This window comes from Poromitra crassiceps, assembly GCF_964638095.1.
Source record: "Poromitra crassiceps genome assembly, chromosome: 6".
In the NCBI taxonomy this organism is placed as follows: Eukaryota; Metazoa; Chordata; class Actinopteri; order Beryciformes; family Melamphaidae; genus Poromitra; species Poromitra crassiceps.
The window spans coordinates 19,899,080-20,043,258 of record NC_139627.1 but is presented as its reverse complement, the minus strand read 5'-3'; the positions used below and the strand labels follow the sequence as shown (position 1 = coordinate 20,043,258).

At 43.7% G+C, this 144,179-nt stretch overlaps 6 protein-coding genes across 8 annotated transcripts in view; all 6 read left to right on the top strand.

Moving 5' to 3' along the window:
* Nucleotides 1–21,831: 21,831 nt before the first annotated feature.
* Nucleotides 21,832–47,341, top strand: hao2 (hydroxyacid oxidase 2 (long chain); the record flags this gene model as incomplete). The annotated part of the gene is made up of 15 exons (XM_083638147.1): nt 21,832–21,962; nt 22,996–23,147; nt 24,278–24,561; nt 25,834–26,055; nt 30,069–30,227; nt 30,559–30,628; nt 31,258–31,297; nt 32,962–33,029; nt 35,372–35,522; nt 36,104–36,255; nt 42,845–43,134; nt 43,716–43,955; nt 45,040–45,198; nt 45,357–45,426; nt 47,292–47,341. 15 exons carry the CDS (start codon nt 21,832–21,834, stop codon nt 47,339–47,341), a joined length of 2,238 nt encoding a protein of 745 aa, XP_083494273.1.
* Nucleotides 47,342–53,093: 5,752 nt separating this feature from the next.
* Nucleotides 53,094–94,466, top strand: LOC310777788 (ATP-dependent translocase ABCB1-like; the record flags this gene model as incomplete). Its single annotated transcript, XM_083638146.1, has 27 exons — nt 53,094–53,122; nt 53,390–53,477; nt 54,207–54,372; nt 54,689–54,740; nt 56,806–56,997; nt 57,932–58,103; nt 62,795–62,919; nt 63,055–63,226; nt 63,328–63,441; nt 64,301–64,411; nt 64,563–64,688; nt 65,125–65,328; nt 65,407–65,577; nt 65,764–65,925; nt 66,488–66,676; nt 68,128–68,274; nt 68,385–68,489; nt 70,152–70,229; nt 70,426–70,509; nt 70,746–70,949; nt 71,492–71,592; nt 71,739–71,879; nt 73,559–73,715; nt 73,842–74,039; nt 75,150–75,356; nt 77,680–77,826; nt 94,260–94,466. The coding sequence occupies 27 exons, from the start codon at nt 53,094–53,096 to the stop codon at nt 94,464–94,466; spliced, it is 3,849 nt and encodes a 1,282-aa protein (XP_083494272.1).
* Nucleotides 94,467–96,043: 1,577 nt separating this feature from the next.
* LOC310778518 (kelch-like protein 9) lies at nt 96,044–110,561 on the top strand. 2 transcript variants are annotated; one of them, XM_083638969.1, is made up of 11 exons: nt 96,044–96,185; nt 97,205–97,258; nt 99,440–99,582; nt 99,950–100,107; nt 101,493–101,625; nt 104,020–104,216; nt 105,520–105,595; nt 106,002–106,559; nt 107,364–107,543; nt 107,646–107,759; nt 109,947–110,561. In XM_083638969.1, the coding sequence occupies exons 2-11, from the start codon at nt 97,254–97,256 to the stop codon at nt 110,447–110,449; spliced, it is 2,067 nt and encodes a 688-aa protein (XP_083495095.1). In that variant the 5' UTR covers nt 96,044–96,185; nt 97,205–97,253; the 3' UTR covers nt 110,450–110,561. The 2 variants fall into 2 exon arrangements, with proteins under 2 accessions (XP_083495095.1, XP_083495096.1); XM_083638970.1 differs by lacking the exon at nt 96,044–96,185 and adding an exon at nt 96,267–96,365.
* A 4,151-nt stretch (nt 110,562–114,712) lies between these two features.
* Nucleotides 114,713–127,719, top strand: LOC310778517 (kelch-like protein 9). Of its 2 annotated transcripts, none has more exons than XM_083638967.1 (11): nt 114,713–114,920; nt 116,810–116,863; nt 117,148–117,290; nt 117,596–117,786; nt 119,037–119,169; nt 119,702–119,898; nt 120,220–120,295; nt 120,411–120,968; nt 121,683–121,862; nt 121,990–122,103; nt 126,291–127,719. In XM_083638967.1, exons 2-11 carry the CDS (start codon nt 116,859–116,861, stop codon nt 126,794–126,796), a joined length of 2,103 nt encoding a protein of 700 aa, XP_083495093.1. In that variant the 5' UTR covers nt 114,713–114,920; nt 116,810–116,858; the 3' UTR covers nt 126,797–127,719. The 2 variants fall into 2 exon arrangements, with proteins under 2 accessions (XP_083495093.1, XP_083495094.1); XM_083638968.1 differs by lacking the exon at nt 114,713–114,920 and adding an exon at nt 115,445–115,488.
* Nucleotides 127,720–132,042: 4,323 nt separating this feature from the next.
* hsd3b1 (hydroxy-delta-5-steroid dehydrogenase, 3 beta- and steroid delta-isomerase 1) lies at nt 132,043–135,119 on the top strand (the record flags this gene model as incomplete). The annotated part of the gene is made up of 3 exons (XM_083638145.1): nt 132,043–132,193; nt 133,073–133,237; nt 134,317–135,119. The coding sequence occupies 3 exons, from the start codon at nt 132,043–132,045 to the stop codon at nt 135,117–135,119; spliced, it is 1,119 nt and encodes a 372-aa protein (XP_083494271.1).
* Nucleotides 135,120–137,335: 2,216 nt separating this feature from the next.
* The window catches only part of pla1a (phospholipase A1 member A), a gene marked incomplete at both ends in the record, with an annotated part of 24,990 nt that continues 18,146 nt past the window's right edge, over nt 137,336–144,179 (top strand). The window contains 2 exons of the mRNA XM_083638144.1: nt 137,336–137,402; nt 141,766–141,994. Of these exons, the coding sequence (XP_083494270.1) occupies nt 137,336–137,402; nt 141,766–141,994 (296 nt within the window). The remainder of the gene's footprint in view (nt 137,403–141,765; nt 141,995–144,179) is intronic.

Sequence of the window (144,179 nt, the reverse complement as noted above, 5' to 3'; positions counted from 1 at the left end):
AACTAATTGATTATTGCGGTCTGTGTAAACCATTGACTGGAAAAAAGATGGACGTCACCCATTGGTTTGTAGACTCCCGTTTTGAAGCCTCAGGTTTGGCATTTTGGCCGCTGCCATCTTGGTTTTTTGGAGCCAGAACAAGTGGCCATATATATTTGTAGCCATATTTGGACGAGAGGGGGTTCTCAGAGCCGCCTGCTATCGGTCCATGATTGCCGTCAATGACAGTCCACCGGTCAATCATGCCCAAAACATAGTCTGCTTTATTATCTACTATTTTACTCTAAACAGATGAGTTATATAAAAATGGTTTGTTTTTACCAGGCTTTAACCATGTTGTAAAGTCGGGACATTTTAACATGGGGGTGAAGGAACTGCAGTTTTTGGTACTTCCACATAGGCCTCAATGCGACCACGCAAAAGTGCCCCCTCGGTGTAAACGTAGTCACTGAGTCTTACTGTATCTCCTGTCATGAATGCTGCTTGTCTTTTGCCTTGGCAACAAAAGAAGGAACGATGAAGCAGTTTGGTTTGATTCTAATGGGCCAAGGTATTGCGCTGTGATTTGCATAATTTGTAAGATGGGAAGGGGGAATCCCGGAGAGAGCTGATTAGAGGCGATGTCACAGTAGATTCACATTTCAGTGGGAACTGATTGGACATGAAGCTTTCCAAATGAGCCTCGAGGACACATGAAAATTCCGTCTGCCCGGGATGACGAGCAGACAAGACAGAAAGAAAAGAAAGCGGGGAAGAGGGCGAGTTGGAGAGCATCGTTATCCCCGTTCTTATTTCATAGAGGCGTTTAATCAAAACTTTCTGGATTCTCAATGATCTGAAAGAATCATTCCAGGGTATTTATGACATATTATGAAGTAGAAGACTTGCACGTCATGTCTTTTATGTTTTATTTTTTTTATGTTTTCTTTTATATCGTCTTTGTGTCCCGAGGCGGGTTCAAATATTCACCCCAGTAAAAAGGGTTGAGTTAGCCAGGCAAGAGGACACAGCGTTTCAGGCGCGTCGTTACACATGTCGAGCTGTTCCCCCAAACATGAAAGGACATGGTTTTATTGTGGTTTATTTTATTGTCTCTTGAAGAAAATAAGTGATTATGCAGCAGATTGTTTCGCTGAAAGAGAGGCAGAAACAGCACATATGCTAATGTGCTCAGTCTCTGTGCAACCGTCAGGGACTGCCACCTTGGCCTTAGCTGCCCTCTACACACGCACGCACGCACACATGCGCGAACACGCACACGAACATGCACACACACACACACCCGCGCGAACACGCACACACACACGAGCACGCACACACACACACGCATGCACGCAGTTTGATGATCTATCACTTGAAAAAAAAAATGGCAAAGAGAATGGCAATGGATACCAAGGTGTATGCACCAGTATTGTACTTTCAATTTAATCTGTTATCTAGATTTTATATTTAAAAACTAGATTAATATAACATTGGAGTAGCAGCTGTTTTTACACTGTAAATAGAAAACGTGCACAATTCATTCATGATCATCTAAAGACAATGGTATTACTTTCATGTCTGAGTAATACTAGCTCTAGAGTGTTACTTTATTTCTTGTCATGCAGACACTGAGGTATTGGTATCTGAGAAATTAAAACCTCCAGTTGGTGTGAGGTCAGGAGGAAAACACACATCGATGTGGGGAAATAGTGATCTTTTTTTTTATGAAAGCATTAATTAGTTTGGTACTAACATGATGTATTGCAAAGATTTACTGCATGTTAGCCTAAAATGTTTTCCATCAATTAAAAGGAGGGTAGACTAACTTTACATGGTTTTACCCTCCAGTTGGGGGCGGGTAAATACTTCAATAAAATTGGAGATTAAGGTCGTTTTAAGACCTGCCTAGTCCGGTTCCTTGGTTCGGACCAGACGCGAGAATGATACATTGTTTCGTTTTTCGTCTGTTTTTTCGTCTCGTTCAGCCAAAAAGCAAACTGTCCAGAGAGTGGTGCCAACCCTCCCAGATTGTCTAGGAGACGCTGGACGTCTCCCGGGATGGAAAATATAAATTCCCACAGACTTTTTTGATGGCTGAAATTATGTGCGTGTTTTTTTTTTTTTTTTTACATCTATGGTCGGGACCGGGTGCGTATACGTTTTTCTGCATTGCATATAGGCAACAGTGAGTGTGTGTGTGTGTGTGTGTGTGTGTGTGTGTGTGTGTGTGTGTGTGTGTGTGTGTGTGTGTGTGTGTGTGTGTGTGCATGCGTGTGAGAGAGCAACAGCAACAAAAAACAGAATACGTATCTGAACAGACCTCCGTGATTAAACTCCTCTGCAATCTCCAATTCTGAATTGATTTCTGTCTTGCCCTGCATGTATCCATAAAGTCACAACGTTACGTCAATCTCCTTTGCCAACCATGCGTCGATCACCTCTCAATCAAAGGTAACGAGGACTGCTGTGTGTCATTATGTGCACTAACGAGTGCTAATTTGGCTTCGGTAATTTGATCAAAAAAATCACAACAAAAGCCTTGCAGCCTCTGCCTAATGTAGGTAGAGCGAAAATTCTTTAAGAGAGACCGTAATGTCATTCATTCACTCACTTTTCATTCATTCACTCTCCTAGGATATAACTCTAGCTGTCATACCCACTTCTTAATCAACCTGCATTTTCCTGTTTCTAGGAGAAACCCTTTAGTTGTCACTGGCTCTCATTCATCCCTCCTGTCCTCATTCACATCTTTCCCTGTCAGGAGAAAACCTTTTAATATCACGCCCACTCATTCATAAAACTCAGTCATCAATCACCCCTTTCCCGCTTCTACCTGGCGTCACGGTTTGTGGGCGGTATCATTTAGATTAAGCCAATCAGGGCATGACACATCTTCCCATTCAGCCTATCATGGTCTATACTGTCATAGCTAAAAACCTCCCGTTTCTCTCTGTCGTCTCATTGAGTTTCAGTACGTTCCTGCGTCCCTCCTCCACCCCATTCTCCTCCAGTCCTCTCTGAGGTCTTCAGATTCAGAAGCCTTCTCCAGCAAGAACAAGTTTACTCACCACCACCAGGTCTAGACTCCACAGGGGGGATATTCAATCTACTCTGGCTGCATCCATCTACCCCTGCTGATCATGACGTCATAATCAAGCTGACGTCATGATGGAGTCTAATCGCCAAAAATATATCTATTATGTGCCTACAGGCTCATGTATCTAATCATCTAATAAATCATTGTCATACTAGAAATGTGTCTCTCTGGTTGAATGCACCTTATGTAGAAGAGACAGTCTGGCTTGAGAGACTAACAGGAAGTGTAAACACAATGGGAAGTTCTGATTGTGTTTACACTTCCTGTGACTACCTGTGGTAAACATAGTCTGACTCATATGTGAGTCAATAGGTTTGTAAAACAGCCGGTGCTTTGAACAGGAGGTCGTGACACAATGGGTCAAGTGGGCGGGGCTACATAAGGTGAATAGTAGGTCGAGGCTAGTGTCCTCTAGAGCAGAGGTTCTCAAATGTTTTTCAGCCAAGGACCCCTTACAAGATAGAAAATATACGGGGACCCCCTCATTCTGATTTGTGATTTTGGGCTAAGCTTAATTGTTTCCACGGTAACGTGCTTGACTTTTAATTTGATAGGTTTGTTATTAGAATGTAATCCATGAACCATTTTAGATTTAAAGCATAAAGTATTTTCGTTGAACTATGAAGATTTTGCAAAAAAAAAAAAATTTTTTTATTACATTACATTTACATTACGTCATTTAGCAGACGCTTTTGTTTTGTCCAAAGCGACTTACAATATCACAATTTGTCAACAGTACAGAAAACCACTATGCAACACAATCAATGACAGCCAAGATATTTTGATAGACTAGCACCATGTAGGAAGTAGTTTGAGAAGGAATAAGTAACATGTAGCATTTTATTTTTTAATTAAAAAAAGAAAAAAATATATATATTTTTTTACCTGAAAACTTTTCGCGGACCCCCTGGCAAAGTGCCGCGGACCCCCATTTGAGAACCACTGCTCTAGAGAGAGAGTGGCGTCAGCAGAGGACCAAAATGCGTGACTCATTAGCCAATGAACAGCCAGGAAGGGGTCTCGCGCTACTTTTTGTACAATTTGATTAAAAAAAAAAAACTTTCATTGTACAACACAAACTGTCCATTTTGCTGCAACTCGACATTGCTGCTTAATCCAGGACCTTACTTCCTGGAACTCTTGAGACTAGAAAACTGGTCCATTGGAGTGAATGGAGATGTCGCGACTCTTCTATCTACATGGCTCTGGTCGAGGCTACTATCATGCAGAAGCATATGAACGCCTGTCAAGAATAAGAGGATGTACTTCCTGCAGCAGCTGAAGAAATTTAAAGTGCCAAAAGCAACGATGGTGCACTTCCACTGTCGAGTCCATCCTCACCTCTTTCATCACCATCTGGTACGCTGCTTCTACCCTCAAGGACATCTCCAGACTGCAGCACATCTTCCGCTGTGCTGAACAGGTGATCGGATGCACCCTGCCATCCCTTCAGGAGGACCTGCACACCACGCTGAAGCGGCACTCCCCATTGGCAGGAGACTGATGTCTGTCAGAACCAGAACCTCTCGTCACAAGAACAGCTTCTGCCCAACTGCCATCCGCCTCTTCAACGACACCCGAAAGCCCCCACGAATAAGATCCGCTATGCTGCATAATTGCACTAAGTCAAATTCCTCATGTAATCTGATTAATTACTTTGGCTATTAAAGTGAATCTGAATCTGAACAAAATAATAATTAATTAAGATGCTGCAATCACACAAGCTTATCATAGAAGAAGGCTGGCTCTGATGAGACCACGACTTCTTGGCCTTTACCACTGAGGTAAATTGGTCCAGTCCAAACTGCTGTCGATTGCATTCTTGCAAAAATCCCAAAAGTTGATCCACACAGTTTCACCAGTCACTGAAACAGGATTGTAAGAATGAAGTTGTTTTTAACAAATAAAATGCCCAACCTCAGCCCATTACGTACAACTTAGTGCCCTACGGCAGCTGGTTTAATACAAAAATGTGCGAGGCTTCCGGCATTGAGTCGGATCAAGTTCAGATCACGTTCTCACCACAAACGAACTGTACTAGAGTTCATTTGGAACCGGACTGAGACCAGCTCTGCAAAGAGGTTTCGGTCCGGTTGTTTGGTCTGCTTTTGGTGCGTACCAGAGTGCAATTGCTGTGTTCACACCTGTCCAAACAAGAGGAAAACAAACTACAGTTCGATTCAACCGAACCAAACAAGGAAGGTGTGAAAACGACCTTATCAATATCCAAATGTGGAACAGAGATCGCTAATCATTTCATCTGATATGAAAATAATTAAAAAGGTCTTTATTAAAATTACTACATCAAGAAAATCCATGACCAATACGTATTGACCAGATCTGGCCCTTTAATGGCTTTTACAGCAGCCAGCTGTCCCTTGTTTTACCTCCTTGATTCGAGATATGTTTTTACCTCTTTAATTAGATATATGTTTTTACCTCCTTGATTCGAGATATGTTTTATCTCTTTGATTAGAGATATGTTTTACCTCTTTGATTAGAGATGTTTTACCTCTTTGATTAGAGATATGTTTTACCTCTTTGATTAGAGATACTGTATGTTTTACCTCCTTGATTAGAGATATGTTTTACCTCCTTGATTAGAGATATGTTTTACCTCCTTGATTCGAGATGGTTTTACCTCTTTAATTAGATATTTGTTTTTACCCCTTTGATTAGAGATATGTTTTTACCTCTTTGATTATAGATGTTTTTACCTCTTTGATTAGAGATATGTTTTTACCTCTTTGATTAGAGATGTTTTTACCTCTTTGATTATATACAGTATATGTTTTTACCTCTTTGATTAGAGATGTTTTTACCTCTTTGATTATATACAGTATATGTTTTTACCTCTTTGATTAGATATATGTTTTTACCCCTTTGATTAGAGATATGTTTTTACCTCTTTGATTAGAGATGTTTTTACCTCCTTGATTAGAGATGTTTTTACCTCTTTGATTAGAGATGTTTTTACCTCTTTGATTAGAGAGATGTTTTTAGTTTACCTTTTTGATTGATGTTTTACCAGCAAGAAATCTCCAGAAGGGCCAATTGTGATTCTTTCTAAAATGCTTAGTTGGAGAAGTGCTAGTTTGAAGCAGGGCAGACTGAAAACAATGTGTTTCCAGGACTCTCTCCTCCCCCAGTAATTACTGTCAGTCCCCTTGAGCAAGGCACTGCACGCCGTCGGCTTCACTGGAGCCGCTCAGCACAACCAGCTGTGCATGTGGCGGACGGCTCCAAGGTCTGAATGTGTGTATGAGCACAACGCCCACCTCCCTTCCCTCAACTATGTCCCCAAGGCCGTAATGTGGCGTTCCGATTGGACGATAGATGGCAAACTAGATATCATTCACCGTTAATAAGAGATGACAGTAAACTGTAACAACACAGGGGTTGTCTGCAACAACAGAAGGAGCTGCCAACTTTCTCCACCCCTTGCCGTCCGTCACCGCAGATTTTTAAACTGGATGTCGGCCTGTCAAACTTCAGCTCTTCTTCTTACTGGAACAACACAACTAGACCCTCTGGTGACATGCACGGTGAGGGAATAGATTCAGTATGGTCATTTGGTGACTTCCCAATATGTCTGATGATTCGTGCTGCAGCTCGAGCAGTAGAGCCTGGTACTAACACTGACAGGGTTAAAGGTTCTATTGCCTGGGTAGAGCAAGGCACTGCCAGGTAGGGCTGCAGTCCAGACTACTGGTTCTCAACCTGTTTGGCTTGTGATCCCTTAAAAGGGAGCGGTGCAGTTGCAAGTACAACTGCGTTACATTGACCTTGACCCGCGGATGCCGGCCTTTCCACAAGAACCATACATTAAATGTTTGTCAAATCCAAGTGAATTCCAAGACTGGATCCGGTTGAGCTTCAGTCAATCAGGTCGAAAGGCAGGCAAGACCAAGACCAGCGCACATCGAGTCTTATTTATGACCAAAATAGACAATAAACAGTAAACTAATCCTTAAAGAGTTTAACAGTGTATAAAAATATGGACTTAACCAACGTGACGTCACCCATTGGATTGTGCACTCCCATTTTGAAGCCTCGAGTTTGGCATTTTGACCATCGCCATCTTGTTCTTGTTGTTTTGAGCCCCAAGCAGCTAGTGCAAGACCAGGGTTTTCCCACAGAGCTATTAGGCTGTGTCGGCAAACTGCATGATCACTGGATAGGCGATCTGTCAATCACGCCCCAAATCATAATCTGCTTTATCGTCTATTTTACTCAAAATTGAACCATAATTTACTAAATGAACATCATGCTGTATTGAAGAAGACGTTAAACTAGCGATTGAGACCATAAACTCATTTGACAAGTGCTTACTGAGGTAATATGTCAAGTGAGAAGTAGGGTCAGTTTCCCTTTCACTTCCATACAATCCGACTTCTTTTTGCAGTCAGTGGAGTCACCCCCTGCTGGTCATTAGAAAGAATGCAGGTTTAAGACACTTCCGCATTGGCTTCATTTTTGAGCCGTGGCGGTTGCCCCATGGGACCAACAGAGATGTTGATCTTTCTGCAGGAGCTCTGGACTCAACCAAAATGGCTACTGTAGGACTCTGACTAACAAGGACGAACAATGACGAACTAATAATGGCGGCTAACAATGTATTGGAGTTTGAGGAACACAATACACAGGGAGAAAATAAAAAGGTGGAGCAAAAACGTGTTTGAAAAGTTTTAGAGACAGGAACCAGTGAGTCAACATTCCGTAGTGGCAAAACAGGCAAAAGACCGAGACAAGTCCAAGAACTATAAGACCCTATTAGTCAACTTGCTTGGCTAAAAATTAAAAGGGAGATCCTGTTTGGATATATCTGTATCACGTGAATGTGCATGTGGAGGCCGAGGTGGCACAGAGTGACAGACAGGCACTGCACAGTACTATGAATACAGTACATATGCATACAGGGATAGTAAGGCTGCAGTAAACAGGAGAAGGTGTTTACCAGCTCTTCAATGGAAAAACCTGAGTATATCCAGCAATATCTGCATCGGTTTATGTCCATGTAAATGCATTGACTGAAAAACATGAGCTCACAATGCTCACACACACCTAACAAAGTGTCCGCAACGTCAACAGAGGAGGCTAGTCCTACCACAATGTCCTCTCTGTCATTGGCACAAATTATGACGTGCTCCTCCATTATTTGGGGAGGGAGAAACTGAGGGGAAAAGAAGACTTTTACACAACACCAACCCCCCATTGTTACATTTGGACAAATGGACCACTGGCTGTGTATGGGTTGAATCATAACAGAGTAAAGTTGCGTGACTGCGGAGTGAGTTATCCTCAGATCTCTCCCAGACTTCAAACACTCTGGACATCCATCACTCAGGCGCTACATGACATTTACAGCCGCATGATGTGTTCGCTCCCCTGCCTCTCGCTTTGCCTCTGGGAACAATGGCACTCTGACGCACACACGCACGTACACACACGTACACACACACACACACACACACACACACACACAAATACAGCGGCTGGCTGCACACTGCAGAATAAGAACGGAGGAGGGTTTCTCGGCCAGCAGCTCCAGGAGAAAGAGATTAAGCTCAATTAGACTAAAGAGCAAATTACAGATTTAGAAACTGATTTTAGCTGGCAATGAGTTTACTTTGTCGAATCAAAAATGTCCTCTTTTCAACTCCAATTAAAATAGTCTCAAATAATAGAATTCTATGTAAATATAAACTACAACATAAACTTAAGTTATTCGTTCATGTATTTCTATATTCTGTGGGTATTTTGTCCTGTATAAAATAAAATCCAACATCCGTAATGTTATGTGAGGGGAGGTCCAGAAACAACTGCCCTTTCTTCAAATTAAGCGTGGGGGGGGGGGGGGGGGGGGGGGGCTGTGTTTTTCTCCTCGGCTTCTGACTACCTCACACTCTTCTCTGTCATACATGTTGATTATGACATCACAGTGTTTTACTGCTGCTGTCAGAGTGGTCAGAATTTGATCCTGATCCTTGCACTCTTTAATATTTGAAATGTGGGATGTAGGTTAATTATTTCCCTTGTTGTAGGTCGCTCTGACCGTTACAGTAGATTGTAGTAGTAGTCAGTTGAATGCCTAAAATATAAATAATGAAGAAAACATATATTTAAAAAATGACATCATTGTAAAATAAGTGATGACAAAATATACTTTAGTGTCCCTGTGGCAAATTATGTCTTGGGCTACAGAACTGCACTTTCTAGGCCAAGTGCTAATAAATTGAAAATAATTTCGTTAGAAGTCAAACTGATAGCATAAATGTAGCCTACACACCGGTACTTCTATCACTCTCACACACACACACACACACACACACACACACACACACACACACACACACACACACATGGGTATAAAAATATATACAGTACAAGACAGACATAGAAACATCAAACACACACAACCAGTGCACATGAGGGAAACACTACATAATGTGGATGACACAGTAGCGTTAGCGTCATGTGTCACAGTCAAAGGGACTCAGCCTCGTCTGTTTCTCTGTCACTGGCCTGACGGCTGTGACTGACTGACAGGCATCAGTGTGGAAAGAAATGGCGGCTGGATGGCGAGCCGTGCGCGCGGACTGCGCCGTATTTAGTCTGATAACAAACGGGGCAGAGACAGAGGTGGAGGAGCTGGGAGTCTGGCCAGGGCACGATAACACCTCCACAATTCAACCCACATGGTGCGGCGGCCCGGGGGCAGGGCCCGGGCCCGCATGTGGAAGACGTTTTCCACTCAGCTGAAGGTCCGCGGCCCGGGAGCCAGATCTGACTCCGCGATATTAGGCGCCGAGGCCAGCTGCGGATTAACACAATTTGCACCTCCTCTGGGCGCAGGTAACGCCGACACCTCCCCGCGGAGAGACGCAACGCGTCACACCAAACCGTCACCTCTTCTGCCTTTGTGTCCAAGCCAAAATAAAACGCACGCACACACACACACACACACACACACACAGACAGAGATGTCTCAAGGAAGCCAGGTTTTGTTACCGAAGATATTACATTTACAAAGAGTAAATTCAATTCAAAAGCAGTAATGAAATAAGAGCAAGAGAATCTAATTTAACATCACTGTGCCCCGCCGTTGTTTTAAAATGCTTGAACAACTTCTCGGGGCGTTTTGTTTCGCTGGCGGTGAGCTCAGACACTGTGGCATTCATAACGCTCCTAACGCGCCCGCTTATCCATCTATCCATCACTTAGGGGCGGGGACCCTAACATAACAAGCTTATGATATCAAAGGTCGGGACATCTGTCTTCTATATGTAAAGACCATCAAAACACCTGTCAGAGAGTCCACACTGCCTTTGACAAGTTTGACGTTTCCAGAGAGAGATGATTGATGAAAAAAATGACTCCTCTCCTGGGTTCTTTCTTTTCTCACAGCATTTTTCTATCAGGCTCTGAGAGGAAGATCTGCTTTCATCTGTTATCAGGAGTTCAGGAACTGAAGCTTATTCTCACCCACTGTAAGTCATTCTGGATACGATCGCAAAATCTAAATGACGGAAATATAACTATGAGGGAGTCATAAGAAGCTCAAAGGCTAAAAGGGATCATGAGTTATCAAGAACAAGAGTTTGTGTGTTTATTCAGGGGTTTTCATTTGGGAAAAGAAACTATGAACTAGCAGGAGAGTTACTCATTTGACCTTGGTGCAACTGTCACACGTACAGGCAGGCACACAGCCAAACTCACAGAGACAGCCAATCAAATACACACTAATACAGTGGTTCTCAACCTGGGGGTCACAACCCCCCGGGGGGTCGCGTGATGATTGTCGAAAAAGAAACAAAAAACGATGATTAAATCTCCCATACCAGTGATTTAATGTATTATATATAAAGTTGAACATTTTATTCAACATCAACATAGGGAGTCCGACCTTCGCTTCTGGGCCATTGACAGTGTGAAACCGCAGCCGAGGGGTGGGGATCTGGATAGGGTTCTCCTCCAGCGCGAAGCGCGCTGGATATACAGACTGGACACGGCCCCGCCCCTAAGTGATGGATATACAGACTGGACACGGCCCCGCCCCTAAGTGATGGATATACAGACTGCTCCTATCGGACTTAATGAGGAGCTAGACCTCTCGTGTTTTATTTAAACTGTGCCCGGGTCTGTGGCCTACATGTATGAGTCGTTTTGTGCCTACTGTTTTTTCAGTCAGTCTCTGTGATTTTGACAACAATGATTATTATTATTATTGATTCCTCTTTATTATGGATTCCTCTTTGTGTCATTGTTGGTCCTGCGCATGCTTTATGCTTGTAGCCTATAGCCTAGCCCTACATGGCTTTGAAAATTTGCTCACTGGAAGGTCTGTTTGTATATATATTGTTGCATACTCCACTCTACTATTCTCTGTAGCCTAACTGCTGGTATCTCTATTTGGACACTAGACATGTGCACACTGTGCGTCCTGTGTAGCCTATGTTGATTTCCTGCTTCTATTTATGTACTGTGATGTCTGTATTGGCACAACTGTATTATTATTGCTATGGCTATTACCTGTGTTATCTTTTGCATCCAGTAGAGTGTAGTGTTGGATTCTGAAGTCAGGGCTCTGCCCCCTTGACGTCACTCCCTCTTAGTTAGTTAGTTATCCTTTATTTATCCCCGTGGGGAAATTCATCCTCTGCATTTGACCCATCCTCTACTAGGAACCTTCCTAGAACTAGGAGCAGTGGGCAGCCACTGTGCAGCGCCCGGGAACCAACTCCAGTTCTTTTTGCCATTGCCTTGGTCAGGGGCACTGACAGGAGTATTAACCCTAACATACATGTCTTTCTTGATGGTGGGAGGAAACCGGAGCACCCGGAGGAAACCCACACGAACACGGGGAGAACATGCAAACTCCACACAGAAAGGACCTGGGACGGACCGGGGTTTCGAACCCGGGACCTTCTTGCTGTGAGGCAACAGTGCAAACCACTGAGCCACCGTGCCGTCCAAACCTGGTGCCACGTATCCTTATATACAGGTTTGGCAGCCAACGCCCTTCCATACAGCCTGACGAAAACCCAACGGTTGAAATGCGTTGCGGTATTGCTCTTGCCCGTATCACCTTTTTGAAGATGTACTCTTGTTTGTTAAACTCTTTGCAGTACACAGGTACAATTACTTCCTATTAAATCTTGTCATTTAAATTCCTAACAGCTCCTTCTTTCCATTTTTTATATATAAAGCTAAATTATATAAACTATAAACCATACTGTATAAAAAAGATTTCAGTGAGTGAGTGAACTCAGTGTGTGAATGTGTATGCAATGGGAAGTTGCTGATTGGGTTGGGCAGAGGCAGGAGGGGTCGCAAACGCCAGCTTAAAGTTTTTTGGGGGGGTCGTGCCTCAAAAAGGTTGAGAACCACTGCACTAATAGACCCTTTTCACAGTGGCTATTTTGTATCCCAAAGGCAGGATAAACACAGGTGTACCAAAACATTAATTTGGGTTTCCAACTTCATTTCCAAGTCCATTTTGGTGTTCCAGTGCTGGGGCCCTAATTGGTGAGTTGGTTGCACCTGTGTTTATCCTGCCTTTCAGACACAAAATGGCAGCTGTGAAAAGGGTCTATACACCCGTCTATGTGCGAAGGAAGGAAGGACAGAGTGTGTGGCTCCCTCGCTACCTTCTCTCAGCCGACAAACATGGACCTGAGTGATGTTTGGCTGTTTTTGTGCACAAAGAGAGGCCTGGGCCCAGAGTGCTGACAGAGAGGCTTACAGCTGCTGTTGGCGCCGTTGTGGGCGGAGCTTAGAGAGAGAGAGGGGGGGTGGGTGGGGGGGGGTCATCCCTCTGACACGGCCCTGTCACATGAGAGGGGAGCCCTCACGTAGGCCAGCCAAACAGCACAAGTTAAGGTAAGATGCTTCTCATTGATTCCATCCTCATCTCTAACTCTACCCTAACATTGTGTGCACTTTGCTAACTATAGTATTAAAGTCCTATATTCTATTTGTTTTACCCTGCCTAAATGTAGACACCCAGTGGGCGAATACAACCCAGCAGCAAGGTGTTTCTGTGTGCCAGTGAAATGTCAGAATCCCTGTAAGGAAAATCACCCTTAAATCTGAACAACTAAGTACAGAATGAGAACAGAAAGTGCTTAAGTTTCAACTTTGGCTGAGATGCTTCTGTTGTCACCACACTTTTGACTTTTCCTAAGATTAAAACATAATACTCCTTCCTAAATCGCACACAGCATGTATTCTAGAAATGTACCTGGACAATGGGCTTCAGCAGCCATTCAGGTTGTCTCAATGACTCAATGACACCTTTCACGACCTACACAGGAGAAAGGCTGACTTATGTCGTAAATGTCTTACTTTTTTACTGTAAATCGGCATCATCAAGTAGGCGTTACACTTGCAGTAGGTATTCAATCAATACGGTAATGCATTTAAACTTTTTTTTTTTTTTTTAATCCCGATTTTTTTATCCCATTTTATCCCCCATTAGTGCTCATTTGATTTCTCAATCAAATGCATTTAAACTTTGACTTAAAATTGACAATTGAAATTGAAAGTGATAACCGAAAACCGACTTAAGATTTAAGCTTGTTTACCAAAAACAGATTTGTTATAAAAAAAAAATATATAACTGGTTATTTTAATTTATGCAGGCTACAAACATTTTTTGTAGTATAGCATCGTAGTATTATATTTATTATATATAATATATTCATACATTAAATATATATTGAATATTTCATATTACTTAAAAAGGTAAAAGGCATTTTGAAAATGTAAATATACAAAATGTTTCAATTTAATTGGTAAGCATTATATTCTAGTTGAACTTGTAAACACTAGTGTAAAGTGTGATAGTATTTCCTTGTGCTTACGACACTACAGGTCAGAGTGACATAAGAGGTCTGTATTTTGTATCCATAGGGACAATGAGTGTGTGTAGTACTGATACACATCAGCAGCCGAAAGCTTACGTGTGTTTGTCTTCCTGCTTCAGAGATCCTGAAGGTGGACTTTCAGTCGGTATCGCACTGCCCTCAAGTGTTCACAGTTAAAAGCTTCAACGGTATCATGACACAAGCCCAGTTCCTTACAGCAGGTCTGCAGTTTGCGTTTATACATGGCGTCTGCATCTATCTATCTGCATCTATGTCCAATAAAAAATATTATTTGATTGGTTAAAAGAGAGGAGACGAGATCAGCTTTACCTGAACTATTTAGAACATACAGTACAACTTTGAAAAGACAATATGTGGCTCACACAGATCTCTGCGTTTACTGTAAATACAGTGACCACATCAGATTTACAGGCTTTGACCTTGCATCTGTTATTTTTTATTTGGTGCCGCCACGACAAGATATATATAGATATATAAGATTATTTATATATATATATATATATATATATATATATATATATATATATATATATATATATATATATATATATATAATTTATTTATAATTTATCTATTATTTATTTATACAGGGGGAGTCTCACTGAGAGCAATGCTCAGTGCCCTGTTCACATTCACATTCATACCTTGAAGCTGACCAGTACAACCATTTGTAGCAGTAGCAGTATTTGTAGCATTAGTACCAGTAGCAGTATTTTTAGCAGTAGTACCAGTAGCAGTAGGCTATTTGTAGCATTAGTACCAGTAGCAGTATTTGTAGCAGTAGTACCAGTGACACGGAGGGAGGAGAAGAGGGTACATAGGAAGAGGACGAGGGTGAGTTAAGGGGAAAAGCGAAGGACAGAATGTAGAGAAACAGTGGATGGATAAATCAAGAAGGAGGCGGTAATGCAACATAAAGGATGCCAACTGCCATAAAACACCACAGAAGAAGTAGTACCAGTTGCAGTATTTGTACCAGTAGTACCAGTAGCAGTATTTGTAGCCGTATTTGTAGCAGTAGTGGCGGTATTTGCAATAGTAGTAGTGCCAATGTTATTGGAAGTGACTGATTCAGTGACCTCCTGTCTGTCCGCAGGTTATGACTCTACCAGGAGATTGGAAATTCCGCTAAAGAGAATGAGCATTAGAAGCTGTAATCTGTGAGTATCAGTGTCCAACTGTCATGGATTGTCTCTACAGTACACTCGAAATACATACAGCAGCACACACCAAATGCATAACCTCTTGGCAAAACAGTGTTGCTCCAGTGACAGCAATAGTCACCTTTTTTGTGGTTAGCAGCATTATTATTATTATTAGTGAATACAAACTGGCATCATTGCAGTGACCCACGGGTGAAGTACAGTAAACATCAAAGATGCTTTGCTACAAGCAGAAACTGCAAGAGCTACGATACATTGTTGCAGGTTCCTCCTCACAGCAGTATTCCTTGGTGGGAGTGTGGTCAGAGCATTCATATTGTTGGGAACTGCATCCTCAGCAGGTATCTCAGGGTCACCAGCATTTCTCCCCTTAGCCTGTATGCCTTTGCCTGAGTGGGGCTGCGAACCTTCGCCTGCAGAAGGGTTCTGCAGGCGAAGAACTGTGAGCTCTGGTCAACCACACCCATCTTGAGCTGGTCTCAGCTGCCATGGCTATCTCCCTTGTGGCTTTCTTCAGATGTTTGGGTTCCAAGCCGACCTTCTGTAAGAAATAGCGGACGGATGTTGCTGGGAAACCACGGCAGCTGACTTCGATGGAATAAAGTTGCGTGCCATCCTTTGAGAATCAGATCTTGGTACTTTGCTTTCTTCAGTTGGTGAGAGATGGCTAGCCTGTCCTCCCAGGGCACCGTGAGTTCAGCTACTACAATGGTTTTTGTGCTTCTGGATAGAAGAACCATGTCCGGAAAGACAAGTTTTCTCTTTAGGTCCACTTGCATCTCCCAGTGGGAAGCTCGATGCAAGATGGAGGGCTCAGTTGTTCTTGCCCTAGGAGTTGAATCCCCTTCCTTTTGGAAATTGACAGATTGGGGTGGTGATGCCTGATGTTTGTTTGTTTTGACCCTCTGTTGGTCCACCCAATTGGCAATTTCCATAAGGACCTTGTCGTGCCTCCACCTGTATCGGCCTTCTCCAAGTGATTTAGGACATCCAGTCAAGATGTGATTCAGTGTGGAAGGGGTTGCTCCACACTGCTTGCAGGATGCATCTTCTTCCTTGCCCCAGATATTTAAGTTGTTTAGGGTTGGCAAGAGGTCAGGAGGAAGCTCAGCTTGCCCTGGTCCCCCAGAGCTCCTTCCAGGACAGTGACGGCTCGAGTGCTTGGTCCCACTGCATCCACTACCGCAAGCCCTACCGCATTCACACGGTAGGGCTCTTCTTCAGCAGCCTCTTTTGCCATTTGCAGTTCTCTCTTGCCTTTGGCACTGGGAGGACTGGTGGTGCAAAGGGTCCGAGAGGGACCACTATTGAGGAATTTATTTTTACAATGGCAAACCTGGGAGGGAAATCTACATGGATTGAACTGAAATTGAATTGAAAATGAATAACATGTCAATATGGATCAAGTGTCTTCATATTGCTGCAAAAACAGATGAAACCTAGATATCCAAAATAAGGAATATTTACTGGCATTTCTAAAATTTTGAATTTTGATTGTGTCTATGTTCATATAAAGGTTTCATGTTTTTCACATGACTGGCAAAGCCAATAGTGAGTCTGACCGCGCCTTAATACTTCAATTCAAGATGTGTACACGTTGGAAGCGAATTTAAAAAAAATGTACCTCGGTCCGAAAAAATAAACGCCGCAATAACGCTCAGCGAAACTTCGCCGTTGGCATGCACGGTTGCATTGACTGATATAGGTTTGGAAAATATTATTGACGTGCAAATTAATCGCACGAAAAAAAGACGCTCCCAATGTGTAAGGACCTTAAGGTGCCGTGTTCTGTGCCGTACCAATCAAGATTGTGGAAGAGGTGGGTAAAAGAGCTTAAATAAAATGCGTGTTTTTTTAAACACGATTTTCAGAAAATGCTTCAAAAGTCATAAAAGTGGTCCTCGTTTGTGAAGATTATCCTGCTGAACACAAACTTCGCTCTTTCATAGACTTTTGTTAACCACAGACCTTATTTCATGCATTTAAATGAAATTCCCATACAAACATCCCATTGCCTTTTCCCCCTATACGAACAAGCAGTGCAGGCAGGGACTTCCGGGGTAAGCCTACAAAAACACGTCATCCCTGCACGCGGTACTCTATTGTAAGGATACAAAGCTTGTTGAAAATCGGCAAAGCCTTCCTTTAAGTAAATGTACTTAGTTACTGTACTTTACAGCTCTGGACAATAGTGACATGTATGTATAGCCTGTGTATTAGTATGTAGCCTGTGTGTATACATGTACTGTAGGTAGCACAGTGCAGCGTGCCAGACGCCTCTCAGCCTCACTATAGCTGGCATCACCATCAGCACATTTCCAGCTGGTGGAAAGACAATGAGAGCCGGGGTCGGCCTGAGGTCAGCCGCGCCGCCGCTGTCCGTCTCTATGAAACTTTGATTCTGACTGACACAAAAGCAGCGCCGCGGCCGACACACACATCGACATAGACACAAGAATATGTCCCCCCCCCCCAAAAAAAATAAAAAAATAAAAAATCAAGTCACTTCGGTTGCTCTGATGTTGAAGTGTGGTGTGGATCTTGACTGGTGAGTTGTTGATTCAAACAAACAGCGTTTTTGTAATTGCAAAAACATGTGTACTGTACCATGATAGGAATTAGTGTCTCATGCCTTTAATGTTTGGCTGTCTTTTGGTTTTAGTGAGAGCATTGTGGCTTCATTTCTTTCTCAATTACTGTAGTTAATGAATCACGGAGTTCAGAGTACAACTCCTCAATGTGGGACAAACTTTCAGATAGCTGGGTGACATTTTTGCAGAGCTGTTGTACTTTTGGGAGTATTTGGGGAGAGGCTATCTCTCATAGAGGAGTGAGGGATTTTATTATTATTTACATCGTACTGTATGGTTTAAAACAGAGCAAACCACTGTGGTAAGTCTTGAATCTGTAACTCCGTTCATTTAGTTTTTCATAGTGGAAGTCTTTGCTCGTTTGTTGTTACTGTATGCAGTGTTTGTTTTTATGCACCAGCAGATTCTGCTTCCAAATGAACAATGTCATTAAAAGGCTTTGGTAAATTGTGATGGTCAAGCATCTCATCTGTGGTTACTACAGCAGAATAAAATGGAGCAAATCGCACCATTCACAGATTTTTCTGCCACATGATACGTAATGTCACAATTTTGTGTTATGATATATTGAATATATCTGGTTCCCATCCCTACTTGGACAGATAAATACTGTACATGAATCTCTGTTAACTAACTCTTAACTGAGACTTTGTTGTTTAACTAAGTCAACAACTGTGCAATAGAAAAGTGATTTGTTTTGCTCTCATTTCTTATATTTTCAGAAAATAATTATTCACTTACAGTAAAAAAATAATCGTGTTTGCAGAGTTACTGCTTGTACAGTAGGAGGAGGAGTTATGAGACAGAGGTATAGTGCAAAAGAGGTTGTGGTTTTACTATTAAGTTTACTTATGGAAAGACTGTGTTTTTTGTCATACCTGACAGTTTCGACTGCTGTTTCCTGATCTTTTACTAGCTCCTCGGTAGTGACAGGACCGGTATGCTGGCAGAGCGACTCAAGTGTGAAACGTGTCAAGTCATTTGCCGGTCCTTCTCTCATGGGCGAGGTGTACACACGTTGCTTAACGTTCACTTCCAGCGTGCATCATCTAATCATTCGCGCACATCAAAGCAAACTGCAAACTGCAAAGCGCAGCGTGCAACAGTTAAATTACCTTACAGCCAATGTTAAATCATCCAAAATTAACATGAAACAATAGCAGCTGAGCTGATAAATGCCGACTTGTTCAACGAGCAACAGGTTAGCGGATGTGATCGATAACATCATTAGGCTACATTCCCAAAACGAGTGTTATTTTGTGACGAGCAAACGTTTAACGTCAGAGTTCGATAAGGAAATGCGATGCGAGCAGGCATGCGCGTAAACACAGCCGCCCAACGCTGTAGAGAAAGCAAATGCACGAAGCGAAATGTGGAAGTATTTTGCTTACGTTGCTGACAGCGAAGGCAAGCTCCTGGACACATCAAACGAAGCCAGTCTGTAAAAAGTGCTTCAACGCGACGCAGGTGAACGGATAAACATCGAACCAGCCAGGCTATTTCTCTCAGACAGGGATCCCAACGTCTTCAAAGATTTCAGTTCAAAGACTGGTTAGCGAATGTGAAGGATACAACATACATGCCCTCTTAAGTCAAACAAGGGTGATTTATTGTGTGACAAGCAAACTTATTTCACCATCGGAGTTTTGCCGACCCCCAAAATTCCCCATCCAAGTGCACACGTCACTCCCCACCCGCTCTGCAGTGCTGGCTATATTCACACATGTGAGCCCTCAGGTGTGAAGGGAAATTCCGGGAAATGGCCGATATTGATTTACAGGCAATGTTCCTGTAAGCATGTGTGAAAACGGCTCTGCAGTCTTCCTCAGAGACGTCACGTGCTGTTGTTGTGATGTGCTGTATGGCTGGTTTATGAACGGCCAGCAGGGGGCATGGTCATCCTACCTATCCAGGTGGGATGGCCAACCCTTCATAAACCAGCCATACAGCACGTCACAACAACATCACGTGACGTCTCTGAGGAAGACTGCAGGAAGCAGCATTCGAAACTGTCAGGTATGACAAAAAACACACAGTCTTTCCATAAGTTAACTTAACTTAATAACTTAATAGTTAATAATAGATAGACAAAATTAACCTGTTTGGATTAGGTTGTGGTTTTATTAACCCAAAATATAAGCAAAAATCAGGATGCTACAAATATCAACTTAAAGCATAACTTCCACAGCCTCACAGCAAGCTGTTTCTCTCGCTCTACCAACGGCAAAGTGATCGGCAAAGTGATCAGCTTATATACCTCCCTCAGCCCTACCTTGATTGGACCGAACTATTATCACAGGTAAACACAGGGTGGACTATACAAGAGGAGGTATGTAACTGAAAAATAGGTTTTCAAACATTATATTCACCTTATGTAGCCCCACCCACTTGACCCAGTTGTGTTATGACCTCCTGTTCAAAACACCGTCTGTTTTACCTGCTCACTAGTACTGTACTGTCACAGGAAGTGTAAACACAATAGGAAGTAACTGGCTGACCCCTGTGTTCGAACATGAGGTGAATCGGTTCACTATCTAAATAAAGAATAAACAGTCACCATTCTAGGTGCATTATAAGAGTAGTAAACAGTAAACATTCTATGTGGGCAATTTAAGTTTGGCATTATACTTTAGCCAGGGTAACACCCCCCTCCCCCAAGATAAGGCAGAGATTCAAGCACGCCACAACTATTTAAGCGTAAACAGTAGTAAACAGTAAACGGTCACCAATATGTTGGCAATTTCTTACATCCAGGTTATACTTTAGCCAAGAGTAGTAAACAGTCACCATTCTATGTGGGCAATTTAACTTTGGCATTATACTTTAGCCAGGGAACTCCCTCCCCCATAGCCAGGGAACTCCCTCCCCCATTGACTTGGTATGGCCCAGGCCCAGTAGCGGAGCCAGAGGGGGGGCAAGGGGGCGGTCGCCCCAGGGCCCACTCGTCAGGGGGGCCCATCAAAAAAAAAAAAAAAAAAAAATTTTTTTTTTTTTTTTTTTTTTTGCAGGCCAGGCCACCTGGCTGGCAACCTGTGTTTTTATTTTTCTTCTTCAGAACAAGCTTGTCTGTAAAGTGGCTTCACTGTAGTCTTTCTTGGACATAATATTACTTGGCTCAGTGAGTGACAAATTGTGTTTTCGGATATAGGGGCTATCAGCTATTTTACAGTTGTGACTTAAAATGACTTTATTTAATAAAGTCAGTGGTGTGAGTCTGAGAGGAATTCAATCAATAGACAATAACATTGGTGTGTTTAAAATGAGATATTCCACTAAATATGGCTAAAACCGATTCAAACATGCAAAAAAGGCACATTTTTCTTCGCGGCCTGGCAGGCCCGGTTCTACGGGGGTGCAAAAGCATGCATTGCACTCTTATTTGTCTGCATGCTCAGTTGAAAAGTAAAAAAATGTATAAATGCTACAGCTGCACACTTACTGTTTAAACTTGAATTATAGTTGTTGTTTTTCTTTGTTCTTTGATGTGATTTTATGGCTTTTTGGCACCTATATGTAACCTTTTAAGGTTGAGATAATTGTATTATCATTATATGGTCCAAATATTTCAGTAAAGCACTTGAAACACTTGAAATATTCTTGCTTGGGTGGTATCATTCTACTTGAAATGATGGTCAAATGCATTATTTTTAGTAAAATAACATGTCAAATTTTTCGGCCACCCGAGTGGGCCCGGCCTTTGGCCGGGCATCTGCACCCCTTCCTATCTAGGATGCACCCCTAGTCATCTTGTTCTGGAACCGGCCCTGCGGCCTGGCCTGGCCTTCAAAAAAAATAATAAAAAAAAAAAAAAAAAAATTTTTTTTTTTTTTTGATGGGGCCCCCCTAAGAGCTTCGCCCCCTCTGGGCTGATAGGGTCGCTCCGCCCCTGCCCAGGCCACACATGGACGCAGCCACGCACTCTTCCCCCCCTATTGACTCTGCACAGGCAAATTAGATTAGAAGGAATGCAGTAACTTTGCAGGTGAAAAGGGACAGGAGAAGCCTTTTCACACTGTGCAATACTGATACGAGTTATTGTATTGTGCTCTTTTCAGAACTGACAATCTCTCTCCCCACACAGAGGGACAGAGGGACGTCGCTGTGCAGAGATGGCGATGGTGTGCCTTACAGACTTTGAGGAGTATGCCAAGGAGCATCTCTCCAAGGCCACCTGGGATTACTACGCCGCCGGAGCAGACGAATGCTGCACCAGAGACGACAATCTACTGGCCTACAAACGGTACCAGACAGAAAGTAACAAGAAAAGAAAAGGTTTACCCAGAGATTCAAGCAATCCACATCTACAAGATTTAAGCTTTTATGTATAAACACTCATTCAAATCTATAAAGATAACTACAGTATAAATTAGAATGATATATTGTCAAGCATTCGCACGACAACGATATCCTTGATCAGTTCCTCAACAAGCGAAGCATCAATGCAGTGAGACAATGTTTCATCATTGCCTCTGCATCTTGCCCTGAGACCGAAAAAAAATATGTAGTTATAGTTATTGTTTTTGGATGTTTTTATAGTTTTTGTTGTAGTGGCAACAGATATTTTCCTTTCAACGATTTAACAATTTAAACTTTTTTTTATAGTTAGTTATCTTCATGGTTATCGTCAAAATTATGTCAGTTATATGAGGACAGGGTTGCAGGGTCGGGTCATGAAAATGGTCATGTAGGACAAAGTTAGCTGTCAATTACCATTTAAATGTTACAGAATTGTACATCTTAAATGGTAAAATTCCATGTGCATTTTTGGGAGAAGTTTCAAATCGGGGCAATGCTTTATCAAATTTGATTAGCTAAAGTCTTGAGTCTGAATGGTGCACAATATAAAGTATAAAGAGTTTATATAACATTTAAAAAATCTTGATCTTTTTTCTAAATGATACATTTATTTTTTGAAGAGAGGCTCGTCAACAGTCTTGGTTCTGCAGCTTTTCTCGGCTCAACATTGTTAGCTTACAGATCAGTTGCCTTGGACAGGGCACAAAAAATCTATAATCAGTACTCTTCATGAGCGTTCCTGGCATAGCCCTACATTCAATTTTAAGATAAGTCTTTTTGGCAGTAATTTGTGTAGCTTCAGTTGATAAACATTATACAAATCAGTTATAAAATTGTAAGATATTGGGTTTAAAAGGCCAAGTTTATCTGAGGGGACCCTCATACCTCAGGCTCCTACTATAAAAATGTTGGACTGGCTTCAGCCATGACTGCATGTTTATCTCTATTCTATACTATACTATATTATACTCGCTCAGGATCCGTCTGAGGCCTCGTATCCTGCGGGACGTCTCAGTGAGCGACACCCGCACCACAGTGCAGGGGACAGAGATCAGCTTCCCAGTGGGCATCGCACCCACCGCCTTTCACTGCCTGGCCTGGCATGAGGGAGAGGTGGCCACAGCTCGAGGTGAGGAGTGAGTGCGTGTGTGTGTCTACATTTCAGCAGAGCTGCTAGGGTCAGTTGGTAGATGTCAGGTGTAAGTGAGATCTAATGAAATCTATATATCATCATTTTGAATCTGTAAGTTCTGTTTTTGATGTTTTGTTCAAAACACTGTGGTCTGATGTAGCTTGATAACCAGCTTGTATATAGTCACTATCCTACCTAGCTTACCTTACATGCTATCCATTGCCAACACTAGATGGCAGCATAACATTGCAATAAACCTCTGGAGGCCAAGGAGAGAAGACACTGAGCAAAATACGCTCTCCTTTTCCTGTACAAGCAACAACTCAGTCGATCTCACCTCAGCTACAAAGCTACTTCAGACTAATGAGCAACTGAAACGGTCTATTATCATTTTGAATTTAAACTGTTATTTGCAGTTGAAAGATAACTTTTTAAATTTCTAAAAGTTTGAGGGACTTCACTATGCACAACTTATGTAACGTCACATGGACAAACTTCACAGACCTAAATGGGTAACTCCCACTATAAATAATCATATCTGTGTCGCTTCACCTTTCACTGAAAAATGCTTCCACCAGATTAAAGAAAACACATTATGTGATGTTGACTGATGGGTTTTTTATGTAAATGTACATGTTTGTTTTCCTTATTATTGGTCTCCAAACAGATCATGGCTCTGTCCAGCAGCGGCATATAGCTCAACTCAAGCCCCTGTTTGGTCCAAGATAGAGCTAGATTAGCTAACTTATAATAATACCTATATCATGATACTTGACTGAACGGGGCATCAGTCAACACCAGGTAATGTGTTTTCTTTAGTATGGTAGAAGCATTTTTCAATCAAAGGTGAAGAGATACAGATATGATGGTTTATAGTGGGATTTACCATGCCCACCCCATTCACTTTAATAGAATTGGCCCCAAATGCAAAATTCAAATGCTGTGACGTGCGTGTCATCTTATCCTTCTATTTAGGGTGCTTGATTCAGACTGATCAGACAGGTGGATTTTTCTGTAAAAATCTTGCCTATAGTGCATCTAGTGTAGCTTTAATCAATCAACTGATAATGACCCAGTAATAAATATAACCCTAATCCATTTCTGTCCTGCCACCACCACACACACAGCCACGGAGGCAGTCAACACCTGCTACATTGCCAGCACGTACTCCACCTGCTCCGTGGAGGAGATTGTGGCGGCAGCACCAAACGGCTATCGTTGGTTCCAGCTGTACGTGTACCGGGACCGCAAGCTGTCGGAGCAGATCGTGCACCGTGTGGAGGCCCTGGGCTACAAGGCCCTGGTCCTCACCGTCGACGTCCCCTACACCGGAAAGCGTCGCAACGACATACGCAACCAGTTCAAGCTGCCGCCACACCTGAAGGTCAAGAACTTCGATGGAGTGTTCCAGGTAACGGTACATTTTTAGATTAAATACTGGCAAGGCACATGAAAACAAGACAAGAGATCACAAGACAGGTCTAGACAAGGGAAGGTGAGGTGAAAACAAGAAAAGACAACAGAGAAAGAGAATCCAGAAAACAAGACAAGACAACCCTGCTGAAAAAAACAGCATACACCAGCATAGCTTTTTATGCTGGTGTACCAACATAAAAAGCTATGCTGGTACACCAGCATGAAATGTTGTGTTTTGAAAACACAACATTTTATGCATGGGATGCTGGTGACATGACAAGGTAAAGCAAGGCAAGGCAAGACAAGGTAAGAACAGACACAAGAAAACAAGAGAAGACCAGAGAACACGGGTGAGGCAAGAGAACAGAAGACAAGACCAGATGAGACATGACAAGACAAGACAAAAGAAAACAATGTGAAAAAAGACAGGTCTAGACAAGACAAGTAGTTGGACAGCACATGTACATATAGCAGATGTCCTCTCTACGGTTGTCAAAAGTATCGCTAGTATGGATACAATTTTTTTTTAATGGATACAACACTCATTTGCAACAGTATACTAGCAGTGCTTTCTCTTAATAAAAAAAAATCAAACAGAGCCTACTACTCATTTGTCCCTCCCTATCATCATTGGTGAGTATCTGTTGCTTCAACAAGCTCAAAGTGTCTCCTTCATATAGGAACCCCCTTCACAAAAACATGCAACATCCTGGTTGCTTATATGGTTCCTCCTCTGATCGTTAAGGGCGCCTGTTCAGAGGGAGGGGAACTGGTTGGAATAGCGTGAACCTCCCACGTGCTATGTCCTACCGGTGAAGCTTCCTCGGGCAGGTGAAAAGAAGCGGCTGACTTGACTGCCCATGTCTCGGAGGATGCATGGAATCAGTCTCGGCTCTCCCCAGATCGGCAGAGGATGGAGTAGCAACCAGGATTGAGTAATTCAAATGAGCACTAAAAAAACGGGGGATAAAAATGGGATAAAAAAATCGGGGAAAAAAAAACAAGCTCAAAGTGTTCGGATAGGCTGATGACTAGAGCAGGGGTAATCTGCTGTGTTCTGATAATGTGCTGTGTAAGTGCCTAGATTATGGAGAACCGTGCATCTGTCCGTCCACCTGTCTTCCTTTATTTCCATGCCTCTTGATGTGTTGACATCCTGCACCCCGTGGTATCGAAAATGGTCTTGAGTATCGATATTTTCCTGGGTATCGGTATTGACGTTGGAAATCCTAGTATCGTGACGACCCTAGTCCTATCCCGTCTTCAGCAGGAAACGACAGGCGCAGAGGAGTACGGGATCCCGGCCAACACGCTGGACCCCTCCATCAGCTGGAAGGACGTGTACTGGCTGCAGACGCTCACCCGCCTGCCCATCATCATCAAGGGCATCCTGACCAAGGAGGACGCAGAGCTGGCTGTGGAGCACGGCGTGCAGGGCATCATCGTGTCCAACCACGGGGGGAGGCAGCTGGACGGAGGGCCCGCCACGGTACAGAACCACTCACTCACTGTGTGCATATCGCTGTTGATGAAAACCTTCTACTGTAACTCATTGTAACTTGTAATTCTGGTGATGTTCCCACCCCTTCAAACACCATTGTATAAATTTAAAAACAAGAAAAAGAAAAAGGGGATGGTGGTCAATTTGAAAACTTTGTTGTCATATATGAGGTTTTCACTCGGCATACACGTACAGTATGTCATCCTTATGTGCTTTATTTTCCACTTCTATCATGTTTCAATAAGAGTGTATACACACAAGTAGAGATGGGAAAACCCACTGCCTCATAGATATTTTTGTGGAGAGTGGCGCAACAGCGTAGCAGCATATGACTTCTATACTGTGTGTGTCTAGATATACAGTAGGGCAGTTTCAAACCTGCCTTGTTTAGTTCGATTGAATCAAACTCTGGTTTGTTTTCCCCGCTCGGTGCGGTTCATTTGGGCAGGTGTGAACACAGCAATCGCACTCAGGTGCGCACCAAAACAACCGGCGGAATGAGACCTTGTTGAAGAGGTCTCGGTACGAGAACATATGAGAACGTGATCAGACCTCAATCCGACCCAAATGCAGGAAGCATTGCACATTTTTTGATTAAACCAGCTCCCATAGCCAGCTGTGCTATGCGTAATGGGCCGAGGACAAGCATTTTATTGGGATTTGGGATTTTTGCATGATTGTGATCGTCAGCCGTTTGGACTTACCTCACCAACTTACCTCATTGGTCTGGTCTCGTATGGCAAAAATGCCAAGAGGTCGTGGTCTCATCAGAGTTAGTCCCTCCCCAGACTCAAATATTATGTTGAATCGCTGTGCTCCGCATACTACATAAATGAGTCACTGCTTACTGTATGTGTGTGTTTGGTGGCACTTCACAGCCACTGCGTGTTTTTGAAGGCGGGTTGAAATTGAATGAGTGACAGGTCGTAGCACCGATGAGAAAGCGGTTCGAAACATGGGCTGCACCTCCCGTGTCGTCTGATCGCAAAGTCGTTACTGATTGGGGAAGACTGAATCCACCACTGGCCAAGTCAACGTTTCCCTCCCATAATAACCAGCCAGTTGGGGGAAGTCTGGACCATGTCCGGCTAGCCAGAGCAGGATATTTTCCGGTTTGACCTTTCTAGACATGAGGAGTCTTTGTTTAGAAACAGCTGGAAATGGTTCGTATTCTCTGCCGATGGCGAATAGAGTGGGCGGGGGGAGGGGGGTGCGGTAGGGTGTATCGATAAAAAGAAATGTGATATGGAAACAGCTTTAGCGAATCTGTAACCAAACTCGATTAAAAAACATGCAGTTTTAACGGAGTGAGCACTTGCCTTTGTTACATCGCCCAAAAGCCGTCAGTCAAAATAGTGGTCGCACCGTCGCACTAACATTACACTGTGGATGATTTTACAAGTGGCATTCAAGTCATATCCGACTTGTTTTCAATTTATTTCTCCCCACAAATGTTAGGTATATATGTCTCGATATAGGCTGATGCAACTCTCGCATTTTTACATAGCCTACAAGACAGACAGGTCGGGAGGAAAATAAACCATTCAAGCCGTTTGCAGCACTTGAGGAAACCGTGAGTTTGCTCGTTTTAATTAATTAATAGGCTACGTGAACGTTAGCGGGTACTTTAGCCTATGCAGTAGGCTAAGTAGTAGGCTATCATCTCCTTGTTGCATTTGTAAACTGGCAGATGAGGGAGAAAGAAACGATTAAACTTTTACTTGTTTACTCACCTAATTTGGCTCTCTTCCAAATAATCCAGCCCTGTAACTACATCCATTCATGAAATGATTAAATAGCACAGGGACATTAATGGTTTGTAAAGTACCATTTAAGCACCCGCCCACTCAGACATACATGATCCGGAACATGAGCTGCCGGTGTTAAACAACAGCCGTTTTGCCAACAATGCGGATCCTGTACTAGAGGCTCAGATGGTAATGATCCAGTCGCGGGAGTGCGCATAAGGCGGCTAATTGTTTCTAAACATGCCGACCGGCTAGCAGCTGGTCATAATCCAGATTTCACTGCATGTTTAGAAGGGGCTGTAGTGTATCAGCCTAAGAACTCTCATGGGTCTGGCATTGAGACTACATCAGAGTCAGCCTTCTTCATTGATAAGATTATGTTTGCAGCATCTTCATTATTGATTATTGTTTTGTTCTTGACAGGCATTCATAATGTGTAATCCTCTAGTCTCCATGATAGTAGGGCTACTAATATGCAGATGTAGGGGGGGGACTGCTTGTTATTGCCACATGACACACAGCAGCTCTCACTCTCTCTCTCAAACACACCATTATGAAATGCCAAATATGCACCCGATGTACAACGTGCACAGTCGCACACACATTCTTATCATTTCAGCCGTCACAAAATCTCTGAGAATGTATTTGTTCCATCTCAGTTCGACTTTAACCTCATTTAAGTAGTCTAGAAATGGGTCCCAAATAATTGTGAATTTCCTACATGAATTGGTCCTCAGGAACCGAAGTCTCTCCATATGTATAACTGAGACCATGTCTGTCAGCCACAGCTGAAAAGAAGGTGGAGAGGGGGACTTCCACTGCTTCAAAATGAGTATCTTGGCGACAGTCGTCCCCTGCGACAGAGACTGTTGTATAGCCGTAGGGAGGAGCAGAGAGGATTCTGAGCAGCATAAGATGGCGAGTTCCGCCTCCGGCTGTATCAATATTATAATTAAGTTATCCTTTATTTATCCCAAAAAGGAAATTCATCCTCTGCATTTGACCCATCCTCTACTAGGAACCTTCCTAGAACTAGGAGCAGTGGGCAGCCGCAGTGCAGCGCCCGGGGGCCAACTCCAGTTCTTTTACCATTGCCTTGGTCAGGGGCACTGACAGGAGTCTTAACCCTAACATACATGTCTTTGATGGTGGGAGGAAACCAGAGCACCCGGAGAAAACCCAAACGAACACGGGGAGCACATGCAAACTCCACACAGAAAGGACCTGGGACGGACCTGGGTTCGAACCCTGGACCTTCTTGCTGTGAGGCAACAGCATTAACCACTGAGCCACCGTGCCGTCCTAATTATGTATAAGAGCAGTCAGTGGCAGTTATAGTTGTAGTAGTTGTAGTAACAGCAATCATAGTAAATATAGTTATTGTAGTAATAGTATTACAGTAGTTGAAGTCATGAAAAGAAATTACACCAATAAATGTTAACTAACAAATGAGAATGGTTTATTTGCACAATAACAGTAACATTACGCTGTACTGATGACTGCACACAGCGCATGCGCCTCAAGCAAATGAGGAAGTAACTTTGGTAACAGAGGGAACCCTCTTGGAACCCTCTTTGTTAGTTCTCGCTCTGGATTTACTTAGAAAATGACCATTTCACATAACCTTGGATGATTATTTCATTACGTGGTGAGTACACGAGTCACAACATGTACATGTGAGTGTTTCTGGCGTTGTTGGAATGTGTATTTTGGGCGACTGAACGTGGGTAGGCAGCTGTACCATATACAGTAGTGCCATTGTAGTGCTAAGCTAAGTAGCAATGAGGGGTGTACCGCACTTTCTAATGCACGCACAGTGAAGATGAAGGCATCTACATTCTACTTTTACTATCGGCAAATAGGCAAATCTCCAAAAATGTTGGTGTATCCCTTGAACCATTTCGAGTCATGCTATCCCTCAGCTTTGAAATCCGTTAGCCGCTTGTTGATTTTTTATTTTTGATCTCAGCAATAATGCGGCTTGCAGCTAAGCTAACGTTACAGAGGGAATAGTGTAGCGCAGCGTATTGAAGGCAAGAGACGAAGCTCTTGTGCTTTTTTGACGACAGCGCTGCCACCATGATGTTGCAGTGGAACATCCCATTAAGTAAGATCTTTGGCACAGAATCTGATGACGTGCAACTATACAGCAGTTGTTAGAATGTTTGAAATAGAACACCAACCGTTATACAGGTAGAAAAACTGACTGCTGGGTCTTTTTAAAAGCTTCTCTCTCCATCCTGTTCCTAACAGATAGATGCTCTGTCTGAGATCGTGGACACGGTGCAGGGCCGGGTCGAGGTCTACCTGGACGGGGGGATCCGGACAGGAAGTGACGTGCTGAAGGCTGTGGCCCTCGGAGCCAAGTGTGTCTTCATTGGCCGTCCGGCTGTGTGGGGTCTTGCCTACAAGGTGACAGCAACAATGACCAGTGTGTGTGTGTGTGTGTGTGTGTGATTGAATGTATGGACATGAGAATATCTGTTGTAATTGTACTAGAGAAATGATTGTATATGTGGAGGTGGGATGGGACTTCACAAAAATCGATAATGGTGATTATTATGGTTGTCTTTATCAGTTAATGAATGAATGAACTGCAACTGTATGAATGTAGGCAGCATGAATGCAGGCAGGTTTAACTTAAAAAAGTGGATTTTTCAAAAGTATAGCTGATACAAGTGAACTGGATGACTCATTGTATTTTGTCTTCTCTGGTACATTTTGGTCTTATTTGATCTTTCAGGGTGAGGAAGGAGTGAGGGAAGTACTGCAAATCTTAAACGATGAGTTCCGCCTTTCCATGGCTTTATCTGGTGAGTCGAAGCAGTCAGGTCCAGTTCAGAGGAATCAGGAAACTGGATACTGACCACACTGTGACCACACTGATGTATTTTTGCAGTTTTTTTTTTGTATATACAAAAGTGGATTATGAAATACACAAATACAATAGCAGTCGAAAGTTGGGCATACCTCAACCAGCTGAATGTACCGTTTTTCTTTTAAAGCCATGTTGATCTAAAGCAGGGGTGCCCACACTTTTTTGCCTTGCAAGCTACTTTTAAAATGACCAGCTCAACATGAGCTACCACCCCCACCCCTAGCCCCATTTGTTCCTCGTTCGCATTACCAAAATGGCTCTGCGACAGCGTCACATAACGCTACTATCTGTGATGTGAGGTACCAAGTGGTTAAAACGGTTTGTTACCCGTTTCCGACGTCTTATCGCAGATTTGAAGAGCTTATATTCTTGGTTGTCAGAGTAGTCTGTCCGGCAGTGTTTCATGATATTCCGCGGTGAAACGACTGTTTAAAAGCAGTCTTTCGACAGCCTAGAAAAATGTAGCGTATCAAAACTTGACTGGTTGTGTAAATGCAGCAATATTCTATCTCTACTCAAAGAACACAATTCTAACAGCCATTTTCTATAATTGGTCTCCTCCAGGGTGCAGGAACGTGGCTGAGATCAACCGGAACCTCATCCAGTTCTCTAAACTCTGAAACACCAGCAGAGGGCAGCAGTGAGCAGGAACACGACAAACTACTGAGCGGGACTGTCGACAGAATCAGACCAAAACTACTGAGCAAGAGCCTGAGACGCCAGTCTAACAAACAACTGAAATATGCTCAAAATCATCTATTTATCATATTACGAAAAAGACAAAACGGACAATAATGTGCAAGCATTCCACACCCTCAAGCCACTTGAGATTTCTTTTGGATATGAAACTCCTAAGAAGGGTCTGTCTATCTCCTGATGGCTGATAAGCAACAAGTATTGATCTGAGTGAAGAAGTGTTTCTGAGACGGCTGACTAACACTTGTGGTGTTATTCTAATGACTGCAAATGTTGATGACATACACTATGGTTTTGAATGAAGAGCGTATGGTGAATAAATGCCTGCTGAGCTGATGTAGTGCTGTATTCTCCTTTCTGAATGTATTGTCCACGTACCATACAGATGTAGCTGTTTTAGGTCCAACATTTCACGTGCTCACTTTAAGCCATGGCCACACTGATCCCTGGTGTTTGTCAGTCTGCGTTGATTTCTCTGTTCACTTCCATTCATTTTCAAAGACAGCTGTCCGTCTGTTCGGGGAGCGCTGATGACGTCTCCAGCAAATTTTCATACATTTTGTGGGACAGAAAGTTCAAGGGGGCTGAACTTTTTCTGGATGGACCTACAGGGATGGATGGATTTTTGTCACCGAGAGCGGAAATACCAGAAACAGAGTCGACGGCATCTCTAAAACGGTAGTTTAGAAGCCACAATATTCTAATATCAACCACTAGCCAACATATATCAAAAGCTGGTGGGCTTGATGGAAAGAGCGTGACTCAAACTGGTTAAAAGTTATTATGGGTGGCGTTTTGAGCCTGGCGAACAGCTCACAGCTAACAGCTATGGCTAACAGCTACTGTATGTTCCAGCTCTGAGCCCACATCCTCCTGACTAAAGAGAGCGCCATGTGCTGCGCTTCCCCAGGTCATCTAAAAAAACAACGCAATGGACATAAATCTATCCATTTTATAATAGAGCTCAACAGTCATGTGACGTTTCTTGCCCCAGAAGTGAATTCCCCTTCATTTTCTCCACAGACATTTAGAAAAGTCCTTATATAATGAGTTGTAAGTCTTGAACCAAGCCAACCAGTCTTCCAGAGAATCTTGAGTGACCATAAAACATTTCACTTTCCGCAAAAACAAAAAATAAGCAGAGACATTTTTTTATTCTCTATCTTTTTTCCTGCATTTATTTTTGCAGACATTTTTCGAAATGTCTATGGAGAAAATGAATGGGGAATTCACCTGTGGGGCAAGAAACGTCGTCACATGACTGTTGAGCTCTATTCTGTCCATTTTCTGACGGATCAGTGTGGCCACGGCCTTATGAAGAGGAATTACTTGGAAGATCTTACATTATATTAAATGCAGTGCAGAGTCAGGTTGGTGGGGATTTCTACATGGACGATCACTGCAGATAAATTGTGATCCAGGGTGAGAGCACTCGATCACAGCAAGTATGCTACAAATAAAAAAGTAAAAATAAATAAATACATAAATAAATAAATACTGCGTCGCCTCAGGCCAGGATGGCTGCCGTCGGGCACGATGTCGGACCTTCCACACGTCTCGTGCTTCCATCAGGGTCCGCAGCTCCCCAGTTGTTACAGCTCTGCAGTCCTCTTTTAGGGTGTTCACCATGGTCTTTAGTGGTCTCCCAGGGTTCATCCTTCCATGAGTTGGTTCCCACAGAATGACTCGGCTAGCAGGCAGCTCAGGCTGTCTCGCGCAGTGTCCAGCTAGCTGTAGTCGTCTGTCTCTTATTTTTGTAGTGAGAGGTGGTAGGTCACCATAGAGATGCTTGTTTGAGAATAAATACATTAATTAATTAATATGTTGAGAAACTCAGATTCTCCTGTGTTATATGGCCGATCATCCAAGAAGACCTGTTGATGACTCCACAATCGAGCAAGACAAAGCAAAATGAAGCTGATGGTTCTATACAGCTACTCAGAAGGGTTTTCTGAATACGTGCCAAATTCCACCAGGAAAACACAGTGAATTATAAACTAAACTCCCACAATGAAAGGTCAAACCTCTGTGATGGCTAAAAATAAATTAAATGCCTTGTTGATTCATCAATAAATGAGTTGCTCATTTTAAAATGAATAAGGAGGATTTGTTTATTCCAGCATCAGAAGCTTCCCCCTGTACAGAGCGTCACAATATTGAAGTGATTGTGCCAAGATTAGCAACATTGCAGGTCAAATTATACCCAGACAATTTCCAAAGTCTTCTCCTGAATTTCAGAGGCGAGCGCATGCACCTGCATGCACCGCCCCCGGGGGCAGAATCACTGAAATGAAAAAGACATTCCAGACAAACAATGACTTACACACACAGACACACACACACACACACACACACACACGCAGACAGACGCACACATACACACGCAGACACACAGACGCACGCAGACAGACGCACGCACACCACGAACACAGAGTATTTGATGGAAAATGTGCCGCCATATACACGCAAACACTCTCTCCCTTTGTCCCTCGCTGTCTTTCTTACATTCTTACAAAACATAACAGTTCTGATGGTGTCACATATGCAGTATCACACTCATACACACACACACACACACTAATACAGAAACACACTATCACACTCACGCACTATCACACTCATAGAGATGCAGCCACCTTGAACTGCTCGCTGATCCCTGACAGGGCCCGTCCAGATCCGTGGCAGCAGATTAAACAAAGTTAAATATTCTAATTAACTGTTTTAACTAGTTCCTGCTGGGAGCACCAATTCATGGACACACACACACACACACACACACACACACACACACACACACACACACACACACAGACACACACACACACACACACACACACACACACACACACACACACACACACGATAAGCATTCCAATGTGTTTCTAATTGTCAAAACGCATGAAATAGACACTAAGTTTGCATTTCTACATCTGATTCCAAAGTTATATCCGAAACCTTTTTCGGGCAGTGGGTATATTTAGCTGCCTTGGTGACCAAATTTGGTGAATTTAGACTTGATTTGTACAAAACTAGCCTCATATCTCCCTAAGTCCCTCGACCTATAGGTTCAAAAAGTATGTTTTGCATGGGGTTATAAATTGATTGATTGATAAAATGAATCCACCCAGATGGTACCCGTGGTCCAAATTTGGGGTCCTGGCTACATCGACTACTACTGAAAAAAATCTTTTCAAACATTATAGGTTGACTATCTAAATGGAGCAATAAACAGTAACCATTCTATGTGAATTCTAAGAGTCGTAAACAGTAAACAGTCACCTACAGTATGTGAATTCTAAGAGTCGTAAACCGTAAACAGTAAACCATTCTACATGGGCAAATTTAACTTCCACATTATACTTTAACCAGGGTAACTTCCTCCTATTTAAGAAAAGGTTTACACAGAGCTTCAAGCACAGCACAACTATTTAAGCTTAAACAGTATAAAACCGTAAACAGTCACCAAGATGTGGGCAAATTAACTTCTGCATTATACTTTAGCCAAGGTAAGTCCTATTTACTTTGGTATGACCTAGACCACGCTTTAAATTCAGGGATGCAGCCACACACTCTCCACTCTAACCAGCCCAAGGAACAGGTAAGGTAAGGTGACATTAGATTCAAGAATGCAATCATTTGGTGGGAATGGGGTCAGGTGAAAAGGTACGGGAGAAGCCTTTTCGCACTGTGCAATAATGAGAACAGTGATTATGTTGTGCTCTTAATTCTTATATTTTCAGAATTTTTTTAATTATTCACTTACAGTAAAATATTGTACTGTAATTATACAGTAATTATAATAGTTATTTAAATGCAGCCACTGCTTTGTTTAAATTGTGTCAAATCACTAAATTCGTAGAAGTGTCATCTGCAGTAATTGGAAATGCTGATCACATGACGTGCAACTTGAAATATGAGTTATATTGATGAGTCAGTCAGAAGTATTGGTATTGATGGCTGACTCAGCTCTCTTCCCACTCAGAGGGACGTCGCTGTGCAGAGATGGCGATGGTGTGCCTTACAGACTTTGAGGAGTATGCCAAGGAGCATCTCTCCAAGATGACATGGGATTACTACGCCGCCGGAGCAGACGAATGCTGCACCAGAGACGACAATCTACTGGCCTACAAACGGTACCAGACAGGAAGTAACAAGAAAAGAAAGGATTTACCCAGAGATTCAAGCATGATTTAAGCTGAAAGAGCAGGGTTGAAAGATTGAAAGATAGCCTACTCATTTTACTTTTTCTAAATACCAAAGTCCCAAAAAATACACAGGAACTTTTATATAATAAAGGCCCATTCAAATCTATAAAGGTAATAACTACAGTATAAACTAGAACCATACCATTGTTGCCCAATCATTCACACTACAATGATATCCTTGATGCGTAAATGAAGCATCACTGCAGTGAGCTGCAATTTCTTTCTTAGAGCTTTAATTTGATTGGTTGACAATGTTTTATCATTGCCTCTGAATCTTTTTTATAGTTATTGTTGTAGTAGCAACAGATATTTTACTTAAAATTTTTTAACAACTTAAATATTTTCTAAGTTTAATAGCTCGTATTTATCGTGTCTAGGGGTTGACTGGCATTATGCATCTGTGGCGAGTTCCGATTGAAATGATCCAGCACAAAATAAGCGGAAGCTACAACTTCCCTACACTATACTATATTTATATTATACTTCAATGTCACTGTTCACTTGCTCAGGATCCGTTTGAGGCCTCGTATCCTGCGGGACGTGTCGGTGAGCGACACCGGCACCACAGTGCAGGGGACAGAGATCAGCTTCCCAGTGGGCATCGCACCCACCGCCTTTCACGGCCTGGCCTGGCATGAGGGAGAGGTGGCCACAGCTCGAGGTAAGGAGTGTGTGTGTGTGTGTGTACTCCCCACCATAAATGGGAGCTCGGGCTCTGTGTGTCTGTCCCATGGACATATTATAAGATGGACTGAGCATTGGTCCCGTTCAGTGAAGCCGCTGCATGTTAGATCGCCGCTCTGGCGGTTGAATCCAGTATTAGTATCAGAGAGGATACACGCACATCCAAAATCCAAATTGGGCAGGTGCTGAGCTCAAAGGTTAACAATAAGTGAAAAATGAATAAAAAGCTTGCACACTGCAAGGGCTCCTAGTTTGTGTTTTTTTATTTCAAACACCCAAAAAAGTAGTGACGTTTCGAGCAAAGCTCTTCATCAGACTGGCAAAGGACTGTGAGACGCCATCTTAAATACATACAGGTCACATGATACAATTGATTCCAATGCAATCAAGCAAGATGGGTTACAGCTGTGGTTACATGGTCAGGAGAATACTTGAAAGTACTGGTTGGAAAACAATATGTATGAAAACAACTAGAGACCATACATAATGACAAATCTTAAAGTTGTTCTTTGAATAGATTAAATTTGGTATACAATACCATGTATCAAATAGGTGACGTGTGACCATGTGTGATCAAGAGTAAGAGTACATATGAAAATAGTAACATTATCAAAATGTGATAGACAAAAGTAAGAATTAAAGTTAAAATTAAATTAATTTTGGGTGTTTGAAATAAAAAAACACAAACTAGGAGCCCTTGCAGTGTGCGAGCTTTTTATTCATTTTTCACTTATTGAATCCAGTATTAGGTCACAAGGCCCGCCTCCCCATGTTAGTGGATGGGAAAATCACAACCGAAATAATCACAGTATACGTCAGATAATTTTTTTCCAAAGGTGGTTTGTATCATTTTAGATAGTCATTATCTAAAAATATGTGTTTTATGAGTTACTCCAGCTACGTTATAGGTACACAATGGTTTTAACATGCAGGCTAGCAATGGCGTTAGCCGCTTTCGCTAGTCAGCTGTTTTTCATTATTTATCGGCTTAATATAACTTAACCGATAACGATAGCTGGAATAACACAATAATAGACACATATTTTCAGAACTGACCAGGTTGTCCAACTGACAGGAAATGTGTTTTATAACGTTAACTCCCGTCCCGGGTATAAGATGAGGCCTAGTAGTACACAACCACCATTAGCTTATCGCTAACGGGTTAGTATCACATACAAACAGACGTTTTATTTTTTGTAGGCTATTAAAGCAACAAACGTTTTTATATGCATATCTCGGGGAAATGCTTTGACTGTGGGGATGTTCGTTCTTCACAAGCTCCTCTCTTACGGCCGGGACACACATCTTGCGTGTACCTACCTAGTGCGTGTGCGTGGCGTGCTGGCTGCGGCTGGCACGCCCGCGGCATCCACACAGGCAGCGTGGCTGCTGCGTTGCAGCTGCTGCGCTGCTGTCTGTCTGCCAACTCTCTTCCTATAGAGTTTACCTTTTATTAAATTTGCTATAAACAATACAATGATGATTTTAATTGAAGATCGCTTGGGCTCACTTCAGAATCAAGGCAGTATTGATTTGTGTGTCTGTGTGTGTGTGGTGGGGAGGGGAGGAACGAAGCCACGTTGTAGCCTATGTGGTTTTCAGAGGGCAGGAGAACTGCAGCTGTGAGCTCAGCTCATCCTCCCGTCTCAAATCAAAACGAGCCTTGATTGGCTGTGGCTGCCCCTGTAAAATATCATTTTAATGTCTATTTGTGTCTATTTGTGTAGAGACACGCTAAAGACACGCGCGCGGTAAGCAGAAAAAATAGGCGTCGCTTCTATTCTCTAGATGATGCGCGTCTCACGCCTCGCAAGACACGCGCCTGAGACGTGCGTCTGATGCCGGTGGTGTGGCTGCTGTAACCTGTTAACATGGGCGCCGAAATGAAAATCAACAGGTAACGCCACGCAGACGCCACGCAGACGCACAGCAGACGCAAGATGTGTGTCCCGGCCGTTAGTAACGATATACCAGGCATAAATAAGATATAGCTCAGTGGGATATACAGAGTCGGAGAATAGACCAGGCAGCCTGGCTCATGCACTGGGCTAACGTTAGGTTGGGCTGCCCTACACACACTGTACCGGGGGGGTACAACAACATAGCCTCACGGTTAGATTTGTTAAACCAAAATTTGCGCCAAAAGAAATGTAATCATAAAGTTAATCAAAATGCCACGGAAACATTAGGCTAATCAACACAGAGCTGTTCATCCGAGCAGGCCCGCCGCACCCCATTACGCAGAGTACGCAGACTGCGTAGGGCACCATGTGACTGAGGGCACCAAAAAAAAAAAATTTTTTTTTTTTTTTTTTTGGTGCCCTCAGTCAGGCCACTCACTGAACAGCAGGCCAGGCGCCGCCTACTGGTTTACTAGTGGTTTTATTACTTTATTCAGGGTTAAAGTGGGTGCATCTCATTGTAAAATTGGACTCGGCCCAAATTGGGCTTCAAACGGCCCAAATTGGGCTTCAAACGGCCCAAATCTGTCTTCAACCGGCCAAAATCGGGCTTCAACTGGCCCAAATCTGGCTTCAAACGACCCAAATCGGGCTTCAAACGGCCCAAATCTGGCTTCAAACAGCCAAAATCTGGTTTCAAACGGCCCAAATTGGGCTTCAAACAGCCCAAATTTTTCGCCGCCGCCCTTCGGACGCCGGCACGCACGTCGGCCCATATCGGCCTGGCCTGCTTGGTATCTAATGCCCGGCCTGAATTATGATCCCAGTCCGCCCCTGCTTGCATGTACAGTTTAACAATCACTTGTTTGCTGACATGTACAGTAATTCTAACAATTTTTTGTTTGCCACATGTAATGTAATGTGAGATACACTAGTATCGTTCATAATTAATGATTTTGCAGTCTTTCGTTTGACAGTTATTGAAAGTTTTGCGGGGGGGGGGGGGGCACCACAAAACAATTGCGCTTAGGGCACCCAAATGGCCAGCAGCGGCCCTGCATCCGAGAATTTCCCCCAGTGAGAGGCTGAGAGCCAAGCAGCCCTGGCTCCTCTTCCGGGCTGAGAGGCTCCTCTTCCGTAGCCTAGGTAAACCCAGCCCCCACGTGACCTGCTCTCTCAGTTCCCAGTCACTAGTGACTGAGAACAGGTCTGAGAGCAGGTCACGTGGGGGATGGGTTTACCCAGGCTACCTCTTCCGGGCTGCTCTCAGAGCACGGGCTGAGAGCAGTCCGGAGGTCTGACTTGTCTGGCTGATACAACTCAACTCAATCTCCGACAACGGAAATCAGATTTTCGTAAATGCGTCATTTTGATAAACTGATCTCATAGTGGGAATCTTCCTGGTTACTTTTGGCGAGACAAAAAACATTACAACTTAAATTGCAATATTTACAGAGCTAGACTGTATATAAATACGCAACGCACTGTGCGCATTCTAGAAACAGCAGCTCTACATAAGAAAGTTCAGAGGGGCGGGGAGCCCACAGAGGTTCTAAATGAATGGAGCTACTGCGCAGACTCTGGTTCACTGATCTGGCCGGATTTTGGCTTCAATAAAACATACAGGGAGGAGATAGGGACACTCCCTCCATTCATATATCTCAGTGGTCTGTCCCACTGCGATTGTCCCACTGTGACATCATCCGTGATGTCATAAATCCCACTGTGACATTATCAGTGATGTCATAAATCCCTGATCCAAAGCGGCCGAGTCTAGGAATCGACTGCTTATGAAAAGGAAGGAAGAATGCATTTTGGTTAAATGCCTGAAATAAGGTCTGTGGTTTAAACATTTATGAAACTGCGAACTTCGTGTTCAGCGAGATAATCTCCACAAGGACCACTTTTAGGACTTTTGAAGTCCTAAAACTTTTCTGAAAATCGCGATTTTTATCCCTCGGATATATTCACCATCCTACCAGCCTGCATTTTACCTTACACACTATCCATTGCCAACACTAGATGGCAGCACAACATTGCAACAACCCGAGAGGGGGTTGTAGCCATTTCAGTGGTCTGTACAGACCATTGGTCTGTACCACTAGGGGGTGCTAAAGCGAATTGTCCGGACCAGTTGGTGTGGTCCGTCACTGTACCACGGACCACTGGTGTGGTCGGTCACGTGGTCCGTCAATGTTCCTTCTCCTCTTAATGCATCGCAGTCAGCGTACAGACGCTCTGACCATGGTCCGGACCATCAGTGTGTGGTCGGTCAGCTGGTCAGTGGTCTGTCACGTGGTCCGTCAGTGTTCCTTCTCGTCACAATGCATGGTCAGCGTACAGACGCTCTGACCATGGTCCGGACCATCAGTGTGTGGTCGGTCAGCTGGTCAGTGTGGTCTGTCAGTGTTCCTTCTCGTCACAATGCATCAGTCAGCGTACAGACGCTCTGACCATGGTCCGGACCACCAGTGTGTGGTCGGTCAGGTGGTCTGTCAAGGCTACGTGGTCCGTCAGTGTTCATTCTCCTCTTAATGCATTGCAGTCAGCGTACAGACGCTGACCATGGTCCGGACCATCAGTGTGTGGTCGGTCAGCTCAGTGTGGTCTGTCACGTACGCTAGTACGTGGTCCGTCAGTGTTCATAATGCATCGTCAGTCAGCGTACAGACGCTCTGACCATGGTCCGGACGTGTGTGGTCGGTCAGGTGGACAGTGTGGTCTGTCACGTAGGCTACGTGGTCCTTCCGTGTTCCTTGTCTACAGGCATCGTCAGTCAGTGTACACGACCACTTGTCTTGATGTGTGGTCGGTCATGTGTGCCTGACTGTGGTCTGTCATGTAGCCTACGTGGTCCGTGTTCCTTCTCGTCTAAATGCATGCGTCAATGACCATCATTGTTGGGCATTTACTAACGTTACTAAGTAACGTTACTAAATTAATAATATCAATATAATAATAATAATGTTGTAATGTTTACTGTTCTATTGACATATAATTGTCTAAATAAACAGACATACGTTTGACTGGTATACGACGTGCGTCCATCTTTATTTCTGACATGGAGTAACTGAGTGTCACACAGTGAAACGTCATCAACAATGGCCGATGGCCTCAATGTAAACATACACTGGATATTACAAATGTAACAGAGCGTTTTGGGTTCCACACTGACCAGCTGACTGACCACACACTGATGGTCCGGACCATGGTCAGAGCGTCTGTACGCTGACTGCGATGCATTAAGAGGAGAAGGAACACTGACGGACCACGTGACAGACCACACTGACCAGCTGACTGACCACACACTGATGGTCCGGACCATGGTCAGAGCGTCTGTACGCTGACTGGGATGCATTAAGAGGAGAAGGAACACTGACGGACCACGTGACAGACCACACTGACCAGCTGACTGACCACACACTGATGGTCCGGACCACGGTCAGAGCGTCTGTACGCTGACTGCGATGCATAAGAGGAGAAGGAACACTGACGGACCACGTGACAGACCACACTGACCAGCTGACTGACCACACACTGATGGTCCGGACCATGGTCAGAGCGTCTGTATGCTGACTGTGATGCATAAGAGGAGAAGGAACACTGACGGACCACGTGACAGACCACACTGACCGACCACACCAGTGGTCCGTGGTACAGTGACGGACCAGACCAACTGGTCCGGACCATTCGCTTGAGCACCCCCTAGTGGTACAGACCAATGGTCTGTACAGACCACTAAAATGGCTACAACCCCTGCTGAACAACCCTGTGCAGCCCAAGAAGAGAAGATACTGAGCAAGTCTTACGCTCTCCTTTTCCTGTACAAGCAACAACTCAGTCACTCTCACTTCAGCTACAAAGCTAGTTCAGACCTCTACTAATGAGCAACTGAAACTGAATTTTAACCGTTATTGCAGTTGGTCAATCAAATAATTTGTAGTCCCCTAGGTAGCACTTTGGCGCACCCAAGTGGCAACAGGAGATAACTTTTTTTTAAGTCTGAAAGTTTGAGGGACTTTACCACCAACAAATTATGTAATTGACATCAATACACATAAATGTCTTCTTTCGTTGCTGGTAGAGAGGGAGATTGTGAAGTAAAACCTTTTGGCAGCAGGTATTATTGAGTCCAGTTTTCTCCGGGCAGAGCGCTCACTTGCTGCCGTTTAGGATACAGCTTATTGTATTCACTCTAAAGTCTCAATTTGTCACTTTCTGACAACATTTCATGTCAGTTACCTTACTGATACCAGAAAGGAATTAGGACAAATTAGCGGGGATGGGGTGTTCTTCTCTGTTCCAGTGTGGTTTACATAACATAAATATTATAATTGTCTTTCTTTCTTATATACATATTTATACACTTTTACATCACACTTATTGTAAATAGCAGTTAATTTGTTTAAATGTACCTCTGTCAACTCACTGTTCTTGTTTGTTTTAGCTTGTATACATGCCTTTTTCTGTGTGAGAGCAACATAAACCTGTCAAATTCCTTGCATGTCTACATAAAGCTGATTCTCATTCTGTTGCAGCCCTACTTTCTGATTTTGAAATCTTGCCTATAGTGCATCTAGTTTAGCTTTGATCAATCAACTGATAATGACCCAGTAATAAATATAACCCTAATCCATTTCTGTCCTGCCACCACCACACACACAGCCACGGAGGAGGTCAACACCTGCTACATTGCCAGCATGTCCTCCACCTGCTCTGTGGAGGAGATTGTGGCGGCAGCACCAAATGGCTATCGTTGGTTCCAGCTGTACGTTTCCCGGGACCGCAAGCTGTCGGAGCAGATCGTGCACCGTGTGGAGGCCCTGGGCTACAAGGCCCTGGTCCTCACCGTCGACGTCCCCTACACCGGAAAGCGTCGCAACGACATACGCAACCAGTTCAAGCTGCAACTACACTCGAAGGTCAAGAACATCGATGGATTGTTGCAGGTAATGGTAAATTGTTAGATTAAATACTGCGAGAGATGATAAGACTAGACAAGACAAGAGAAAACAAGGCAGGTCTACAGTAGACAGGTGAGGTGAAGAAAACAAACAAATGACAAGGCTAGATGAGCCAAGGCAAGGCAAAACACAAGAAAAGAAAATTAGACAAAATGAGAAAAAGACAGATCTAGACATGACAAGGTAGGATAAGACAAGACAAGCAAAAACAGAGCCTTGCGGTGCTGACAGGTTGTTACGAAAAATGAATGTCGGTACAGAAGAAACTACACATTCTTTCCTATTTTCAACCCAATGTGAGTACTTATTTGTTTCTATGAAGTAGCTCCGTTATGAGCGAAGCTTGCTAGGCTGCTGTGTTTCTGCCAGTGTCCCCCTGCTGCAGCAGCATGTCCGCACACAGCACAGCCGCCACCGTAGCTCCCCGAGAACGCACAACATTTATGTACCAGAGGAGCTTTTTTTATCCTCCATCACGATGTTTCACTGTGGACATTGTCATAAGTCAATTTGGTAGACATTGCCCAACCCTACTAGTAAACTAGACAAGAGAAGTATTTGTATTATAGCAGTTGTACATAATAGCAGATGTCCTATGCCGTCTTCAGCAGGGCACTACAGGCACAGTCCCAGACCGAGACCCCTCCATCAGCTGGAAGGACGTGTACTGGCTGCAGACGCTCACCCGCCTGCCCATCATCATCAAGGGCATCCTGACCAAGGAGGACGCAGAGCTGGCTGTGGAGCACGGCGTGCAGGGCATCATCGTGTCCAACCACGGGGGGAGGCAGCTGGACGGAGCGCCCGCCACGGTACATAACCACTCACTCACTGTGTGCATATCACATTTCACAAGTGGGAATGGGAAAATACACTGACTCAGAGATTTTGGTCAATGTAAATAGAACAAACAAATGGGCATTGTCCCAAAAAAGTAACATTATTCCTTCATTCATCAGTTGTTTCTACTTTGTCAAGTTTTAGAGCAATGATATTGGATATTGTTGTCGCTGGGCTGACTGACATGCACTGCTGCTTTGCACTGCTGCTTTCTACAGTAGATGTGATATTGGCATTGTTCAATTGACATGGTGTTGCAGCTGTGGATGTGATGCATATGGATGACTGTACTTGTGGTTGACATGCGTTTTAGGCTGAGTATTTTCGTATTGTCGACTCTGTAGTAGCCTAGGTTATGCCCTTTTGATGCGCCGTTTTGCCATTTCTTTCCCTTACTATAATTATCTAATATACTCTGACCTCATAGGCTACTGATCCCCCCATGACATTGCCTAGAATCGCATACTGTATAAGGGAGGTGTTTCTCCCATCTGAAATAACTCAAGAGGTGTGAGTTTCATGTCACACTGTGCACACGTGTATCTCACCTCAATGGTGAAGTTGGAGCAGTGTTGACTCATTCTCGTTGAAAACTCAAACTTCTACCATGTTGTTTGACCTTGATTTTTTGAAGGCCCTTAAAATATATATTTTTTTCCATCTGAGCCCTCATGTCCCCACACTTTTCAACACAAATGAGTAATTATGCCTGTTTTTCTCTTGGTTTTTGCCATTTACTATTGGCCAGACATGGCCGACGCAACTGGAAAGCCTTAAACTGCCCCCACATGATAAGCGATCTTGTCTTCTCTCACCGCGAGGTAGAGCAGAGAAAGGTCAGCGGTAAATGGGTCAAAGTTGAAACAATTTGAACTTTGAGAGCAGCGCAAGGTGGCAAATTCGAGCTGTGCGCGACGGCAAGGGTAGTGCTGCCGCCGAGTTTGGAGGCACCGATCTCCCCATAGAAAACAACGGCACAGCGGGCGAAGAGGTCTTTTAGCAGGGATCATGTGTGGGGGACTTTAAAGGCTTCTCTCTCCATCCTGTTCCTAACAGATAGATGCTCTGTCTGAGATTGTGGACACGGTGCAGGGCCGGGTCGAGGTCTACCTGGACGGCGGGATCCGGACAGGAAGTGACGTGCTGAAGGCTGTGGCCCTCGGAGCCAAGTGTGTGTTCATTGGCCGGCCGGCTCTATGGGGCCTCGCCTACAAGGTGACAACATTGACCATTGTGTAACACTCTCTGTGTGTGTGTGTGTGTGTGTGTGCGTGTGCGTGTGCGCGTGCATGCGTGTGTGTGTGTGTATGCGCGAGTGCGTGCTCATTGTATTTTGTCTTCTCTGGTAATTTTGGTCTTATTTGATCTTTCAGGGTGAGGAAGGAGTGAGGAAACTACTGCAAATCTTAAAGGACGAGTTCCGCCTTTCCATGGCTTTATCTGGTGAGTCGAAGCAGTCAGGTCCAGTTCAGAGGAATCAGGAAACTGGGTACTGACCACACTGTGACCACACTGATGTATTTTTGTAGTTTTGATGCACATCAACCAACTGAATGCACCATGTTTTTCATTCTCTTAAAGCCATTTTGATCTAAAGGTGCTGCTTAAATGCTTGAAATGACAGTAGTTTCTTAGACAAATATGTGAGAGGGACTGGTGTTTGTATGTGAGAGGGACTGGTGTTTGTATGTGAGAGGGACTGGTGTTTGTATGTGAGAGTTTGTATGTGAGAGGGACTGGTGTTTGTATGTGAGAGTTTGTATGTGAGAGGGACTCTGGTGTTTGTATGTGAGAGTTTGTATGTGAGAGGGACTCTGGTGTTTGTATGTGAGAGGGACTGGTGTTTGTATGTGAGAGGGACTCTGGTGTTTGTATGTGAGAGGGACTCTGGTGTTTGTATGTGAGAGTTTGTATGTGAGAGGGACTCTGGTGTTTGTATGTGAGAGGGACTCTGGTGTTTGTATGTGAGAGGGACTCTGGTGTTTGTATGTGAGAGGGACTCTGGTGTTTGTATGTGAGAGGGACTGGTGTTTGTATGTGAGAGGGACTGGTGTTTGTATGTGAGAGGGACTCTGGTGTTTGTATGTGAGAGGGACTCTGGTGTTTGTATGTGAGAGGGACTGGTGTTTGTATGCGAGAGGGACTGGTGTTTGTATGCGAGAGGGACTGGTGTTTGTATGCGAGAGGGACTGGTGTTTGTATGCGAGAGGGACTGGTGTTTGTATGCGAGAGGGACTGGTGTTTGTATGTGAGAGTTTGTATGTGAGAGGGACTCTGGTGTTTGTATGTGAGAGGGACTGGTGTTTGTATGTGAGAGGGACTGGTGTTTGTATGTGAGAGGGACTCTGGTGTTTGTATGTGAGAGGGACTGGTGTTTGTATGTGAGAGGGACTGGTGTTTTGTATGTGAGAGGGACTGGTGTTTTGTATGTGAGAGGGACTGGTGTTTGTATGTGAGAGGGACTGGTGTTTGTATGTGAGAGGGACTCTGGTGTTTGTATGTGAGAGGGACTCTGGTGTTTGTATGTGAGAGGGACTGGTGTTTGTATGTGAGAGGGACTCTGGTGTTTGTATGTGAGAGGGACTGGTGTTTGTATGTGAGAGGGACTGGTGTTTGTATGTGAGAGGGACTGGTGTTTGTATGTGAGAGGGACTGGTGTTTTGTATGTGAGAGGGACTGGTGTTTGTATGTGAGAGGGACTGGTGTTTGGGCAATTTGGGGTGACAAGTAGGCCAAGGTCATTTACACTTTTTTACAGATGATGAAAGTGCAGATTGTAAGCTTTCAAATGATGTGTTATACATTGAAATCTGAAACTAGTTGAAGATATGATTCAGTTTACCCTGAACAAGCTTAGTGTGTTAACAGTATTTAGTTATCCAAAAACGGTTGTTATATTGAGTGCGCTCTCGTCATCTACACTTGCATGATATGAACAAATAATGGAATTATTTTCAACAACCTTTTATCTTGATTTGTGCCATCTCACAGTTGCCTACTTCTTACCCCTTTCACCAGAACGTGTCACAAATAGTGAAGTTGATCCTATGTATGAATTCCATCAAGGCAAAGGACAGCCAGCTACCTTACAGAATCTAGAATATAAGATCGTTTGGATAATTGTTTAACACTTTTTTGGGTCACTGCATAATTGGATTTGTGTTATTTCACAGTTCTGATGTCTTTAGTATTATTTTGAAATGTGGAAAATAGTAAAAATAAAGACAAATGTATCAAAACTTGACTGGTAGTGTTAATGCAGCAATATTCTATCTCTACAGTCATTTTCTATCATTTGTCTCCTCCAGGGTGCAGGAACGTGGCTGAGATCAACAGGAGCTTCATCCAGTTGCCCTGACTGCACCATCTACTGACAAACTGCTATTTTTATTATTATATTTACACAGTTTGCCTTATTTACGTACTTTACACATATTTACTTGTCAACATGTCTACTTGATTATGTACCTACTGCTTACTTGACTATGTATGATCTGTTTTGTTTTTTTACTTGCACTATGTGATGTAATGGAGCCCCCTAGCATAAGAATTTCACACATGCGTACATGTACAATGGAGTGACAATATCTTGAATCTTGAATCTCAGTTCTCTCAACTCTGAAACACCAGCAGAGGGCAGCAGTGATCAGGAAGATGACGAACTACTGAGCAGGATTGAGACAGAATCAGACCAAAACTACTGAGCAAGAGCCTGAGACGCCAGTCTAACAATCCAACAGTCTAACAAACAACTGAAAGATACTCCGCTCAAAATAAATAAATAAAAATTGGGAACTCAAGATTCTCCTGTGTTTTATGGTCCCTGATCCAAGATCTGTCAATGTTGCGACGACTCCCCAATGAGCAGGACAAAGCAAAATGAACCTGATTGCTACAGTACATACAGCTACTCAAAACGGTTTTCTGAATACAAGCCAAATTCCATCAGGAAAACTTTAAATAAATAACGCTAGATGTCTTTAATAGAGCTTGGTCGCTGCCTGCCCCTGCAAGATGACGCATGTATCGGGTCTAGCAGCAGATCAGCAGAGGCAGATAGCCTAAAACACCAGGTGACTGACAGCTCTATAATTCGCAGAATAGCAGTGGATGGAAACGTGCATTATTTCGCATATTCTTTTGCCGATTTTTTGTTAAAATGTGCGATACATTTGGATGGAAACCCAACTAGTGAAGGTTTCTTTGACAGTGTCATTTGTTTTCAATGATCAGCTTTCATCCAACAGAAAGGACAGATGGGAATAGAAACAAATTAAATAATGAATGCTAACCTGCGTTTAGCTAATAATACTTGTCTCAATCACAAATGTGAAGACAACTTCAACCAAAATGCATAAATATAACTGTCAAATTGTGTTTGGGCCTATTGAAAAAAAGTTCACTTAAAGCAGGACTAAACCCCAAAACACTTTTTTCAGTTTTTAACCAATATATGACTTTTGGGGTGGTGTGTGAAGGATTCTGGTCAAAATTTCCACATTTGAGACCAAACTGTTATCATGGTACTATTTGTATCATTTTCAGCCGCATAAAGCGGCAACAATCATCCCCATCCCCAAACAGCAGAAAGTGACCAGCCTAAACGACTGGCGCCCAATAGCCCTCACGCCCATAGCCAGCAAGTGCTTTGACAAGCCGGTCATATCACAGATCTGCCCCACACTCCCCCCGGACTAGGGATGGGCATCGAATTTTCGAATAATCGTTGTTATTAGTGAAATGTTGCATTGTCTCCCCTGATTCTAAGTATAGTCAAATCGCTTGGTTTGAGCAAGTAAAACAATTTTTATAAGCATTTTAAGCAAGGTTTATGGAAAAATGAATGGCGGATGAAATCCCATGAAGAGGGAGAGGGGGTGACTGGCACCCCTTTGGCACTCAGACCTGAGCCTACTAAATATTTAATGAACCACTCATGATTGTCAAAACTGTTTATTTTCGAAAATGTCAATGTCATGTAACATGTTCTTTACTTCAGTGGTGCAATGCTTGTTTGAGCTAAAAATCCACAGCAGAAGCTTTTTATATTAATTAATAAAGCCGTAGACTTAGAATCAGGGGAGACAATGCAACATTTCACTCACAAAAAAAAAAAAAAAAAAAAAAAAAAAATACATTTTTAATTTTTTTTACATTTTTATTTTTATTTTCGAATTTCGAATTAAATTCGAATTTGGCCAGCGAATTTCGAATAGTGTTTTTGCTAGAAATGCCCATCCCTACCCCGGACCACGACCCGCTCCAATTTGCATACCGCCCCAACAGGAGCACAGCGGATGCAATAGCACACGTACTCCACACTGCCCTCTCACACCTGGAGGGGAAGGACACCTATGTGAGAATGCTGTTCGTGGACTACAGCTCAGCATTCAACAGCATAGTACCCTCCAGGCTGGTAAGCAAGCTCAAGGTCCTGGGACTAAACACAGGAATGTGTGACTGGATCCTGGACTTTCTGACAGACCGCCGCCAGGTGGTGAGAGTGGGCAACCTCACCTCCTCCCCACTGACCATCAGCATAGGAGCGCCCCAGGGATGCGTCCCCAGCCCCTTCTGGTACGACCTCTACACCCACGACTGCGTGGCGACTCAAATCTCTAACACCATCGTGAAGTTTGCAGACGACACAGCAGTCGTGGGGCTGATCTCCAGGGGCGACGAGACGACCTACAGAGAGGAGGTGAAGGCCCTACAACAGTGGTGCCAGGACAACCACCTCTCTCTGAACGTCTCCAAGACCAAGGAGATAATTGTAGACTACAGGAGGGGGTGGGGCGCACACCCCCCAATCACCATCAACGGCACAGTGGTGGAAAGGGTGGACAGCTTCAAGTACCTGGGAGTCAACATCCACCAGGACCTGACATGGGCCGGTCACACCGCCACTGTTGTCAAAAAGGCCCAACAGCGACTACACGGACTCAGGCACCTGAAGAAATTTGGGCTAAGGCCAGAAATCCTTAGGGACTTCTACAGAGGCACCATTGAAAGCCTGCTGACTGGCTGCTTCACCACCTGGTACGGGAACTGTAGCACCATGGACCGCAGGGCGCTACGAAGAGTGAGGCGCGCGGCCCAGCACGTAACAGGATGTGAGCTGCCAGAACTGCAGGAACTGTATAACCAGCGGTGCCTCAGGAGCTCCCTGAAGATCATCAAAGACACAAACCATCCCTACAACAGCCTGTTCTCCCCGTTACCCTCAGGGAGGAGATACAGGGTCCCAAAAGCACGCACAAATCGCTTGAGGGACAGTTTCTTCCCGCAGGCCACGAGACTACTTAACATACACAAATAGTGTAGTAGCTGTACTGTACCGCACTGTAGCTGCTACCATTATGTATGTCTAATGTTTAATTGTATGTTTAATTAGGTATATTCTATTTGCACCTGTACGTCAAATATGTCGAATTTAAAATGTTTAAGCACGTCTAAAGTATGCACATGACATGTGCACCTATGTGCAGTGAATATGCTACTGTCTCTGACTTGTCTTATCACTCTACTGCCTTATTGCTTGTTGTGTCTCTTGTTGTTTTTGCACTCATATGCCCTGTTATATTTGTACTATGTTGTAAACGGAGTCCACAGCACAAGAATTTCACACGTGATACTTGTACTACGGAGTGACAATAAAAATCTTGAATCTTGAGTAAGTGCCCTCTATGGGGCAAAACCTGCTTTTTTTTGTGCCCTCAAATGAATGTGCGATTTGGTACATCGTTACGTCACGGTGTTATTTGCGCGTGCCCCACTCATGTGAAAAATTAAATCTTTTTATTATTATTACTGTAGTTCACGCGGCGCGAGCCCTTTAAGAGCAACGCATCATGGTGTAATCGCCTACTGTGGCTAATGTTAGCGGCTAGCTAGTTATGTTACATGGCAGTAAAATGCCACTGAAATTGATAACACTGTTTGTAACACTGATTGTAACACTGTTTCCATACGGATCACCAGCATTAGTTTGTTGTTTATAACGTGGCTATATTTATCATTCTCCATCTCTGATACACTGAAAATACTGGGAGGCGGGCCATAGCATCTCTGTCGATGATTTGATTTGACAGTTCTGGGCACTGGCATTGGCGTTGGCCAATCCTGGCGTGTTCCACCCCAAAATCGATTGTGTTCTGGCGCAAAGCGAGTGGGTTCCAGGACGAAACGGTCTCACGCCAAATACGTTATTTTTAGAGCAGCGCAGTAAATACAATATTCCTGGAATGCGAGTTTAACTAAACAGTTACATGTCCTCTGCATTCTACAACAAATAAAGACATTACAATTTGTTTTATTTTGTATCTTACATACTTATTGGCCAAGTTATGATAGTTTAGTCACCAGGGTACAGAAGGGAGTATAGGCGGCCATCTTGCATGCAGCGTTTTCAAATCAAGCAGCATGCTGTTCAGCCAGAAATCTGAGGGTTTAGTCCTGCTTTAACAAGTCTGTCTACTCACGTGTACGTGTGTGTGTGTCTGTGTGTGTGTGTGTGTGTGTCTGTGTCTGTGTGTTTTGCTGCATTTAGCTCATTTGACGCGTGACACTTTGGGGTGCGGAGATGCAATATGTGGAAAGAGAACAACAGCAAGAAAGAGAAGTAGCACAGGAAGTGACTGAGGTCTTGGTTAAGGCAGAGAAACAGTGATGCTCACCCAGACGCTGTGACTCTCTGCTGTTCATCTGCTGGGTCTGGTTGATTAGGTGTTCATCTGCTGGGTCTGGTTGATTAGGTGTTCATCTGCTGGGTCTGTAATGCTGTGAGTGTGGACCCAAGTGCAGAGACGACAGAGGCAAAAGCAGTTTAAGATTTTTACTTTGACAAAAAGCAAAACAAACAAGGAAAAGCACAACGTGCTAGCAACAAGGCCTGGCCTAAACAAAGTCTGGCGGCCAACAAACTAAACTAAAAGTGTCTCTGGAGCAGGAATTGTCCAAAGGCAGCTTGCACAGCAGCAGCAACAGTGAGATTTAGGATCAGCAGTGAGCCTGAGACCCACACAGTTATATAGTCCCTAAACAGGTGCCCGTGATCACTGCTGATTACCAGGAGAGGGAGAGTCTCACAGGTGAAGGTAATCAGGGAGAGACAGAGGCCACACTGTGGCCTGGGTGTTACACTGCCCCCTCCTTAGGAACGATTTCCAGATGTTCCCCTGAAACACAGAGCAGGGTGGGCGGAGGAGGGACCGGAAGAAAGGGCGGAGCCGGCGACCTCAGGTGGACGACCTGGGGGCTGGCCAAACTGCCGGGGCAGGTCTGGCGGACAGCCAGGCAGACAGAGAAGATCAGGGGGACCGACAGGAGAACCACCAGACCCTGGAGGAAGACCAGGACCGGAGCCGGAAGACCAGGACCGCAACAGTGAAGTTTACGATCAGCAGTGAACCTGACATTCGCACACAGTTAAATAGTCACAAAACAGCTGCCCGTGATCACTGCTGATTACCAGGAGAGGGAGAATCTCACAGGTGAAGGTAATGAGGCATTTAGAGACAGTGGCCTCTGTCACACACAGAGAGATAGAGAGAGAGAGAGAGAGAGAGAGAGAGCGAGAGGAGAGAGAGAGAGAAGAGAGGAGAGAGAGAGAGAGAGAGAGAGAGAGGAGAGAGAGAGAGAGAGAGCGAGAGCGAGAGCGAAAGAGAGAGAGAGAGAGAGAGAGAGAAGAGAGGAGAGAGAGAGAGAGAGAGAGAGAGAGAGAGAGACCACAGATCACCAAAGCTGTGTCCGAAATAGACGAGTGACCGGGAGGGACAACGGGTGGGAAGAAGCGGAAAAGAGGTGTGCTGCAACCACAGGTTTTATTTCACTTTTATCTGTTTTATTCTGACGAAGGCTATCACCCGTTAGACATTGCTGCCACAACAATCAGTTGTGAAATTGGACCTTCGGAACTAACGTTGCAATTCTAATATTATGTTCAGCTGTCTGAGAAAACAAGGTCTTTCAGAGAGTTTTTAGAGAATGAGAGGCACGGGCTTTTAAGTATTTGCCCTGGCCTTAACTGTAAAAATAAATAAATAAATAAATAAATAAGCACAGTTTTTGGCTTCCCCTGACAGGATCCAGAAAAGGACCAGTCGACAGTCATGGCTAAAGCCCAAAATGGAGAAATAAGGTAAATAGCTATATTTGAATCTACACATACACACACACACACACACACACACACACACACACACACACACACACACACACACACGCACGCACACACACACTTACTCTCTCTCACACACATTCACTCACTCATTCCAGGTTAACTACAAAAGCATAAGTTAATTTAAAACTTTAATGTTGTTTTCCTTATTCTCTTGATAAATTGGGTACATTATAGCTTACTGTAGGATAGTATATGTCATTGTGCTGTTTATCTCGGTCCCTCCAGTGAAAGCAAGGAGGACGATGGCAAAAAGAAGGGAAAGGGAAAGAAAGAAAAAGTGCCAAAGTTGCAGATGGTTGGCCCCATTGCTCTGGTAAGCTCTCCTCCTGTCACAAGCTGTCTTTGGCTTTACTGAAAACAGGAGCAGATGATGTTGATTTTGTGATATTCTCTGTTGGCGTATAATGCTAGATGTGGATATCCTCAGTGTTCTTGGCTCAACTAATGTGATATCTACAACCAGCAGTTACTTTCTCTGTTTTACCCCTAGACAGTTTCAACTTGACAACATAAACATTCTAAATTTCCCCCAGCTTACTTCCTGTTGCAGTGTTTGCTAGTGCAATAACTGACAGAACATAAACTAGGATCCAAACTGTTCCCTAGCAACACAATTCCTTGAAAACTTTAAAATGTGTAATTTTTTTGTGCATTTTTATCCTGCCCAGAGCGCCACAGTGTCTCTATCTCAGTCAATGTATGTGTGTGTGTGTGTGTGTGTGTGTGTGTGTGTGTGTGTGTGTGTGTGTGTGTGTGTGTGTGTGTGTGTGTGTGTGTGTGTGTGTGTGTGTGTGTGTGTGTGTGTGTGAGGAAACGCTGAGAACGGATAGGATGTTTGGGTGGACTCCACCAGTCCCCCGCTGTGAGAATATAATAGCTGGCTAGACTTTGAGGTTTGTCCCCCTCTGGAGAAATTCATATTCTCATAGTGGATTAACAGGACCATCCATAGTCGACAGATACTGATGTAAACATCTCTCATGTTTTCTGTCAACATAAAAAAACAAATATCTCTCCTCTTGTCCAACTTGTCTCTGTGTAGTTCAGGTTTGCAGATGGTTTGGACATTACCCTAATCATTGTGGGGACAGTGATGGCCATGGCCAATGGGATTGTGCTTCCTCTCATGATGATTGTGTTCGGGGAGATGACAGACAGCTTTGTTGCGGACGCCATGCAGTCCCAGATCAACATCAGCTTATCCCCCAGTGAGTTCAGATACATCCATAGGCACAAAATGTGTAATACACACAAGTTTGGAAAATGAGAATAACGCAAGACATTAGCCTACGCGGAGTGGGGAGTATAGTGCATGAAAATTGCAAAGAGAAAATAATATTATTATAATGAATACATAAAAATCTGATGACTTTTTTTTCTTTTTATAAGTGAAATGTATTTCCGTTTTTGAAGGATTTTGAAGGGATCCCCCCTCTTTATAGTTTTGATCTATTACATTGTACAGTTAAATTCAGTAACGGACATAAATTGAAAACTCAATTTGTGCTGCTACCTTGTCTTCAGATTCCACCTCCCCCCCAGTCTCCAACACCACCCTAGAAGAACAGATGAGTGGGTAAGACTTTACACAACAGAAGATAAACACAATTTAGAACACGGCTCTCTCGAATACTCGATTCTGATTGGTCAATCAACAATATTCACCGGTCATTATTTCTCGACAACCGACCGCTGCTCTGCCACACCTGGATTAATCAGTTGATAAGAGCTTTTTGTCAGCAAACACTACTAATTAGGCCAACCAGTTGCAGCTGTGGTGTCTTGTGTGCCAATTACGAATGAAACCGCTTTGCCGTTGAAAACGCTATTAAAAAATCTATTTGAATAATTATTTTTGTCAGATTATTGAATGATTTAGTTGTAGGCCGTGTTCTAAGCGGGATAATGTATATTGAGGCGGTGATTACTGGGAAATAATGACCTTCAGGTGAATCATTAAGCCCTCCGCTGCGCGTCGGGCTCAATCATCACCTGTCGGTCATTATTTCCCCCGTAATCACCGCCTCAATATACATTATCCCTTACATATTGCCCCTGTCAAGTGAAAATCAGTCTGGACTCTGAGCCATCTAAATACAGCAATTTCAGTAGGCGGGAGTACTTGCCTTGACAGACAAATCCTTTAGCCAATCAGCGTCGCCAAATCCAATCTAAATCCACTCGGAAGAACGGCGAAAAACGTATTTTCTGCAGGGAAACATTTTTTATGTTGTTATCCAATGGGCTTCGAAAGGGTTTTATACATTTTATAAGCGCAAAATCGCAAAGTCGTTACTGATTGGAGAGGACTGAAGCCATCACTGGCATATGACTGGCCAAGTGAACGGTTCCCTCCCATAACCAGCCCTCCAAGGGAAAGTGTCCCAGACCCAGAGAGAGATCTGCAGCATGCAGTAACGTAGTGTATCAGACCCAGAGAGAGATCTGCAGCATGCAGTAACGTAGTGTATCAGACCCAGAGAGAGATCTGCAGCATGCAGTAACGTAGTGTATCAGACCCAGAGAGAGATCTGCAGCATGCAGTAACGTAGTGTATCAGACCCAGAGAGAGATCTGCAGCATGCAGTAACGTAGTGTATCAGACCCAGAGAGAGATCTGCAGCATGCAGTAACGTAGTGTATCAGACCCAGAGAGAGATCTGCAGCATGCAGTAACGTAGTGTATCAGACCCAGAGAGAGCTCTGCAGCATGCAGTAACGTAGTGTATCAGACCCAGAGAGAGCTCTGCAGCATGCAGTAACGTAGTGTATCAGACCCAGAGAGAGCTCTGCAGCATGCAGTAACGTAGTGTATCAGACCCAGAGAGAGCTCTGCAGCATGCAGTAACGTAGTGTATCAGACCCAGAGAGAGCTCTGCAGCATGCAGTAACGTAGTGTATCAGACCCAGAGAGAGCTCTGCAGCATGCAGTAACGTAGTGTATCAGACCCAGAGAGAGCTCTGCAGCATGCAGTAACGTAGTGTATCAGACCCAGAGAGAGATCTGCAGCATGCAGTAACGTAGTGTATCAGACCCAGAGAGAGATCTGCAGCATGCAGTAACGTAGTGTATCAGACCCAGAGAGAGATCTGCAGCATGCAGTAACGTAGTGTATCAGACCCAGAGAGAGATCTGCAGCATGCAGTAACGTAGTGTATCAGACCCAGAGAGAGATCTGCAGCATGCAGTAACGTAGTGTATCAGACCCAGAGAGAGATCTGCAGCATGCAGTAACGTAGTCTATCAGACCCAGAGAGAGATCTGCAGCATGCAGTAACGTAGTGTATCAGACCCAGAGAGAGATCTGCAGCATGCAGTAACGTAGTGTATCAGACCCAGAGAGAGATCTGCAGCATGCAGTAACGTAGTGTATCAGACCCAGAGAGAGATCTGCAGCATGCAGTAACGTAGTGTATCAGACCCAGAGAGAGATCTGCAGCATGCAGTAACGTAGTGTGTCAGCGTAAGGAACTCTCATGGGTCTGGCGTTGAGACTACTGTACCTGTATCGTCAAGTTCCACCCAGTTCTACCTTACTGGACCCTCACTTACAATATGCTCCAAGTATCAACAGAGATGTGTTTTCAGATGGCCGTCTCATAATGCATAATACCGCTATCTATCCTCTTGTGTATTTTAGCTATGCCATCTACTACTCCATCATGGGCGCAGTGGTGCTGGTGGCAGCCTACATGCAGGTGGCCTTCTGGACGCTGGCAGCGGGCCGGCAGGTCAAACGCATCCGAAGGCTGTTTTTCCACTGCATTATGCAGCAGGACATCGGCTGGTTCGACGTCAATGAGACAGGAGAGCTGAACACTCGCCTCACTGAGTGGGTAGCACAGTGCAGTAGTGACATAATATACATCAATACATATATTTATTTATTTCATTTAAAGCAGCTACGAGCAAGATTTTCGATTGTTATTAAACAGTATAATTACAATATTGATGCGTCACATCTTACCTATAATAGTAGCTGAGACCAAAGCCGTGAGAATCGGAGATTGCTCTCTTGATGATTATTAAGTCTGTGTCTGTCTAAACTCGCGTCACCAGGGGGCTCTCTCTCTCTCTCTCCGGCGGACCGGATAAACCCGGAAGTGAAACGCAGCTGCCTGCCTTCCCCCGTTCGCGCTGCCTAGCAACATACCATAAACAAGGAGAATGCCATGCATACTCTCGCGAACATCTCTCGTTATATTCTAACAGGTTTTTTGGAAGTTATTTTGTGGTTATGGCCGAAGTGGCTGCTGCAAACCGTTTAATTTCACTTCCTGATCTGCCCTGGCCACAGACAGACTAACCCTGGCCAATTCACTCGGGGTTCAAGCGAGACTACTCTGCGTTGGTCTCGTCTACTATTAGAGGTAAGATGTGACGCATTGATATTAAATTTAGACTGTTTAATAACAATCGAAAATCTTGCTCTTAGCTGCTTTAAGGGATAGATACAATGTACATAGAGAATTGTGCAACAACTTTCCAAAGTAATGCACTTACTTCCAATGCTTATGCTAATGCTTTTTCCAAGAGATGACACACTATGAAAGAGTATAGCTGATCTAGTAATGTGATCCTGCTTGGCTCCGTTTTGACCGAAAATACTAAAATAAGCATCTCAAGAACGATTCAATAGAAATCTGCAAGGTTTTCCAAAGACTACAGTGAATTATGTTAGTTACACTCAAGACTGACAAATGTTGCTGTACTGTTGAACATCATCGATGGACGATGTTGATTTGTTTGTATGCTCCTATCAACAGTGATGTCTATAAGATCCAAGAGGGTATAGGCGACAAGACGGGGATGCTGATCCAGAGCTTCGCCACCTTCATCGCTTCCTTCGTCGTCGGCTTCAGCAAAGGCTGGAAGCTCACTCTTGTCATCCTGGCTGTCAGCCCAGCGCTGGGCATATCAGCTGCAGTCTTAAATAAGGTGCGTCTTGCTTTGTCTTGTTCTTGCTCTCTGTCTTGCGCACTATCTTATTTGTTGCTAGTGTTACGCCCCTGTAAAGGGGGAATAGTGAAATGATAAACAGGACACGGTGTCGTTGGTCTCAAGTCTCTGGTGTAATGACTCATTAGGTAGGTAAGTAGCAGGTAAGTAAGCATGGTACACATTACATGTTCACTCAGAATCAAAATAAACAGTCTGGATCCCACTTAATACAACAAAACATTTTGCACTGTCCCTTTAACAGCTAAACAAAAATATATTATTTTACCAAATTACATCTTTTATGAAAAATAACAAATGTATTGTCTCCTTAAGCATCATCATTTATAAAATCCCAAATAACTTATGTACTGTCTCTTTAAGAAATAATTAGGAAATTACATAATGTAAATTCTGTATTAAGTAACTTGTATTGCCTTTTCTGTCAAATAAAACAAACAAATATGTACTACACCTTTAACCAAAATATAATGGGCGTGCATTCTCCAATACTGTTGTTCCTTTAAAATAACTAAAATACACTTGACCCTTACTTTAGCTTTGCCATACATACCACATTAGCTACACACATACATTAAACAACCACTGTATCGCTTGAACTGAAACATACTGACATCACTATTTAACCATACAAACACATACATGCTATCAAACAGTCAAACCCTGCTTCCCTACCACGCTCTGTCTATGTGAGCTAAGCTAGTGAGCGCGCTACTGTCGGCAAAGCCTTTGATGTTTAAGCAGTTGCTAAAATCACTTTAGAGACGGACATTTTACCCTCAACATGTTCCTTGTGATACAGAAAGCATGAACCACTGTGCATACACCATTAAACATTGTTACAGACATTATTCTCAGCTGTAAAGGGGAATAGTGAAATGATAAACAGGACACGGTGTAGCTGGACTCAAGTCTCTGGTGTAATGACAGAGTATGTGACCCCAAGACAACGCTCCGCCTACAGGCATAACTAAGACCAAAGCAATCAAACCAAATCTTTAGATGAGAAATATCAACGGATAACCTAACTTGGGTGAATAAATAAACATTGTCAAATGCCATTCAACATGCATTGTCTTAAACATTAAATAAACCAACCCAAAGTGCATTAGTGATAGTGACACATAGTAGGCTACAGTGAGCTACTGTTATCTTTTAGCTGGAATGCCAGAGAGCAATGGAAAAAATATCTGAATACCAAAGCAATGGATTGCCGATATACTGATGATTGCACTTCAACACATAAGCCCCGTCTAAACATGCAATGAAATACGGATTATAACCAGCTGCTAGCCGGTCGGCCTGCATGTTTAGAAACGTGCCTTATGCGCACTCCCGCGAGTGCGGCTCATGAGCAGGTTGAGGCGATGTCTCGTCATAGACGCTGGGTTAAGGCCCAATTATACTCCATTTTCATCCGTAAATAACGGCGTCCGTTTCAAACGGTGTAATCGTCACTGTCCACATACTTCCATGCGTCTTTCACGTTGGTATCATGTTAAGTAATACATCCACCAGTGGGCAGTAGAGAGTCAAATGCATGAGTGTGTGCGATTTTCCTCCGTTTCATGCGTATCCGTAAGCTTTCAGATGACGGACAGAAAACGGACGAAATGAACGCAGAGTACGGACAGAAGGCTCTGTCCGTCTCTGTCTCCGTCTTTAACGTTGAGTATAATTGGGCCTTAAGCTGGCTCAGCCTGCCTGGGGGCGTGGTCAGGGTGGGGTAAATCCCCCGTTCTATCCATTCAGAAAAGTTGGAATTTAGCTGATAGCCCAGCTCAGGCAGACACGATCGCGGATTTAACCACTGCAGTAAACGCACATCTGAACAGACGTCTTGTGTTCTGCTCTAGAATCCCAAAACCTGTAGTTTAGAGCCGCAGTACCTTCAGGCCCGGTTCTACGGGGGTGCAAAAGCATGCATTGCACCCTTATTTTAATTGTCTGCATGCTCAGTTGAAAAGTTAAAAAAAAATAATAATAATAAAAAAAAAAAAAAAATGCTACAGCTGCACACTTACTGTTTAAACTTGAATTATAGTTGTTGTTTTTCTTTGTTCTTTGATGTGATTTTATGGCTTTTTGGCACCTATATGTAACCTTTTAAGGTTGAGATAATTGTATTATCATTATATGGTCCAAATATTTCAGTAAAGCACTTGAAACACTTGAAATATTCTTGCTTGGGTGGTATCATTCTACTTGAAATGATGGTCAAATGCATTATTTTTAGTAAAATAACATGTCAAATTGTTCTGGAACCGGCCCTGAGTACCTTCCTTTGGTGAGTCAGCCTATTGATACATGTATATGGGCGGTTTTACCCCACTCGCGCGCCAGCCGTATAACATTTTGTGGGTGTTCCCAGACATGCCAACTGTCTCTATCTGGGCCTCTAGTACAGGATCCGCATTATTGGAAAAACGGCTGTTGTTTAACACCGGCAGCTCATGTTCCGGATCATGTATGTCTGAGTGGGCGGGTGCTTAAATGGCACTTTACAAACCATTAATGTCCCAGTATGATCATTATTTTCATGAATGGACGTAGCGTTAGTTACATGGCTGGATTATTTGGAAGAGAGCCAAATTAGGTGAGTAAACAAGTAAAAGTTGAATCGTTTCTTTCTCCCCCATCTGCCAGTTTAAAAATGCAACAAGGATATGATAGCCTAGCCTACTGCATAGGCTAAAGTACCCGCTAACGTTCACGTAGCCTATCGCTTATATCAACAAATTAAACGAGCAAACTCACGGTTTCCTCAAGTGCTGCAAACGGCTTGAATGGTTTATTTTCCTCCCGACCTGTCTGTCTTGCAGGCTATGTAAAAATGCAAGAGTTGCATCAGCCTATATCGAGACATATAGCCTAACTTTTGAGGGGAGAAATAAATTGAAAACTAGTTAGATATGACTTGAATGCCACTTATAAAATCATCCACAGTGTAATGTTAGTGGGACGGTGTGACCACTATTTTGACTGGCGGCTTTTGGGCGATGTAACAAAGGCAAGTGCTCACTTTTTCTGGCACATTGCCACCCCACGTTATCGCCTGAATGCGTCGGAATGCATCTTCCATTAAAACTGCATGTTTTTTAATCGAGTTTGGTTAGAGATTCGCTAAAGCTGTTTCCACATCACATTTCTTTTTATGATACACCCTACCGCACCCCCTCCCCCCGCCCACTCTACTCACCATCGGCAGAGAGAATACGGATCATTTCCAGCTGTTTCTAAACACAGACTCCTCATGTCTAGAAAGGTAAAACCGGAAAATATCCTGCTCTGGCTAGCCGGACATGGTCCAGACTTCATGTTTAGAAGTGGATATATTGTATTTATCTTTCTTATATTCAGTGCACATTAACATATTAGAGTGTATTTTAACCCATGAATTTAGCATTGATATCAATTTTAAACCTATTTATTGTTTTAACTCAATTTTAGCATATTTATATTTTTAAATGAGTTTTAGCACATATTTATATATCCATTACACTTCCATTGTACCCGCCGTTGCCCAGGTTAAATAGGCACAAATTAATACAACTGTGCCTTTTGCTTGGCCAGAAATGATGGTGGGTTCCAGGTGAAGGGAAGCTCATCATTTCTGTCATAGCAAGGAATTCCTGCCAGGAAGATCCTCTCATTTTGTTTGTCCCCACAGTGTCCATCATCTGCACCACCATCAACTGGGAGAGTACTGTTTGTAGGTTCCTAAGCAGCTCCGGGGCACGGTGGTGCAGTGGTAGTGTTGTCGCCTCACAGCTAGAAGTTCCTGGCTTTGATTCCCACCTGGAACACTGTGGGCGCTGAGGGTGTCATGTCTTGTCTTGTCTTCAATGCCTATGGCCCAGGTGGGCTATCTCGTCAAAAGGGCCTTTCTGTGTGGAGTTTGCAACTTCTCCCCGTGCTCTCCTGGGGTTCCTCTATACAACATCTGCATGGACCCTCACTAAAAACATGCAGAAGATCGTCATATGACCAGTGACGACGTTTGAAGATGGTCCCCAGGCGCTGTACACAAGAAAGTTGAACACTGCTCCTGGCCTGCGCAAGATTAGGCTGATAGGGTGATGTCACTTGAGCAATTGTGATGTCATCAGTGATGATGTCATCAGTGATATGACATCATCAATGACATCATCAGTGAGATCAGCAGGGATGGGATGCTGATGAGGGGTTTTACAGAATCTATGGAAATAGTGGATGGATAAATCCAGAAGGCGGCGGTAATGCAACATAAAGGATACCAACTGCCATAAAACACCACAGAAGAAGGGATGCTGAGCACATGAGTTCGGGGCGTGGCTTTCTTACAGAAAGGCCTTCTTACAAAAAGGCTTCAGGAATAACTAGCGCCATGTGCGGTGATGATGTCACAATGGTGTGAAGGCCTAAACATTTAAAATCGCTGTAGATTTTTTGCTATAGATTCATTCCAGGCCTCTGAAAAGTGTTTTGGCAAATTTTGGAGGCGATCGGAGCAACGGTGCGCCAACTCCGGCCGGACAAACAGCAAATGATAGTATATAGTAAGATTTAAATGATGTGTGTCTGTGTGACTGCCTCCCCCTCCCTCTCCTGTCGCTGTCGATCACATACATGCCCACAGCCCCTCGCAGGGATTCTTAATCACTTGTGTGTCCCTCTGCCTGTCTGAGCAGCTGATGACATCCTTCACGACCAAAGAGCAGAATGCATACGCCAAGGCTGGAGCTGTGGCTGAGGAAGTCATCTCTACTATCAGGACAGTGTTTGCCTTCAATGGTCAGGACAGAGAGATCAAGAGGTGTGTATGCTTTGTGTGTGTGTGTCATTACATATACTAGTGCAGTGCCCGTTCCCCCCATGCACCACCCCGTGGGCGCGCCTCCAGCTGCTCCATAACCCTAACCTGCTTGTGTCTGTGTGCGTTATGCCACAGATATCATAAGAACCTGGAGGATGCGAAGGACATGGGCATAAAGAAAGCGCTCTCTGCTAACATCGCCGTGGGCTTAACCATGATGCTGATCTACTTGTCTTATGCTCTGGCCTTCTGGTATGGCAGTACGCTCATCCTGAGTGGGGAGTACACCATCGGAGTTGTGCTCACAGTGAGTAGTCACATTACATCATGGCTTCCCCTCAAACTTCAGGTAAACCTTCACAAACGACTCTTGTTGTATAGGTAACGGTGTAATGTGTGCGTTTTCAGGTGTTCTTCTCTGTGCTTATGGGAGCATTTGCCATGGGACAGACTTCTCCCAACATCCAGTCCTTCGCCAGCGCCCGGGGAGCCGCACACAAAGTCTATAGCATCATTGACAACGTAAGGGATACACCATTTCCTCCCTCCCAAAAGTACACACATTACAAAGGATTTCTAATCTCATCAATCCCCTTGGACAGATGTCAGGTTGGATTACTGAACACGCTGAACACGGGTACCCCGGCGCTCTGGGACGCCGTTTTGATGTAGCCGGCAACTTGGAGTCAGTAATGAGATGGGGGCTTCTGTTGTAATTGGAGCACCTGCTGTTTGAATGAAGAAATGACAGGTCGTTTGGTTGATATTGCACAGCTGGGGCACTCCCCTCACTGTGCACACTCACTACCACTGTCTGAATTCCAATGGTTGACCAACCAGAGTGTAAAGCTTTAAGCAGAATATGAGTAGTGTTGTTTGAGAGCAAATCCTCCAAGGTACTTTAACAGATTTAACATAAAAGTGGCTGCAAAACTGTAAGAGAAGGTGAGGTGAATGATTCAAAACCTCACAGAGATCAACCTTTGTCACCAACAGTGCTAGAGAAAGAATAACATACGTGTGTGTGTGTGTGTGTGTGTGTGTGTGTGTGTGTGTGTGTGTGTGTGTGTGTGTGTGTGTGTGTGTGTGTGTGTGTGTGTGCGCGCGCGTGTGCGCGCGCCAAGCAGAGAGCAAAAGTGAAAGACAAAGCACTGTGTAAATAAATATTAGCCTTGCTAAAAACATGGTCACATCAACCTGGGCAGATAACACTTCCTCCCATTGTTTGAGAAGAGGTTTGAGGTTATGATGAGAAACAAGCTCGAGGATAAAGTAGGTGAGGAGGGAGAGGAAGGAGAGGTTCTCTGTCCCATTGTATCCAGCAGTGGACCCCGGCTATTTGAATGTACGTGAAAATGTTGCTTATACTGTGTCTCATCAGAAACCCTGCATCGGCAGCTTTTCAGAAGCCGGCTTCAAGCCAGACTCTATCAAAGGAAACATCGAGTTCAAAGACATCCACTTCAACTACCCCTCAAGACCGGATGTCAAAGTAGGTCCCCGATAATAGCCTGGCTGCTCTCTGGGCTCAGTTATATTAATCCAACACAACATACCGTGCCCCAATTGAGAGTCAAATCTCCAGACGTTACATTATACAGATATTTTGGGACTATAGCCACTCTCTGTCTCTGTCCTTGTAGGTGTTAAACAACATGTCTCTGACAGTGGGAAACAGCCAGACCATGGCCTTGGTGGGCAGCAGCGGCTGTGGTAAAAGCACCACAGTTCAGCTGCTGCAGCGCTTCTACGATCCTCAGGAGGGATCTGTAAGTGACGAGTTCATTTCTAAAACACTACGTTCATTGTGGACCAAAAGCCTTTACCTCAAGTGCTTTATTGAATATCTCCATTCTATAAAAGTTTAATTATTTTGGCAACCAAGGACTTAGGTTGTCTAATATTCACTATCATGATTTGTTTTCAGTTTGTACTTTTTTGTCATTTTGTAAGAGCAGGTGCCACTTTTTTATGGTGAATGTCACATTTTGGGCTCATATGCTTAAAAACACATGCTGCCTGTCATACTCTCCCAGTAGATACTCACATAGTATGCGTTCATAGAGTTTATCTCTGTAGAAGACTGAACCATGCCCTTAACACCTGGAGAGGTGATGCCCACCTCAAATATAAACCATGCTAGAGAGGAAGAGATCTACCTCTTTTGCTACCATTGTCTCTATTTATTTGGCTCCCTCCTTGTAGGTGTCTATAGACGGCCACGACATCCGCACTCTCAACGTGCGCTACCTGAGGGAGATGATCGGAGTGGTGAGTCAAGAGCCCATCCTGTTTGCCACCACCATCTCTGAGAACATCAGATACGGCCGACTTGGCGTGACCCAGCAGGAGATCGAGCAAGCCACCAAAGAAGCCAACGCTTACGACTTCATCATGAATCTCCCCGATGTACGTTAAGAGTGTGTGTGCAGGTTTGTGAATGTGTCCTTTACTCGGTACGATGTTGAGACTTGTGTTGCTGAGCAGAAGTTTGAGACGCTGGTGGGAGACCGAGGGACTCAGATGAGCGGAGGACAGAAGCAGAGGATAGCCATCGCCCGGGCGTTAGTCCGCAACCCCAAGATCCTCCTGCTGGACGAAGCCACCTCAGCCCTCGATGCTGAGAGCGAGGGCATTGTGCAAGCCGCCCTCGACAAGGTATGAACACACACATACATAATTATGCATAATGCACACACACACGCCAATATTGGGAGTAGAAATACACTTTTGTCTGGTAATTACTAACTTCACACGTTTTTCAATTGTTTTTCATATACTTTTATACACAAAAACTCAAACGTAAGCATACATTTAGAAACTGAAGTCCATCTCTGTGTCCAGGTCAGACAGGGTCGCACCACCATAGTTGTGGCCCACCGCCTCTCTACTATCAGAAACGCCGACGTCATCGCCGGCTTCCAGGAAGGAGAAATAGTGGAGCTGGGTACTCACAACGAACTGATGGCAAAACAGGGAGTCTACTACACACTGGTCACCATGCAGGTAATACACACACACACACACACGCACACACACACGCACACAAAAGAGAGCATGTAGAGCGCACATCGGTGGTCTGAGTTTTTTGCTGTTTTAGTACTGATTCTCACCCACAAACAGGAAATCCACTCTGACCCACAACCTTTAACTGTTCACACGCACACGCAAGTAACTGTTTCTCAGCAGAATGACTGCCTTCAGTGCTGTCGTATATTTTTGCCGCATTTTAGCCGTTTTTGGTCTGTTGCATTAGTTTTAATTGAATTTTCTGTTGCCTTCTGCAAATTACCAGCCTCTGTATCCTTCCTCCCTGTTATTATTGTTATTATGCTTATATTATTATTAGTAGTAGTAGTAGCAGTAGTAGTAATAGTCGCCGTGCTGCCTTTTTTTCTCCTTCCTCCTCTTCCCTCTTACCCGGCTGTCATTGTTGTAAATAAGAATTTGTTCTTAACTGACTTGCCTGGTTAAATAAAGGTTAAATGAAAAACACAAATGCACTCACACAAACACAATACCTAGTGCACTGTGATTGTGTATGCATTTCTTCTGTTCTTCACCGCAGACCTTTCAGAAAGAGGAGGGTGAGGAGGCCGAGAATGAGCAGACCGTGGATGAAAAGAGTCCGTCCGTCATGTCCTTCTCCGAGACGTCTTTATACAGGAGGAAGTCCACAAAGGGCACCTCCTTCATCAGCTCAGAGGGAGAGAAGGGAGAGAAAGGAGAGGAGGATGGCAAGGACAAGACGGAGGAGGTGAGACGGAGAGCTGCGTCTCAGAAGGTTTCTTTCTGAACTAAAAGGCTTTGAACGCCGTTTCTGCTTCTCCAAGAGAGCGCACGCACACTCACTGGTGGACTCACTGATTCCATTTACACCTGGCACTAACATGCGTTTTGGGTGAACAGATTGCAATCCGATTGCTCTCCAGCTCGAACGTCATAACGCGCGCGCCCCCTGAACGTGTGCATGCATGTTTGCATACATGCACAGGGAAATAGAGGTTATTGTTAAGCTCAAATGCACAGTGAACGTCCCCTTCACCTGGACAAAACGATGGCCGATCACGCAGCACTGCATCTATTTCTTTATAAAAAGGACACGTTGCTCTGCCCCTGCCACTTTTCTTGTTCTTGTCCTTGGCCTGTCTGTAAGCCGTGTTTCCAATACCCTCAGAAATGCGCAAAATCTAAATATCGCAATAAAAATCGGGTAATGCAAACACGTAAATTTCGAAAAACCTCCCAAATATTGCAAAAAGCTTTTGCGCTCTCATGAGGTAGTTTTTCAGACGTGTCGATATAGCAGTTTTCTCTGTAGGTTATTCTCCCATGGAGGTGTTTGACACTGGGTCCGAGACACACACACATACGTTTTCCGTGCATGTCATTGGCTGTAACCACCTGTGTTGCGTTCAGGTAACATCCTAAATTACCACGTTATACAATTGAGAGCATAATTTATCTTTTATATCAACACTTCTCCTTTGGAAAAGGAGCGGAAAATGAAAGGAAAATGAGGGAGAAAGGGTTCGATAAGCCGTGGCAAAACCTCCGCTCCGCAGCAAAACTTTGAAGCAACGCTACCTAGCAGAAAGAGAGTGTTGTGCAAAAGCGGAGCGGGGGGGGGGAGAAAGAGAATTTTTAGCCGGTCCGTGACAGGCTGCCTGTGTGTGTGCGCATTTGACACAGCGGCGAGATGAGGGCACACACCGGTGCGGTGTATTTCCGTATGTTGCTGAATGCGTTTTGAGAGGACGCATTGCATTTACACTTGTGTTAAATGTTGTCATAATGCGTCCCTGACCACCTCCGGAGGTGGTTTGGCCGATCAGATTGCAATCCTTCTTCAATGCGTTTTGGGGGTGTTTACACCTGTACTTTCAAGTGATAAAATACAATCGGATTGCAATCTGATGGCAGAAAACGCATGTTAATGCCAGGTGTAAATGGCCTCACTGACTTGCTTTGCTCATCCACTCACTCATTCACTCACTTGCTCATTTTCTCACATGTTCACTCACTCATTCTGTCATTCACTCACGCACTCCCTCACTCGCCCTCTTGATTGCTCGCTCACTCGCTTGTTTGCACACTCACTTGCTCACCCACCTCCTCAAAACACTAATTTCTTCTCATTTCTCACTCAATGTCCGCTGTAAATTTCTTAATCTTTTCTCATTTCTCTCTTTCTGTCTCTCTCTGTAGGATGAGGAGGTCCCACCCGTGTCGTTCCTGAAGGTGATGCGTCTCAACCTTCCTGAGTGGCCGTACATAATGGTGGGCGTCATCTGTTCCACCATCAACGGAGCCATGCAGCCCGCCTTCGCCATCCTCTTCTCCAAGATCACTGCTGTAGGTTCCTTTGTAGTGTCAGACTGTCGGCTCACATTTACCATGCAAAGGTCACCGTAAACTGGCAAATTTGGTTGCTTACACTCAGCATTCCATCTGCAATCTCTCAGGTGTTTGCAGAGCCAGATCAAGAGGTTGTCAGGCAGAAATCCACGTTGTTTTCCCTCTTGTTTGCCGCTATCGGAGGTGCATCCTTCATCACCTTTTTTTTGCAGGTACACAATACACACACACACACACACACACACACACACACACACACACACACTGTCTTCATTAAACAGTTGGTTGCTGCCAGAATAATCTGATGCCTGGGAGTTGTATTGTATATAATACTGTATAATCTGATGCCTGGGAGTTGTATTGTATAATAATACTGTAGTGAAGATTTGACCTGTCACTTTGATGTCATTCAGCTCTGCCCTTCTCAGGGCTATCGCTATTGGATGGATATCCTCATGTGAGTACTGTACTGAAGACGTTCTCCTTTGCGCCATTATGATGGCCACACCCCCTTGTGTGAACTCCGCTCTTGTCTATATAAGGGCGGACGGAGCACACATTGAACTGCTCCCAAAAATTCGACACCACTGCGAAGACAAGACTTCTCTTCAAGAACGGTCTACATTCAACCAATCTACAAGCAACATGAATTTGGATGAATTTCCCCATGGGGATAAATAAAGTAGGCTAGAACATGAGTGACGAACAGCGAGACGAGCGGCGTGGAGGAGCCGGTGCGGGTGCCGCCCGGCCCAAGCTGCCTCACAGCCGGTTTCGCCCAGGCGTCCGGGTCTGCCAGGAGTGCCACACACACGGCACGCATCAACTCGGAAGACATGCACAGCAGGAGGTGCTTCACTTGCCTGAGGCATTGGCATGCGGGTCTCACGCTCACCGCCCACGCTGCCTGTCCCTACTGCAGGGAGCTCCCCCTCGAGGAACTCCAGCGGCGCGTCAACTTCTTCGCCAACCAATACGAGGAAAAAGATGCCGCTGCCGCTGCTGCTGACGCCGCGGTGCCGGAGGTCCAGGCACTCCTGCTCGAGCCCCCTGCGGGGGTAGTGATGGACCAGTCCCTCCCCGTCGTAGATGCATGCAGGTCCGTAGGGCAAGCCGCAGTGTTCGTTGTTTCTAGCATGCATTGTCTCAGGCACACTCATTAGAGCATGATAGAGGTCCCGCGTACCCATAACCCGCTGGCTAACTGGATGGTTGTGATAGTTGTGTTGGCAGCACCTCCTGTAAAGTGTTGTGGAGAAGGCAGTGTCTTCTCCTGTAAGGCTTCTTCTCGTAAGACAAACGATATGTAAGCACAACAAGAGTGGTCCAGTGGTCCAGTCATCCATCTCCTGGAGGAAGTCATCGTTTCTCACATGGGGATGAAGTCCGCGTCAGTATCTGCTTGATCTTCATGGCATGGTCGTCAGACTGTCGAGTCCAGTTGAGTCGAGAGTCGATCGATTATCGATCTTGTCAATAGCTTCGTACTGTCATGCGCTTGCTGATATAGTTATCGTTTGCAGCACATATGACATCACCGGTGATGTCATAACATCATCGGGACGTCACATCTGATGATGTCATTTGTGCTCCCATTGTGATGACATCGGTGATGATGTCACCATTCACTGCCGCGGTTCCCATTGTGATGACATCGGTGATGATGTAATCATTCGCAATAGATCCAGGGATAGTTCCAGGGAGCTGGCTGGAGGCGGAGGCCCAGGATGGGCCCCTGGGGGTGGCCATCCCACCTTGAATAAGCATCGGCGCGGGAACCTTTGTAACACTCGTGTTGGTGGGGAGGGAATATACTGCTGCACTACCCGAATGTCCAACTCTGAATGTCTTCTGCCTGCAAACTTTGCCCCCAGGGTTTCTGCTTTGGGAAAGCTGGTGAGATTCTGACCATGAAACTGAGACTCAGGGCCTTTACATCCATGATGAGACAGGTAAAGACATCTAAAATCTCACAGGAGACCTAAATCAAAAGTTAAATACATACTTTTCAGCAGTCAAAAACATATTTAATCAAGGTCAAGACTGTATTTCTGATTGCTGCATTTAATAATTTTTTTTGTGCCCTTTATTACTGAGGATGAGGCCAATTAAATCCATTGATCTATCACCTTTCCTGTTCTCTTGTAGGACCTCGGCTGGTATGATCAACCCAAAAACAGTGTTGGGGCTCTCACAACCAGACTGGCCACAGACGCTGCCCAAGTACAGGGGGTGAGTCACACACACGTGCGCACACACACACACACATACATGCACACGTGCGCGCGCACACACACACACACACACACACACACACACACACACACACACACACACACACACACACACACACACACACACACACACACACACACAGAGCTCTCAGTCATACCAAATCCTCTTAACAAATCTGGTAATTCTTCATCTTGTTCTTTGCTTTCTTCCCATCCTTCACCCTCTCCGCTCAGGCTACAGGAGTGCGTATGGCCATGCTGGCGCAGAACGTGGCTAACCTGGGCACCAGCATCATCATCGCCTTCGTGTACGGCTGGGAGTTGACACTGCTCATCTTGACCGTGGTGCCTGTCATGGCCGTGGCTGGAGCCGTGCAGATAAAGCTGCTCGGCGGACACGCTGTCGAAGACAAGAAGGAGCTGGAAAAAGCCGGGAAGGTAGGGACGACCCGCCGTCAGACACAATCAAATAGAAACTATTGTATCACTCACTTATGAGTTTACTGATACCTGCATATTTAAGCATTATCACACGAGAGGGAGTGCTGTTTAATATCGTCACGGCTGTGATTTGGTCGTAGGCACGAGGCCGCAGGCCGAGCAGGATTGCACTACCAAGTGTTGCCAAGCAAGCAACAGGTAAACTTCCTGCTTGCAGTTTCCCGACTGCAAGCTAGCTAAGCTAACGTGAGCTACTTTGAGGTTAGCATAGAAGATTTCAGCTTACTGTTCATAATTAAGGTTAAATCCATATCGCTGTCCCTGGGTGCGAGCCCTGTTTGAACGCAGCCTAAGGAAATGTTTAGAACAGCTGCGAAGCGGAGTGATATACACAGAGTGAAGCGCCCGTGATGTTATCATGAAATATCAGCACGGCTAGGATCCCTCATGTCCAATCAAATTCCTCGGCCGGAACTAACTGTTGTATAATGAGTCTGACCCTTTGGGTGTAATAATGTATTCATGATGTGTCTCCCCAGATCGCTACCGAGGCAATAGATAATATCCGTACTGTTGCCTCTCTCGCCAGAGAGCGCAAGTTTGAGTCTTTATACGAGGAATACCTCCTAGTACCTTACAGGTATGTGAAGTGTTTTATTTACATCACTGACACTTTCCTCGTCTCGATGGGACGATGATCGATTCATTTTGTTCTCAAACATGTGAAGGGGGGCGGAGGACTCACTCTGATGCCTCCTTTGACTCTCTCGCTCTCTCTTTCTATAGAAACGCCAAGAAGAAGGCCCACGTGTTTGGTATCGCCTTCTCCTTCACCCAGGCCATGATCTACTTTGCTTATGCTGGCTGTTTCCGCTTCGGAGCTTGGCTCATTGAGGCGGACAGGATGAACTTTGAGGGCGTGATGCTGTGAGTACAGACCTGACCTGATTACTATCTTAATTCATCAGAAAATGCTATAACTCTGCTACTTTCTCCCATTCTATGCTTTCACCTAGCAAGGAATGTGAGTGCGTTTACATGCACAGTAATAAACCGTTTATTATCGGATTTCATGTGAACGGCATCCTTTACCGGATGAAGGCCGTTATTGGTTTATGAAAAACCCAATAAAAAAAGGGTTTCTGCTGAATCAGCAGGTTTATTCACACATATAGTAGATTGCACCAGATTACATTCACACTCAAGAGGGATTTCCATGTGTGAGGAGAGGCTCTTTATGGCTGTAGTGTTTAATCACTACCCCGTTCGGAAGTGTGTGAGGGGTCACTGCGAACAGGCGCGCACACACACACACACACACACACGGGCAGCACAACATATAACATGGTTATATGTTGCCGCCTTCAACCACTGCTTTCGTTTATATTCTGGTTATACAAAGATGATTTAGTCCAAAGTTCATCACTTGTTGAGCTTCTGAAAGGCAATAAAATAATAAAGCACATTTCTATAGGCTACTGACATATTGTACACACACACTCAAAAGCTGTCAGTAGTTCATGTTAGCATAGCCTTATCCTCTAGTCCCTAGTTCCTCATTGCGCGAGACCATGGCGGCTCTAGACTCTTTCATTGGCGGCTCGCGGCTGATATAAATAATACAATCACTGTCAAAACAATTCCCTCACTGCGGTGTCAAACTGCATGGTTGCCAGGTTTGTGGCCCTTTGGAGCACCAAATGGGGGTTGAAACTCACCATATACTGGTAGCCTATCTGGCAACACTGCAAACAAGCCAATGCCTCGTGGAGGGATTGGGTCAGTGGGAGGGAGCAGAAGAGTGCTACAGGTGTGAATGACAGGGCGTATTGTTGCAGCTGGCATTTACTCGTTAACGACGAAATGCGCAAGCTGCAACAATCGAGTCACGACCCCCCCTCCCAGCGTCTAAGTTTTAAAGCAAAGCAGCTGTTTAGCCTACTGAGCTGGGTGTGGAGACCAGGAAAGCACAGGCTGTTTACTGAGCTGGAGGTGTGTGGAGCTGCATCCCAGAGAGAGACAGACTGGACATCAGAATGTTTTAATTTTTTTTTTTTTTATCAAGTCGGTGTGAATGTTTTCATCACTTTTATAATTTTTTATTAAGTCGGCCTGAATGTTTTTTACATCATATATATATATATATATATAAACCGAACACTATATATATATAAAAATATATATAAAGTCGGTCTGAATGTTTTTATGATTTTTATAATAGTTTCTAACATTTTTATCATTGGTTCTACATTTTTTATCATTGGTTTTATCATTGAATAAACTAAAATCTAAATCAAACGCTTACTGTGTGGTTTTGCGGTAAAAGTGGCTCTCTTGACTTTGACCGGCTAGTGTGGCTCTCATGGAGAAAATAGTGAGGATCACTGCATAGTCTATACTGCTCTCTTCATGAACTGACAGAGTTGTAAATGTGAACCGTGACAGCTTTACAAAAGATAAAACAGCCCCGTGAAAAAGATAAACTAAAAGAAGTGGGGCGAGGGCATGTCAGCAGTCTTTGTACCATCATGCTAACTCATTCATGTGACTGTCCATCATGTTAACTCATTCACGTGACTCTCTGTCCGTCACTTCCCCTCTCCCAGAGTGATTTCTGCTCTCATTTACGGTGCCATGGCTGTGGGCCAGGCCAACGCCTTCACTCCAAGCTACGCAAAGGCTAAAATCTCTGCTTCCCACCTCATGATGCTGATGGACAGGCAGCCCGACATAGACAACCTCTCGCAGGAGGGAGAGAATCCGGTGTGCGACACTAAGCACCCACACAGCAACGCACGCGCAATAAACACAGTTGTATACTTGGAATACAGCTCGGATACTACGAGATAGTAACACATCTCTCCTATCTCCTCTTCTCCGACGCTCAAGGACACATTTGACGGAAACGTGCACTTCGAGAGTGTTCGGTTCAATTACCCGTCACGCCCTGATGTGCCCGTCCTGCACGGGCTGGACCTGCAGGTGAGGAAGGGGGAGACGTTGGCCCTGGTGGGGAGCAGTGGCTGTGGGAAGAGCACCACCATACAGCTTCTGGAGAGGTTCTACGACCCCAGAGAAGGGAGAGTGGTGAGGATACACACAAACACACATACCTTTTTTACATCAAAAGTCCCACTAGTACATGTGTTTTTGTTACCCAGGAAAGCAGCAGGGGGTAGCAGCAGCAGCATCGCCTTTTAAACGTATATATTGTACTCTCAACCCGCGTTTCTCCACCGCTGCGGGCTGTCTCTTCCCCCTCCCTTTTCCCGTCTTCTCTCACGGCTGAGCAAAAACAAAATGGAAACTTCCGGGTAAAATTTTTAAACTAATGTCATTTAAACAAGTAAATAGCCTCACTGATGCACGTCGGAGGAGAAAAATGTTTGAAAAATGGTTTATATTGCGGCGGCATGCAGAGCCATCGCGTAAAAACCCACCTAACTTGCAGGGTCGCTCTATCGGCTAAACGGCCCGGCTTGGAAACTTTTAGACTGAAGAGAATGCCACTAGTTTGTGGATATTAGTGGGATTTTTGGCCAGTCTAAAAGGGGCTTTAGGTACTGTACACAAACTGCCTTCCATACATCCATGCACAGGTTCTGTAACCAAGGTATGAGCATTTGTCTCCTCACCTAATAGCAGTTAGTGGTTACTGATTAGCTGACCAGTATGTTGACATTGCTGCTTTATAGCTCTTTCCTAATGGGAGAGAGACCTTGAGACTGTGTGTGTGTGTGTGTGTGTGTGTGTGTGTGTGTGTGTGTGAGAGAGAGAGAGAGTGAGAGAGACAGAGAGCAGGTTATTGCACTGTCCATTTCAGTGTATCTCGATGGGATAACTGATGTTTCTGATACTCTGACCTCTGACAGAGAAAATAATGTTATGTTCATTGTTATCTTTGGGCCTCGCACATTATCACAAGGTCTCTCTATTTCAAACCCCCTCTGAAATATCTGTGCTGCTGGTTATAATGACCTGTTTTTTTTATTGTCTAAGATGCCCCTCACTGTGACAAGATGACTATTGAACTTTCCCTCAGAAATCAAGCCTGAATCCCCCCAAGCCCCACCTCCATGTTCCTCAGTCCTCCTGTATCCATTTACGCCGCCATTTTTCTCCTTCCTTTACACTGTTTTCTTTCTTCCTCTGTGCCCCTCTCTTCTCTCCGTCTCGTTCTAATCATTCTCCTCTCAGCTGCTGGACAAGAAAGATGCGAAAGAGCTGAACATCCACTGGCTGAGAGCCCAGCTGGGCATCGTATCCCAGGAGCCTGTGCTGTTCGACTGCAGCCTGGCCGAGAACATTGCCTATGGAGACAACAGCCGAACTGTGACCTTTGATGAAATACAGGCAGCCGCTAAAGCAGCCAACATTCATAATTTCATAGAAACCCTACCACAGGTACCAATATAATATTCAGATTTTTGGGGTTGAGTATCGTTTGGATTTCAACTATTCTGATTCCGATTCTGCTTATCGATTCTGGTTCTTAATTATTCTCCATTCAGAATCTTTGAGGGGCAGGGTGAAAACAGGCCACATGCTTATTTCACAGAAAAATATACAGTATTATATATATATATATTACAGTCCGTGTCTGCCACTTATTATGTTCGGGTGGGAACTTGGATTTCAAGTTCACGCAAAGTGTGTTTCGGAACCAATAAGCAGAATCAAAATTTTGATTCCTTTGGAATCATAATTATGCCTCTGCCGGCGATAGTCATGGCCCGAGGCATTATGTTTTCAGGTTGTCTGTCTGTCCGTCCATTCGTCCATCCATCTGAACGTCCATACAGTATGTCCGTTCGATGCTCGTGAACGCGATATCTCAAGAATGCTGCCTTGATGGAATTTCTTCAAATTTGGACTCAAGGTTGAACTTATTAGATGTTGGTGGTCAAAGGTCAAAGTTCAAGGTCACTGTGACCTCAGACTGCCCATTTCATGCTTGTTAGCGTGATATCTCAGGAATGCCTTGAGGGAATTTATTCCATTGTGGCTGAAAAAACATCCACTTGCACTCAAAGATGAACTCATTCGATTTTGGTGGACAAAGGTTAAATAAAGTTCAAGGTCACTGTGACCTCACGACCATCCGTTTCATGCTCCTTAACTCATTGAGTGCCAGCCACTTTTGGAGAACGGACAGTGCCAGAGTTTCAGAGCGTTTTCAGTGATTTCTCAAGGCCCACAGAATATTGTGTGATATTACTATGTAAACACCGAACACGCACAAAGAACGATGAGACTCTCTTCTATCATCTGCAAAAAAAGTTTATTGATACCATTTTCCGTTCTTTAGTTATGAGCCGGAGAAGATAGGTTGTTTTGAGCAAAAAGACACGTTTCAATTTAGAATCTGAGATATTCAGCCTTTTGTGAAAGGAAGCATTTCAAGCACATCATTGACTCTGAAGCTAATATTTTCTGATGTAATGACACCTCAAAAATAATTTCCTTCAATAAAAGAGTGAAAACAAAGGAATTTTGTTTGGCCAAATAATATTTTTTAGCTGCAACCAGCAGCGCTGGCCCCTGCGTGCGCAGACCCTACACCTTCTTGCTGGTCTTGATTTACTGCTGGTGGGCATCAGATAGCCTATTCTAGCTTGTTTGCTCTCTGTGCATCGAGCCTGCTGCTGCCTGGGTCTGTGTGTACTGTCAATGGTTGTATGCTGTAGTGCCCTGCGTGCCCCACCCCCCTCCTCCTCCTCCTCCGTGGTGGGAGGAGTGTCTCTGGGGCTCTGCTGCGGTTTGCTGTGCGTTTGCTCTGCACTGAAAAGTGCGCTGCATCCCCCCGCTTTTTTACAGCGTGTCGCCGGCTCCCAGCTGAGAATAATGTAACTTTTCAGAAAGACGCTGGTGTCGGCAACTAAATCATATGGAGGGGCTATCGCAGCGGACACGGATGGGGCTCAATTGTGGCAGCAGATGACTGCTGTTCACAGGCACAGCTAACGTTATGCTTCATGCATATCGATGCGATTTCCGTTTCCCCATTACTTCTTCTCTCTTTTTTCCTCGCCTTTCTCTAATCTGGAGAGCACTGTCGCCACCTAATGGGTCCCTAAAATAGCTTTTACACATTCAACAGCCACCATACTTTCACAGGAGATGGATCTGGCTTTGATGCACGTCCCACCATCAAAAAACGCAATTGACGAACATACTCGTCCTTGGCACTCTACGTTACTAAACCAATTGACGAACATACTCGTCCATGGCACTCAATGAGTTAATGCGATATCTCAGGAACGCCTTTATGGAATTTCATCAAATTTGGCTCAAACATCCACTTGGACTCAAGGATGAACTGATTAGATGTTGGTGGTGAAAGGTCAAAGTTCAAGGTCACTGTGATGTGTGGGTAGGGCTAGGCAAAAGGGGCCATAGTTAGGGATAGGAAGGTTGTAGATGTAGAAAGTCAGGGTTCGAGGAGTGGGTAGGGGGCGTGGCTAGGGCGTGTGGATGGAGGGGGCGTGGTGAGGGAAAGGGGTGGGGCTAGGGAAAAGGGGGCCGTAGCTAGGCATAGAACAGCTCCAAGACATCACCTACTAATAAATTAAACTCATTGAAGTGTTTTTGCCTGAGTTGAGAAGATTGTTAATGAATTAACTCCTCTTAGTATTAAGGATTGTGTCTGTCATTGTTTTGTGCAATATTACATCAGTACCCCTCTGTCTCGTTCTCTCTCCCTCCACCTGTGTGTTTGTGTGAGTAGAAGTATAACACCCAGGCAGGTGATAAAGGCACCCAGCTGTCCGGGGGTCAGAAGCAGCGTATAGCCATCGCCCGCGCCATCCTCCGAAACCCCAAAGTGCTGCTGCTGGACGAGGCCACGTCTGCACTCGACACTGAGAGTGAGAAGGTGAGAATGTTTCCCATGTCTTCCTCTCTCACCGTTCAGGCTAATTAGGGACTGTCCGATATTTACGCGAGGTGGGGTGGGGTAGAATATGATATATCTTTAAAAAAAAATCAACTGGCCACCCTGACATTTATAATGTATTTTCTCTCTGCCCTATGATCTGCCTTCCCCCATCCACAAGTCCAGCCTTTTATAATTTTATTCACAACAGTTTGTTTGAAATAAAATTTTATTTTTTTTAATCACTGACCATCGTGATATAGTGAGAGCCATTGGATTGAAATTGTATTCCTCCTATGCACAGCAAAGGCAGCAACATTTCATGTGATTTGAGCTGTTGTGGAAAATATAGCCTATGCACAGCAGATAATGATTTGGTTCCTGTTATAATTATGATTTCATGAGACGTGCGGCGGCTCTACACAGATTATCATTGATCATATAGTGCCATTTTAAGAGTAACTCTTTAAGTACCATTTAATCCATTAAATGCCATTTAATCCATTAAATGCCAATCAGAAGATACAGGTGAAATAGGCTATTAGTCCAGGCAAAGTAGCGTTTTACGACAAACTAATTGTAAAAGAATTTTTTGCAGCTTAGATCATTTCTATGAGGTGTCCAGAACAACATACTAAAAGTCCTAAGAAATCCTAGTTGAGGAAATATGTTTAATTCTCATCAATCCAAGATGTGTGCCAATAAGGCCAGACAACAATACACCCCAATGGGGCTATTTTTTTCCTTTACTCCTATCAAAATAAAACTTTATACAATGAAAGTATCCATGAAAAGTAAAAAATTTTGTATTACAAGTTTCTTTGAAAATGAATTTGAATATGCAAATGAGCTATACACTAATCGAATATAGGCTACCCAGGAGTAAAGGAAAAAATGAAGCCTATCACAATCAAACCTCACACAGTGAAAGTATACATGAAAAGGAACTTTTTTGTTTTACAAGTTTCTTGGAAAAATCTATTTTAAATATGCAAATGAGCTCAACACTAGGCCTAATTGACTTGTCCAATAAGCCATAAAGTCACAAGTAAAACAGGGGCCAAATAACTAACACATTCATGTCTATTCAGTAAGTTAACCTATGCATAAACAAGATAAATTTGAAGTCACTTGCCACACTGAGGTAACAGCCATACGTGACAAATGTGAAGACCTGGAGAGCAGACAACGTCGAAACAATATCCGAGTGCTGGGCATCGATGAGACAGAGGGGACACGGGATCCTCTGGGATTCCTCTCTAACTGGCTGAAGACTGCCCTCAACCTTGGAGAAACACCGCTGCTGGATCGGGCACACAGGTTGAATTTCCAGCCGAAACCAGGAGCCCCCCCCCGCCCTTTCATTGCAAGAGTGCATTTTTTCCATGTTCGCGAAGATATTCTCCGACGTGCAAGAGAAATGGGGCCGATCTCCTACAACGGGAAACGGGCTCTAATCTTTCCTGATCTCACATCGGCTGTTGCTAAGAAAAGGGCGACTTTCAACCAGGTGAAGCTGTTACTTCGCGACAAGGAAGGTGTTAAATATGGGTTTCTACACCCAGCACGGTTCAGGCTGACATTTGAGGGGAAACACAACGTCTTCAACACCAAGGAGGAGGCGGAATCATATGTGAAAGAGCATGTCCTTCGTTCCTCTAACGACTGAGTAGCACGATCCCCCACAACACAACCTTCTGACTCTATGTAAGGTTTGGGTGAGCACTGGCTATCACCACCAGATAGCTGCATTAACAATGACATTTTTTCTTTGGACAGTGCGGGTGAGGGCGTTGGTGGATGAGGAGGATGAAGATAAGTACGGTGGTTACATTACATATTGCCACCTGTGTTTCTTTTGTTTTGATTTGTCTTTCTAGCCCTTACTGCCTGACTGTTATGGGGATAAAAAGAGGTATTTATTTGTTTATCTTATTCTTATTTTTTCTCTTTTCTTAAGAAACAAATAAGGGAAACAAAAAGGAAAAAAAAAAAAAAAAAAAAATCTATTCTTGTATTCCCTATTATATTCCCACAAAAAGAAGATAAATATATATATATATTTATATGTACAAATAATTAATTTATATAATAACAGTAGATGGGAGACGAGAAAAAGAAAAAAGAAAAGACAAAAAAAAAAAAAAAAAAAAAAAAAAAATTAAAATAAAGCATAATAAACTACAAAAAAATATAAAAAAAAAAAAAAAAAAAAAAAAAAAAGAGGAGGCAAAGGATAAATGCATATGGGTGTTATATTGCTACCTCATTAGTTTGCCATACTATTAGTACTTTACGTGCTGATCATCTATTATTTACTCAGGAGTGCTGCTGCTGGTCCATTTTTGTTTTGTTCTGTTTGGTTTTGTCTTTGTTCTTTTTTGGGTCATGAATCCTAAAAGCTATATGTTTGTTTTATCTGTCTATAGTTGTTGTGTGTTGTTCCCAGAGCTCAGGAATCTAAAAAGCTATCCATATGGTTTTCTTTAACTTGAATAAAGAGGATGGAGATTATGAACAAAAATGTTGCCTTGATGGTGGAAACATAAATTGCAGGCAATATGAACCTGAACAACTTAACTATTTAAATACTGAGACCAAGTTCTCCTTGATACACCTAAATATTAGAAGCCTATCTAAACATTATGATGATCTAGTTTCTTTACTTTCTTCTACTTGCAAATTTGATATCATTGGATGCAGTGAAACTTGGTTAAATGACAAGTCATACATTGATATTTTGAATTTAAAGGGTTACAAGTTATTCCACAAAAACAGAAACGGTAAATTAGGTGGAGGAGTGTGCCTTTATGTGAACTCCAGTCTCCAAGCCAATGTTAGTGCCAATGTTAATCTTGATGATCCTTCCGATTCCCTATTTATCGATATTGATCTTCAAAAGGGTAAAAAACTTACAGTTGGAATAATCTATCGACCCCCTGACTCAAATCTGGTCGATTTCAGGGATAAACTAGAAGAAACATTATACTCTATAAATAAGAAAAATAATAACTGCATTTTTATTGGAGATTTTAACATCGATATCTCCAAGGAAGATGCAATTAAAAATGATTTCATAAATACATTACATTCTTTTTCGTTTTTTCCAACGATAAACACCTATACAAGAGTAACATCTTCGTCCAAGTCCATCATAGATAATATTGTCACTAACATTCGTAACACCACATTGGAATCTGGAGTGGTTCTGACAGACATAACTGATCACTTTCCTATTGTACTGTTTCTTAATCTCACTTGTGTACTAGCTCCCCCTCTCTATAAGAAACCAACAAAAGTGTTAAATAACAGAACTCTGAGCCAGCTTTGTGACAACTTGAAGACAAAGTCATGGAATAATGTTTTCATTGCTCCTGATCCAGACACTGCTTATGACAGCCTGATCAGCGAATTATCTGATTCTATTTGTAACTCAATCCCTGAAAAGACTGTCGTATGCAGAGCTGAAGATCAAAACCCTTGGCTTTCTAAGGGGATATTAACCTCCATAAAACAGAAAAACAAACTTTATAAACGGTATATAAAAAATCCGAGCCTTATTAATAAAAATAAATATAATGTCTTCAGGAATAAGCTCACCCATATAATAAGGAAAAGCAAATGTGTCCATTTTGCTGAACAGCTAAGGACAGCACAGGGTGACACCAAGAGGACATGGTCTGTCCTGAATAAGGTCCTGAATAGGGACAAAAAACCACCAGTTCTCCCAGGTCATGTCAACTTGTCCGAACTTTCCAATCAATTTAACTCTTATTTTGTCTCTGTAGGCGAAGACCTGGCCAATAAAATCTCTCCTGTTCAAGGTATCTCTTACAACCAGTATCTTACAGGAGACTATCCTAACTCATTTTTTATGGAACCTACTGACTGCGATGAGGTATATGAAGCCATCATGAATCTGAACAACTCTCGTACAGCTGGTGTGGACGGAATCTGCAGTAAAATCTTGATTGCCGTAGCTGCTATTATAGCAAAACCACTTGCATACTGCATAAATTTATCTTTACTTTCTGGTGTTGTGCCTAGGATGACCAAAATTGCAAGAGTAATACCAATTTTCAAATCTGGGGATAAAAATAGTATTAGCAATTATCGCCCAATATCAGTCTTGCCTGTTATTTCTAAAATTTATGAGAGAGTTGTGTTTAAAAGACTGAGCAAATATTTTGATAAGCTTAATATTCTTACATCCTCTCAGTATGGTTTCAGGAAAAAGAATACAACTTGTATGGCAATATTAGACCTTATAGAAAAAATAAATGATGCTGTTGATCGGGGGAACTGTGGGGTGGGTGTATTTCTGGACCTCTCAAAGGCTTTCGACACCATTGATTTTGACATTTTGTTGGGGAAGTTGCACCATTATGGGATTAGAGGACTGACTCTTGAATGGTTTCGTGATTATTTGCATTGTAGATACCAGTATGTTGACATACATGATTTCCATTCTCAAAAAATGAATGTTAAATATGGGGTCCCCCAAGGTTCACTTTTGGGGCCTTTGCTCTTTATTCTTTACATCAATGATTTTGTCAACTCCTCTAAATTATTGCATAAAGTGATATTTGCTGATGACACAAACTTATTCCTGTCCCATCATGATTCACATGAGCTTCAAGATCTACTCAATGTTGAACTCAAACAAGTGGATACTAGGCAGTGAGTCTGATCTACTAGATTTCCATAAATACCTGAATTCCACCAACAACAACATCAGACTGTCCCTCGAATACTCAAAAGAAAAGATTAACTTCTTGGACCTCACTATCTCCAGGGGAGAAGATCAACAGCTGCACACCACCATCTACAAAAAACCCACAGACCGTAACACCATTCTACATGCAGACAGCTTCCACCCTCCCCATCTCAAGAAAAATATTCCACAGGGCCAGTTCTTAAGACTGAGAAGGATATGTGATCAAGATCAAGATTTTACTATACAGTCTCACAACATGGCAGAGCGTTTTATTGAACGCAATTACAAACCTCACCATGTGTTAAGAGCACGAGTGTCAGCTACCACCTTAAACAGAGACACACTAGTATATAGCACCAGAACAACCAAGGAGAATGAGAACCGGACCTTCTTCACTACAACATACAGCACCCAGGCCCCTCACATCAACCAAATAATCAGATCCAATTGGAACATCATCACTTGTGACAGCACGCTCAGACAACTTTTTCCCACCCCTCCCATTTTTTCCTACAGAAGAGCTCCCTCCCTCAGAGATAAACTTGTACACAGCTACCTGCCGGCCGAACAAAAAGAGTCATGGCTCAGAAGACCTATGGGCAACTATAGATGTGGACATTGCAATCACTGTGATAACATCATACGTAACAAAACCTTCACAGACTTGAAAACCAACCACACCTACCAACATAGACATTTCTTCAACTGCAACACTACTTATGTTGTATACCGTCTCACCTGCCCTTGTGGCTTTTTCTATATTGGACGAACAAAACGTAGACTCAAAGACCGCGTCAGCGAGCATAAATATGCTATCAGATCCAAGAACACAGACTACCCTATGGCTAGGCACTTCAGTGACTCACATGACAGCAATGACACTTTACTCAGAGCAGAGGGAATTGAACATATACAGCAGACCACAAGAGGGCAGGATCGCCTCAAGAAACTTCTTCAGAGAGAAACTTTCTGGATCTTCAAATTTGATGCTATGGCTCTCCCTGGCTTAAATGAAGAGATCGATTATAGACCTTTTTTATAAATACTGTCCCATTACCAAAAATATTTTCAATTTTAATTTCTTTCACGCAATTTTTTCCATACTTTTATTTTGGAATTGGATATCTTTTTTTCACGTATTCCGGAAACACTTATTTTCCTAACCGGAAGCATAAACCACTACAAGTTCCGTGCACACCTGAGCACACAACATTTGCCCTGACGAAGGCCACAGCGGCCGAAACGCGTAGGCAACTTTTTCTTTTTCCTACTTTCCTTCCTCTTACCTCCTCAACGAGTGTCGCCTTGGATTTGCTTGAGGCCACCACACTGCACAAGTAAGTGGCCTCTGGCACTATATTTATTAATAGTTCCCTCACCAAGAGCACCTCAAACAAATAAACAAACAAACAGACACATACGACAGAGCACGCCAGCTCCCCCATTTTCTCTAGTGTTTTGCCGGCAAACCCACGGGGAGGTTTGCCTCTGGCGTTCGCTCCGCTTTCGAGCGTTTTTGGTCGTGTTTTGATTTGTCTGTTTCACCTGCAATTATGTCTACTTTCGCCTACTCTGCCGAGGAAGGGAGAAATATCATTGCTTCCGAGTCTCTATACGGAGGCACAGCTAGCCTCCCGCACACTTCTTCTGACTTGAACCAACGTTATTTTGACCTACGGAGACTTATGGAAAAAGATGTGAAACTTCACTGGGACATCGTATCTCTCTCTGATTACTGGCGTGAGAGCCACATACCGAGAGGCCTGAGAATACAGAAATTCCCAGCTTTCCACTCAGACGACGACGCATTTAAAGAAAAATGGGAATCGATTCTAAACAAATGCTCTATGGATTTGATTTTGCTGTTAATCGAAAACGCAAAAAAACAGAAGGAGGCCTTACAAACACAAATAAAGGACGTACAGTCTGCCATCACAGCTGCCGCTGCTGGTAATGAACAAAACACCCTCCCCTTTGAAGGAAAACTCAAGGAAGATTTAGACAAACTAGTCATGCTTACTAAACAACTCAAACTGGGGAAACTTAACCGAGACAAGGATGACTATGCACGAGGCAAAGTTTACCACTGGGGTGCTAAACCCCGAGGCCGTTTCCAACCACCAGCACCCAGCCGCACCAGAACGGTATCGTTTAATCTCTCGAGTGGCGAGGAGACCGACAACATGTCCTCTACATCCACGGAACACACCGGAGGAAGGAGCGATTTTTTAGGCGACGATTGGCCCAAACTGTCACAACCAGCTCCCAAAAATCAACGTCGAAAAAAATACGTAGAGGACGGCGCAAATCTAAATCGCCGAGAGGGGCTCAGGAGCCAAACCTATCAAAGGTAATAAACCTCTCTACCACTTATTTGTCAAAAGATGCCGAACTAGTTCTGTCTAAAGGTTTAACGTTTTGTCCCATGCACTCAACTACCCTCTTTCAGACCAAAATAGACCTTTTCAGATTTTACCGTAATTTGCATTTAAGAACATGGTATGCTTCTCAACCCCAGCCAACAGTAGCCAATAGCATCAGTTATACACCAGCAGCTACACCTTTCAAACCCAAATCAACCTTCAGTCCGTTATGCAACAATGCTACACTACTCACCTTTACTAAGAAAGTTGATCATGAAATTGAAACTTTGTTTGCTAAAACACAAAATAGGCCCCTCACCCACAACAACCTATCTCACAAGGAACGCAGCCTACTTGAGGATTTGGAGAAGAATGACAGCATCATCATAAGACCAGCTGACAAGGGAGGAGCAGTAGTTGTATTGGACAAAACTAAATACATACTGGAGGCACACCGTCAGCTCAACGACAACACCTACTATCAGAAACTAACAGTGAGTCCCCTCCCAGCCATGAAAACTGACTTTAACAACTTTCTTACAGTAGCTAAAGAAGAGGGCTGGGTTTCTGATCATGAATTCTCCTTTTTAAACTGTGAACACCCTACCACTGCTGCTTTCTACCTCTTGCCCAAGGTGCACAAGGAACCCAAAGACAATCCTCCTGGTCGGCCAATCATTTCCGCCAATGGCTCTCTCACTGAACCTGCCTCCCAGTACATTGACCACTTCATTAAACCTCTGGTCCCACTCCTTCCGTCTTACATCAAAGACACAAACCAGGTTCTGCAAAAAATACATTCCCTTAAAACGGTTAACTTTGACTTTCTCATTACCTGTGATGTGAATTCCCTCTATACCAACATCGAACACACCGAGGGCCTCCGTGCTATGGAACATTTCTTTAACATGAATGAAGAAACCTCCCCACCTCACTCCTTCATCATTGACCTCACCCGCTGGGTTCTTTACAACAATGTTTTCCTCTTCAGAGACGAGTACTACAAACAACTTAAAGGCACAGCCATGGGGGCGGCCTTTGCCCCAAATTACGCCAACCTCTTTCTCGGCCTCTGGGAGAAGGAATACATACAGGATCCAGCTAAAAACAAATACTTTCAAAACATTATTTGGTGGGGACGTTACATTGACGATATCATTATCCTGTGGAAAGGCAGTGAGTCTGATCTACTAGATTTCCATAAATACCTGAATTCCACCAACAACAACATCAGACTGTCCCTCGAATACTCAAAAGAAAAGATTAACTTCTTGGACCTCACTATCTCCAGGGGAGAAGATCAACAGCTGCACACCACCATCTACAAAAAACCCACAGACCGTAACACCATTCTACATGCAGACAGCTTCCACCCTCCCCATCTCAAGAAAAATATTCCACAGGGCCAGTTCTTAAGACTGAGAAGGATATGTGATCAAGATCAAGATTTTACTATACAGTCTCACAACATGGCAGAGCGTTTTATTGAACGCAATTACAAACCTCACCATGTGTTAAGAGCACGAGTGTCAGCTACCACCTTAAACAGAGACACACTAGTATATAGCACCAGAACAACCAAGGAGAATGAGAACCGGACCTTCTTCACTACAACATACAGCACCCAGGCCCCTCACATCAACCAAATAATCAGATCCAATTGGAACATCATCACTTGTGACAGCACGCTCAGACAACTTTTTCCCACCCCTCCCATTTTTTCCTACAGAAGAGCTCCCTCCCTCAGAGATAAACTTGTACACAGCTACCTGCCGGCCGAACAAAAAGAGTCATGGCTCAGAAGACCTATGGGCAACTATAGATGTGGACATTGCAATCACTGTGATAACATCATACGTAACAAAACCTTCACAGACTTGAAAACCAACCACACCTACCAACATAGACATTTCTTCAACTGCAACACTACTTATGTTGTATACCGTCTCACCTGCCCTTGTGGCTTTTTCTATATTGGACGAACAAAACGTAGACTCAAAGACCGCGTCAGCGAGCATAAATATGCTATCAGATCCAAGAACACAGACTACCCTATGGCTAGGCACTTCAGTGACTCACATGACAGCAATGACACTTTACTCAGAGCAGAGGGAATTGAACATATACAGCAGACCACAAGAGGGCAGGATCGCCTCAAGAAACTTCTTCAGAGAGAAACTTTCTGGATCTTCAAATTTGATGCTATGGCTCTCCCTGGCTTAAATGAAGAGATCGATTATAGACCTTTTTTATAAATACTGTCCCATTACCAAAAATATTTTCAATTTTAATTTCTTTCACGCAATTTTTTCCATACTTTTATTTTGGAATTGGATATCTTTTTTTCACGTATTCCGGAAACACTTATTTTCCTAACCGGAAGCATAAACCACTACAAGTTCCGTGCACACCTGAGCACACAACATTTGCCCTGACGAAGGCCACAGCGGCCGAAACGCGTAGGCAACTTTTTCTTTTTCCTACTTTCCTTCCTCTTACCTCCTCAACGAGTGTCGCCTTGGATTTGCTTGAGGCCACCACACTGCACAAGTAAGTGGCCTCTGGCACTATATTTATTAATAGTTCCCTCACCAAGAGCACCTCAAACAAATAAACAAACAAACAGACACATACGACAGAGCACGCCAGCTCCCCCATTTTCTCAAGTGGATACTTGGTTCAAATGTAATAAATTGTCGTTGAATATCAGCAAAACCAATTTCATTATATTCCACTCTAACAAAAAATCAGTGGATCATATCCACCTCAATATAGATGGAAGGGAGTTGACAAGAGTAGGATCAACAAAATTCTTGGGGGTCCTCATTGACGAGTCAATCAACTTCAAATGTCATATTGATCATCTGTTAACAAAACTGTCTAAATATGTTGGTCTATTTTTCAAACTCCGTCATTTTCTTCCTTTATCTACTCTCCTGATCTTGTACAAAACCCTGTTTGAGCCACACATTAATTACTGTAACATCATATGGTGTAACACATTCCCCAGCTATCTGAAGAAACTAGAAAGCTTACAAAAGAAAATAATACGTGCCGTATCCTGGTCAGATTTCAACGCACCCACATGTTCCCTCTTCCATAGCTATAATCTTTTGAGGCTTGCTGAGTTTAATATTCACCAAAACGCAATCATAATGTACCAAGTTGTCCATAACCTAAATCCAAGACTCTCCAAGCTCATCCCAGTCAACCGCCCCGCTCATTCCTTTAACACCAGAAATACACATCTTATTTATGGTAAGAAAAGACGACTGAAATGCACCAGTTTAAGTATAACCAATAGAGGGCCGCGGATCTGGAATGGGCTTGATGAGAGCTTGAAAACAACTCCATCCATCTCTGTTTTCAAGAAAAAAATGAAAGAACAACTGCTTAACCTGTATGTATAGTAATATAGTATATTATAATACATAGTATATATAATATATAATGTATATGATATATAGCATGGTATATGGTATTGATATGTATTATAAGTATACTTATACTTATCCATTGATCTGGGATTGTTTTGTTTGTTTTATTTGTTACCTGTCCTGCTGTGTAATTGTTGTTTTGTTATACTGTACGCAGTAACTTGTATTTAAGTTGTGCTTTAAGTCATTGCTCAGGCTCCTGCCATAAGCTTTAAGTAGCTTCTTTGGAGACCTGGCACTCCACACATTTGTATCTTGATGTTTATCTACATGTCAATTGTTTGTGTGTGTGGGGGGCGAAATAAATCTGAATCTGAATCTGAACACTTACCTGGGTCACTTGCCACAAAAAGGCAATGCGATGCTACTTCAAGATGAAAAGTAGTTTTGACCTTAAGCAAAATGTGTCTACAGTAAAATGTCTAGTTAAAAAGGAGTTGGTAACTTAAAATGTTCCGATTGGGTTTCTAGCCTAGATATTGCTGTTGCTAGCTTCTCATAACACTGCAAAGCTACTTTACAAACGGTGGAAGTCTGATGTGTGGCCCGCCTGGTCTGAAATACTTGCTTACTACAAAAAGAGAAGCAGTTTTGGTGTCTGGCAAAATTATTTAAAGAGCTGGAATGTCTGGAAAGTGTGTCTATCTGGTTTTTCATCTGTCTTCTGTGTGAGAGTGAATCGTTTAGTTGGTAAGAATGACTTCTGCCATTAGGGAGGTACGGTGGTGCAGTGGTAAGCACTATCGCCTCACAGCTCGAAGGTCGTGGGTTCGATTCCCACCTGGGGACGAGTGAACGCTGAAGGAATGCGTGCCCGTCCGCATGTCCTCGAGTGCCCACCGCCCGGGTGGGGTCGGCAAAAGGGCCTTTCTGTGTGGAGTTTGCATGTTCTCCCCGTGCCTCCCGGGGGTTTCCTTCATATAGGAACCCCCTTCACAAAAACATGCAATATCCTGGTTGCTAATGTGGTTCCTCCTCTGGTCGTTAAGGGCGCCTGTTCAGAGGGAGGGGAACTGGTTGGAATAGTGTGAACCTCCCACGTGCTATGTCCTACCGGTGAAGCTTCCTCTGTCAGGTGAAAAGAAGCGGCTGGCTAACTGCCCATGTCTCGGAGGAAGCATGGAGCCAGTCTCGGCTCTCCCCAGATCGGCAGAGGATGGAGTAGCAACCAGGATTGAGAAATCAAGTGAGCACTAATGGGGAATAAAATGGGATAAAAAAATCGGGGGGAGAAAAGAAAAAAAGAATGACTTCTGCCTGTTATCTTGTAATCTTACCAACAATACCAATTATTTGTAAATCTACCAGCCCAAAATGTAATCTCACCACGTTACTAATGACTAAGATGGCTATTCTGACTTTCTGTCATGTCATTGGGTTAGGCTTGTTCGAAAATAAAAAATAATAATATAGAAAGCAACTGGAGGCAAGATTGTGCAATCAATTCTTAAGGTCAATATACCGGTAAGTCTTTTTGTGGCAAGTGACCCAGGTAAGTGTGGCAAGTGACTTCAAATGTATCTTGTTTATGCATAGGTTAACTTACTGAATAGACATGAATGTGTTAGTTATTTGGCCCCTGTTTTACTTGTGACTTTATGGCTTATTGGACAAGTCAATTATGCCTAGTGTTGAGCTCATTTGCATATTTAAAATAGATTTTTCCAAGAAACTTGTAAAACAAAAAAGTTCCTTTTCATGTATACTTTCACTGTGTGAGGTTTGATTGTGATAGGCTTCATTTTTTCGTTTACTCCTATGCGGGTATATTTTGGGTATAGCCTATATTAGATTAGTGTATAGCTCATTTGCATATTCAAATTCATTTTCAAAGAAACTTGTAATACAAAAATTTTTACTTTTCATGGATACTTTCATTGTATAAAGTTTTATTTTGATAGGAGTAAAGGAAAAAAATAGCCCCATTGGGGTGTATTGTTGTCTGGCCTTACTGGCACACATCTTGGATTGATGAGAATTAAACATTTCCTCAACTAGGATTTCTTAGGACTTTTAGTATGTTGTTCTGGACACCTCATAGAAATGATCTAAGCTGCAAAAAATTCTTTTACAATTAGTTTGTTTTTTGGTTCCAAAATGAGTTACTTTGCCTGGACTATATAGCTTGATATTGATCGATTGTTCAAGTTTTTCTTTACTGTGGCTCCTCCATTACATGACTGCAAGCCTTCTATTTAAACCTACACACAATTATGAGAAGGATATTCTTCAAAGGCCTATATGTGCATAAAGGAATGTTGTATGTGCGGGTGCGCCCATCACCAGTAATGTTTTCATATTCACATCATCACATCATCATTTGGTCATGTGGTCAACTATAGTTGACGAATGTAGCTATAATGTAAACTTGCCACTGTGGTTACATAACCTTTGAAACAAGCCACAATCTTAACCGTGCATGTGCACACTTGCTCGCATAGGTGCGCACCTGTAGCCTATAACAAATAGCGCTACACCTCTGCCAATACGAGAAAGGAGCCGACGGGAGTAATCCATGTGGGTAGGCTATTGTGGATGATGTCCTCCAGATTCCTGGCAAGTGTGTCTCTTCAGCTGCAACCAGCGGCACACTGAAGTTTGACCAAATAGGGAGAAACCATTTGCGTGGGGGTGGGCTGATAATATAGATAAAAAGTAGAGCACGCACATCTACTCAAAAAAGCAGGTGCAGGACTAAGGAACAACAATCAAAAATAAAAAAGTAGAATCCGCCCACTGCTAAAGATGTCTCCCACAGTAGGACCATCAAATAAGGTCTGTGGTTAACAAACGTTTATGAAACTATGAAATCTTCACAAACGTGAATCACTTTTATGCCTTTTGAAGCGTTTTCTAAAAATCGCGTTAAAAAAGTGCATTTACATTTCAAAAGTCATAAAAGTGGTCCTCGTTTGTGAAGATTATCGTGCCGACACAAAGGCCGCAGTTTCATAAACTTTTGTTAACCACAGACCTTATATGCATTTAAGCAATATCCCCATGTTAAATCCCCAGACTTTTCCCTTGACGAACCCAAGTGCTACTTCCGGACTCATTTCTGCGGTGCTCTATGGATGTGGTTTCAAATGTAGCAAAGTATAGGCCTAATACAATTATACAGAAAAGGTACTCAATTACAGCAACTAACTAGTCACAGTACTTCACAAGATGTGTCATCCCTCCAAGGTTTATTAAGGTTAACATATTCAAAGAAATACACTTTTTCAGACACTTATTATTGTATAGTAGTTAATGTAAAATGTTTAATGCACACCTGTCCTTTGTTTGTTTTAGCCTGGGCATAACTTTTTTGTGTGCAAGTACATTGAGAGTTAAACAAACCGGAGCCAATTTCCTGCACATACTTGGTCAATAAAGCTGATTCTGATTATAATTGGACCAATGGTGTAACAAGTTGTGGTCTTTTCAAAGTTTGACTTTTTTTTCCCCTTCAATTATAGCACCCCCATCAGGCCAATCAGTGTAATGTCACCAGAGCACACTGCCAAAATGAATCATCCGTTCATCCAGTTTTGTCCAAATCAGACTCCTGGATACTTGGAGTTGGAGAGTACATAAAATTAGCAATCAATGGGTAAAAACCACCTTGAAAATACTGTGAGAAACTGTGAGACAGAAACTAAGACTCCCCATGTCAATATCTAGTGATGAAGATTGCACATAACATGGACTTCTGCCATCCACACTAGGAGCAGGGTTTAAACTTAAAGAATGGGTAAGAAAGGGTCTAATCATGCTGGGTCAGGGACATCAGGGATCCTGATGTCCTTTGAACACAACCTTCCAGGCCATGACCTTTATAAATATATACAACTGAGGCATTACTTACAGAAACACAAAGAATGGGACAACCTATGTACTAGTGGTTCCCAAACTTTTTTTTGGGGACCCACGTTTTAAAAATGACAAACCATCGCAACCCAATTCATAATAGGCTTTATTTATAAATTGTGAGAAGAGCAAATTTGTGAATAAATCGACAATCCTGACCATTTTTACTGCCATTTCCGCATCGCCTTGTATTATTTTGAATAAGTAAATCAGCCATTTCAAAGAGATACGTTTGGTAGCCTAAATCATGATTTTGTTTTATGGATATGTTATTGAAAACATAGGCCTACAGTCAAATACTTGATCAATTAGACCAAATACAGTACCGGTAAATGCATTTAGGCGGAGTTAATAGGCTGTCTCATGGGCCTTTTTCACAGCCGCCATTTTGTGTAAAAGGCAGGGTAAACACAGGTGCAACCAAAAACACTGTACTACACCATCCAATTAAAAAATATATATATAAACAATAAAAGGGACTATTAAAGAGAAGATCATATCTTACAAGATATTACAAGGAGATTTAATGGATATAGTTTAGATGTTAAAAAAAATGTGAATTGGAGATGGACTATAATTTCAGATAAAAATTGGGAATTATCATACAGAGAGGGACACAAAATAACAAGTAGCCCAGTTTGGAAGGAATTTGAATGAAAGGTTAAGATGAGATTTTTCAGCACACATCAATATTCGGTGGTGCCTCGGATAAATGTTGGAAGGTTGTGGCCTAGTAGGAAACCATACATAAATATTGAGACTGCCCAAAATTAGCAGAATATTGACAAAACATACAAACGAAATAAAAAAATGTTTAGGTATTGAATTACCCATAGAACCATCTTACTACTAGGAATATTGCCAGAAGATGTAGAACGCAATACTCTGACATACTGAGAGTCCTTCTGCTAACTGCTAAGAAAATTAAAGGAAGACATAACCGCAATGTTACAATTAAAGACAGATGTATTCTTAAATAAATGGTCCCCAATATTTTTTCAACTGATGTGATCTTATAAAGAGAAAACATCGCATGGATGCAACAGGGACGTATCCTCAGTGATGTACCCTGGGGTCATAGGATGTTTCGGGTCTCGCAACATCATAGGTGACCCAGCCGGGGCTGGCCAAGCCCCAACTTATGTCCCAGTAGCTACCCACGGTCAGCCCTCTAGGAAGGGTCGAAGGTGGTCACGTGGTCAGGGCCACTCAATCCGCTGCTCCGGAACTACTCTGCCGGGACCGGGGGGGAGAAGGGCTCTGGTACGTAGAGGGACCGGGCTCTGTGGGTTGCCACCCGGCCGGGCTCCTCCCTCGTCTCACCAGGTCTAGGACCTGTGCGCTGCACCAGACTCCCCCGCTCCAAACATCTCATTCCGACGTGATGGTATCTTAGTGGACACCATGCAGTACCAGTAATTGGTGGCACTGCAGACTCCACTTGCGGCTTGAATGACCCTCCTAAAGGGGCCTCTCGTGGATTGTTGGGCTTCTTCCTCACGGAAGACGCAGGCTGGGGCGCTAACCCATACTGCTCCCGGGTGCCGTCCCTGTTCCGGCTGTCAACTGTCTCTCCAGTGGTCACTAGTCTATTCCTGGTTGTCACGTAGTCTATTCCTATGAGTCACTGGCTAAGCCAGGCTAACAAAGAGTAGTAGTAAGAGTAGTGAACAACTCCTGTGGATTATTATTTTCATTTTAAATGTTCTTGTTTTTTTCTTGTCTGTTATAATGCATAGTTCTTTGTTTGTAGGAATGTCACTATTTGTCCCTGTCATCTGAGAGTGGGAGCTATGGACATTGAGAGGACACAAACATCCAAGGACTACCCCTTAAGACATTTGTACCTGTGCTCTATCTCTGAACATGTGACTGTACTATATGATTGCACTTGAGAAAAGTAAAAAAAAAGTAAAAACAAATCAGACTCATACAAGCAGATGGTCTGAATGTTACATGGACCACTACAGAAACTGGCTCTGAAAAGAGAATCGCTGACACTTATGAGTGAAAAATGAAAAAATTCGGTGCAATGAATTTGATGTAACCTCAACTCCCCCCCAGGTGGTTCAGGAGGCTCTGGACCAGGCCAGGCAGGGCAGGACGTGTATTGTGGTGGCCCACCGTCTGTCCACCATCCAGAACGCAGACCGCATCGCTGTCTTCCAGGGAGGCAAGGTGGTGGAGCAGGGGACACACCAACAGCTGCTGGCCAAGAGGGGAGTCTACCACACACTGGTCACCACACAGATGAGCCACGGGAGGGAATAGGAGAGCAGGCAGCGGATGGAAAGAGAGATGTAGCGATACATCTACACTGGTTTTGGTGTTTGAACTAATTTGTCCCCAGGCATTTTGACTTGATCAGTGAGCTTTTAGCCTAGTGAGCTAGAACTTCCATCCTGCTGTAGCTCTGTTAGAGTCAAGTTAGGACCAGGCAAGTGACTTTCAGTGAAAAGTTTGCTTCACAAACTGCTGCTGCCTGCTTGTTGTTTCTTTCTACGTGCCTATATTTTATGCACCATGTTTGAAAATATCACTGTAGCTTGTAACTTGTTGGGACTTTATATGGTCAGTACTCTTTCTTCCCGGGTGGAGCTGCTCTGGTGCATTCAAGGAAGGTGGTGACCTTCCTTGAATGCCGAATACTTGACAAATAAATGACATTTTATGTTACTCACACAATTTAAAATTAAAATTAAACTTGGGTTGTGCAGATGTGAATTTTTGTATCATAGAGTAAATCATATACTGGAGCTACGTATCACTGTTACAGGGTTAATATTGTCATATATTCAAGTCAACCCTCACCTCTACCCTCCTTCAGACCCTATAAGTGACTCAACACTGGTCCCCATGCCTTTTCGAACACTTTGCTCCTTCCTGCAACCTTGAATCTAAGCCTCTCCAAATTAAGAATCTCACCCAACTCTCTCAATCACATCTCAAATGAAGGTACAGCATCACATTTCCACAATTGTAAAATAAAAAAATTTGGCCAGCACAGTACCCAAATTCATATGCCAATTTTCACTGCCGGGGTTCACAGCAGGGTCATTTGTAGACCTCAGAATGGCCACAAGGGGGACTGACTCCCATTGTTTGTCAAATGCTTTTGAGTAACAATCAAAAAAGAAGTCCAGAATGAGTGGAGGTTGGGGCATGTCCAGAATTGGTGTATAAGGGTACCATCTTGAGTCTTACACTTGTTACATACAGTAATGCTGATACATTTGGATACATCTTGTTTACTTTGACTTTTGAATAGTGTAACGGTTACACTATTCAATTAGGTCAGGTAGGTTCATTAGGTTACACTGTAACCTAATAAGCAGTACAATTTTTAAACAGAAGAAGACTGGGATTAATGTTAATGCGACTCACTTCTAGAAGAGAATGCTAACCTCCATTTAGCTAATAATACTTGTCTCAATCACAAATATGAAGACAACTTCAACCAAAATGCATAAATATAACTATCGAATTGTGTTTGGGCCTATTGACAAAAAGTTCACTTAACAAGTGAGCCTAGTATGTCTACTCACTTCAACAGCCTTCAAGAGGCTTAAAAACAGCTTTGTGTGTGTGTGTGTGTGTGTGTGTGTGTGTGTGTGTGTGTGTGTGTGTGTGTGTGTGTGGCTCATCACAAGTGTGGCACTTTGGGGTGCGGAGCTGCAAGATGTGGAAGAACAACAGAGCAAAAAGGAGAAGTAGCACAGGAAGTGACGAGGTCTTGGTTAAGGCAGAGAAACTGTGATGCTCACCCAGACGCTGTGACTCTCCAACCAGCTGGCATCCTGCAGCAGACGTTTTCTGCTCCGTGTTCGTCTCCGGTCTGGTTGGTTAGGTGTTCATCTGCCGGGTCTGGTTGGTTAGGTGTTCATCTGCCGGGTCTGGTTGGTTAGGTGTTCATCCGCCGGTTCTGGTTGGTTAGGTTAGCAGGCTGGAGGGAGGCCCCAGGTCCAGTCTGCTGAGGAGGATCTCTTCCAGGTAGGACCCCAGGAATGGCTCTGCTCCTGGCTTACATTCAGTTACATGTCATGCACCTGTAAGTGTACAAAACAATGTTACTACATGAATCAGGTGCATATTTCTGTCTCTCACGTCCTTCAGTTTCAGTTTCAGACAGTCAAGAAAGGTGAATTCTGGGCAGCTAGAGCACTCTATTAGGTAATTTGTGGACAGACTTGTATGACACTATGTGGTTTTACATTACGTTTCAGGTTCCTTTGAAAGTTGTCATGAACAACAACATTGTTGCATCTTCACTTTGTATTCATAACATACAGCAGTGCCTAAAATAACTGGATGCTTTGTTCTCATTTAGAAAGTGAGATAGAAGTGGGCATTTAACTTGACATAAATAGGGAATGCCTTTAATGATCTGTGCCAACTAACTGATGTGACACCAACTTTCAACACCTCTCTTGCCTAACAGGAACAGCTAACCAACCGTCAGCCTGTTTCTCCACTAACTGATGTAATTTGTTATTTTAGCTCAGTCTAATGCACACCTTCCTTAATTTAAAATGTGATTCTAAACATAAATCCTATGCATTGAAGAGAGCACAGAGTTCAGTCAGACGTAGTAAACATTACCAGTAAGTGATGAGACAAGAGTCATCGCAGATATATCCACTAACCAAAGACTAGTCCTAGGGCATTAAGATATTATACTGAACAACTACAATTACAGTAGGTGCCCTGCCAAAGCAAGATAAGATCAAGATAACCAGGTGATGTGCAGCGGAGGGGCTATCTTTGTGGGTCCAACGATAATACGATATGATGATAATGGGTCACAAGGCCATGTCAGGAGACTTCCCACATAACTAAAGTCATAATAACCTTTCATTAGTTTGGGTCAACAAATGACCGATTTGAGTCACAGATTGGAAAACTTTCCCATAGTTCTGCGATCAAAACAGCACATTGTTTGCTGCCAAAGCATCTGGTGCCACCCATAAATATATTTTTCCTATAAAATTCTTCTTCTTCTCTGTGTTTAGGAAATCTTCACGGCGTAACAACAGTCTACATCCCCAAGAGGCCAATTAGATGGGGTAAGGTAGTTTGGGATTCAATGTTTCAGTGCTAATTCTTCCGATTTCAAGATTTCATCATGTTACAAGATTGTTCCTCATAAAATAGTGCAGTGATTCCCAAAGTGGTGGGGCATGGCCCGCACTTTGGCAGAGGGTCTGCCAACACTCCTGACTTTCGTGAGTACCTGGGCGCAGACAAAATGGTGTCAGTTCCCCACGGATGTTGCACACACCATGTTTACAGGGAATCACGTGACCGCAGCAGCAGAGGTTCGTGTTAGCATTAGCATTCAAAACATGTATAAAAATGCTTTTAAACAATTTTGTATTTAATTGTCAAATTCAATAAATGAGCACCCATATTAATGTTTGTTATCAAAATGGCATAATATGTGCCATAATCATTGCATATTACTTATAATTGTAACTAGATTACCACTGTAGTTTACCTTTTAAAGTAACTGCACACGTTCTACAGTATGTCAAAAAACACATGCAAACTACACACTACTAATATTTAGGCCAAGGCGGTTTAAGTAAAGTCATGGCAGGCCTTCAAATTCAGTAGTCAAAGTCAGTGTAGTCTGTAATGTGACATTTGTAGAATAAAGTAGGCTATCTAAGACACAATGTCAAGGGGCAATGTCTCATAGTTGCAAAGATAAGCAGGCAAATTGATCATCAAATGTATTGATTGAACAATTTCTTAAACAATGTGGATAAAGGCTATGCCTATCTTGAAGCTACTGATGAAAGACAGTGACCCTCATCACTTTTATTGCATCATTTATTGTCCAAATCAAAATTAAAACAGTCTTCCTCTGGCAAGTCGCCATGGTGACCTTCGCTTGGTACTGGGGTTCCTGGAGCCACCAGGATTTTGATGGTAATCTGAAAAACAGTTATGATCCAATCATTCCTTGTATTGTCCTAGGAGATAGTGCACTTTTTCCATAGGGGTAAAAGATTGACCACACCAACCCTATAACAACACAAGCTGCTTTCCCAGACAGCTATTAAGCCAGGTCCTACACAACAAATGTTAGCATTATTTGTGGCAATAGTCAGGCTAACGTCAACTGCGTGCTACACTGCAAGCTCTAGGCGTCTGACCACCGGAGCTGCTGCTAACCAATTAGCGAGCTAATGATTACTCAAACCGTTGGTAGGTCAACAACAACATTGAATACAAATTTAGAAAAGCCAACATTTATTTTATTTAAAGATTCTTAACAGTCTTACCCGTTCGTTTAATAGATCGATGGTCGCTGTAAAGTCTGCTGCTGCAGTCACTGTCAACTTTACTTGCTCAACCTCAATGGTGGCACCATTTTGTCTGCGCCCAGGTCCCTCTCGATATTTGTGGGAAGATCAAATGGCTGTAGCAGCCAGGCTCTGTTTTAAAGCCAGAGTGAAGTTTCTAGTATCATGAAACTGATCCATCCATTGGTACCAACTAGGTCATGCTATAGTAACTTGTCGAGATGGGCCAAAATACTTTTTCAAAGGGTCCCTTGACCTCTCACCTCAAGATATCTGAATGAAAATGGGTTGTGCCAGTACCCACAAGTCTCCTCTTCCCAGATAAGGTAGCATTTTTCGACAAGGCAGCATTTGCTAATACACCATGTCTGTCCATGGAGACAGTTCAATAGTATTAATAGCCTGTGGATTTGTTTTATTATTATTTTCTCTTGTTGCTCATCACAGTTTGTCTTAACACATATCTAATCTGTGTTATCCTGCAAAATACTTATAAGTCTAATAAGAGGGGGGGGGGGGGGGGGGGGGCATTTTGTCAATAATTTATTTTGCCTCAATTTTTGTATGTGGATGGATTATTAATTTGCACTGCATTGCAGTATGCCCAATACAAAATATATTATGGGTGCCCAGCCTATACATCATCTTAGTCTTGTGTGTTGATCAGAGTTGTGGTTAAAGGGTTGGGTGAGATTTTCAGATTTCAAAGTGGGCCGCTGCATTCTTAAGTTTGGGGATGGCTGACATAGTGTATATTTCGAGGGCGTGAGATGCAGACGTCAACATTGTAATTCTGGCCTCTGAACAGCGCTTCAGCCACAGAACAGAGTTCAACAGCCTGGACTTTCTAGTGTTACAGTACTGTAATTCAGTGGATTAGATGGCACAGTAAAGCACAGTCCTTTCTTAAACGATGTCATGCGTCCTCCTTTCCAGGGGAAGTGGAGATGACAAGGGGCCAGGCAGGCTGAGCCGGAGACTGTCCCGTCTGGGCAGCAGGCGTCAGTCCAGGGAGCCTCCAAGACCTCCAGCCCAGCCAGACAGACCTGCTGCTCCGCCCAACACACCCCCTCAACAAGGTTTCCACTTTCTGCACTCTTTTCACTTTTTACAATGCAATTTTATACTTGAAAAGATGACAAATGATGATGAGATTGAGTCCAAAATACAAATTACAGTAATGAAATAGAGAGTAGGCTATACTAGACTAGATTATTACTAGCCACATGATAGTGGCTATTAATATCCCTATGCTACATGATAGTGGCATAGGGATTAGGGAGATCATCATCCACCCTGCTGAAGTAATAATGAAATGATGAAATTCTCCTTTGGGGGCTGGATCTATAGCATCACAAAAAAGAAAATAATCCAGTAATTCCATTTATCTGCAGCAGAAATGGTATCATCATGTGACAGCAACTGTCCTCCATCTGTATTTCCTAGATGACAGGCCTATTCCTCCAGCTCCAGTTTCATCTCCAGCCCCTGCACCCGTACAAACGCGCCCTAAACGGGCAGACGTGGCCCTGAAGCCAAGGCTCCAGCTCCTGCCTCTGTCTAGGGTGTTCAGCAGCGGTGAACATGGAGCAGCTATCCTGCAGGTAAAGCACAGTGAAAGCTCTGATATATTTATTGTATGAATCATTTGATATATCAACTGATGGACTAGTCTCGCTTGGCCAGACTTCAGATCTCCAGATCTTCACACTTGGTTTAGCGCTGTATGAGCGATGGAGAGAGTCTAGCTCAACATACTACTGTATCAATCTGGTATAGGGGGAAAACATGCTCTGTTGTTGTTTCACGTACTGTAGCGACTGGGACTTGGAGAACATACACAAAAGTGGTGGGGAATTCCAACTGAAATGGTCAGGGCCAATGGCAGAGCTTATACCCAAAGCCTACTTCTGTTGACTCAGACTATTGGTTGAGTGATTGATTGGCTCAGGCTATATGAACTCATTTCGAGGCGGGGGGAAAGTAGCCAACATAACATCCTCAGTCAAAAGTTTCTCTTTGGCTTTACTGAAGAGGATCAACATGTTGGAAGTTATTTCTCCATCTTTCTTTGCCTCCTTCCACCATCTGCTGCAGATCAGAAACTGTGAAAGAACAGAACCTCATTCCGTTGTGCTGTAAAGCCCCAGGCACACCGGGAGAACTAGATAGCAACTAGACGCAGACCGATGCATCACCTCACATCTCCTGTGTCAGGGCCACAAAGTTGCATGTGAACACACTCACTTAAAGTTTACAGTTTTGTAATATAGCTACTTCTAATCGAGAACATGTCTGATAAAAAGTTGCAAATGACACTGCTGCGTATGTCAGCCCTTATCTGGTCTTTTGCTTGTGCAAGAAGAAAGGAAGAGCCGAGGCGGAGGTGAAAAATAAAGAGAAACCACACTAATGGGTGATATCATGCAGCGAGAAGCAATGGACTTTCCCAAAGGCACGTAGTCGTGAAAACATGTGTATTGGAATTATCTGATGAGATGAAGTTGGAAAATGAGCAGTGTTTTGTGTGCCCCCTCTCTCCTGCTTCGCTACCGCTGACCAACCAATCAGAGTGATTTCTCTACCCCTGACCAGCCAATCAGAGTGATTTCTCTCACTAACGACCCAACGCCGATTCAACATTGAATCAGCCATCAAAGCAGATTAGAGCCACCGGTTTGGCACACACCACAAATACTAGAGCGACAGACGGCCAGACTTGGCCGACAGACGGCCAGACATGACCGACGGCCGACTGCTGGCTTGGTGTGTCGCTTAAAGCCATCCAGCAGATTTCCCTCCAGGTCTACCAGGTGGCAATCAATGTCAAATGCAGAGTAGAATCTGTTAGAGGCTGACAATCTTCTCAGCAATGTCTGAAGATTAATGTGGTAATGATTTATTGATGTTAAAATACTACATGTAACATCTTAGTGGAGCTTTGCTGCTGATGCCAAACTTAATGCCAAAAACTGTTGCTTTTCCAAAGGGCTTTGAGACTCTCCGGGGTGATGAGGGTCTGTGTGACGTCCTCCTGGTCCCTGGGGACAGCACCGACACCTTCCCCGTCCACAGGGTCATAATGGCTGCAGCCAGTGACTACTTCAAGGCCATGTTCACCGGTGAGTTCCCCCTCTCTGTAGGTTCAGGGCGACTTTGAGATAACATGGGGAACATCGAATTTTACCTTCAACTCATGGTGAAATAAAGGATAAAACACCAAGGGCCCTATCATACACCTGTCACAGAGCACAGCGCATGTGTCATGGCTAGTTTCCAACTGACGCAGTTGTCATTACCAGGTCCAGCACCCACATTCTCTAAATAGCAAATGTACTTCTGCATATATGTGCACCCATGCGTGTGTTGGAGGTGTGGTCAGGTGTAATGTGGGCGCATTGCTATCTTGTGACACCGGAAAGCATTTGCACCCTTGACCAACAAAAACTATGTCTAAAATCTAGTGCAGTATTTTCCTGCTATTTCCTGCATTCACGGTTAAGGCGGGCATGCTGTGGAACACCCTGCCAGCAGTAATTAAGGGCTGTAGTACCCTCAGAGGTTTTAAATGCTCCATTAAGAAGTGGCTGAGAGAGGGTCAGTCCTGCGGCCACCTATAGTCATTGGTGTGGCCTCATATACTGTCTCTTTCTGTGCTATGTTATTTATTTTTTACCATTTGCCAATGTGCGATTTTAGTGGATTGCTATGTTCTATTTTTACTGTTAGGCGCATTGTATATGTTGTATCTTGCTAATAGTAAGTATCATTTTTTGTCATGTATCTTGATTGTTTAGACATTAGGATTTTCCTTTAATTGCTGTATTTGATATGTACTGTGTGCGCACAGGACTCTGTGTGCCCAGGGACTATGCAAATTAGCTTTTAGCTATCTCTGGTGCAATATATTTATTGTGTACTGTCCCTGCTTCAATAAACAATAAAGATAAAGGAACACACCAACATTTTGGAATATTTGCCTATTTTCCATATTCCCGATAGTAAGATGAGAATATAGATGCCTTTCTCTTCTCTGTGTGTGCAGTATAAAGTGTGTTGCACCCCTCCTGCTAGTTAGCTCAGCACAATGAATGGTAGTCGAATGGTACAGCAGCATACCCCCATTCAGGCACCAAAAATACACATTCCAACAGCGCCAAAAACGCTCATGTGTACATGCTGTGACTCGTGTACTCACCACACTATGAAATAATAATCCAAAATTAAGAGAAACTGTAATTTTCTAAACAAATAACATAGCCGGAACTTCTTTTCAAACATGCCCGCCTTGCACAGTGATGCACACAGCGCCTCAAAAGCACCATGGCAAACTAACATCACTTCCGTCAACAAAACAAAAGGGACAAGAAGATCATAACCTTTGACTGGGAAGAAAAAAATTACGAATTAACAACCAGACTTTGCCGATTACAGATACATTTGAATGACATAAATCTGTTCATAATTAAGCATGGTAGCCATGGTTAACCTGCCTGCACTGCACAGAGGAGAAGAGACGTGGGTGCTGAGTGAGATGTACATGTAAATATGAGTGATAAGAGAGAACTGATTGATGCTGTGGTGTCATTGTGTGACAATAACAATGGACATCTTATTACAGTATTAGTTTTTGAGTTTGTGTACAGTAGTTGAGTTGGAAACTATACATGAAATAATTGATAAACGTATGGATGGGCGGCATTTATAGTTTTGCCTAGGATGCTTGATTGGCACGAGCTGGCACTGATTGCATGGATAAATCAATTAATTTCATTTCAAACGTACCACTAGACCAATGTTAGGCCCCAAATATTCCTAATTGGCGATGATGCACGTTTCTCCAGCTTGCCGAATCCGCCAATTAAATAGCAATGTGTCAGCTTTTAAATGGAATAGGAGATGACACTTTGATTTTTTGAGTGCATGTTATGCCGAAAACACACCTATGAATAATTAGGGGATTAAAACAACCCCTATTACTTTGCGCCCAGATTGTGCGTCCTGTAACTAGCAAAAGTGGACTTGCACACACCCTGAACACACTTGGGCCATGCACTTACTGTATGTGCTGCAGATAATCTAAATAGGGCCCCAAGACGCTGAAAATCCATGTTCTCCCTTGTGGATGGTTTTTAATGTAATGCTTTAATGGAGAAGGTTGTTGTAGGACACCACTGTGTTCAGTGTGCCACTTCTTTTACTTTCACTCTCAGAAAACACTCATAGTAGAAGAAAAGAGGAAGTTATTCCAGACAACTAAAATGTTGGCCATTTTACTTTGTTCTGCATTCAACGTCCTACCTTCCTGGGACTTCTGTCTAACTTAACAGAAAAGGTTTGCACTTCATTACATAATCAGTATCCTCCCAACATAAATGCAAGCTATATTTGAGCTGTTTGGCTTTACAGCATCAGCACTTCTTGTCATTGACTGTACACAAGACAAATCTCTTGAAATAACACTAAATCCTTCACTCACTTTGTCTGTTTTGACTTGTGTTTTTTTTCTTACTCAGGGGGAATGAGGGAGCAGGAGATGAGAGAGATCAAGCTGCACGGTGTCACTAAGACAGGTTTGAAGAACATCATAGACTTCATCTACACATCCAGAGTCAGCCTCAACATGGCCAACCTGCAGGACACTTTGGAGGCTGCCAACTTCCTGCAGGTCCTGCCGGTCCTGGGCTTCTGTAACCAGCTGCTGAGCAGCGAGGTGAGGGGATTCAAATTATTTATGGATTTGAACAAATCTGTAAAATTCCCCCCTGCTTGCCCCTAAGATAATGTGTGAATACATTAATGGCAAGTTATATTCATATTTACATTTTAAGACGGTTGATAATGACATAATGTCCCAATACATCTACTTTCCATCTGTCTATGGTAAAGAATATGGTGCAGTATCACATACTTCTAATATTTTACTAAGGCAACTGATGTTGTATTGATATGTCGATGGCAAATAATTATGTTCTTCTTTACATTTTAAGACTTAAAGGAACACTCCGCCCATTTTCAACCAGCTTTCTATCATTAGAACATCAGTAGTATATCAGAAAACTGTAAACTGTTTTGAAGTCTGTCATTTAATTTGACAGTTATTGAGTGTTAAAGTGTGGACCAGTGACATCAGTGACTCTCAATAACTGTCAAACCAGTCATCATTCATCTAGTTTGACAGTTATTGAGAGTTGATTTGAGTTAATGAGTTATTCATTTGAGTTAGTGTGGACCAGTGATGTCACTGGTCCACACTTTAACACTCAATAACTGTCAAATTAAATGACAGACTTCAAAACCATTTACAGTTTTCTGATATACTACTGATGTTCTAATGATACAAAGCTGGTTGAAAATGGGCGGAGTGTTCCTTTAATTAACTGACATACTGTCGAAAACACTGATCCTGAAAAAGCTTGAAATATCTTGAATTTACATCAGTGAGTGGAAATAAAAATGTAATATAATACAATATAATACATTACCAGACTGTAATTAAACTAGTTTACCACTGGCTAGGCTGTGGGCTCGCAGCCCATGTGTGGGCCCTCTAGTGGGGCACGTAATACTTTCAAGTTGAAGCTCAGAACATTTGTGGGCCCGAGTCTGTGTTTGACGAGCTCTTGCGAACTCAGCGAAGCTTCTCCTTGGGAAGCAGGGGTAAAATAGCTCCGAAGTCAGTAAAGTTTTTGACAAAGATAAATAGGCATGGCCATATTCAAACAGGTCCCTTAACCTCTCACATCAAGATATCTGAATTAAATTGGGCTCATTAGAACCACAAGAGTCATAGCTTTACAGCCATGTCTGACATACAGTACATGTACTGTATGTCAGCTACAAAGGGTTTAAGAGCTCCAAGGTCCTAAAGACAGTGTCCTGCATGCAGTGAAAATGTTATTCTCGCCTTTTTTTCTTTCCCTATTTCTGCACATTGTGGTACCTAAACATAAATAATAACAAAAAAACACTGAATGACACTAATGTATTCCATCAATTTCTTGTCTGTGATGCAGATCACTATTGATAACTGTGTGGAGGTGGAGCAAATTACTGCTGACTTTCTTCTGGAGGATGTCCAGGTGAAGATAGGTGAGTAAGGTGAAACTAATCTGAGAACAGAATAAAGATTTTTTTTATAACTATATCTAAACAGATGATGTAATAGGTGTAAGCATGGAGCCTCTGCACCAGAGGTTCTTAAAACCTTTCAGCGAGACCTCAAACCGATGATCATTAAAGCCCCATTAGTAGTTTATCTATTTGGGGGAAACATCCCCAAATATTGTCTTGACTTGTTTTAATGAAGTAGCTACTCGCGCTGCTAATCAAACTAGCAAGCGATAAATACGTTTCACTTCCTATACGTACTTCAAAAGAAAAGCGTTTGTTTGGCAGTGTAAAACTTTTAATCCGAAAAAGCTGCGCAGGAAATGGAGTTAAAAGTTTCAATTCAATTATAAAGTTTCATCTTCCATCATTGTTTTTTTAAACCTAGGTGAGTTTGTGAGCCAGAACCTGTCATCGTTGGTACAGAGCGACCGCTACCTACAGCTGTCGGAGACCAGCCTGGCCAACGCTCTGGCCAGCAACTCCCTCAAGGGCTTCTGTGAGTTGGAGCTGTACCACATCGCCAGAGCCTGGCTGGACCATGACGCCCCCAAACGCCACTCCTCTGTCTACACCGTGATGCGTCACATCCGCTTCCCGCTGATGAGCCCCACTGAGCTGATACAGATCTCCCAGGATGACGAGCAGAGAGATGAGCCCATGATGCGCTCCCAGACGGCCTGCGTGAACCTCCTGCTGGAGGCCAGCAACTACCAGATGATGCCTTTCCTGCAGCCCAACCTGCAGACCGAGCGGACTCGAATCCGCTCTGACACCACGCGCCTGCTGGCTCTGGGCGGGGTGATAAGGCAGCAGCTGGTGGTGAGCCGGGAGCTGAGGTTGTACGATGAGGAAAGTGGCCACTGGAGGGCGCTCAGGCCCATGGAGGTGCCGCGCTACCAGCACGGTGTGGTTCTGCTGGGTGGCTTCCTCTTCATTGTTGGAGGTCAGAACATTGACCACCTACCTACTGTAGTGTACTCACTCCTGGGATGTATCCAGCATGTTTGTAGCACTCCTTAAGTTCAGTTTAATTGGACAGGCAAGAACAAGGCCAGTTGAACACCAATTAACTGCATAAAACAAACAAAATGAAAGAGAAAGGCAAACTGCAGTGTGGTTTATTAAGAGATGTTAATGTAACCAAAGGCAACAACCCTAAAATGCAAGCATTTATGGGTATAAAGAGATAGCTCTTACCCAGCATTTCCACATGCTGGAAAGCCTAGCAAAACAAGCTCGCTCTTCATGTGTTCCTACCTGGTTTGAACCATAGACCGTAAAATAAATATAGACGTAGCTACCATTTTCACGGTCACCATCTTGGTTATTTGGAGCCAGAACTGACATGAATTTGGATGAGAAGTGGATGAGCCGTAGTGCTGCCTGCTATTGGTCCGTGACCAATAGCAGGCAGACCAATCAGCGTCCGAGAAGGAGGAGGCGGTCCTAAGTGATTGATGTTAGCCCGTGATAGACAGATCATTCATCCAAACACCTGTCAAGTATTTTTTGAAAACACCTGCACTTTTCCAAAAGTTTCCAAGGACGAGGTCCGAGATGATTCAGTGTAACCATCTGGTGCGTCAGGTTAATGAAGAGAGGGTGTTTTAAAGTAAAAAGAGCATATTGATGCTTTTCTGAAAATGCAGTTTATCTCTGCTCCTTTTGCCATAAAATGATCACCAACTGGAGGTCAAAGTTTACCGTCCTTTGTATTTACCACTTCATCACCTTGTTCACCTCTCAGGCCAGAGCACGTATGACACCAAGGGTAAGACGGCCATAGACAGCGCATACCGGTACGATCCACGCTTTGACAAGTGGCTTCAGATCGCCTCGCTCAATGAGAAGAGGACCTTCTTCCACCTCAGCGCTCTGAAGGGGAAGCTGTATGCAGTCGGGGGCAGGAACCCCTCAGGAGAGATCGGTGAGCACGATGCTACTGTACTTCATACTAATACTTTGGTTTGATTTATCTTTTGAATTCAGTGAACAAGTGAATAATCCTTATTATCACTTTTTTGTTCAGACACGGTGGAGTGCTACAACCTGAGGAAGAATGAGTGGACGTTTGTGACTCATATGCTGAAGCCCCACTATGGGCTTGCTGGGACAGTCCATGGGGACCTCATGTATGTTTCAGGTATGTCTCAGACTGGAGTTACGATTGGGGGGAGGGAACTCAACTCATCCACCACCGATGTGTAGCACCCACCTGGGTGATGCACAGCAGCCAGTTTGTGCCAGAACGCTCACCACACATCAGCTCACAGGAGGAGTGATTTACGATTGACCAAGTTCGCTCGTCTGACCTATTTGAAACCACTTCCTGTTTCACAGCATTCTCTCATGTCGTGTTTCTGAGCTGCTCTCATTCTAACCTCAGGCAGTTTCTTAGCAACAATGGACAATGAACTACGCTGCTGCAGAAACAGAAGTTGCATAATGTGGGACCAAGAAACCACAAAACATAAAGACCCATGGTTGAATGTCAGCGCTTCTTGCCAAGGCTCTCAGAAGCAGTGCTATGTTAGTTTCATATTATTGTGTGTTGACTTGCTGAGAGTAGGCTACATGGAAAAGATGATTTCTGAGAATGTGCTTTATCGAGCAATTCATTCCGTCAAACTATGCAAATCAGGTGTAGAGGTTTTGGAGAGAGATAGAGAGGGGGTAGAGAAACAATATCAGCATGTTTGTGGCTCTTTACATGTGATAAAGGTTTTTCACTGAATAATAGTTGATTGCCTCACTCAGCTGTTCCGCAATTTTAGCAGCAGAATTTGATGTCCTGATGTTTGTATTTTAATGGGACATCTGTGCGTAGGCTAATGACGTATCCAAGGATTTCCCTTGCACTGCCCTGCGCAGCGTGGAGAATAATGGCGCGCTCAAGCGCAGCGGGGTATTTTTGTGCTAAAACCTGCTTTTCAGAGGTCTTAGCATAAAGAGTTGCGTGCATAGGGACTAGAGCCCGACCGATACTGGATTTTTGAAGCCGATGCCGATACCGACATTAGGGTGTAAAAAAATTCCGATATCGATATATCAGCCGATATTCTTATATTAAATATACACATTATATTACACAATGTTTTTGCAATGATCCCTCAAATATCAAACACTTGACAAAGATATGACTTGACATGACATAATGTAGGCAGGATATTTTACAGCTTATCAATCAACTTTATTGTCCAAAATGACATCAATGCAATGAAACAGTAAACTTAACTGGGGATTTAATCATTATAAATAACTATAAATCCAAAAACACAAATAGAACAAATATAAAATATAACCTGAATTAAGAAAAAAGATAAAATATACACAACATGTTGTCTATGACTTAAAAATTACAAAATAAAAAGATATCGGCATATCAGCCAACATATCGGCCGATACCGATATATGGGTTATCGGCCAATATCGGCCGATAATATCGGTGGACCGATATATCGGTCGGGCTCTAATAGGGACGATAGCAAACATGAGGATTTAGCGCAGCCATGCCTGGTTTAGCATACGGCACACCCACAGCTGCGCCGAGGCAGAAAAAACAGCATCTGTGCACATAAACCGGCCCGCAAGTGCAAAAAGCAGATAGCGCTAGACAACGATAGGGCCCATACACTCTCCCTTTCACCACTTCACATAGACTGCCCTTTCCCTCCATGGCCTACAGGTGTCACTGTTGAAGCATTTCAGAATTTCAATAATGGATTTCCCCCCCCAAGAAAGAAATTAGTTTGATTTTGATCACAAAGTTTTTCAGTATCTAGGGGAGATACACAGGGTTGCCCCATCCTGATATGTATTCTTGTTGGTGTAGAAACATTAGCAATACAAAATTGAAATAACACAAATATTAAAGAATCAAAGTTTTCGTTATACGCAGATGATGGTTTTTTTGTCACCTAAAGAAATTTGGACGCCCTTCTTAAAGATTTGGATAGTTTTGCAAGTCTGTCTGGTCTGAAGCCAAATTATGATGTATTATTTGGGGATTAGGTTCTTCACATGATTCTACATTTAAACTTTCATGCAATTTAACATGGATATGGTCAGATGGACCAATAGATGTACTTGGAATACATATTACAAAACAGCTGGATGAACTTGTAAAAACAAAATAAATAAACAAACAAACAAACAAACAAACAAACAAACAAAAATAAATTAATTAATAGAATAGCACATACCCGGGTATGGACTAGTATACAGTATACTATATAACAAACTACTTGTATATAAGATACCATATTAACAGCAACTGTGAGGTGTTATGCCAGATATCTTTGACATAACCTGTTGCATTTCTGTCACACAGGTGGGATCAACAAAGATACATTTGAGAAGGAGCTTTGGTGTTACGACACGGTTACCGACATGTGGAGCCGGCGGGCAGACATGACCGAGGTCCGTGGCCTGCACTGCATGTGCACCGTAGGTGACCGCCTGTACGTCATGGGCGGGAATCACTTCCGGGGCAGCAACGACGAGGACGTCCTGGGCTGCGAGTACTACAGCCCCAAGACAGACCAGTGGACGGTGGTGGCGCCCATGCCGCAGGGCCAGAACGACGTTGGGGTGACGGTGTTTCACGGACAGATCTACGTGGTGGGAGGCTATTCCTGGAACAACAGGTGCATGCTTGACATCGTGCAGCGGTACGATCCAGAGCAGGATGTGTGGGACAGGGATTTCAACATCCTGGAGCCCCTGGGGGGGGTCCGTGTCTGCATAATGACTGTCCACCTGCCCGAAGGCACGGTGGACGAGGCTGAGATACAGGAGGGTCCACTGTGTCCGCTGCCCACTGCCAAGAGCTGAGAGGCAAGCCCTGACTTTACCATTCAGTGTTGGGACAGTGAGATTAAAAGAGCATTAAGAGTTTGGTTTATTATTTATTTATATTAACGCTGCATTTTGTGATTGGAATAAAGAGGAGAATGGAGCTCTCTTGTTGCCTTCAAATGGGGTTGTGTTTACCGTGTTTATGACATGAGTCGATATGAATGCCCCCCTCATGTCGATATATTCACAACATGGTAAGTGCTAATTTTCGGAAAGCTTAGATTTCACGACTTGTGACGTGTCCTGTAACTTTTTCATAAAATGGCGGAGGCCATGGATGTGGATGGAAAGTTAATGTAATTTTAGCTGTATAGCTGAGTTTTTCATAGTCATTTTATAATTTTTCTGAGGAAAATGTTGATATTTCCAACGGTCTTGTCTTTTTTCATCGGTCATGCCTTAGCATTTCCAGGACCTGCATTAACGTAGTTAGCCGCTCGCTAGCTAGCGTTAGCTAAATTGTTAGCCTTGGCTTGGCGGCTTCTTCTTTTTCTTCAATATTTTATTTTCAATCTTTTATAGAACAATAAACATACAAGACAAACAGGCTCAGACACAGGAAAAGAAGAGAGAGAGAGAGAGAAAAAATACATACATCTTTGACATTTAGCATTGTAACGTGGTGCTACCAGCCGCATACGGTGCTTATGTGCTTGTATGAGATATTGCGTATGGGATCCTACACAAGGGGTCCATGGGAAACCAGCCGGGCAACCCGTCACCCCTAATCTGAGTCACTAGTCATTCTTCTTAACCTCGTCAATGTAGGTCAAAAAGAACTTTCCAAACGAGTTGGTTCTCAGGAACCTGAGTCTCCCCATCTGTATAACAGAGACCATGTCCATCAGCCACACCTGAAAAGAAGGTGAAGAGGAGGACTTCCATTCCTTCAAAATGAGTATTTTGGGGACAGTTGTCCCCAGTGTCAGAGATTGCTGCACAGCTGTAGGGAAGTTCAGAGAGGACTCCGAGCAGCCGAAGATGGCGAGTTCTGCCTCCGCTGCAGGGTTATTTTGTAGGCCTTAGAGTACCAGCTGGTGCCTACTATTAACTCATTGGCTGCCGCCAGCCACTTCTGGAAAACGGATGCTCCCAGTGCCAGCCCTTTCAGAGCGTTTTCAGTGATTTCTCAAGACCCACAGAATATTGTGTGATATTACTATGTAAACACCGAACACGCCCAAAGAACGATGAGACTCTCTTGTATCATCAGCAAAAAAAAGTTTATTGATATCATTTTCCGTTCTTTAGTTATGAGCAGTAGAAGATAGGTTGGTTTCACCAAAAACAGACGTTTCAAACTAGAAGCTGAGATAATGAGCCTTTTGTGAAATGAAGCATTTCAAGCACATCACTGACTCTGAAGCTAATATTTTCTGATGTAGTGACACCTCAAAAATAATTTCCTTCAATAAAACAGTGAATTTTGATGGCAAAATAATATTTTTTAGCTGCAACCAGCAGCGCTGGCCCCTGCGTGCGCAGACCCTACACCTTCTTGCTGGTCTTGATTTACTGCTGGTGGGCATCAGGTATTCAAGCTTGTGTTTGCCAATCTGTCCATCGAGCCTGCTGTCTGGGTCGGTGTTGTACGCTGCCCTGCGTGCCCCACCCCCCTCAACTGCACACTCCTCCGTGGGAGTGTCTCTGGTGGCTCTCTGCTGCACGTTTGCTCTGCACGTTTCAAAGTGCGCTGCCTGCACCCAGCCTATTTTCACAGCGTTCCGCCGTTTTTGTGCGCCGTCTCCCAGCGCTTCCAGCTGAGAATGATTTGGCTTTTCAGAAAGACGCTGGTGTCGGGTGCTCCTTTTCTGGCAACTAATCATGTGGAGGGGCTATCGCAGCGGAGACGGAGGGGCTCAATTGTGGGAGCAGATTGGCTGCTGTTCACAGCTAACGTTACAGCATGCATCGGTTTCCGTTTCCCCAGGCTTCTTCTACTCTTTTTTCTCATCTTTCTCTAATCCGGAGAGCACTGTCGCCACCTAATGGGTCCGTAAAATAGCTTATACACCTTCAAAATCCCCCATACTTTTACAGGAGATGCATCAGGCTTTGATCCACGTCCCACCGTCAAAAAACGCAATTGACGTCTTTAGACGTCATTGGCACTCTACGTTACTATTTGAATTGACGTCTTTAGACGTCATTGGCACTCAATGAGTTAACTGAGCAGAGTTGTACCACAGACAGACTCCTTTTCCATATAATGTCAGATAAATCAATACCAAGTTCCCCCTGCCACGCTTCTCTAATCCTCTCAGTAGAGGCTGTATTGCGGTTGTCAAACAGACATACAAATCTAGAGATCAGATGCTTGGAATGAGGAGGGCTCAGCAATACCGATCGAAAAAAGCATGCTCATTGGGAGCGCTTCAAAGGTACGAATCTTAGATCGTTAGAATCGCGCTTCATGCAGTGCACATTCTATTATTTGCATTTCTATGTCTGAAAGACGACTCCAAAGTCCCCCTCCTTCACAACACAGAGGAGTTGGTTTGACTTGTCATGTGAACACTCACACACACTTAACGTAGCAGGCTGGCATCTTTGAACGAGTTTAATAATATCGCCTCACAGCTCGAAGGTCGTGGGTTCGATTCCCACCTGGGACGATGTGAACGCTGAAGGAATGCGTGCCCGTCCGCATGTCCTCGAGTGCCCACCGCCCGGGTGGGGTCGTCAAAAGGGCCTTTCTGTGTGGAGTTTGCATGTTCTCCCCGTGCCTCCCGGGGGTTTCCTTCATATAGGAACCCCCTTCACCAAAACATGCAATATCCTGGTTGCTAATGTGGTTCCTCCTCTGGTCGTTAAGGGCGCCTGTTCAGAGGGAGGGGAACTGGTTGGAATAGCGTGAACCTCCCACGTGCTATGTCCTACCGGTGAAGCTTCCTCTGTCAGGTGAAAAGAAGCGGCTGGCTAACTGCCCATGTCTCGGAGGAAGCATGGAGCCAGTTTCGGCTCTCCCCAGACCGGCAGAGGGTGGAGTAGCAACCAGGATAAAGAAATTACGTTAGCACTAATGGGGGATAAAAAATCGGGAAAAAAATATTTAAAAAATAATAATAATAATAATAATTAGCCGCCGTCAGAGGCCACAGTTGCCTCCACAGTTCAGACTTAATTTTTCGGCCACGCTGCCTGCTTGGTACTGTAGCTGACGAGAGAGAGACGTGCTACTCGGTGATATGATAGCAGTTCCCTCGCTGTCTTAAGAAGCCCAGTCCAGTGATGCAGTAACGTTACCTGACGAGCAGCAGCGCCTTTGATGTTTGCCTCATTTGTGCGTGGCCGCCGCCTCTCTCATGTTGAAAATATTGAATGTTTTGACACAACACAACCTGCATTTTGCTTGGCCCGGGCGGTCTGTTGCAGTAGCCCAACTTGCCCATGACATGATGTAGGCAGGCAGCCTATTTCTCCTTAACCAAGCGGCTAGTCTGCCTGCCTCCCTTACCGAGTTTATGGAAAGGTCAGGCCACCACCAAACTAGTTTTCAGCTAACGTTATTGAGCGCGTTTCCCAAACGGGACCCAATTTGGGTCACGGACCCGTGGGAGGTGGGTCGCCAACTGGTCGTCATGGTAACTCATTACAGTATGTTTTTTTGGGTCCCAAGATAAAAGTTTGGGAAACAAACATGAATTATTGTAAACTCAGCATAAAAAATGAACGACATGAAAATATTTATGAAACAAATTTCCATGACTTTTCCCAAACTTTTTCTATAACTTTAACAGAGCCTGGGAATTGTATTTTAAATTTGGCTTTTCCAGGTTTTTCATGACCGTACGAACCCTGAAATTAGTTTGGATGTACTTGTACTGTTCAGTAAATTGCGAAATAGTCTTAAAAACCAAGATGAAAAAGAATCGTGATAAGATCGTGGATCGTGATCCTGCCTGAAAAAATCGTAATATGATATTTTTGCCATATCACCCACCGTAGATTGAACACAATTTCTGGTTTGCAGGTAGCCTTGGTGGCTTCGAGTCACTTCGAGGCTTAAAAACAGCTTGTGTGTGTGTGTGTGTGTGTGTGTGTGTGTGTGTGCGCGCGCGTGTGTGCGTGCATGCGTGTGTATGTACAGTACGTGCATGTGTGTGTGTGTTTTGCTGCATTTAGCTCATTTGACGTCTGACACTTTGGGGTGCGGAACTGCAAGAAAGAGAACAACAGAGCAAGAAAGAGAAGTAGCACAGGAAGTGACTGAGGTCTTGGTTAAGGCAGAGGAACTGTGATGCTCACCCAGACGCTGTGACTCTTCGACCAACTAGCATCCTGCAGCAGACGTTTTCTGCTCCGTGTTCGTCTGCCAGGTCTGGTTGGTTAGGTGTTCATCTGCCGGGTCTGGTTGGTTAGGTGTTCATCCGCCGGTTCTGGTTGGTTAGGTTAGCAGGCTGGAGGGAGGCCCCAGGTCCAGTCTGCTGAGGAGGATCTCTTCCAGGTAGGACCCCAGGAATGGCTCTGCTCCTGGCTTACATTCAGTTAAATGTCATGCACCTGTAAGTGTACCAAACAATAAGTTGCTACATGAATCAGTTTCAGACAGTCAAGAAAGCTGAATTCAGGGCAGAGCACTCTGTATCACATAATTCACATGTTAATTTAAGGAAGGTGTGCATGAGACTGAGCTAAAACATCCGTTTGCTACATATTACATCAGCAAGTTGAGAAACAGGCTGACGGTTGGTTGCTGTTCCTGTTGAAGATTGGTGGCATACCTTCGGTTAGTTAGCACATATTAAAGGCATTCCCTTCTAAGCTACATATTATGCCAAGTTAGTTGCCCACTTCTCTCTCACTTTTTAAATTAGACCAAAGCATCCAGTGATTTTAGGCACGTTTTATGCTATGAACGTGTATACAAAGCGAATATGCAACATTATGTGGTTTTATATTACTTTTCAGATTCCTTTGAGTGTCATGCAAGTCTTTAATCCATAATCCTTCTAAACAGATAGAGCCTGTGCACTGAAGAGAACACAGTAAGAAGAAGTCGGCTAGTACATCGCGTGAGCTTGTACATCCAAATACCTGTTACATTATTAAAACCCACATAGGCCTTCACACCCGACCAACTTCCGTGTACAAGTTTGTACAGTAAGAGATAAAAGTGTCACAATCTTAGAAAAGAGACTCCAGAACGCTATGCGCTCTCTTCTGTAGATAGCAGATATATTTGCTTAACCTTCCACCCTATCAGACTGTCATCAGGAAGTCTAAATCCAAACACCATTCAAATATAATACTGTACAACTTTATATAGGTGCCATGACAAAGCAAGATAAGATGTGCAGTGAAGGGGGTATCTTTGTGGGTTCAACAACGAAGTTGAAAGTTAAAGATAAATTACTAACTAATAATTTCTAATTAACTTAGTGTAACAATAGAAATCACAAGGAGTGTAATGATGTGATGTAACGAAGTGAGACAACTTGGGAATAGCACTTTGTTTTACAGTGTGGTAAAAAGCAGGGTTTAGCAGAGATTGCTGGTGAAAAAACATTGTGTATTATGTGGAACTACAAGGTAAGTATGTGATAAAAAAAAAAGTAAAGCCAAGTACTTATGGTTTAACATTGAAGATGCCAGCAAATCTATACTGAAGCTGAGCGTCACATATTACAGATAAAATCGGCTAAATTAAGACTTTTGGTTCATACTTTATTAAGCCCCAATTGGTACCGTTCTCTCCTTCTTTCTTTGTATGCCAAACATACAGTAACACCAATTTACTGTTGCTTTGTTTTTGGCGAACAGAAATAAAACCTTTAGAATATGACTTAATACTTTTTCCAGTTTGTCACCATCCACTGATAAGTTAGGACAAAAAATATGATCAACAAAGAAGCCTTCATTTCAAATAAAATGTAACACCGTAACTAGTTCGCCTGTTATTCTTTCATCTTCTAGCAACAACATAGACCATGCTAAGTGGCACCAGGCAGTGCAAATTGATTTTAAAAGTTATATTTTGTTAAAATATGTGTTGCTTGGTCTAACATCAATAAGGCAATTTTACCAGGAGAACCTGAAGATTTGGAAAAGGCCTTAACTCAAGTTTGCTTAGGCAGAGAGAACATCATGTATCCGAGCCAATGACTGCCATAATGGGTCACAAGGTCATGTCAGGTGGCTTCCCAGTTCCCACATAACTAAAGTCATAATAAGCTTTCATTAGTTTAGGTCAACAAATGACCGATTTGAGTCACAGATTGGAAAACTTCCCCGTAGTTCTGGGATCAAAACAGCACATTGTTTACTGCCAAACCCTAGTGCCGTCCATAAATCTATTTGTTATATAAAAAAAATATTTTTCTTGTCTGCATGTAGGAAATCTTCACGGCGTAACAACAGTCCCCATCCCCAAGAGGCCAATCAGATGGGGTAAGGTAGTTTAGGATTCAATGTTTCAGTGCTCATTCTTCAGATTTCAAAATGTCATGTTACAAGGTTGTTCCCCCTTAACATAATGTATATTTCAATGGCATGGGATGCAGACATCAATGTTGTAATTCTGGATAGGCTGAGGCCTCTGAACAGCGCTTCAGCCACAGTACGGAGTTCAACAGCCTGGACTTTCTAGTGTTACAGTACTGTAATTCAGTGGATTAGATGGCACAGTAAAGCACAGTCCTTTCTTAAACGATGTCATGCGTCCTCCTTTCCAGGGGAAGTGGAGATGACAAGGGGCCAGGCAGGCTGAGCCGGAGACTGTCCCGTCTGGGCAGCAGGCGTCAGTCCAGGGAGCCTCCAAGACCTCCAGCCCAGCCAGACAGACCTGCTGCACCACCCAACACACCCCCTCAACAAGGTTTCCACTTTCTGCACTATTTTCACTTTTTACAATGCAATTTTATACTTAAAAAGATGACAAAATGATGAGAATGAGTCCAAATTACTAATAAATGGAAATAGAGAGTAGGTTCGAGTAGACTTGATTATTACTAGGCAGGGTTTTCACTGCCTATCGAACTCAAAGATGCGCCACCTTATTGGCTGCCACCTTTGTTGAAAATTTAAATTGTTGAAAACTCTAATGGTGCGCACACAAACTGTGTACGCCGCACATGCCATGCACGTTCTTCAGCCTAACTATCCCCCATCTGTATTTCCTAGATGCCAGGCCCTTTGCTCCAGTTCCATCTCCAGTTCTAGTTCCATCTCCAGCACCAGCCTCCAAGCCTCCAGCCCCTGCACCCGTAGAAACACCCCCTAAACGGCCAGACGTGGCACTGAAGCCAAGCCTCCCTCCCCGGCCTCTGTCTAGGGTGTTCAGCAGCAGTGAACATGGAACAGCTATGCTGCAGGTACAGCACAGTGAAAGCTCTAACCTACATTTATTGTATGAATAAATGAATATACTGTACGTATCAATTGATGGACTGACTGATTGATTGAATGAGTGATTGAATGGCTCAGGCTTATGAGCTCATTTCGAGGCACAAAAATAAAAGTAGACACCGTCCATCCCCAGCTAAAACTTTCTCTTTGTCTTTACTGAAGAGGATCAACATATGGGAAGTGATTTCTCCATCCTCATTTCCCTCCTTCCACGATCTGCTGCAGATCTGAAACTCTCAAAGCTTTAGCTCCGTTTGCTCTGGAAGAACAGAACCTCTTCCTGCTTTAGGCCTTAAAGCGATCCAGCAGATTTCCCTCCAGATCCAGTAGAATTTGGAAACAATGTCAGCAATGTCAGAAGATTAATGTGGTAATGATTTATCGATTACAAAATGCTATGCTGGATTTTTTTTCCTTCAATCACTGAACTCAACCGGCCTATACTGGACAGGCGTCTATATGGGAGTCGGGACAGGCCTTTAATTCCTTTTGCACAAAACACTTGGGTCAGCAAAGATGCGGCATACTATCAAAATGTTTATTTAAACCAGTATGAAAATTACTTCGGGCTATCAGATAACATATCACTTATATCCGAATCATTCATTTCATTCAATACATGCGTAATTATGAACAGACCCGTTATTTAAATTTCCCTGTAATCATTCAAATCAGACCGTAAATTCCCCGTGCCAACCATGTTTCTATAAGCGTTCAATCAAAGGCCATGACCCAAAATGCAAGCGCCGGCTCCCCACTGCACGGCACCCTGTCTCTCTCTCTCTCCAGTGTGGAGCACATTTTTACCCCACAAAGGAGGTTATATTTTTCGGTGCCGGTTGTGTGTTTGTTTGTTTGTTTATCTATCTGCTATCTGGATTAGGGAAAAACTACTGGGTTGATTTTCATGAAACTTGGTGGAAGTGTGTAGCATGGCCCAAGGAAGAACACAAAATCTTGGAGTGGATCCAATCCGATTCGGGTCAAGGAAGGGGGCGGGGCGAAGGAAAGCCTTCTGATCTGACTCACAAAATTTGCACACCATAGCTATCCTCATGTGGTCAGACTCGCCGTCTTACATCATCAATTCCAGCGACGGAGGATTGTGGCCCAGATGTTAGATGTCTATATACGGCTGGCTAGCATAGCAGACTGGAGTAGCCTACTGACCTTGGTGCAGGTCTACTTATGGTATTAAAGTGTTGATTTTCCAAAGGGCTTTGAGACTTTCCGGGGTGATGAGACTCTGTGTGACGTCCTCCTGGTCCCTGGGGACAGCACCGACACCTTCCCCGTCCACAGGGTCCTCATGGCTGCAGCCAGTGACTACTTCAAGGCCATGTTCACCGGTGAGTTCCCCCTCTCTGTAGGTTCAGGTCGACTTTGAGATAACATGGGGAACAACAGTTTTTACCTTCAACTCGTGGTGAAATAAAAATAAAGGAAAAAAGACCAAGAAGTACACAATACGTACATGCTGAAAATACATATCCCTTGTGGTTTGTTTTGAATGTGATCATTGGAGAAGGTTGTTGTTACTTCAGTGTGCCACTTTGACTTTCACTCTCAGATAAACACTCACAAATTGTAGAAGAAAAGAGGAAAAGAGGAAGTTATTCCAGACAACTATATTGGCCATTGTTCTGCATTAAACGTCCTCCCTTCCTGGGACTTCTGTCTAACTTAACAGAAAATGTTTGCACTTCATTACATAATCAGTATCCTCCCAACATAAATGCAAGCTAATTTATATTTGAGCTGTTTGGCTTTACAGCATCAGCACTTCTTGTCATTGACTGTACACAAGACAAATCTCTTGAAATAACACTAAATCCTTCACTCACTTTGTCTGTTTTGACTTGTGTTTTTTTTCTTACTCAGGGGGAATGAGGGAGCAGGAGATGAGAGAGATCAAGCTGCACGGCGTCACTAAGACAGGTTTGAAGAACATCATAGACTTCATCTACACATCCAGAGTCAGCCTCAACATGGCCAACCTGCAGGACACTTTGGAGGCTGCCAACTTCCTGCAGGTCCAGCCGGTCCTGGGCTTCTGTAACCAGCTGCTGAGCAGCGAGGTGAGGGGATTCAAATTATTTATGGGTAAAAAAAACAAAATTGCTTGCCCATAAGAAATTATGTCTTGATTAATATCTTGAATTTCAACTAATTCTCCTATTTCATCTTTACATCAGTCATCAAAAAGATGATTGGGATAAAGTATATCATGCATTACCAGACTCTTTAAACTATAGTTTATCAGAAAACAGTGAGTGAGTGAGTGAGTGAGTGAGTGAGTGAGCCATGCATGTGAATGGTAATAGGTTAGATAAACAAAATAGGGCATTTCATGCAGATCAAAAAACAAATCAAAACTAATGTCATCCATTTTCATGCAGATCACTATTGATAACTGTGTGGAGGTGGAGCGCATTGCTGCAGACCTTCTTCTGGAGGATGTCCAGGTGAACATAGGTGAGTAAGGTGAAGCTAATTTGAGAACAGCATAATAAAATAATGATTTTTATTACATCTATATTTAATCACATCAGATCTCACAGAGATTCCATCATTGTTTTTTTAAACCTAGGTGAGTTTGTGAGCCAGAACCTGTCATCGTTGGTACAGAGCGACCGCTACCTACAGCTGTCGGAGACCAGCCTGGCCAACGCTCTGGCCAGAAACTCTCTCAAGGGCTTCTGTGAGTTGGAGCTGTACCACATCGCCAGAGCCTGGCTGGACCATGACGCCCCCAAACGCCACTCCTCTGTCTACACCGTGATGCGTCACATCCGCTTCCCGCTGATGAGCCCCACTGAGCTGATACAGATCTCCCAGGATGACGAGCAGAGAGATGAGCCCATGATGCGCTCCCAGACGGCCTGCGTGAACCTCCTGCTGGAGGCCAGCAACTACCAGATGATGCCTTTCCTGCAGCCCACCCTGCAGACCGAGCGGACTCGAATCCGCTCTGACACCACGCGCCTGCTGGCTCTGGGCGGGGTGATGAGGCAGCAGCTGGTGGTGAGCCGGGAGCTGAGGTTGTATGACGAGGAGAGCGGCCACTGGAGGGCGCTCAGGCCCATGGAGGAGCCGCGCTACCAAAACAGCGTGGCTCTGCTGGGCGGCTTCCTCTTCATTGTTGGAGGTCCGAACATTGACCACCTACCTACTGTAGTGTACTCACTCCTAGAGTACAATTAGATAATGTATATCCAGCATGTTTGTAGCACTGCTTTAGCTCCGTTTAATTGGACAGGCAAGAACAAGGCCATTTGAACACCAAATAATGGAATGAAACTCTGAAAAAGTGAGTCTCGCGGTTAAGTCCTGGCAAACTGCAGGGTGGTTTATTAAAATATGTCAATGTAACGATTTGAATTGACTACAGGACACAACCCTAAAGTGCAAGAATTTATGGGTAAATAGAGCTGTTAGCCAGCATTTCCTCATGCTTGAAAGCCTAGCAAAACAAGCTATTTCTTCATGTGTTCCTACCTGGTTTGACCACCAGAGAACGGTAACACAACTAAGCTTTACCACTGGTTTAGCATAAAACCACCTAAGCTCAGTTTACCCACCTCTTTATTTGCAAAATAGGGATAAACCACCTTTTCAGACTAATACTATACATCTTTATGAGGTAAATTCAGCAGCATCATATTAAGTTGTATCAAACTGATGTACAGTAAGTTTTATGAAGAGAGGGTGTTTTAAAAGGGGAAAGAGCATATTTAATGCTTATCTGAAAATATAGTTTATCTCTGCTCAGTGCTCATATTGCTGTAAAATGATCACCAGCTGGAGGTCAAAGTTTACCGTCCTTTGTATTTACCACTTCATCACCTTGTTCACCTCTCAGGCCAGAGCACGTATGACACCAAGGGTAAGACGGCCATAGACAGCGCGTACCGGTACGATCCACGCTTTGACAAGTGGCTTCAGATCGCCTCGCTCAATGAGAAGAGGACCTTCTTCCACCTCAGCGCTCTGAAGGGGAAGCTGTATGCAGTCGGGGGCAGGAACGCCTCAGGAGAGATCGGTGAGCACGATGCTACTTCATACTAATACTTTAGTTTGATTTATTTTTTAAGTGTGAAGTGAATAATCCTTTAATATACAGTACCTTGGAAAGATGTATTCACGCCTCTTTGTAAAAAACAATTCAGACACGGTGGAGTGCTACAACCCGAGGAAGAATGAGTGGACGTTTGTGACTCATATGGTGGAGCCCCACTATGGGCATGCTGGGACAGTCCATGGGGACCTCATATATGTCTCAGGTAATGTAACATCGTTCACAAACGGACTGGAGTTACAATTGAAACTTACTATCTTACTATACTATCTTACTGTATGGTTTACTTTGTCCCAGAATTTTCTTATTGGATAAAGGGTACATGGCACAAAACTAGCAGGGTTAGGGCTTTGATGCACTCACATCAATACTTGTTCAGGCACATTTTTGATATAGGGGTGGCCCACTGGCAACAAAAGATGATCTTGAGGAGGGGATTTACGATTGACAAAGTTCACTCGTCTGACGTATTTTAAACCACTTCCTGTTCAGCATTCTCATGTCGTGTTTCTAAGCTGCTCTCATTCTAACCTCAGGCAGTTTTTTAGCAACATTGGACGAGAAACTACACTGCTGCAAAAACAGAAGTTGCATATGTGGTAACAAGAACCCAGGAAACAGTGGGTTGAAGTGGGCCAGTGCTGTTTCACAAGATTAAAACCCACAGCTCTCAGAAGCGCTATTGTCTGTTTCATATTCTTGCTTGTTGACTGCTAGAGGGTTACTTGTTGGGAGAACATGGAAAAAATACATGTAGGCCCAGTGTTTCCCCTAGAAACATTTTCAGGCCTGGAGGGATTTTGAAACTTTGATTGATTGATTGACTGATTGACTTTATTTGGTGATGTCAACAAAACAGGGCACAAATACAAAAACAGACAATCACCGAGGATAAAAACACAATAAAGCCTCAGGCTTATTTCCATTGCGGTCCTCATGAACATAGAACATAAAAGAGACATACATGAGACACGGATGGGTATCACCGTCAACACTCAAATTAAGATTAGTAACATTATTACTAGTTTGAAAAGTAATAAAGGCACACTTAAATATTATACAATACATATACATTTGTTGTTATATGTAAGGAATTTACAGACATAAAAACACATACAAACAACAAGAAGAAAAAGGAGGGGGGGGGTTGCAAAGGGGGGGGGGGTTGCAAGAGTGGGGGGGGGTGTTGCTGAAGGCGGGGGGTGGGGTTTTAGGGAGGAAGGACTAGCTCGTCAACAAACGCAAGTGGCTATGCTGTCAATACAGCTACAGCTACAACGTACCCCGACCGCAACGGTGGGGGTACAATGGATGATTAGCAATGACATTGAAACTTCCCTAAAGAGGCCCCATGTCATTCCCATCATACTCGTATGGTTCATGTACATTGATTCTCTTGAATTGAAAGTGAAACATACTGTGGCGGAATGAGGCGCACACCGAGGCAGATCCTTTGGCTTATCAAACTCTTTATTAGCGAGCGGACAGACACACATAAAGGCAGGCACGCCAACACCTCGCTAGCTTCTCCTACCTAGCCTAGCTCTCAGCAGCACGTCTGCTCTCTTCCAGCTTCACACAGCTCTCCCGACCATTCCCACTTCCTCCCCTAGTCTCCACCCACTGGCCCTATGCTCCCTTCACTTGCCACTCCAAAACCCCAAACCCCACATGCACAGAACCACATAACAGACAGATACAGTTAGACATACACCCTACTAGCTATCCCATAATACTCCATCTTACCCCGCGCTACACTGCCCCCCCCTTTTTAAACCATTTGCCCCCAAATGACACCCCAAAACAACCCTACATCAACACTATAAGCCATTCAACATTTTACATTTTAAACCAAACATTTCCCCTTCCCCGCACCACACTCAACACAGCGACGGCAGTAGTCCTCTACGTCTCCCTTGTGTTGGCTCCAATAGAAGAGTGCACGAACATGGGGAAGCATCTTCTCAGCCCCCAGATGACCCTGACCGCTGCGGATCCTGTGCGCCCATCGTAACACTAACCCCCGCAGGTAGCTAGGCACCACCGTCTGGAACCCCCTTTTCGTTTGCCCCCCTTTCTTCTCCAAAATCCCATCTTCACACAGACGCAGGTCCTCAAACACATGCCACAGTCCCTTCGTGGCACCGGAACACCGGTGAATCTCCTCCACAGGGGGCCGGCGTCCGGCCGCCACCCACGCATACACCGGACCGATATCCACGTCCTCCATCTGTCTGCGCCTCCACTCACCCACGTCGACATCCATGATGGTGATGTCGTCGTCCTCCAGGTCCACATCTGAACAGTCCCCCTCGTCTTCCTCCACCTCTTGCACTCGCTCGTCCTCCCGTCCCCCTCCCCCAGGGGGCGGCGTGCTCAGGTCAACAGTGGGAACACAAATGGACGCTATCTCACTCTCCACCCCGGGCCTCCGCACATCACCAGCGGGGGGTATGGAGCAGCTTGACTGGGCCGGCTCTTCCGACATTTGCACCCCTGGTACCTCAGGAAACACAATCGTCCCGACCTGAACAACCGGCTCTTCCCTCTGGTTGCTCACCTCCTCCCCAGGCAGTGTGTCTCCTCCGTTCCCCACAGTCTCAGTGCACTCTCTGGCTAAGTGCTCAGGCGAATGGCACGTCCAACAGAGCCTCACCCTTCCTCCAGGTGGACCTCCCTCCGTTCGCACTGTCCTTTGATCTCGGGACGCGTCGGGGCACACCCTGGCCAAATGTCCACATGTCCCACACGTCCAGCAGACACCTGGACGCGCCCAAAACCTCTGCTCCCTGGGTCTGGTCCCTCTCCTGGAACCGTAGTGGCACCCTCTCGCTAAGTGACCCACTCTCCCACAAGTCCAACAAGCTGTCCGTGCTGGCTCCGGCCGCTGCTCACCGTGCAGAGTGGCCTCTTTTATTAGCTGCATCAACTTCTCTGCCCAGGCAGGCGTAGCCTCCAACAGCTGTCTGACCCCCTTCAACAAACGGGCTTCCATCTTCCCCAAGTTGGCAGACCACCAGCTGTGCTCCGGAGGTATCGTTAACTCCCGGCGTGCTCCGTCACGAGCCATTCCCATGTGGTCGTCCATGGCAGCTAGCTAGAAACGGCTAACTGCTAACGCTAAGGCGAGCCTGATTTTTAAGCCAAAACGATCCCACTTCTGACACCAATGTGGCGGAATGAGGCGCACACCGAGGCAGATCCTTTGGCTTATCAAACTCTTTATTAGCGAGCGGACAGACACACATAAAGGCAGGCACGCCAACACCTCGCTAGCTTCTCCTACCTAGCCTAGCTCTCAGCAGCACGTCTGCTCTCTTCCAGCTTCACACAGCTCTCCCGACCATTCCCACTTCCTCCCCTAGTCTCCACCCACTGGCCCTATGCTCCCTTCACTTGCCACTCCAAAACCCCAAACCCCACATGCACAGAACCACATAACAGACAGATACAGTTAGACATACACCCTACTAGCTATCCCATAATACTCCATCTTACCCCGCGCTACAATACATTCAAGAGAATGTATGTGAATCATGCATGTTTGACGGGAATGATTCACGGTCATTCACTTTCACTTTCAATTCAAGAGAACATAATGTGAATCATTCCTGTCAATATAAACAGATGGACAGTGCTTACCTTCTCTATACGTTTTCCATATTGAGAAATCCATTTTCGTCTGCCTACAGAAACCCCCACCAGCTGGCATGGGTCATTAACGCTCGTTAAGGCTCTCCCTGCGATTCTCTGTGGATGTGCGCGCCGCACACAGATTTTTTTTTATAAACATCTGTAGTTGGAACAGCTGCCCTCGAGCAGAACAGCTGTTCACTCCAGAATGTCCAGAATGATGGACGCATTTTGCGTCATCCTGACACGGAAGTGCCTGGAATGAACTGTAGAGCTGTCGGAGCAGGAAAACATGGAGACATGGGTAAAGGCTGCCCATAGTGACATTATAATGATACAAAGCGGGTTGAAAATCGGCAACGCCTTCCTTCAGCGGTTAAAGTTTAACCTTATCTACACATGCTTGTCACTGTGGAAAATACATGTTACCTAAATAAGAAAAGCACAATGGTGAAAGACAGCAGGTGAACCCTATTGGGGGTTTGAAAGGAAGTTGGGTTAATGGTCGCAGCTCCCTTCAGTTAACAGCCCAGACCACTTCCTTCCTTTTCAAGTGCAAAACACATCTACAGTATGTCTCTCAGAACACAGAGTAAAGCTTTGCGCAGGGTCTGACCACTGCCTCCAGCTCAACTATACATTTCGTCTCTACGTCTCTCACTACATCTTTACTGAGATACCATATGGCAGATTTGACAGCGCCTGGGAGCTGTGACACCATGTTTGATATAACATGTTGCATTTCCTTCTGTCACACAGGTGGGATCACCAAGGACACGTTCCAGAAGCAGCTTTGGTGTTACGACCCGGTTACCGATACGTGGAGCCGGCGGGCGGACATGACTGAACTCCGCGGCCTGCACTGCATGTGCACCGTAGGGGACCACCTCTACGTCATGGGCGGGAATCACTTCCAGGGCAGCAACGACTATGAGGACGTCCTGGGCTGCGAGTACTACAGCCCCACGACAGGCCAGTGGACAGTGGTGGCGCCCATGCCGCAGGGCCAGAGCGACGTTGGGGTGACGGTGTTTCACGGACAGATCTATGTGGTGGGAGGCTATTCCTGGAACAACAGGTGCATGCTTGACATCATACAGCGGTACGATCCAGAGCAGGACGTGTGGGACAGGGATTTCAACATCCTGGAGCCCCTGGGGGGGATCCGTGTGTGTACGATGACCGTTCACCTGCCCGAAGGCACGGTGGATGAGGCTGAGATACAGGAGTGTCCACTGTGTCCGCTGCCCACTGCCAAGAGCTGAGAGGCAAGCCCTGACTTTACCGTTCAGGGACAGATTAGACGGGGCATTAAAGCTGGGTGTCTGGGTAGTGTTGAGGTAAAAGCATTCGCCTACCACCACAGAGACCCAGGTTCAATTCCCGGTAGCGGTATTTCCGGCTTGGTCGGACGTTCCTACAGACACAAATGGCTGTGTCTGCGGGTGGGAAGCCAGTGGGGTATGCGTCCTTGTTGCTGCACTAGTGCCTCCTCTGGTCGGTCGGTCACACCCACAGAGCCTGGTCAAAGGAAGTTGGGGGATAAACACTTCAGACCGGAGGAAGTTTGATGGTATTCGACTAATCACGACACATGTAAACAAATCGATGCAGGTGATTTGGAAAAATACGAGCGGATATCCCCGCTCGCTTTTTCTCACCTGCCTTTACGTGGGACATCCGGGACATCCCCCCTATCATCGCTCATTTTTTTCCTTGAGTTTCCCTTTGTGCTTTGACCAACTTTCCCCTGCATGAAGTACAGACGAGTAGGCAGAAGCATTTGGAAATTGCGGGAGCCAACGCGTCTGTTTTAAGAGACTAAGGCACGTCCAGCTAGGAGGAGACCACGGGGCAGACCGAGAGCTAGGGGGAGAGATTAAATCTCCACGCTGGCCTGGGAACGCCTCAGGATCCCCTAGTCAGAGCTGGCTAATGTGGCCAGGGAAAGGGAGGTTTGGGGTCCCCTGCTGGAACTGCTACCTCCGTGACCCGATCCCAGATAAGCAGTTGAAGATGGATGGATGGATGTTTGTTTGCTCTTTTCTCTTGTTTTGGTTTTTATTGAGCTTTGATAACAAAATTGAGAAGGGAGCTCCTTGAATTTTTCAAAAATAGTATTTAATCCCGAAGTAATATATTCGTGTACACAGCAGTGTTACAAACAGAATATATCTTCAATAGGGTACACGGGCAAACAAAGCGTTTTGTTTGCCCGTGTACCCTATTGAAGCTATATTCTGTTTGTAACACTGCTGTGTACACGAATATATTACTTCGGGATTAAATACTATTTTTGAAAAATTCAAGGAGCTCCCTTCTCAATTTTGTTTACTACTTTGCCTGCTGAGCTGCCTTGGTCCACAACTCTGTGCTCCCTTATTGAGCTTTGATGAAATTGTTGTTAATATTGGTTTAATGTCTTAGGTAAGAGACCACGTATAAGCCGCATGAGGTTTCCCATCTCTACCGGCACATTATATTTATCCACTTATTTCCTTTGGTTTGTTCTTGTTGTTACTATGTGCAAATAAATAAACTAAAATAAATAAACTAAACCTGAGTCTGTTGGAAGTTAGGTGCCTTTGTGACCCCCCCCCCCCCCCCCCCCACACACACACACACACACACCTTTTGGCCAATGGGTGTGGAAAGTGAATCAGTTCCAAGTTGGCCCATGACCTACGCCTCTTTGTGATCAACAATATACATTAAATACATGTAAAGATTGCAGCTGCTTCAATAGCTACAGTACATATCTTTATTCTGTAAAGAAGTAACTCCTCCCTCTACCTCTCTCTCTCTCTCAAACACACACACACACACACACACACACACAGACACCTCAGTATGTCTAGTCTCTAGACCTGCATGTGATGTGAGTGATGCTGAAACTCACTCATCCTTCACCCTCCTGATAAGACAGCAGAATGCCTGATATCACTGTCTGCTATGCCAAGGTCTCCAAATACAAAAAAATGAACAGCTGCATCAGTATGTGTTGCAAATGTATCCCTGGAACTATGAGGAACGTTGTTACTCTCAGCTTAGAAATAACAACTAGAGCCACAAGGTCAGCTGCTCAGGGGGAGTGCAAAATCCCACAACGCAAGACTTCCTTTGGCCAATCATCTGTCACCTTTATGGCCATAAAACAATGGAACACTCTTCCAACTGAACTAACAACACATTTTCACACTTCCGTCCGTCTAGCAAAACACTGGATACTTGTACAGCAACGTTGCACACATTTGTAATTTGATTTGTCAATTGGAGTTGTTGGTGGGGAGAGGGTGGGGGTTGTGTCAGGGTTGCATGTAGGCAGAGGTACAGCTTGTGAACAGGCAATGCAGGCAATTGCTTGGGGCCCCAGGCCATTAAGGGGCCTCCGATGGCTGAGAAACTTTACTTCACAGCAGTGACCGCAACTCCCTCCCCATAAACAACCAATGGATGATTTGCAATGACATTGAAACCTCCCTAAAGAGGCCCCATGTCATTCCCATCATACACGTATGGTTCATGTACTCTTGAATTGAAAGTGAAACATACATTCAAAAGCATGTATGTGAATCATGCATGTTTGACGGGAATGATTGACGGCCATTCACTTTCACTTTCAATTCAAGAGAACATAATGTGAATCATTCCTGTCAAACTTGCATGACTCATGTACTTTCTCTTGAATTGAAAGTGAAAGAACGCTGGTTGGAAGCCTGGTTGGCCCTTTGGAATTTTTGCCTAGGGCCCCAACACATTAGAAACACCACTGCATGCATGTAGGGACGATTGTGATTGTATATTTAAATCGATTGCCATTAGGGGTGGGGGAAAAAATCGATACACCATAGTATCGCGATATTTTGCCTGACGATATTGTATCGATATTTGAAAGCCAAGTATCGATATTGCAACAAAAAAACAAAAAAAAACAAAATTGCAGGCCATGCCATGCCATGATGCCAGGCCACCGGGCTGCTATAAACTTTAGTTCCAAGGCCAGCAGTAAATAAACGGTAGCATCTTTTCATTTTGTTTCAACAGTAACAGTTTTGTCATAACAGTAATTTACAGGGACGCTGTGAACGCTGAAGGAATGCGTGCCCGTCCGCATGTCCTTGAGTGCCCACTGCCCGGGTGGGGTCGTCAAAAGGGCCTTTCTGTGTGGAGTTTGCATGTTCTCCCCATGCCTCCCGGGGGTTTCCTTCATAAAGGAACCCCCTTCACCAAAACATGCAATATCCTGGTTGCTAATGTGGTGCCTCCTCTGGTCGTTAAGGGCGCCTGTTCGGAGGGAGGGGAACTGGTTGGAATAGCGTGAACCTCCCACGTGCTATGTCCTACCGGTGAAGCTTCCCCTGTCAGGTGAAAAGAAGAGGCTGGCTAACTGCCCATGTCTCGGAGGAAGCATGGAGCCAGTTTCGGCTCTCCCCAGATCGGCAGAGGGTGGAATAGCAACCAGGATAAATAAATTAAATTAGCACTAATGGGGGATAAAAAATCAGGGAAAAATATATATATTAAAAAACAACAACAAAAAACAGTAATTTACAAATTCCCCAGTTACTGAATGGGCTGCACAAGATGTTTTGTGCAAGTGAAGTGAAGTTGCATTGTTCAAAAACTACCTAAGTACAGTAGTCCACACACGCATCCAGTTAAGGTGGACTGTAAGTAGACTGTAACAAACACTTCAGTTTGGCAGGTGCATGCAACTATGACATGACTTTATGAAAGTTGTGGGTCTGTCTACTTGACAATGTTGCTGGAATAAAATGGTTGAAGTCAGATGTACAGACTGGAAGATTGTTCTTATATAAACCAGATGTTGACAAAGTTTTCCTTTGGGGACATAATTTGCAGTTGAAAAAGTAAGAAATATATTGAAAAATCGCAATATTCAATATATCGCAATATCGCAATACTATGGTATCGTGACCCAAGTATCGTTTTAGTATCGTATTGTGGGCATCTGGTGATTCCCACCCCTAATTGCCATAGTATTTTTGTACTCTTTTAACTCTTTTAATGTGATGTGATTTTAATGTGAGGCTCTTACTATTTTCTAATTTTATTACTTTTTTTTTTATCATTGTAGTACTTGCCTGCCCAGGGTGGAAAGTAACAATTTTGCTATAAAAAAAATCTGGCACAAAACATCTCTCCTTTGTCTATGAGGTTAATATTCCTTGTACATTGTCCCTTCCTTGTTCCTTGTTCAAAAATAAAGAAATCCATTCATTCATTCATTCATTCATGAAGTCAGGGACACACTCTAAATGAACAGAACCGATTTTGAATATTTCCTCGCATTTAAAATCAAATGTGATGATCTTAAGAATTTTATATTATGTAAAATGATGTAACATAGATTATTTAAACAAAGTAAATCATCTGCATGTAAACAATCTTCAAAGAAAGCCAAAAAAAGGGCCTGGTTACATCCTCAAACAGGACAAGCAGCCATATGTAATTCTGTATATTTCTGTGACAATAAGGCGACCTACTGGTTAGATGCACTGTTCCCTTCAGTAACTAAAAGGTGCAACAGTCAAGGGCATCCATCAACAGCCATTCGTCCTGGTGTACGATTTACTGGACAAACCATGACCATGTACATTTCCTCTCAGTAATGAAAACATATTTGTCTGTCCAGCAGACAGACGTCACCTTGAAACATCAAGTCTTGTTTGATTTGGCTGATCTGAGGCCGGTGGCCTTGTGTCGTCCTCAGGAGCGGAAAGTATTTACTCCAAGTACTTTTACTCAGCTGCTGTAGTTGAGTACACTTTTGAGCTACTCACATTTCCTTTTCAGGGAACTTTGTAAAGTGCCTCTTCTGAATTTCTAAACAAAGCCATAAAACTGATCTGATCTTGTGAAGTCACTTCACTCCAGTTCAAAGCAAATATATTTGCTATGTTGGTTTAAACGTACGAAAGTGTTCATAAAAAGCATTCGGCAATCATAAAGTCGAACCAACTTAATCCAAAAACTATACACTTTTTCTTCCATATTTAATTGCATGTATACGGTAATCTAACACCAATGCTTTCATTAAGTACAACTTCTTCAAGGCCAAGAAATCTGCATACCCTTGTGGTCTCACAAAAAGTTAATGTTGCAATGGCAAGAAAAGTTTATACCAACAACAGCCGCCTCTAAAACAAAATAGCTAGAGTAAGCAGTTACTATTCTGCCTCTGTGTGTTTTTCACACATACCCCGGCGTCACCCACTGCCGGAGCCTGACGGACTACCCCCATCGACTATGAATGGAGTGAGCAGGGGGTGGGGTCGAGACGAGTGACGGATGCGATCCGGTGAATCCGGCCTAAGGTGTTAAAGCAGAGTGAGCAACTGTCCTTGGCAGATAGTGGAAACATAGAACTTTCCTTTGTCTGCCTTTTTTTGTACATTCTTTGAGCTTAGAAAAAAGGGCTGAGACAGATGCTGTCGTAGAGCCACAGACACACAGTACAACCCAACTTTTTCCTCCTCATACTGAAGAGATGTCTCTGAGAGGCGATGTGTGTGTGGTGACTGGAGCCGGTGGATTCCTGGGACAGAGGCTGGTCACGCTGCTGCTGCAGGAAGAGAAACTGGCTGAGATCCGACTGGTCGACAAATGCCTACAGCCTCAACTCCTGCAGAGTCTGGAGGGTAAGGTCTTTCACTTTTTCAAATGCTGGATATCTCATTGTGGAAGAAAACCCCTGATATACAAACCTTGTGCCTTTGATTGTTCAGTATAAGGTTACTTATATAGGTTAATATAGGTATATGTTAAGGTCAATGTAGAAAAACTGTCAACCTGTACATTTCCCAGGAAATCTATACATTTCCCAACAGACCGAGGAATGTGGATAAATAAAACGGCAAAAGTATAATAATAATAGTAGTAGTAATAATACATTTAATTTGTAATGCAATTTTCATTAAAAATAAATTTCAGTGTGCTACAGAGTTTAAAAAAACAAAAAACTAGAAGATAAAAAAGTTCTGAAGTTCTTACGTTCTTTCTTAAATATCTGCAGTGATAAGCCTTAAAATTATTAATCAAAAACAAATGTTTGTCATGCATGTTGATTTTCCATCAAAAGTTTCCAAAACACACAGTTGTTTGATTATGTAACACTGCAACAAGGCAGACTGGGTCGGGACGGGTCGGGTCCTTTTGATCCACATTTCCCAGTCTGCTGGGAAATAGGAAATATTCTACAACCATTGCGTTTATGCAACACCTTAAAAAAACAAAAAAACAAACTAAAACAAAATATGGTTGTCAACAATGTCATGGATATTTTTCTTAATTGAAACATTTTGAGGTACAAGGTTTTCACCTGACAGTGGCGATGTATATTTAGATAAAAGAGGCAGGAAAGTATACACATCTGTATCTAACCTTGGCCTAGTATGACAGCCTAAAAACTTCAATTTTAATACCACCATAATTACAAAGTAAAACACTATAATGTTTGCCTTGTATTGTGTGTGTATCTGGTGACGGAGATTTCCAATCCTGGTTCACTGTTTTGACAGACTGCAGAGGAGAGACGAAGGTGAGTGTGTTTGAAGGAGACATCAGGGACGGTGACTTCCTGAGAAAAGCCTGTCGGGGTGCGTGCGTCGTCTTCCACATGGCGTCCCTCATTGATGTCTTCGGGGCGGTGGACGACAGTGAGCTTTACGGGGTCAATGTCAAAGGTATGGCTGCTTTAATCCACAGGCAACTTGGCACTCTGGCGCCTCCAAGCGGCAGCAAGTGACAACTCTTTTGACTTTTTGAGAGTGCGAGGTTCAGCCATCGCTGGTGAGACAAGCTCTCTCTTGATAGATGGACGCTTCTCACTGTTTAGGCAGTTTTGTTTTTCACGCTTACATTTTGATCTGTGACTTCCTGTGTGCTGATCTGTGACTTCCTGTGTGCAGAGTTTCCACCAGTGATCATAAATTAATTTGGAGAAATAGGGCTAATCTATGGAATCTCAATTAGTGGGGATTGGACATACTGCTCTATTGCAGGCCCACTTTGTGATTTAGGCTTTTTTAAGTAACTAGGCCGCTTCGCACGCTGCGCATCTTCGCCTGCCCTATTGGGTGGGTGCGGGGGTGTGTTGCTCACTAAATGTTATTGCATCAGTGATGTCACAATGCCTCCTTGTGTGTGATTATATCACTGATGACATCATCAGTGTGTGTGTGTGTGTGTGTGTGTGTGTGTGTCTGTGCCCTTATTACATCACTTTTGACATCATCACTGATGACATCACATCATTAGCTACCTACTCCGTCAGGTCACCCGCACGGGTACCCTTTACACACCCTGAAGGTTTCAGCCCGATCGCACGTAAAACGGCATAGCTGTGGCCGAACACAGAACTTGAAACAAAGTCTACATACTCAATTTGATTGATAGATAGATAGATAGATAGATAGATAGACAGATAGACAGATAGATAGATAGATAGATAGATAGATAGATAGATAGATAGATAGATAGATAGATAGATATGACATTAAAACACTATTTAGCACTATAGCTCAACTGACAAATATATTTCTGTTGGTAACAATTTGTGAAAAATCTATCAAAGTGGTATTTCTGGGGAAACACAGAAATTAAAAATGATTGAGCTCTACCGATGTGGAATGTGGGAAATCAATGTTAAACTAAATTCATTGTTGGGATGACACCATAAGAAAGGGTTAGGTAGGCTTAGAGGGCTTCAGATGTCTCTCAGCATAAGATTATATATGAAGTCATGAGCACCTCTGTTTTCCAGGGACCCAGCTGCTTCTGGAGGCCTGCATCCAAGAGAACGTGCTTTCCTTCGTCTACACCAGCAGCATCGAGGTGGCGGGGCCGAACGCCAGCGGTGACCCCATCACCAACGGTACCGAAGACACGGTGTACAGCTGCTCCCTGAAGTTTCCCTACAGCAGGACCAAGCAGGAGGCTGAGTGGAGAACCCTGCAGGCCCACGGCGAGGTGCTGCAGAACGGGGGCCAGCTGGCCACCTGTGCCCTCAGACCCATGTACATCTACGGGGAAGGCTGCCGCTTCCTGCTGGGCCACATGGCCCACGGCATCCGAAACAAGGACGTTCTGCGCCGAGCCTCCGCCCCAGAGGCCCATGTGAATCCCGTGTACGTCGGCAACGTGGCTGTGGCCCACCTGCAGGCCGCCCGCGGCCTCAGAGATCCACAGAGAAGATCCAACATCGGGGGGAATTTTTACTACATCGCTGACGATACGCCGCCGGTGAGTTACTCAGACTTCAACCATGTGGTGATGGCACCGCTGGGCTTCCGCATTCAAGAGAAGCCCATGCTGCCGCTGCGTCTCCTCTACCTGCTCTGCTTCGTACTGGAGGTCCTGCGCCTGATGCTCCGCCCCTTCGTTCGCATCGTCCCGCCAATCAACCGGCAGCTGCTCACCATGCTGAACACGCCATTCAGCTTCTCCTATCAGAAGGCTCACAGGGAGCTGGGATACGCCCCTAGGTACACCTGGGAAGAAGCACGCAAACGCACCATGGAATGGCTTGCCTCCCAGTTGCCGAAGGAAAGAATCAAGAATCAATAGATATATTTTATGCCCGTCTGTGTTTCCATGCCTTATTCCTCCTGTTTGCCTGAAATTGTCTTTTCAGTAGGGGTGGGGTGAGGAGTGGGGGGATCGATACAATATATCGTATCGCACGAATGCCAAGTATTGCGGTATTTTATTATATAAATTGTCAAGTGCATGCCACATTAATGACAGGTTTTTATGACAATGTTGGTCAGTCTGTCTGCTTGACAATCCCATTTTTCTGCAATAAAAATGATTGAAGTGAGATGAACAGACTGGAGACTTTATCTGAGATGTTGAGAGTTTTTTTTTCTTCCTTTGGGGACATAATTACCAGGTGGAACAGGGTAATAAATCATAATATATCGCAATATTTTTTAAATCACAATAAAATTGTATCGTGCCATAAGTATCGTGACAATATCGTATCGTGTGGGGACTCTGGTGAGTCCCACCCCTACTTTTCAGTGATGTTGTTGGGACGTTTTGAGTGCATCAGCACTGATTTGCCTGACCGCACTAACTTTGATGAAAGTGCAGATTGGCTGTGTTTTGTTGTCTGCTTCTTCACAGCTTACCTCAGCCTCAGGCTAAGTAGACAGCTGATCAAGATGATTGACTCATGTTGGGGTGGGACGCTGACCAACAAAGGGGAAGGAGGGTGGGACTAACAAAACACTTCCTGCTTCAAGTGAAAAGTTATATACTGGTATTGTAGCTTTAACTCATCAAGGTTCACTTTAACCATTACTCTGACAGCAGTTGGCCAATGGAGTCAAGCGCCAAAGCATTTGCCATGCACGCCGATTGCTAAATAAAGTTTGTCTAATCCTACCAACTGGCCTCTCCTGATTGAAGTTACTGTATGGCAGCATACAATACAGTATACACATTTTCTCTTTGTATGTTTATTCATACATTTTTTTATTTAGCCATTGAGTGCAAAAAGAACGATTCTTGGAAGTATTTTTGTGCACCAGCCACACTAGGTAGCACATTTCAAAGGTCACGTGACACTCTCACTATTTTACCAGCTAGACTCCACTGGCTGGTGGCTAGTAGAATAGAAAAACTTACCACAGCCAAAATTCACCAGCATGTGGCTGGTAGCAAGTATTACAAATTAAAAGATTAAAAAACACTCTTGAGCTCTGTAATATCATTATGGTCCACATCACCATGAGATTAACATGCTGCCAGATGCAGGAAATGCCCTTGACCCAGTTCTCCTGGGGAGAATTAGATGTATGTGTAATAGTGGCTTCAACACAAAAGGCTAGATCCAGTCATGCTCTTATATTTAATTACTAATAACTGAAGCTATAAACTCTTTATCCCTTTGTTTGGTAGCCCCAAAATGGAGGCCATTTGCACATCCACACTGATATTTACACAAGAAATTAACAATCAACAGTGATCAATCAACAGTGATGAAATCAGTTGGTTTATTTAATCTAAGGTTTCCACTCAGCACTTATCAATGTTTTCACAAAGAGCATTGATAGTGGAAAAATCAATCAGCTGGTGATTGATCTCCTTTAGACGCAATGAGGTGACCCCCTCTCATTTTCTCTCTTTCTTCCCCACCCCTACCCCCCCCCCCCCCACACACACACACACACACACACACACACACACATACACTTAAATGATTTATTTATGTCCACATGGATACAAAGTACAAAGGACATAAACAACAAAGCAAACCAAACCAGTGGGGCAATGAGTCCAGAGGCCAGGATTTTAAACAAACAGCTATTGAACACCAATGAGGTCATGGATTCACTGCCAGGCAAAGAGGTTCAACAGCTTGTCTGCCCAGTACAGGCTCATTCTGGGGTGGGGGGGGGGACTCTCCACCCACAAATGCAATGACTGACTGAACACAAGAGGGAGTGTTTTGTTGTGGGTACAGTTGAGCGTAGCTTTACAAGAGAGGAAACACCCAACCCAAAAAAAACATCATCACAAACATATGTTTACATATGAAAACCTGAATGATCCCGCCTCCTTCTGTGGACTTTAACTGCCTTACATGGATTCCTGACTTTCTAGTGCCTATTGTTGTTTACCAGGTAATAGTCTTTGCAGAGGTACAGCGCTCCACAGAGCCGGGATTTTCTAAGAATTACAGTTAAGCTTCCAGCAGCAACTCTCCCCATTCACCACTGTTACTCTGAGATACAGTGGAGACATTCCCCACTCTGCTACTCTGAGATACAGTGGAGATGCCTTGGGAACTCAACACCATCCTGCTCAGCATTTTGCTGATCTACTTCACATCAGTGGTGTTAGGTAAGTGGTCTGATCATCATTTAGCCTTGTTTAAAGCAGATATACTCTTCTGCATTTCTTTCTCTTTTGTTTTGAGACGTCTGAGTGGAACAGAGTAAAGGGCTTCAGCACTGTATGTATTATTAACCTGGATATGAACCTTTGGAAATCTATTCGGAGTGCACAATATATCCAATGCACAATGTACATGATGTTGAAACAATACAACATAAGTGCAAAGTGTACATGTCTTATTGTGTAGTTATGTCACAGAATGTGCATATATACTAGGGCTGTGCCGATTCACTTATCTCCCGATTCGATACTATCACGATACTTGGGTGCCGATTCGATATATATTGCGATTCTTAAGTATTGCGATTCTACGATTATTGCGATTCGATATTACGATTTATTGCGATTTTTGTTTATTTTTTCTTTTCTTTTTTCAGTTTGTTTTTTTACACTAGATTAGAACATGGGAAAAGTTGAATCATACACTTCTAGAGACTGTATATTATAGCATGAGTAGGGCTGGGCGATATAGTTAAAAAGCATATTGATATAACATCTTTCATATCAGTCTATATCGATAATTATTGATAATTTTAATTAATAAACAAAAAACATGAGAAGAAAAAGGTTGCATTTAGCCACTTTATTTTGAACCACCTTATTTTCAAGGCACACAGGTAGGTCTAATTTGTCACACACACACAGACATGCAGTAATTTACAGACATGGTGACGTTTTACTTTGATGACAGCCTAACGTTGCCAGCCTTCTAAAAGAACGTTTGGTAACGTGTATTTCAGGGTTGTAGTGTTAACGTTAGGTGAATCAGAGGTGTGGAAAAGCCTGGGTTTTGCTGCTACAAATATGCCATAGGCTGTAGGGCTGGAGGGCGACCGCGCTGGGGACCGCGCGCCGGTGGTTGGACGAGAAAAAGCCTTGCCTGGCTGAAAATGCGGTAGGCTACATTTCTCCATATCAGTTTTATATACGCATCAAGACTCTCCGCCCAAGCAGAAGACATAAAAGTCATAAGCTGTGTGCTCAATAGATGACACAATTAGTTATTCTTCCTGTCCCAAAGTACAAGTAAATCCTTTCCAACAGTTCAACTTTGTCTCTGCTCACAGAAGTGAATTGAGCTGCGCGTGCCCCCCGCATTCCGTAAAGTAACGTTGCAGACGTCCGTATTTGTGAAATTGGTGTCTTAACATTAACGTTAATTTCCCGGGCGCTTATTAATAGATAGGATACATGTTGACACGTTACGTTAACACGAATTGAAAGTCAACCACATCGAATTATTTGTAACGCTGGGTGAGATCAAACGAGTGGCGTCAGCGGAGGACCAAAATGCGAGACTCAATCATTAGCCAGGAATGGGTCTCGTGCTACTTTTTCTTGCTAAAATAAAGCTGATAATGTACAATTTGATTCAAGGGGGGGGAAACCCTTTCAGAGTACAACACAAACTGTCTATTTTCCTGCAACTCGACAGTGCTGCTCCAGGAGATGTCGGGGCTCTCAGCTCTGGATCAAGGGATATGATTTGCTGTGTGTGAGTGGGGGCGGGTCATGGGGCGGGTGCACTCGGAGTTTGTCTGTTAAATGATTGGCTATTTCCGTGTCACTTGTACTAACAAGGTACATGATTGGCTGTATGAGCCACGGAGCAGAGGGAAGCGCTCTATATGTGATTGATGAAAGTGGGAGCATTTCATACATAAACAGAAAAAATGCGATTATCGATTCTGGAATAAAAGATCGATTCAAAAAATCGTGACATTAAAAATCGCGATACTTAGGTGAATCGATTTTTTCTCCCACCCCTAATATATACACAGGTTAATGCCCTGTAATAACACCAGTGTAAAATATAGGTTTATCAGGGCTTCTTTTCTCTAATGTGAGTATGAGACTACGGTATTATATTTTGCTATGTTAGAAATGATACAATAGATTCCTTTTTTACATGATCAATATTAACCACTGATGCACTGGTTCACTGCATCTCTGGAAATGTAAATATCAATTATCACAAATTTTGAATAACCTCGCTATAATTTATCCATCTTTCGGTATACTGTATTTGACCTGCAATTGCCAAATATAAATATCTCGCTACTATAACCAGGTGGCCGGCGGATCAGCAGCTCAGCGCACAATTGGGAGGCCGCCGAGCTGCATCTGCGAGCACATGCAGCGGGCGAGGCCGGGCGAGCACGCCTAGCGTGCGAGCTGCGTCTGCTAACCCACAGAGCGGACGAGACCTCGAGGACAAACCAATGAGGCACGGTTGAAATTAGTGCTACCAGCTGAGCGGGCGAGCACGCGCAGCGTGTGTGGATATTTGAAATGTAAAAAAGTAGAGTTTTTTAACCTAAAGCTAGAAAGGGGCACGCAAAGCGCGCAATATTTCTAGTGGTATTAAATAGTAGAGAGGTAATTCCTCTTATTGCACTTCACAATGTTGCGGATATTCCCCTTGACTATATACAGTATTTACACTAAATACCAGAGCATGTTAAGCATCTTGAGCCTGTACCAGAGGTGTAGTGCTATCTAGAGAAGTGGGGGAACGCACCTATATGGGGAACACCTGCACACGCACAGGTCCCAACAAAGCCCCCCCCCCGCGCACGCACACACGCTAACGTTCACGTAGCCTATTCATTAATTAAAATCGCTTATATCAACGAATTAAACGAGCAAACTCACGAATTCCTCAAGTGCTGCAAACCACTGTCACTGACACACGACTTAACTAATTGTGTCTGTAGCCCATGACATTTGCAGCTCTGAAACTAAAAGACGTATATGGGCAGAGCAGAGCAGACTCAGCAGTCAGTTATCAACACAAACAGCTAAACAATCTCTCAACCAGCGATCACACAAGTTGCACAAGGCATTGATCATCATTTGGCACGGCGGCCGGCATTTTTAGAATTTTGTGATGAATTAATTTTACTCCCACTACATTTCCACAGAATTTTGTGGTGAATTAATTCACCACAAAATTCTAAAAATGCCGGCCGCCATGCCAAATGATGATCAATGCCTTGTGCAACTTGTGTGATTTTCTGGATGCAAATTGCAATGGGGTGATTAACGCTAACTTTTGATTCAACCGTGTTGAAAAGAAACACGCTTTTAACAGTTTCTTCATGCTTGTAAACGTACCTTTTTAACAGCTTGTCCGAAAAATGAAAGGATGTTTGGCTGCCTTTTTCATCTTTACTTGTTAAAGTGAGGTAGGCTACTGGGGGGGAAAAAAATATTTTGATGCTGAAAAAGCCAGTAGCTGTTTCAGTAGGCCTATAGCTTTTATTAAACTGAGGTTTCCCCCGCGCTGTAGCTAGTTAAGGTGGAATGTTTCCTTTTCCTTCAAGCCACGAGTTGATGCTGTGTGAATCATTCAGCCCACCTTAAATACAGTTAAGGTGGAATGTTTCCTTCTTTCTTCAAGCCGCGAGTTGATGCTGTGTGAATAATTCAGCCCACCTTAAATATAGGACGAATGACAACGTTGCCAAGTTTCACTCGTTTTATTGGCTCGACATGCACACACACACTGACACACACAAAACACCCGTTGGAGAAGTATGGGAACGCCGTTCCCCCGCGTTCTACCGGCACTACACCTATGGCCTGTACACATTAAATATTTTAGAACAGGAGTGCTGATCTGAGACTACTCCTTCAGGGTATTACAATGAAAAAGAATGTATTGCTAGTCAACTTGACTGGTTTGAATAAAGATTGAATAAAAATATATACATTGTGATAACTATGATTGTTCATTACCCATAACAAGGGTGGGAAAGCATTGTTTAAATCCATAAAATTACAATAACGAGGAAATGTGATTGTCAACTAATAGAAAAGTGGACAGTAAGTTACAACACAAAATGTATAGCTCGTGCCATATTGTTATCCTATGATTTTTAGATGGTGCTTCTATGGTATTTTGTGTGTATTACATCAAATATATCTTCCATCAGTGACCACAATGGAAGTAGTGTTCTGTGACATTTTCATATGAATAAATGTCTGTTTTGCAATTCTGTATTGCCAAGTGCTACAACACAATAGTGATTCAACCTACCTTATATCCAGTTGATGCTGCCGTCAGGTGGGTCTGAGGTGGGGGGGTCCTCTGGCACACAGGAAGTGATGCATTTTACATTTCTGGTTTGCTCCGCCCACACGGTTTGATTGACAGGTGATCTGTCAGAAGTTAAGTTCAGAATCACATCAGAGCAAATCAGCACTTTGCAACAAAGATGGAGACTAAATGAAAAACAAACATGATCTCAGATTATCAGATTATATCTTCTGGGGTCAAATATACATTGATACATTGATCCAGCAGGTGTGGAGATCGAGCGGAAAGATGGCGAATGCGCTGACTTGCACAACACCACCTGGCGGGAGTACCGGCAACAGGGCCAGGGAGCCAAGCCGCAGGTGCAGTACCTGCTGCTGACCAGGAGGAACATGGACTGTGCCATCATGTTCAGCCAGGCGGCGCTGAACGACACACAGCAGCCCTCCCTCTTCAACGCCTCCCTCCCCACCAAGATCATCGTGCATGGCTACAGGTGAGGAGCACACCCTCACTTTAGGGCTGGGCAATAATGACAAAATCAAATCTCACAATATGTTTGACCAAATACCTCGATATCGATATTGAGACAATATTGTAGGGATGACTATTGGTGCTTTCACAAAATATTTACACTAATGAGATAATGTAATGTGGATATAATTACTAAGTGGGTAAAGGAAAACAAGATAGAACAGTCTAGTAAGTTCAGAAAATTACATCACTTTACTGTAAAACCTGAGAAAGACAACACTTATGCCATATCACGATATTACGATATCCAAAGTCTAAGACAATATCTAGTCCCCTATCACGATATATCAATATATTGCCCAGCCCTACCTCACCCTAAGCTAAACCTAATTCTTTAATTCTGCTTTTTAAATCATTATATTTGTATCTGATTTTTGCTCTCTTCTCCTTTACTTTTTAGTGTTTCTTGTTTTGTTGACATTTGTTATTGTTTGTTTTGTTGTGTTACGTTGTAGAGCTGCAACGATTAATCAATTAGTTGTCAACTACATGTGTAGGAGCCAAAACGCACCATTTCCTCTTAATCATCTGACGTTAATTGAACCCTCATTGATATGTGTGTGTTTATATGAATTATCTGTATTTGGCATACTGCCCCTTTATTGAGCCACTAGGTGGTAGGTGGAGTCGGGGGGAAAGTGCTCTATAATTATAGGTGTGTCGGGGATCACATTCAGGTGTGCGTGATTCGGGAAGCAACACCGTTTTCAACCGTGTCCTGTTACTTTGTTCTTGCGGTTTACTTCTGTGTTCCACCGTTCAAGTGTGCAGCATTGTGGTTGATGATGAATGGTAGCATCATATAGTGACATTGGATTATGCTGTTATTCTGTGTTAACGGTGGATTAATGACAATAAATGGATTGCCGGTGAGGTATCCCAATATATCCTGATGCATTGGACATTGAATGAACAACACGCGTCTGAAACAAGCAACCCGATCCGCCCCTCATTGGCCAAGTTATTTTTGGTTTAATTTAGGCCATACATTTAGTTGAAAACGCGCTTTATTTTGACTTGTTTTGGATAATCGTTTGGGATTCAAGACCAGATTGGACACTGGGTCGATTCGCTGGAGCTGCGGGTGAATGGTGGTAGTGAACGCCTGCTGGCCTAGGCTACGGAAACTTCGCCTTCGGGAGGAGTGATCAGAGGGATCCACATCGTCTGTCTCGGCGGTGCCGATCAGCGCTTTCCTGCGTGTGGGAACCACAGATCACCTGGAGTCTGTGCTGGAGAGATCAGAGGGATCCACATCCACACAGCATCCAAGTCAGCGCGGGGCCGCGGGCCGCGGCTATGTATATTTCCTGAAGGAGAGATCATTGCGGGACACGGCTGTGTCTATTTCCTGAAACGGCTGTCTTATCATTTCTCGGAGTTGTATCACCACGCCCACGGGTCGGGACACATCTCAACACCGGGACAATGTGCGCAGGTACGTGTGTGTGCTACCAACGGGACATATCATGGACATTAAATTGTGCGCACACATTTAAATGTACTGAGTTGTAAAATCCAAAATGCATTGCTTCCAATGGGGTTTATATGAGAACGGTGGGGATGGTTTGTGTGTAGTATATTGGTATTTGTCCTACTGTGAATAATATTGCTGCATAGTAAATTTGTGAATAGAATTGGGTTTTGATTCTGTGTGGTTTATGATAATGTGTGCAGGTATTGGTATTTAAAAAATAATTGATTGTATTGAATAATGTCTGGAGTATGTAAAGGTCACACCAGCTCCAGGAGCAGCAAACATGGATCCTCCATATCTAAAATGCTCTTTCAGGCAAAGGCTGAGAGAGCGGCACTTCTGGTCCGGGCTGCAGCCTTAAAGGAAAGGCATGCTCTGGAGGAGAAAGCCCTGGAGCTAAAATGGAGCCAGGAAGAGAAAGCCCTGGAGCTAAAATGGAGACAGGAAGAGCTGGATATTGCTGCTAAACTAGCACTAACATCAATTAAACAACAACAACAACAACTGTGGGCATTCATGGACATACCTGATATAGACTACTACATACCTCCTGAGCCAGACTTTGAACAGGAGGCAGAGAGAGATGATGCTGGGAGCTCAGACTCTGAGATGGATGAGAAGATTGAGAACACTTTTCATATTCAAGCTGAAGCGGAGTCGGTGATAGGCA

Excerpts from the sequence above, each read along its gene's own strand:
- LOC310778518 (XM_083638969.1), top strand. Across the intron at positions 99,583-99,949 it reads CAACACACCCCCTCAACAAG|ATGACAGGCCTATTCCTCCA; the intron begins GTTTCCACTTTC and ends TGTATTTCCTAG. Across the intron at positions 107,760-109,946 it reads GGACCTCATGTATGTTTCAG|GTGGGATCAACAAAGATACA; the intron begins GTATGTCTCAGA and ends TCTGTCACACAG.
- LOC310778517 (XM_083638967.1), top strand. Across the intron at positions 121,863-121,989 it reads GAACGCCTCAGGAGAGATCG|ACACGGTGGAGTGCTACAAC; the intron begins GTGAGCACGATG and ends AAAACAATTCAG. Across the intron at positions 122,104-126,290 it reads GGACCTCATATATGTCTCAG|GTGGGATCACCAAGGACACG; the intron begins GTAATGTAACAT and ends TCTGTCACACAG.